This window comes from Bos indicus x Bos taurus, chromosome 11, assembly GCF_003369695.1.
Source record: "Bos indicus x Bos taurus breed Angus x Brahman F1 hybrid chromosome 11, Bos_hybrid_MaternalHap_v2.0, whole genome shotgun sequence".
Taxonomy (NCBI): Eukaryota; Metazoa; Chordata; class Mammalia; order Artiodactyla; family Bovidae; genus Bos; species Bos indicus x Bos taurus.
Genome location: NC_040086.1, coordinates 92410719 through 92534364, shown reverse-complemented (window position 1 = coordinate 92534364; position 123646 = coordinate 92410719). Strand labels below are relative to the sequence as shown.

At 40.9% G+C, this 123646-nt stretch overlaps 9 protein-coding genes and 1 pseudogene across 9 annotated transcripts; 6 read left to right on the top strand and 4 right to left on the bottom strand.

Annotated features, from left to right (window-relative positions):
* Positions 1-7236: 7236 nt before the first annotated feature.
* LOC113900864 (olfactory receptor 1L8-like) lies at positions 7237-8181 on the bottom strand. The gene has a single exon (XM_027554481.1). It carries the CDS (start codon positions 8179-8181, stop codon positions 7237-7239), a length of 945 nt encoding a protein of 314 aa, XP_027410282.1.
* A 6794-nt stretch (positions 8182-14975) lies between these two features.
* On the bottom strand, positions 14976-15908 carry LOC113900777 (olfactory receptor 1L8-like). Its single transcript, XM_027554418.1, has one exon. It carries the CDS (start codon positions 15906-15908, stop codon positions 14976-14978), a length of 933 nt encoding a protein of 310 aa, XP_027410219.1.
* An 11627-nt stretch (positions 15909-27535) lies between these two features.
* Positions 27536-28465, bottom strand: LOC113900863 (olfactory receptor 1L8-like). Its single transcript, XM_027554480.1, has one exon. It carries the CDS (start codon positions 28463-28465, stop codon positions 27536-27538), a length of 930 nt encoding a protein of 309 aa, XP_027410281.1.
* Positions 28466-44312: 15847 nt separating this feature from the next.
* LOC113900862 lies at positions 44313-45256 on the top strand (annotated as a pseudogene).
* Positions 45257-53406: 8150 nt separating this feature from the next.
* On the top strand, positions 53407-54532 carry LOC113900861 (olfactory receptor 1L8-like). Its single transcript, XM_027554479.1, has one exon. It carries the CDS (start codon positions 53585-53587, stop codon positions 54530-54532), a length of 948 nt encoding a protein of 315 aa, XP_027410280.1. The 5' UTR covers positions 53407-53584.
* A 9236-nt stretch (positions 54533-63768) lies between these two features.
* LOC113900860 (olfactory receptor 1L8-like) lies at positions 63769-64713 on the top strand. Its single transcript, XM_027554476.1, has one exon. It carries the CDS (start codon positions 63769-63771, stop codon positions 64711-64713), a length of 945 nt encoding a protein of 314 aa, XP_027410277.1.
* Positions 64714-72713: 8000 nt separating this feature from the next.
* Positions 72714-73658, top strand: LOC113900859 (olfactory receptor 1L8-like). Its single transcript, XM_027554475.1, has one exon. The coding sequence runs from the start codon at positions 72714-72716 to the stop codon at positions 73656-73658; it is 945 nt and encodes a 314-aa protein (XP_027410276.1).
* A 13103-nt stretch (positions 73659-86761) lies between these two features.
* On the top strand, positions 86762-87709 carry LOC113900858 (olfactory receptor 1L8-like). The gene has a single exon (XM_027554474.1). It carries the CDS (start codon positions 86762-86764, stop codon positions 87707-87709), a length of 948 nt encoding a protein of 315 aa, XP_027410275.1.
* A 20919-nt stretch (positions 87710-108628) lies between these two features.
* LOC113900857 (olfactory receptor 1L3-like) lies at positions 108629-109561 on the top strand. Its single transcript, XM_027554473.1, has one exon. The coding sequence runs from the start codon at positions 108629-108631 to the stop codon at positions 109559-109561; it is 933 nt and encodes a 310-aa protein (XP_027410274.1).
* A 7395-nt stretch (positions 109562-116956) lies between these two features.
* On the bottom strand, positions 116957-118492 carry LOC113900856 (RNA-binding protein with multiple splicing 2-like). Its single transcript, XM_027554472.1, is given in 6 exon segments — positions 116957-117092; positions 117175-117329; positions 117719-117766; positions 117768-117936; positions 118153-118451; positions 118454-118492. Coding segments are annotated over 6 exon segments (846 nt in total).
* Positions 118493-123646: the final 5154 nt, after the last annotated feature.

The following is a 123646-nucleotide window of genomic DNA, read 5'->3' as shown; positions in this document are numbered from 1 at the left end:
GAAAAGATGCTCAACATCACTCATTATCAGAGAAATGCAAATCAAAACCACAATGAGGTACCATTTCACACCATTCAGAATGGCTGCGATCCAAAAGTCTACAAGCAATAAATGCTGGAGAGGGTGTGGAGAAAACGGAACCCTCTTACACTGTTGGTGGGAATGCAAACTAGTACAGCCACTATGGAGAACAGTGTGGAGATTCCTTAAAAAACTGGAAATAGAACTGCCTTATGACCCAGCAATCCCACTGCTGGGCATACACACTGAGGAAACCAGAAGGGAAAGAGACACGTGTACCCCAATGTTCATCGCAGCACTATTTATAATAGCCAGGACATGGAAGCAACCTAGATGTCCATCAGCAGATGAATGGATAAGAAAGCTGTGGTACATATACACAATGGAGTATTACTTAGCCATTAAAAAGAATACATTTGAATCAGTTCTAATGAGGTGGATGAAACTGGAGACTATTATACAGAGTGAAGTAAGCCAGAAAGAAAAACACCAATACAGTATACTAACGCATATATATGGAATTTAGAAAGACGGTAAGGAGAACCCTGTAAGCGAGACAGCAAAAGAGACACAGATGTATAGAACAGTCCTCTGGACTCTGTGGGAGAGGTGGGGGACATGATTTGGGAGAATGGAATTAAAACATATGTAATATCATATATGAAATGAATCGCCAGTCCAGGTTCGATGCAGGATACCAGAAACTTGGGGCTGGTGCACTGGGATGACCCAGAGGGATGGTGTGGGGAGGGAGGTGGAAGGAGGGGTTCAGGATTGGGAACACGTGTACACCTGTGGCAGATCCATGTTGATGTATGGCAAAACGAATACAATCAAAAAAATTAATCTAAAAAAAAAAAAAAAGCACAGGTTGAGTGAATGAGGCTGGGGATTCCATAGTTTTTGTCTCTTTTCTACCTATGGGCTCTGCTTCCATTAAAACTTGTGGTATAGGTGGACTTATCTGGTGGTCCAGAACTAAGACTCCATGCTGCCAACACAGGGGGGCTTGGGTTTGATCATTGGTCAGGGAATTACATCCCACATGACAAAATTAAGAATTCATATCCTACAACTAGGAGTCTGCATGTTGCAACGAAGATGTGGTGCAGCCAACATTTTTTAAAATGTGATATAGATAGCCTAGAAGTTCAACTGGATGGATTTAAAACCAAATGGCATATGTAAATTTTACTTGGACCTTATGACTTTTCAATCCATGAGTTATTTGAAAGTATCTTGGAGGAAAGAGTAAGGTACCAAACTGGATTGGAGTAGCCAAGTGGGTGGCCAGTTTCCTGAAACTCACCTCCATGTCCAGATGATTTTCTTCCCTTCCCAGGCACTCCAGAAGTTGATCTGCACCACATCTGTTCATCAGGTCAAGTCTGCTTCTCACACAAAGCTCAGCTTCCTCATATGTCTCCCATGAACTTCTGGGCTGATCGACGAGAGAAGCTGGGATGGAGGAGGAGCTGATCTACTACTCCAAAGGGATAACATGTTTCCCTTCCCTGACCTCAACACCCACCTCTTTCCCAACACCTGGTCCTGGGCTCACTGCTGCTCTCCCAGCTCCAGATCTCAGAAGGCAGAGATGCTCTGACTCAAGTGGGAGGACTCTCCTGATTGAGGAAGCCCAACCAGCTTCTCATGAGTCTGAGGTCTGCTCTACTGGCATCTGGGGCACTTGTTAGGCTGAGGGAGTTGAGGTGTGATGACCTCTCAGGGGAATTTGTCCCCAGAGGGGGAGTAGAGAGCAGACAGAGAAAGCAGAATGGGAATCACTGTCAGCACTGCTGACTCCCAGGGGACAGGGGACCCCTGAGGCTTCCAGTTTAGATGTTAGGACTAATCTCAGAGTTTCCAAACCTCACTGTGACATCTCAAGGGCATGCTTCAATTTCCTTTACTATGGATTATCAAGAGTGGACAAATAATTATGTGGGTGAATACTTTCATTTTTGGAGACTCAGATGTGGACCAAAGTGTATTCTAGGTTTGGGGAGGTCATGAGTCAATGTGAAAAGGCTGCAGTTTCCAGGGGATTCCATGGGGGTAGATCAATGGTGTGTACATGCTTTCCACTGTCTGTCCGAATGTGGAGTAAATAAATGTTTTACTAGGTGAGATTAGGTTAACATTAATGTATATTTAAGGGGCAGGTTCCAGCAAAAGTTACTGTCACATTTAGCAAAAGAGCTTTGGAAAAAAGGTATGTATTTCATAGTTTAGACTAAGAGCAGTGTTTTGAGGTAAAGTGTTGGGGAAAGGAGATATTTCCTAGAACTTTGGCCTTGTCACTTAGTAGTTGCTTTTAATAAGCTTCTTAGCCTCTATAAGCTTCAGGTTCTTCATCTGAAAAATTAGTGTAACAATTCTGGCACCAAAACAAGAAATGAAATTTCCTTTTGAGTTCTATACTGAGAATATTGTGTATTACGGTGAATAATATCTACAACAATATTATAGGAAATAAAACACATTCTGCTACCACCCTCAGAGTACCACTGCCTCACACAGAACATGTACTTGTTGAAGAATGATCACTACAGTAATGTTAGCTAACACATCCATACGTTTACATGGTTAAAACTTACTGACTTGTTTTGGTGAGAACTGTTATATCTGCTCACTCAGACGTTTAAAAAAATTTTTTTTTCAAATTGAGGTCTAGTTGATGTACAATATTATATAAGTTTGGGTATCCAACATAGTGATTCATAAATTTTAAAGTTATATTCCATTTATAGTTACTATAAAATATTGGGTGTATTCCATGTGCTGAACAATATGTCCTTGTAGGTTACTTATTTTCTGCATAGTGGTTGCTTTTGCTACTGCTAAGTCATTTCAGTCGTGTCCAACTCTGTGTGACCCCATAGATGGCAGCCCACAAGGCTCCCCCATCCCTGGGATTCTCCAGGCAAGAACACTGGAGTGGGTTGCCATTTCCTTCTCCAATGCATGAAAGTGAGAAGTGAAAGTGAAGTCGCTCAGTCGTGTCCGACTCTTAGTGACCCCATGGACCCCATAGTGGTTGGTAAGTCTTAATTCTCTACCCCATCTTGCCTCTTCCCTCCCCTCTTCCCTACTGCTAATCTATAGTTTGCTCCATATATTCATGAATCTGTGTCTTTTTTTCAGTAGTTTGTTTTTTCAGTAGTCTACATATAAGTATTATCAGACAATACTTGTCTTCCTCTGTTTTATTTTTTTAAGGGGAAATTGTTTTATTTAGATCCTTGTTTTTATTCAATGAAAGATTCTTTAATTATATAGTGCCTTTACAATTTTGAAGTTTCACTTACATGATTTCATATAATTCCATGCTGCTACTGCTGCTAAGTCGCTTCAGTTGTGTCCGACTCTGTGCGACCCCAAAAACAGCAGCCCACCAGACTCCCCCATCCCTAGGATTCTCCAGGCAAGAATACTGGAGTGGGTTGCCATTTACTTCTCCAATACATGAAAGTGAAAAGTGAAAGTGAAGTCGCTCAGTCATGTCAGACGCTTAGCAACCCCATGGACTGCAGCCTACCAGGCTGCTCCATCCATGGGATTTTCCAGGCAAGAGTACTGGAGTGGGGTGCCATTGCCTTCTCCATATAATTCCATCATAATCCTTAAAAAAATCCCTAAGCCTCTATTGCCTCTCCGCTCTTCCCTCTCATCACTGGCGGCCACTAGTTTGTTCTCTATCTGTGAATCAGTCATCATCTGTCCTCACACAGAGTTATTACATTATTACTGACCAGACTTCTTATGATGTATGGTGCATCTCTGCAGCTTGTTGATTTATAGCTGGAAGCTTGTATCTCTAATCCCCTTCCACTTTCCCCCTCCCCTCCAAATCCCCTCTGGCTATCACCCATTTGTTCTCTGTGTTTATGAGTCTGTTTTCATTTTGTTTTGTATTTTAGATTACATATTAAAGTGATATCATATGGTATTTCTCTTTCTCTGTGTGACTTATTTCACTTAGTATAATAGCCTCAAGTTCATCCATCTTGTTGCAAATGGCAAGATTTCATTTTTTATGGCTGAGTAATCGTCCATTTTCTATGCATGTTACTGAAAGGTATGTGGGCTTTGGCTGCTCACCTCTCAAAAGTCAACAGACAGACCAGGTTGGTGGAAAGGAAAGTTTGCTTTATTTCAGGTGCCAGCAACTGCGGGGAAGGGTGGCCGACATCGACATCTGTCCAAAGGCCGACTTCCACCCTGCCCCCAACAAGCAGGGGGTGAGAGCTTTTACAGACAGACTGGCGGCGGGGTGGGAGTGGGGGCGAGCAATGTATAGAAACAGCATAGTCATTTTCAAACTGGTCATCGTTGATCTGACCAGCATCATCTTGGTTGTTTTAGGTACAGTTAATAATCTTCAGTTTCAGGGTCCATATGTTCCCATTTCTTTTCAGCCAGTTCTCAGAATTGTGGCCCCTCATGACCTGGGTGCAATCTGGTCATCAAGCAGTTAACTTCTCCACCTGGTAGTCTAGTATCTTTAAGACAGCTCCCAGGATATGGCTCAGAATATTATCTACAGCCCTTGAGAAAGCACTAAAAGTCCTTGACTTTAGTTCAAGCTTAATGACCACCTTATTATTATTTGGTCTCCTTTGACTGTTTTCCTTTGTTTCTGCAGTTCTTCTCTGATTAAACTTACTCTTTGACAAAAGGCAGGCAGAGGACATGGTGGTCGTGGGGGTAGCCACCCCCCAAATGTAGCAGCCTGCTCTGTGTCGTGCACACCACATCTTTGTTTAATCTATTCATCTACTGATGAGCACTTAGTGAGCTTTCATACCCTCTTTATTGTAAATAATGCTTCAGTGAACATCAGAGTGCATTTTTTTGGATTAGTGTTTTTCTTTTATTCAGGTAAATACCCAGAAGTGAAATTGCTGGATCATTTAGCAGTTCCATTTTAACTTTGTAAATTCCTTCCAGTATAATTTTCCATCCACATTGAAATCTGGTGTAGTTAAAAGACCAAATTAGATTCCAATGTGTCAGGCAGAGGACAGTAATGTGTCTCTCTCACAATCAAGTACTTGCTTTAACCAGGGTGTTATTCTGGCTACAGAAACATAAAGTAGCAGTTACTACCTGACAGTCACAGTGTGTTATAGAGGTTCAAAGGCAGGCATCCTCCTAGTGCAACAGCAACCGTAATGATATGTGACTCAAGTGATAAGCCCAAATTACTATAGTTTAGGCAGGTCTTTAAGGAACTCATTGACATCGTCTTTCTAAATTGTACATAAATTGTATATAAAAGGTCTCAATGGACATGAATTTCAGCAAACTCCAGGAAACAGTGAAGAACAGAGAAGCCTGGCATGCTGCAGGCCATGGGGTCTCAGAGTGGGAAATGATTTAGCGACCAAACAACAACAAAATAAAAGGTCTCAGAAAATTGTTTTAATGTAGGTTTGGTCCAATTCTTCGTCTCATGGAAAAACGAATTCTGGAACATTATTGGCCATGACTCAGCACTACACATGAGATAAACAGTTAAGAACACTAAACTCTTGCTTTGAGGTAGTTTCTTAAGAAAGGAATATTGAATCCCATTCCTGCCTTTATTTTTCATTAGGTGATCTCTCTTCACCTGCCTTAGTTCTTGCACTTTTTCTGCTTTCTACCTGTCCTAACCCAAACCGGACTTCTCTGGATTATCAGCTCTGGTTCAACCCTACCGCCTCTATAGGCAGGCAGCAAGATGAGACTCTCCAGAGCTGCTGCTTTCCTCCATTTCTGTTGAAGAATTGATGCTTTTCAACTGTGGTGCTGGAGAAGACTCTTGAGAGTCCCTTGGACAGCAAGGAGATCAAACCAGTCTATCCTAAAGGAAATCAGTCCTGAATATTCATTGGAAGGACTGATACTGAAGCTGAAGCACCAATACTTTGGTCACCTGATGCGAAGACCTGACTCACTGGAGAAAACTGATGTTGGGAAAGATGGAGGGCAGGAGGAGAAGGGGGAGACAGAGGAAGAAAAGATTGGATGGCATCACCTACTCAATGGACATGAATTTGAGCAAACACCAGAAGACAGTGAAGGACAGGCAAGCCTGACATGCTGCAGGTCATGGAGTGGCAGAGTTGAACATGACTTAGTGGCTGAACAACAGCAATTACCAAATAAGTCACTATATAATCTGTCTGCTACTTGGAGTTTGCACTATTTTTATTGTGATGGGGTGGAAAAGCTTTCTGCTTTGAAGATCAGACTCCTGGCTTTTTATGTATGCACACTATTTTTTGAAACACAAATGTCTCCCATTCTCCGTCTACTACAGCCCTTACATCTTAAAACAATACTGCAATTAATCATAATTGATTTATTTCCTACTGATAAGATTTTATGTTTTGGCCTATTTTTATATTAAAAACTAAGATTCACTCAAATAAAATCTCTACACTCAACATACGGTTATGGCAATATTTCTGTGAGATTCTTAAGACTTGAAGTTTCTAGAATAAGTATTAAATTATATATTTTAAAACATAATTTAGTGATAGATGGAGGGAGGAAAGGTTTCAGCATTCCACCTGTGGTATGGATAATTTCTTGATTCTTATTCTTTCTGGTCATTAGCAATTTTTAGTTGTTTGGTTAAAAAATGATGAAATTGAAAAGAAATAAAGTCATAGCAATATGATAAGGGGGGAACAGAAAAACTAGGAGGAGAAAAAGTGAAAACTGAACTTTTAAACAAGAAAACATTTTTGAATGAGAAAAATGAGGAGTTATAAAAATATTCAAAGTGAAAGTTAGCTAAAATGTACTCTTTCTCCTCCTCCTCTCCTTCTGTCCCCCCTTTCAAATGTTTGCACAGGCATCCAACAGCTACAAATTAAGTAATTATTTGTAGCAATATACTGAAATGTGAAGGATTTTGGAGGATAAGTCTTGAAATGAGAAATTTGTTCAGGAAATATCTGTGTGAAAAAGATTGGTTTAAAGCATCTCATCTGGAAGATGCAAAGTAATGAATCTTCATAGGAAAGAGGAGAAACAGTGGGGAAGAACATCATGATTTAAGCAGAAGCAAAGTCAAATAAAGGGTCTTCATCAATGGATGTAATTGACCACAATGCCTATTCTCACATGGGTTAAAAATGTTAACCTCCAAGAGCTTGCTTGTTCACCAAGACCCAGTAGAAACCAGATTCAAATGGGGAAGATTCCCTTGTGTTTTCATCAAGGGGGTGCTGCCTGAGGTTTCCTCCTGCCCACCAGCTTCCTCAGACCCTGTTTCAGGTCTTTGTTTCTTAGGCTGTAGATAAAAGGATTGAGCATGGAGGAGAGAACTGTGTAGACAATTGTTGCCACGTGGTCCCTGACAGTGTAGGTGGACACAGGCTGTAAATAGACATAGAAGATGCTTCCATAAAATAGTGTTACCACTGTAAGGTGAGACCCACAGGTGGAGAAGGCTTTGTGTTTCCCAGCAGCTGAGGGAATTTTGAGAACCGTGATGAGGATTCGTATGTAAGAAAAAGCAATGCATAGAAAAGGAGTCACCAAAAAGGCAGATGCCTCTGTCATTAACACAATTTCATTGACAAATGTGGAGGAGCAGGATAATTTCATCAGAGGGCTGAGGTCACAGAGAAAATGATGGATGATATTGGAGTCACAGAAGGTGAGGTGATTCAGTAGAAGTGTGTGTAGGAGAGAGTGGAAGTGAGGCAATGAGCAGGAGAAAGCCACCAGCAGGACACAGCGGCGGTGACTCATGATGGTGACATAGTGGAAGGGGTCACAGATGGCCACATAGCGGTCAAAGGCCATGACTACTAGAAGCCAACTGTCAGTGTTGCCCAAGGCATATATAAAATACATCTGGGTAAGGCACCCAGCATAGGAGATGGTCTTGTGTGACAGAAAGTTCACCAGCATCCTGGGGACAATGGTTGTGGTGAAGCAAATGTCAGTGAAAGACAGGAAACTCAAAAAGAAATACATAGGGGTGTGCAGTTGGGGGTCAGAGCAGATGGCCAGGATGATGAGCAGGTTCCCTGTTATGGTGACCAGATATATGATGAGGAAGAGGATGAAGAGTGGCTTCTGGTCCTCAGGCCGGGAGGAGAGTCCCAGGAGGATGAATTCAGAGACACTACTGGTTTGGTTGAGTCTTTCCATTGACTTGGGTCTAAGTTATATGCAAGGTGCTTTGTTATTTCACATGCTCCAATTCCATTGTCCAAAACAGGAGAACCCACCAAGGCTTTTTGGTTACCAGTAGCAACTGTACTTTCCCAAAGAATCTGTCTGCAATGCAGGGGACCTGGGTCAATCACTGGGTTGGGAAGATTCCCTGGAGAAGGGAATGGCTACCCACTCCAGCATTCTTGCCTGATGAATTCTATGGACAGAGAAGCCAGGCAGGCTACAGTCCATACTGCCACTAACACTTTCACTTTCACAGCAGGTGTGCAGGGAAAGCTTCTCATCCTCATGGTCCATGATGTGGTCTTAGCTTCCCAAATCCATGGGCATCATAAGGACATTATATAGCAAGCTGTAGGGACAGAAGAAGAGTTTTCCTATAGACTCTATCAGAGTGGTCTTCTTTGATTCAAGTTGCTTAGTTCCTGTTCTGGGAGAAACTCTGTTTCCCTAATGGGAACATAGCAAAAAATAATATTTGCTTTGTGTAGTTCATGTTGTATTTTGGGAGATAAATCATGGAAAAACAGAATATAGAACATTATATCAGGTGAAGAGAAGTTTTATTAGCAAAATAGGGTATTATGAGACAATGGAGATGGCTGGAGGGTGTGGATGGTGAAACACAGAAGTCGCAGAACCATCATTCCTTCTAAAGCACAATAAGTTGTTATCCTATTGGATTTAACTTTGCACGTCTGGGGAACGGGTAAAGGTTTGCTGAAACAACCAACAGGGCAAGTCTAAGAGGAATGGTAAAGCTAGGTCAACATTGTTTTATTTTCCTTGTTTGGGCACAGAATGGGAAGCTAATCCTCCTTACCTCATGGCATGATATCATTTTGCAAAATTTTATGGAAGGAATATTTGTTCATGCATCTAGTGATTTGAGTGTATCAGTAGTTAAAGCAGAAAATAACAACCAGTGTTTACAAATACAGATTCCCTATGAAACCTATGCTAAGCACTTGACTAAATCCCATGATAAGGAATTATGAAGCATGCATTGTTTCAGGAAACTAAGGTTTACAGAGGTGAAGCGGTTTGCTCACGGTTACTAAGGAGTTGAATAGCAATCAGGTATCAAACACCAAGCTTATGCTCTTAAGCATTATGTACCTCTCCTCCAGTTTTGGTATATTTATTGTCTATCACAATCAGGCACAGACACTGTTTTCCTCATTTTGACAGTTTCCTACATGAATTACCCTTTTATGTCCCTTAACTGACAATGTTTCTTCTTCCATGATCAGAATGCATCCTTGGAGTTGCAAAAGAGGTAGCCTATCTTTCTGTGAAGTAGAGATGGAGGAAGTTGAAATTTTGAATCTGCATGATAAACTGGCCAAAATCAGGTGGAAAATTTTGACTATGTGTGACCGCTGTGTGTCTAGTGAGTGGAGTTGGGGTCCTGGAGTGGACAGTGCCCTGGACTAAAGTTGAATTGTGGGAATTTGATTTGTCCTCCATCACCTGTTCACAAACTCATTCTTGGTGTTTAATGAATAGCAACTGAGATACTATGTCTGTAAAGCAGTGTATCACACACTGATCAATATTCAAAGATGAGGTATTTATGGAAGGTTTGACTGGGGAATGTGGAATACAAAAGTTAGTGCAGTTAGTGAATTAATGGGATTCGGTGCTGTAGGTCACAGATGTGAAGAACACACAGGTTGATGACTAGAAAAAAGGAGGAATATTTTGGATCTGAGAATCAGGAAGAATCGTTCTAAAAGCACAGGGTGAGTGGATCAGGCTGTGAATATGATGGGTTTTCTTTTCTTTCCCTTCTACTGGTGGGGTTTTACTTCCAATAAAACCAATGGTATAAATGGGTTAGAGATCAAACTGGTTGAACTAAAGACCAAATGCCACATGGAAGTTCTACTTGGACCTTAGGATGTCTCAATCTGTGAGATATTGGAAAGTATCTGGGAGAAAAAAAGTAAGGTACCAAAGTGGGTTGGAGTAGCCAAGTGGGTGGCCAGCTTCTGAAGCTCACCTCTATGTCCAGATGCTTTTCCTTCTTTCCCAGCCTCTCCAGAAGCTGATGTGCACCATGTGCGTTCGTCAAGTCACGTCTGCTTCTCAGTCAAAGCTCAGCTTCCTCATGTGTCTCCCATGAAATTCAGGGCTGATTGACAAGGAAACAAGCAGGGATGGAGGAGGAGCTGATATACTACTCCAAAGGGGTAACACGTTTTCCTTCCCTGACCTCAACCCCCGCCCTTCTTTCTTAACGGTCCCTGGTCCCTAGCTCACTGCTGCTCTCCCAGCTCCAGATCTCAGAAGGCAGAGATGCTCTGACTCAAGTGGGAGGGCTCTCTTGATTGTGGCAGTACAGCCAGCTTCTCACAGTCTGAGGTCTCCTCTGTGGCCTCTGAGATTCTTATTAGGCTAAGGATGTTGTGGTGTGATGAACTCTCTAGGGGGTTTGTCTCCAAGGGGACAGAGGACCCCTGAGGCTTCCTGTTTAGATGTTGGGACTGATCTTTGATCTTCTTAATCTCTCTGTGACATCTCAAGGGCATGCTTCTGTTTCCCCAACTATAGTTATGAGGGATGGACAGATATTTATGTAGGTGAAATCTTGAATTTGGGGGGATTCGAATGTCGACCAAAGTGTATTCTAGATCTGGGGAAGACAAGCCGAAATGAGGAGGTTGCAATTTTTAGGATATTCAGTGAGGGGTAGTTCAATGGTGTAAATATGCTTTCCAGTGTCTGGGGAGGCACATGGATTAGACATTTTTGTATGTGGGATTAGACTAATGTAAGTTTATATAGGCTTAAATCATAGGGTCAGGCAATTGTTGTTGTCATATAGCAAACGGACTTTGGATCAAATAATGCGTGTGTTTTCAGAGTTTAGTCTCAGAGCTTTGGGGTTCAGCATGAGGAAAATAGATACTTATTAGAATGCTGGTCTTGCCTCTTAGTAGTTGCTTTTGAGAAGTTACTTAGCTCTATGAACCTCAAGTCCTTCCTCTGCTAAATGAAGATATAACTCTTCTTGGCACTGAAATCAGGGAGCAAATTTCCTTTTGGATTTTATACAGAGAATACTTGTGTATTTTGGTGAATATCATTCACAGCAAGGATATAGGGAAAAAAGTGCATTCTGCTACTGCCCTCAGGATAAGCCAGTGCCTCATACAACACATGTGTGTCTTTTCCCTTACCTGTGAATTTAATTTAAAAATTTTATCTACATATTAAGAGTAAATACTATAGAGACAGAAAGTCCTGGATTTGGGTCCTGCATCTTCTAATTACTATTCAGATGGCTGGCTTTCTTTCTATTAATTTAATCTCTTGACAAATACTATTTATTTACAGTTTATTGAGAAATAATGGACATAGAACATTGTTTAATGTGTACAACACAGTGATTTGACAGATGTATTTATTGCAAAATGATGTCCACAATAATGTTAGTTAACATATCCATAGTTTTGATTTTTGTAGTGACAACTTTTAAAATCTCCTGTCATAAAAATTTTCAAATGTACAGCACCGTCTTGTTAAACCTAGTCACCTTGCTGTATCTTTACTTGAACTATATAGATGATAGCAAATTCTTTCCTTAAGTGACTGTACCAATTTATATTGCTGCTGCTGCTGCTGCTGCTAAGTCACTTCAGTCGTGTCCGACTCTGTATGACCCCATAGACGGCAGCCCACCAGGCTCCTCTGTCCCTAGGATTCTCCAGGCAAGAATTGCCATTTCCTTCTCCAATGCATGAAAGTGAAAAGTCAAAGTGAAGTCGCTCAGTCGTGTCCGACTCTTAGCGACCCCATGGACTGTAGCCTACCAGGCTGCTCCATCCATGGGATTTTCCAGGCAAGAGTACTGCAGTGGGGTGCCATTGCCTTCTTCAAATTTATATTGCTACTAACAGCATAAATATGAAAAGTTTAAAAAATATGAAGCAATATAAAATTATGCTGTTAATTTATATTGCTACTAACAGCATAATTTTATATTGCTTCATATTTTTTAAACTTTTCATATTTATCCTCAGAATTCTAATTTTTATTATCTGTTGGTGTGCAATGGCTCCCCATTGTTATTTAATTTGCATTTCTCTGATTATTAATGTAACACATCATATTTTCATATGATTATTGGTCATTTAGATTTTCTTCTCTTTTGTGACATGTTTATTTAATTTTTTTCCTAGACCCTCATCTCCCTCAGCCCCCAGCTTTGCCTGTTTTTCTTACTGATTTCTAGGGATCTTTATGTACTCTTAATCTGGATGTTTTAATTGGTTTTATGAATTTCAAATACCTTTTACTATTTTGTTATTTGTCTTTTTCTGTTATGATGTCTTTGATAGTAACACAGTCTAATTTACAATTTCCTTTTATGGTTAGTGCTTACTTTCTGTTTCTTATTAAAGAAATATTTTTCTATCTTAAGGAGAAAAAGATATTCTCCTATATTACTTTCTAAACATTTTTAGTTTTTGGTTTTCATATGTAAGTTTGTAACTCATCAGGAGTAAATTTTTGCATATGGTATGTGGTAAGAATCCAGTTTCATTTTTGCATGTGATTTTCCAACTGTCTTAAGCTGCACTCAAGAAAAAATGCGCCTCATTCGTGTGAAGTGTATACCAACAGGGGGCGGGGTGTGTGTGTTTCTGGGCTCTCTATTTTATAGCAGCTGTCTTGTTTGTCTACTCTTTCACCAATATACACATAGCCTTCATTACAATAGGTCTATAGTGGGTCTTGGTATCTACTAGACTAGTGATTCTCAAAGTATTTTTCTTAATCAGTATGTGGCATCACCTGAGGGCTTGTTAGAAATGAAAATTCTTGGACCTCACTCAGACTGACTCGAGGGACATAGCCATAGCTCCATGGCCATGCCCAGTCTTGGAGAAAAGTGTACAGATCAGAATTTTCTCTTCCAAACCCAAAGTGTTGATAGCAAAAACCCTATGTTGTATAGAAGTGTGATTGTTTCAGGCATGAAGTGTTTTGTCCTTATCTAGTTCATCAAAATGAGAATTAGGACATTCAATGGAGGGTCCCATCGGTGATCCGACCTCTTTTCTACCAGCTCTTTCCTATCATGATGCGATATTATTGCTTTTTAAACAAAACAAAACTCAACAAAATTCAATGATGAGGAACAACAGAGCAATAGATAGATTTTACAGTACTCTTAACAATTGGTGTTTATTTATGAAAAAAAAATGTCCCCGTTTAAAAATTCTGATGTTAAAAATATGTGCAGACTTTAAAGCACACATTATTTCCTTCTAGTCTTTTGTGTAACGGTGTGTGTGTTATATGTGTGTGTGTGTGTGCATGTGTGTGTAAGGCTGCATGTTTTCTTACTGGGTATATAATCTCACCAGATACAAAAAAATATACCCACACACACACACACACACACAGATATATACTTTTTTTTTATCCTAACAGGTTTATTCATAGACAATTTCGTTGGTATTCGAATGGCTTTTCACGTCAGTCCTAGAGATATACCTCCTTATGTATATCTATTACAGATTATTTCTCTCTATGGAAAAATTGAAGCACTATTTATCTATTTCTCTATTGATGGGCATTTAGATTATTTTTAATTTTTCTAATTTTTTCTATTATGAAAAATGCTGCAATCAGTGAGTATCTGTATACATGTAGATTATACACTTGGTATAGCATTACTGAAGGCATGAGTCCAGAAATACAAATACTGGGACATAGGCAGTGGTCAGGAATTTTCAATCATGCAGCTTCCCACATAAAGACTAGGTTAGTCTTTTCTATGGGGGGCTCCTTAAAATGCAGGTTCACAGGCCCACATGAGACCTATTGAATAATAGCTCCAAGAAGAACATAGAAGAAGAATAAATGATAAAATATTCAGATATAAAATAAAGTATAAAATCACTGAGTAATAATAGAGAATAAAGGAAGAAACAGAAGTGAACAGTATAAAGTCCTTGCCTAGATGACTCTACTTCCCAGAGCCCTCAGTATGTCTCTGAATGGTTCCCAAAGTTCCTAGTTATATCTGCCTTTAATGTTCACATGCGCGTTTTATACTCTCCTTAGAATCATTAATTCTAAGTACATAGAATTAATGTATGCACTTTCTCTGGGAAGCAGACAGATCTGGATGACTATGATGGTGGCAAGAGGGGACTCTCTAAGGGAACTAAAGCTAAGAGAGGGAACAAGACCAGTGTCTCGAGGCATATTTGAGGCACCAGATGACCAGGGTAGAGACCCAGAGGCAACTCAGCCTCATGTACCCTGGCTTGATAATTACTAAATTACTGCAACGATTTTCAAAAAGCTAGCTCATTACAGAAATTACATTGAAACCCAAATTATATTAAGAGAATCAAAAGTTATCGGACTGATGTATGTTCTAGGAAATTTTGTGGAAAACAAAGGTTTCAACAGCATTTGAAGCAATGAAAAAGATGTGGTTTCCTGGAGAAGAGGAAGGCAGAAAGAGAGTTGCAGATATATGAAAAATGGAAGCCAAGATATTGGTAGACCTGGAGCCTATTCCTGAATCATCATAAAATCTCCATGGTTAGTAGTTGCATGTGTAAAGAAGTGGGTGCAAACCAACATCCATGACACATGTGAGTCATATTTACTGACCTACAAGAGTTTATTATGTTTGTCAAGAACCAAGAGAAACAGGATCTAGAGCCACAGAGAAACCCATGAACATATCCCCAGAAGGCTAGGATTTCCTCCTTCTAGCTAGGATTTCCTCCTTCTAGCTAGGATTTCCTCCTGCCCAGCAGCTTCCCCAGGCCCCTCTTCATGTCTTTGTTTCTCAGACTGTAAATGAAAGGGTTGAGCATGGAGGTCAGGACCGTGTAGACAATTGTTGCCACTCGGTCCTGAACAGTGTAGCTGGACAAGGGCTGTAAATACACATAAAAGATGCTTCCATAAAACAGGATGACCACAGTAAAGTGGGAGCCACAGGTGGAGAAGGCTTTGCGTTTCCCTGCAGCTGAGGGGATCCTGAGAACTGCTATGAGGATTCGCACATACGAGAAAACAATGCATAGGAAGGGGGTCACCCAAAACACCAGCCCTTCTGTCTTTATTGTGAGATCATTGACAAATATGGAGGAGCAGGACAATTTCAGCAGAGGGTTGATATCACAGAAAAAGTGGTGGACAACATTGGAGTCACAGAAGGTGAGCTGATTCAGCAAAAGTATGTGTAGGAGTGAGTGAAAGTGAGGCAGTGAGCAGGAGAAGGCCACCAGCAGGACACAGGGGCGGCGGCTCATGATGGTGATATAGTGGAAGGGGTCACAGATGGCCACATAGCGGTCATAGGCCATGGCTGCCAGAAGATAACTATCAGTGTTGCCCAAGGCATATGTAAAATACATCTGGGCCAGACATCCAGCATAGGAGATGGTCTTCTTCTCTGACAGGAAATTCACCAGCATCCTGGGGACAATGGTTGTTGAGAAGCAAATGTCAATGAAAGACAGGAAACTCAAGAAGAAATACATGGGGGTGTGCAGTTGGGGGTCAGAACAGATGGCCAGGATGATGAGCAGGTTCCCTGTTATGGTGACCAGGTATATGATGAGGAAGAGGATAAAGAGTGGTTTCTGGTCCTCTGGCCGCGAGGAGAGTCCCAGGAGTATGAACTCAGAGACACTGTTGTTTTGATTGAGTCTTTCCATTGACTTTGGTCTAGCTATGTACAAGAAGGTTTGTTATTTATCATGCTCCAATTCCACAGCCCAAATTACAAGAACCCAGCAAGTCTTTGTTGTCCTCTATTTGGGCACTATTAGCAGCTGTGCTGGGAAAGCTTATTACCCTCTTGGTCCCTTGATGTGGTCCTCCCTTCCCAAATCCATGTGATCATAAGGCCTTATGATGAAACCTGAAGGAACAGAAGGGTTTTCCTTTAGAAACCATCACAGCTGGACCCCTTGATTCAAGTTCCTTAGTTCCTAGTCTATGAAATCTGTGTCCCTGCTGGGAATACAGCAATAGAACAGAAATTCTTGCCTTTGTGTAATTCATGTAGCTTGGGTGATAAGTCAGATGATCACAAACAGTATATGTAATACAGTATCAGGTAGTGATACATACACGTAGCAGTACAGAATACATCAAGGCTGTATATTGTCACCCAGCTTGTTTAACTCATATGCAGAGTACATCATGCAAAATGCCGGGTTGGATGAAGCATAAGCTGGAATCAAGATTTCTGGGAGAAATACCAATAACCTCAGATACACATATGATACAACCTTTATGGCAGAAAGTGAAGAGAAACTAAAGGGCCTTTTGATGAAATTGAAAAAAGAGAGTGAAAAAGCTGACTTAAAACTTAACATTCAAAAAATTAAGGTCATGGTATCCAGTCCCATCACTTCATGGAACATAGATAGGAAAACAGTGGAAACAGTGACAGACTTAATTTTCTTGGGTTCCAAAATCACTACAGATGGTGATTGCACCCATGAAATGAAAAGATGCTTGTTCCTTGGAAGAAAAGCTATGACCAATCTACACAGCGTATTAAAAAGCAGAGACATTACTTTACTAGGTCCATCTAGTCAAACGTACTGTTTTTCCAGTAATCATGAATGGATGTGAGAGTTGGACTATAAAGAAAGCTGAGCACCAAAGAATTGATGTTTTTGAACTGTGGTGTTGGAGAAGACTCTTGAGAGTCCCTTGGACTGCAAGGAGATCAAACCAATCAATCCTAAAGGAAATCAGTCCTGAATATTCATTGGAAGGACTGATGTTGAAGCTGAAACTCCAATACTTTGGCCACCTGACATGAAGAACTGACTCATTGGAAAAGACTCTGATGCTGGAAAGATTGAAGGCAGGAGGAGAAGGGGAAAACAGGATTAGATGGTTGGATAGCATCACCGAGTGTATGGACATGAGTTTGAGCAAGCTCTGGGTGTTGGTGATGGACAGGGAAGCCTGGCGTGCTGCAGTCCATAGGGTCGCAAAGAGTTGGACATGACTGAGTGATTGAACTGAACTGAACTGAGTGATACATTTGTTTTAAAAACAGGGTATTATTAGTATAAGCAGATAGAGATCATTGGAGGTGGAGAGTACTTTTTTTTCCATTTTCTTTTTTTAATATAAATGTATTTATTTTAATTGGAGGCTAATTACTTTACAATATTGTATTGGTTTTGCCATATATCAACATGAAGGACCCCCATTCTTTACCAAAGCAAATTCAGTTGCTGTAAAACTAGACCTTGTGTGTCTTCGATAGAAATAAGCATTTGCCAAAATAATCAATAGGGAATATCTGAGAGGAAATTGAATCCAATTCAACAGTGGTTTTTCCTTGTTTGGACACAGAATGAAGGGTTCTTAACCTTTCAAAGGTTAACTCCTCCTGAACTCACGGCATGCTATCATCAGTTTATGCAAGTCTCCCCTCTTTCATAAATCATTCTTCCCTTCATTAATCCCCTGTCCTAAACCACTTTTGCACAGAAAGGAATCCATTGTTAACTATACAATTCATGTTTTAAAATTTCTTCTCTCATATATTTGTTCAAAGATACGTCTGAGAAACATGTAAATATGTGTCTTCCAGTCATACTCAGGACATCAAGTCTTGTGTGCGTTGGTGTGCTTGGTCGTTCAGTCGTGTCCAACTCACTGAGGCCCCAGGGACTATAGCCTGCCAGGCTCCTTTGCCCATGGAATTTTCCAGGCAAGAATACTGGAGTGAGGTGCCATTCCCTTCTCAGGGAGATCATCCTAGGGATTGGATCCACGTCTTACAACTCCTGCACTGGCAGGCAGATCCTTTACCACTAGTGCAACCTGGGAAGGCCTTAAAGTCATATATTACATATGAATTTATTAATATATTAATTTATTTAACATTGTTAAATTAATACATTACTTCATTTACAATTAACTGCTCATATTTTTATATAAGTTATTAAACATCTTTAAACCTCAAGTACTTCATGTGTTATATAGGACACAAATATTCACATTCTCATGAAGATAGTGAAATAATGCATGAAAACACTTAGAAGAGAGAAGAGCATATTGTCAGCATGCAGGAGAAGCTGTTGATCCTCATCAGTCCCTTTGTCACCTTCCTTTATCTTCTATTTCTTGATGTTCTGAAAATCAATTAATTTATGTACGTAAAGTATCACATCCCTCACTGCCAAATTGTCCAGCTAATTTCAGGATTTGTCAGCTTTTTATGGAAAGAATATTTGTTTATGCACTGAAGAATTGGATGAATCAGTAATTAAAGCTGATAATAATGACCAATATTTATGGGTAAGTATTATGAACCAAGCTTATGCTAAACATGCCACTAAATCCCAAGGAATTATGAAGCATTTCAGGAGACTAAGGCTTACAGAGGTGAAGTGGTTTGCTGAAGTTCACTAAGGACGTGAGAAGCAATCAGGTTTAACTCCAAGCTGGCTCACTCTAAGTTTATGCTCTCCAGTGTTAAGCTTCCCCTCCTCTAGTTACGCTATGTTAATTGTCGATCACCATCAACATAGGCACTGTTTTCATTGTTCTAAAAATTTCCTACTCGAATTGCCCTTGTACCCTCTGACACACTTTCTTCTCCCATATTCAGCATTTATCCTTGTATTTGCTAGAGAGGTAGCCTTTCTGTGTTGTAGTGGAATTTGAAAATATGAATATCCATGATTAACGGGCCAAATCGGGTGGAAAAAATTGGCCATGAATGACTGGGGCATGTCTGGTGTGTGGAGCTGGTTTTGTGCAGTGAACAGTGCCCTCTGGTGAAGACAAACAATGAGGAGTTTGGTTCATCCTGCATCACCCGCTCACAAGCTGGTTCCTGATATTTTATGAATAACAAGGGAGACACTATGTCTGTAAAGCAATACATCACACACAGATCAATATTCAAAAGTGAGTCATTGTGAAAGGGCTGCCTGGGGAATGTGCAATACAAAAATTAGTGGAGATTTGGTGAATTAATGGAATTGATTGCTTTAGGTCAGAGAAGTGATGAACACCCAGGCTGATGACTAGAAAGAGAGGAAGGTTTTGGATCTGAGAATCATGAAGATTAGCTCTAAAAGGACAGGGTATATAAATGATGCTGGGAATACAACTCTTTCTTTCCTCTTATTTCTATTGAAGGATTTTGCTTCCACCAAAACATATGGTATAGGTGCCTAGAAGTCCAACTGGATGAATTTAAAACCAAGTGACATATGGAAATGTTACTTGGATCTTATGACTTCCCAATCCATGAAATATTTGAAAGTATCAAAGAGAAAAGAGTAAGTACCAAACTGGGTTGGAGTAGCCAAGTGAGTGGCCAGCTTCTGAAGCTCACCTCCACGTCCAGATGCCTTTCTTTCCCTCCCAGCTGCTCCAGAAGACGATGTGCACCGCGTCTTTTCATCAGGTCGAATCTGATTCTCAGCCAAAGTTCAGCTTCTGCATGTGTCTTCCACGTACTTCTGGGCTGATTGACAAGGAGAGAAGTAGGGATGGAGGAGGAGCCGACATACTACTCCAAAGGGATAACACATTTCCCTTTCCTGACCTCAACCCCCATTTCTTCCCTAACACCTGGTCCCTAGCATGATGCTGCTCCTCCCAGCTCCAGATCTCAGAAGGCAGAGATGGTCTGACTCAAGTGGGAGGACTCTCCTGATTGTGGAAGCCCAGCCAGCTTCTCATGAGTCTGAGATCTGCTCTGCTGGTCTCTGGGGCATTTATTAGGCTGAGGGAGTCGTGATGTGAGCACCTCTCAGAGGAGTTTGTCCTTGAATCTCTGTAGGCAGAGAAAGCAAATGGGAATCACAGCCAGCGCTGCTGACTCCAAGAGGACAGGGGACCCCTGAGGCTTCCTGTTAACATGTTGGCACTAATCTCAGAGTTTCTGAACCTCAGTACATCATCTCAAGACTATGCTTCAGTTTCCCCAGGATGGTCTATCATGAGTGGACAAATATTTATGTGGGTGAGTACTTTTATTTCAGGGGATTCAGGTATGGACCAAGGTGTAGTCTAGATCTGGCAGATCATAAGTCAATGTGGGAACATTGTACTTTTCAGGGGATTCAGTTGAGGGAGATCAATGGTGTGTATGTGCTTGCCAGTGTCTGGGGTGCACGTGGATTAGATTTTTTCTGTGTGGGATTAGGTTATTATTAATGTATTTTTAATGCACAGGGTCAGGCAAAATGTGTTGTCATATTTAACAAAGGAGCTTTCGAAAAAAATGTATGTATTTCAGAGTTCAGGTGGTATGCATACAAAGTAGAATATTACTCAGCCAGAAAAAAGGAAATCTTGGCTCTGGCAACAACATGGATGGACCTGGAGCAGTGTTTTGAGGTTAAGTTCTTTCTTTAAATTTTTTAAAATTGAGGTATGGTTGATATACAATATTATGTAAGTTCGGGTATCCAACATAGTGAATTGCAATTTTTAAAGGTTATACTCCATTTATAGTTATTATACAATATTGGGTATATTTTCTGTGCTGAACAATATGTCCCTGTAGGTTATTTATTTTCTACATAGTGGTTTGTACCTCTTAATTCTCTACCCCTAACTTGTCTCTTCCCTTTCTCTTTGCCTACTGCTAATATATAGTTTGGTGTATGTATCTACAAGTTTGTCTTTTTAAATTTTTCATTATTTTGTCTTTTAATAGTCTATTCATCTAGTCAAGGCTATGGTTTTTCCTGTGGTCATGTATGGATGTGAGAGTTGGACTGTGAAGAAAGCTGAGCGCCGAAGAATTGATGCTTTTGAACTGTGGTGTTGGAGAAGACTCTTGAGAGTCCCTTGGACTGCAAGGAGATCCAACCAGTCCATTCTGAAGGAGATCAGCCCTGGGATTTCTTTGGAAGGAATGATGCTGAAACTGAAACTCCAGTACTTTGGCCATCTCATGTGAAGAGTTGACTCATTGGAAAAGACTCTGATGCTGGGAGGGATTGGGGGCAAGAGGAGAAGGGGACGACAGAGGATGAGATGGCTGGATGGCATCACTGATTCGATGGATGTGAGTCTCAGTGAACTCCGGGAGTTGGTGATGGACAGGGAGGCCTGGCATGCTTCGATTCATGGCGTCTCAAAAAGTCGGACACGACTGAGTGACTGATCTTATCTGATCTGATCTAAGTGATATCATATAGTATTTGTCTCTGTTATTGTTTCATTTAGTGTTTTGTTTTTATTCAATGAAAGATTCTTTAAATTCTATAGTGCTTTACAACTTTTAAAAGTTTCACTTACACAATTTCATATAATCCCACAGTAACCCTTTTTAACAAGTTCCATACCCTGGTGTTTCCCCTCCCCTTCTCCTTCTCCCTGCTGGTAACTACTAGTTATTTCTGTACAGCTGTGAGTCTGTAATCATTTGTTCCATACAAAGTTATTATAATACTATTGACCTCATTTCTTAAAATTATATTGCTGCTGCTAAGTCGCTTCAGTCGTGTCTGACTCTGTGCGACCCCATAGGTGGCAGCTCACCAGGCTCCCCCGTCCCTGGGATTCTCCAGGCAAGAATACTGCAGTGAGTTGCCATTTCCTTCTCCAAGATGTACATTACATCTCCACAACTTATTTATTTATAACTGGAAGTTTGTATCTTTTAGTTCCCTTCAACTATACCCTCTCCCCTGCAAAGTCCATCTCCTCTGGCTACCACCCGTCTCTTCTCTGTACATGTGAGACTTTTCATTTGTTTTGCTTGTTTTGTTATTCATATTCCACATTGAAGTGAGGTCATACGATATTTTTCTTTCTCTGTGTGATTATTTCACTTAGCATCATACCCTCTAAGTTCATCCATGTTGTTGCAAATGGCAAGATCTCATTTTTTCTGGCTGAGTAGTATTCTATTTTGTATGCATACCACATTGTTTTAAAATCTATTTATCTACTGATGGATAGTTAATTAGTTTCATACTTTCTCTGTGGTAAACAATGCTCCAGTGAACGTTAGGGTGCACTTTTTTTTTTTCAATTAGTGTGTTTGTTTTCCTCAAGAAAATGCTCAGAAGTGAAACTGCTGGATCATGTGGCAGTTCTATTTTTAACTCTTTGAGTTCCTTCCAGTATAATTTTCCACACAATTTAAATCTGTTGTAGTTAAAAGACCAATCAGATTCCACCATACAGGGTGGAGGACCGCAGCATGTCTCTCTTGTACTCAGGTGCCTGCTTTAACCAAGGTGTCATCCTGGTTACAGAAACATAAAGCAGCAGCTGCTCGCTGACAGTCTCAGTATGTCACTGATGTTCAAAGGCAGGCGCCCTGTCTTAGTGCTACAGCAAATGTAACAGCAATATGTGTCTACAGTGATAATCCTAACTTACTATTGTCTAGGCAGGTCTTTAAGAAACTCATTGATAGCTTCTCTCTAAATTGTATACAAAATGTCTCAGGAAATTATTATAGTTTGGCTTTGGCCCAATACTTCATCTCCTGGAAAAACAAACCCTGGAAACATCCTGTATTGGCCCTGACTCAGCACTACATGTGAGAGAGGCAGTTAAAAACACTACACTCTTGCTTTGAGGTGATTTGCAAGAAAGGAATATTGAATCCCTTTCCTGCCTTTATTTTTCATTAGGTGATCTCACTTCAGCTGCCTTAGTTCTCCCACTTTTTCCAATTACTAGCTGTCCTAAAACTAAGATCATGGCATCCGGTCCCATCACTTCATGGCAAATAAAAGGGGAAACAATGGAAACAGTGAGAGACTTTAATTTTGGGGGCTCCAAAATCACTGCAGATGGTGACTGCAGCTGTGAAATTAAAAGACACTTGCTCCTTGAAAGAAAAACTATGACCAACCTAGACAGCGTATTAAAAAGCAGAGACATTACTTTGCTGACAAAGGTCCATTTACTCAAAGCTATGGTTTTCCCAGTTATCATGAATGGATGTGAGACTTGGACTATAAAGAAACCTGAGCAGCAAAGAATTTATGATTTTGAACTGTGGTATTGGAGAAGACTCTTGAGATTCCCTTGGACTGAAAGGAGTTCAAACCAGTCAATCCTAAAGGACTAGACAGCATATTAAAAAGCAGAGACATTACTTTGCCAGCAAAGGTCCATTTAGTCAAAGCTATGGTTTTCCCAGTAGTCATGTATGGATGTGAGAGTTGGACTATAAAGAAAGTTGAGCACCAAAGAATTGATGCTTTTGAACTCTGGTATTGGAGAAGACTCTTGAGAGTCCCTTGGACAGCCAGGAGATCCAACCAGTCCATCCTAAATGAAATCAGTCCTGAATATACATTGGAAGATCTGATGCTGAAGCTGAAACTCCAATCCTGCAGCCAACTGATGTGAAGAACTGACTCATTGGAAAAGACCCTGATACTGGGAGAGATTGAAGGCAGGAGGAGAAGGGGACAACAGAGGTTGAGATGGTTGGATGGCATCACTGACTCAATGGACAAAAGTTTGAGTAAGCTGCAGGAGTTGGTGATGGACAGGGAAGCCTGGCTTGCTGCAGTCCATGGGGTCGCCAAGAGTTGGACATGACTGACTGACTGAACAGAACTGAGCCTGTCCTAACCCAGACTGCACTTCTCTGGATAATCAGCTCTGGTTCAGCTCTACTGCCTTCTATAGGCATGCAGAAAGATGAGGGTCTCCAGAGCTGCTGCTTTTGTCCATTTGTAGGAAGAAGTGCAACACCAGTGTCTCAGATGGTAAAGAATCTTCCTGCAGTGCAGGAAACCCAAGCTTGATTGCTGGGTTGAGGAGATCCCCTGGAGAAGTGAATAGCTACCCACTCCAGTATTCTTGCCTGGAGAATCCCATAGACAGGAGAACCAGGTGGGCCATAGTCCAAGGGATCGCAAAGACTTGGTTTTGACTGAGTGATTTTAAACTAGAAGACCAGAAAGAAGAGGAAAGACAAAGAATGATGGGATTATCTCTAAATAGAGGGCCTGAGACATTACCCATGGTCAGTCTTAATTGGGCCCATATGCAGAGTACACCATGAGAAACGCTGTGCTGGAAGAAGCACAAGCTGGAATCAAGATTGCTGGGAGAAATATCAGTAACCTCAGATATGCAGATGACACCACCCTTATGGCAGAAAGTGAAGAGGAACTAAAAAGCCTCTTGATGAAAGTGAAAGAGGAGAGTGAAAAAGTTGGCTTAAATCTCAACATTCAGAAAACGAAGACCATGGCATCTGGTCCCATCACTTCATGGGAAATAGATGGGGAAACAGTGGAAACAGTGTCAGACTTTATTTTTTCGGGCTCCAAAATCACTGCAGATGGTGACTGCAGCCATGAAATTAAAAGACGCTTACTCCTTGGAAGGAAAGTTATGACCAACCTAGATAGCATATTGAAAAGCAGAGACATTACTTTGCCAACAAAGGTCCGTCTAGTCAAGGCTATGGTTTTTCCTGTGGTCATGTATGGATGTGAGAGTTGGACTGTGAAGAAGGCTGAGCACCGAAGAATTGATGCTTTTGAACTGTGGTGTTGGAGAAGACTCTTGAGAGTCCCTTGGACTGCAAGGAGATCCAACCAGTCCATTCTGAAGGAGATCAGCCCTGGGATTTCTTTGGAGGGAATGATGCTGAAGCTGAAACTCCAGTACTTTGGCCACCTCATGCAAAGAGTTGACTCATTGGAAAAGACTTTGATGCTGGGAGGGATTGGGGGCAGGAGGAGAAGGGGACGACAGAGGGTGAGATGGCTGGATGGCATCACTGACTCGATGGACTTGAGTCTGAGTGAACTCCGGGAGTTGGTGATGGACAGGGAGGCCTGACGTACTGCGATTCATGGGGTCGCAAAGAGTCAGACACAACTGATTGACTGAACTGACTGAGACGAAGGCATGCTCCAGAACATTTTTCCTTTAGAAGTAGGCACAGTCAAAATTTGTTGTTGTTCAGTTGCTAAGTCATGTCTGACTCTTGGAGACCCCATAGATTGTAGCATACCAGGCTCCTCTGTTCTTTATTATCTCCTGGAGTTTGCTCAAATTCATGTCCGTTGAGTCAGTGATGCTAACTATCTCATCCTCTGCTGACCGCTTCTCCTCTTGCCCTCAATCTTTCCCAGCATCAGGGCCTTTTCCAATGAGTCAGCTCTTCACATCAGGTAGCCAAAGTATTGGAGCTTCAGCTTCAGCACCAGTCCTTCCAATGAATATTCAGAGTTGATTTCTTTTAGGATCGACTGGTTTGATATCCTTGCTGTCCAAGGGTCTCTCAAGAGTCTTCTCCAGCACCACAGTTCAAAAGCATCAATTCTTTGGTATTCAGCCTTCTTTATGGCCCAACTCTCACATCCATATGTGATTTCTGGAAAAACCATAGCTTTGACTATACAGACCTTTGTAGGCAAACTGGTTGGAATGAAATAGAATTCTCAGCAGCACTGTCTCCTTTGGTATGGACATATAAATAGTACCCTTAACTTAAATCAATTGGATTCCCAAGACAAAGAGTAAACTGGTGAACGTGTTAGTTGCTGAGTTGTGTCCAACTCTTTGAGACCCCATGGAACTTCATTTAGCCCACCAGGCTCTTCTGTCCATGAAATTCAACAGACTAGAATACTGGAGTGGGTTGCCATACCCTTCTCCAGGGATCTTCCCAGGATCGAACCTGGGTCTCCTGCATTGCAGGTAGATTCTTTACCGTCTGAGCCACCACACGAGACAAAGAGAAAATTGGTGAGTTGAAGGTAAATTTTGTGAGGTGAAGGGTAACATTACCCTTGACCCTCTCATTCCCTTGTATTCAGATGAAGCGCACATTCAGCTGGTATTAATCTTTATTGTGCACCAGTGATGAATCATCCCCAAAGCCTTTGCTTATTATCTCCAGTTTCCTGGCTTTTTTTTTTTAATTGATACATAATTTTTAGTTAGTAAAATGACAAATCTTATGTGTACAGCATTTTACTGATGACTTGGTCATCTTTTTCTTGTTGATGACCATTTAATTTGTGTTTAGTTTTTCCTAACATAAAATACTATGAATATTTTTGAGTTTTTAATAAACGTAAAGTGTTTTTATGTTTATAAGAATTTCCATACTGCTTTCCAAAGTGATTGTGTAATTTTATATTACCAGTCACTGCCTCTAGGTCATGAGGTTATGGTAATTTTTAAATTTTACTTAAAAATTTTTTGTATTATATTTTTTTGCTTATTTTTTTGCTTATTAATACTAAAATGCTTTATCTTTAAAAAAATTTTTTTTAATTAGAGGCTAATTACTTTACAATATTGTATTGGTTTTGCCATACATCAACATGAATCTGCTACGGGTGTTCATGTGTTCCCAATCCTGAACCCCCCTGCCACCTCCCTCCCCATACCATCCCTCTGGGTCATCCCAGTGCACCAGCCCCAAGCTTCCTATATTCTGCAAGACTTGGAGTTTCTAGAAGAAATATTAAGTTATATAATGTATACCTGTGGCAGATTAATGTTGATATAGGCAAATTTTTTCTTATTAAAAAAAATAAACATATAGTTGTAGAAAGAGGTGGAGGAAAAAATGGTTTCAACATTCCTATTGTTGAATGGATAATTTCTTGGTTCTTGTTCTTTCTGATCATTAGCAATTTTTTAAATTTAAATTTATTTATTTTAATTGGAGGCTAATTACTTTACAATGTTGTATTGGTTTTGCCATACATCAAAATGAATTTTAATTGTTTGGAAAAATGAGGAAATTTAAAAGAAAGACATAGCAATATAATAAAGGAGGAATGGAAAACCAAGAGAAGAGAAAAAGTGAAAACTTAAGTTTTAAACAAAAAAATTTTGAAAGAGAAAAATGAAGAATTATGAAAATCTTCAAATTGAAAATCAGCTAAAATGTACTTTCTCCTTCTCCTCCTCCTCCCTCTCCTTTCTTGCTCTCCCTTTTCAAATGTTTACAAAGGCATCCAAGAGCTACAAATTAGGAAATTATTTTTAGTGATATACTGAAATGTGAAGGATGTTGGTGGATAAGTCTTGAAAAGAGAGCAATTTGTTCAGGAAGTATCCGTGGGAAAAGGATTAGTTTAAGCATCTCATTTGGAAGATTCACTGTGATGACTCTTGATAGGAGAGAGGAGAAATAGAGAGGGAAAGTATCTTGATTAAGCAGAGGCAGAGCCAACTGAAGGATCATCATCACTGGATGTAATTACCCATGATGCCTCATCTCACATGGGTTAAAGAAGCCAACCTCCAAGAACTTGCTTGTTTACCAAGAATCAGCAGAAACCAGATTCAAGTGGAGCAGAATCCACACGTGTGTTTCTCAAGAGGGTGCTGCCTATGGTTTCCTTCTAACCAACAGCTTTCTCAGGCCCTGTTTCAGGTCTTTGTTTCTCAGGCTGTAGATAAAGGGATTGAGGGTGGAAGTTAAAACTGTGTAGACGATTGTTGCCATGTGGTCCCTGATGGTGTAGGTGGACACAGGCTGTAAATAGACATAGAAGATGCTTCCATAAAAGAGTGTTACCACAGTGAGGTGAGACCCACACGTGGAGAAGGCTTTGCATTTCCCAGCAGCCGAGGGAATTTTGAGAACCGCAAGGAGGATTCGAATATACGAAAAAGTAATGCATAGAAAGGGAGTCACCAAAAAAACAGATCCTTCTATCATCATCACAATTTCATTGACAAATGTGGAGGAGCAGGATAATTTCACCAGAGGGCTGAAGTCACAGAGGAAGTGGTGGATAATATTAGAGTCACAGAAAGTGACCTGATTCAGCAGAAGTGTATGTAGGAGTGAGTGGAAGTGAGGCAATGAGCAGGAGAAGGCCACCAGCAGGACACAGCGGTGATGGCTCATGATGGTGACATAATGGAAGGGGTCACAGATGGCCACATAGCGGTCAAAGGCCATGACTACTAGAAGCCAACTGTCAGTGTTGCCCAAGGCATATATAAAATACATCTGGGTCAGACACCCAGCATAGGAGATGGTCTTATGTGACAGGAAGTTCACCAGCATCCTGGGGACAATGGTGGTTGTGAAGCAAATGTCAATGAAAGACAGGAAACTCAAGAAGAAATACATGGGGGTTTGGAGCTGGGAGTCAGAGTGGATGGCCAGGATGATGAGCAGGTTCCCTGTTATGGTGACCAGGTATATGATGAAGAAGATGATGAAGAGTGGCTTCTGGTCCTCAGGCAGGGAGGAGAGTCCCATGAGGATGAATTCAGAGACTCTGCTGGTTTGGTTGAGTCTTTCCATTGACTTGCATCTAGTCATATACAAGAAGGTTTGTTATTTGTCATGTTCCAATTCCATAGCCCAAGTCATGATAACCCAGCAAGTCTTTCTTTCCTCTATTTGGTCACTGTTAGTAGCCGTCCCGGGAAAGCATGTCCAGCTTATGGTCGTTGATGTGTTCTTCCCTTCCCAAATTCATGGGCATCATAAGGGCCTTGTATTGCAAGCTGGAGAGACAGAAGAAGACAAGTTTTCCTTTAGAAATTGCCAGAGGTGGCCCTCTCTGATTCAAGTTCCTTAGTTCCTACTCTGGGAAAAGTCCTATTTCCTTACTGGGAACATAGCAAGAAAACTGACAAATCTTTGCCTTTGTGTAGTTTATGTTGTACTTTGGGAGTTAGATCATCAACAAACAAATACATAACATAGTATCAGGTATGGATAAATTTTGTTAAGCAAGTAGAGCAACCTAAGAGAATGGAGCTGACTGGGGAGTGGAGGTGGAGGTATTTTAGATAGGGAAGTCAGAGAGCCCTCATTTTTTATTAAAGCAAATTCTGTTGCATAATTCTAAAGTTTTTCCTTGCAGTGTTTTGGATAGAATAAGAGCATTTGTGAAAATAATCAACAGGGCAAATCTAGGAAGAACGGTAAATGTAGTTCAACAGCATTTTTTCCTCCTCTTGGCAGAGAATGAGAGGTTCATCCTTCTTAGTTCATGGGATGCTATCATCGCCAGTCTGTGCAAGTTGTATATAATTTTTCCTTTCTTTAATTCCCCTGTCCTAAATCTCATGTGTACAGGATGGGCATCCTTTGTTGATTATTCAATTCATGTTTAAAAATTTCTTTTTCATATGTTTATTTAAAAATATATGAGAAACATTTATATACATTTTTTTCAATCATATCCAGTTGCCCAACAGTGGATATTGAAAAAGCCTGTTTCTTGGTACTGTAAAAAAACTAGGTAATGAGAGATCTTACACTAGCAAAGTGCTTTAAATAAAATTTTTAGAGTCAGCACATCCACTCATGCCTTGTGAATAGACATATTCCATAGGGATTTGTCGGAGAAGGCAATGGCACCCCACTCCAGTACTCTTGCTTGGAAAATCCCATGGATGGAGGAGCCTGGTAGGCTGTAGTCCGTGGGGTCGCTAAGAGTCAGACACGACTGAGCGACTTCCCTTTCACTTTTCACTTTCATGCATTGGAGAAGGAAATGGCAACCCACTCCAGTGTTCTTGCCTGGAGAATCCCAGGGACAGGGGAGCCTGGTGGGCTTCCATCTATGGGGTCGCACAGAGTCAGACACGACTGAAGTGACTTAGCAGTAGTAGCAGCAGCATAGGGATTTGTAAGCATTTTGAGACATTGGTTATATATTTTTGGTTACTATAAAAATCTCCAAAATACACACTTACATTATCCCTCACTGTCAAATTGTCAGGCTAATTTCAGGTTTTTACAAGATTTTATGGAAGAAATGTTGGTTTAGGATTTTAGCTTTGAGTGAATCGATAATTATTACTTAAAGCTCAATGCATAACAAATATTACTTCCATAAAATCTTGTAAAAACCTCAACACGTCCTGATGGCTCAGTGGGTAATGAATCCTCCTGCAATGCAGGAGACACAGGAGACTCAGGTTTGATCTGTAGTTTGGAAGATCCCCTGGAGAAGTAAATGGCAACCCCCTCCAGCACTCTTGCCTGAAAAATTCCATGGACAGAGCAACTTGGGGGGCTACAGTCCAAAGTGTGCAGAGTCAACACGGCTGAGTGATTAAGCGAGCAAATGAAGTCAATGTTGTTATTCATCAATATTTATTGAAAGTTTTCGATACCATGCTTATGCTAAACATCTCACTAAACCCCACAATAAAAATTGGGAGACATGTGTTGTCATCAGGTGCCTGAGTTTTATAGAAATGAAGCAATTTGCCCAAGGTCACTAAAGATAGTAAATAGCCATCAGGATTTGAACCCCACTCTGATTTCAGACTCACTCTAAGCATATGCTCTCAAGCATTGTGCTAAATCTCTTCTAGCTTTGGTATATTAATTTTCTGTTGCAATCAGGCAAGGTTCTGTTTTCTCATTTTGATAATTTCCTACATGAATTACCCTTCTATTCCCTTAACTGACAATGTTTCTTCTCCCATACTCACTTGCAAGAGAGGTGAGTTATCTTTCTATGTTGTAGAGATGGTAGAATTTGAAAATGTGAATATCCATGATTAACTGGCCATAATCAGGCAGAAATAATTGGCCATGCACGACTGGGATATGTCTGGTATGTGGAGCTGTGGCCCTGTGATGCACACTGCCCTGAGTTGAAGACAAAAAGTAGGGGTTTGTTTTGTCCTGCATCACCTGCTCACAAGTTGGTTCCCGATGTTTTGTGAATAACAAGGGAGATACCTTGTTTTTGTCTGTAAAGCAGTTTATCACACACAAATCAATGTTTAAAAAAATGAGTCATTTGTGAAAGGGCTGCTTGGGGAATGTTCGATACAACAATTAGTGGAGATTTGGTTGGATGACATCACCGACTCAATGGACATGAGTTTGGATTAACTCCAGGAGTTGGTGATGGACAGGGAGGCCTGGCGTGCTGCAGTCCTTGGGGTTGCAAAGAGTCAGACATGACTCAGTGACTGAACTGAACTAACTGAACTGGTGAATGAATGGGGTTAAGTACAACAGGTTGTAGATCTGGGGAACACTCAGGCTGATGACTAGAAAAAAGGAGGAAGGTTTTAGATCTGAGAATCAGAAAGAACATTCTAAAAGCACAGGGTGGGAGGCAGTCCTAAGATGGCGGAGGAATAGGATGGGAGACCACTTTCTCCCCCACAAATTCGTTAAAAGAACATTTAACACTAAGTAAAATCCACTAAACAACTTCTGAATGCCAGCAGAGGACATCAGGCACCCAGAAAAGCAGCCCATTGTCTTCGAAAGGAGGTAGGAAAAATATAAAAGACAAAAAAAGAGACAAAAGAGGTATGGATGGAGCTCCATCCAGGGAAGGGAGTCTTAAAAAGAGAGAAGTTTCCAAACACCAGGAAACACTCTCACTGCTGAGTCTGTGGTGAGCCTTGGAAGCACAGAGAGCAATATAATAGGGAGGAAAAATAAGTAAATAATTAAAACCCATAAATTACGAGCCCAACGGTAACTCCCCCAGCGGAGAAGCAGCGCAGACGCCTTCACCCGCCACTAGCAAACAGGGGCTGGGCAGGGAGGCACAGGCTGCATTGCTTAGAGTAAGGATCGGGCCTGAATGCCCCTGAGGGTAATCAGTGCGAACTAATTTAGGCTAGCAAACCAGACTGTGGGATAGCTACCACGTGAAAAGCCCTAAGACACCGCCAGGCCTGCGCACGGAACAAAGGGCGGAACAGAACTAGCCGGCTGGCTGCGGTGACAGGCAGCCAGAGCTGGAAGGGGCCAATCGCAGCCCCAGAGAGAGATTATCTACCCAACTGCAAGCAGGCTTCTTTGCTAACTAAGACTTCTTGGGGTTCTGGACAGTCATCTGCCTGAGAAGGTACACCAGTTTTACACCCAGAAAACCAAGCAGCAGCGACGGGAGAGGCAATAAGTCGCAGTGACCACACTCTCCAAACACCTCATCACCCAAGCTGCTCGGAGCTGGGAAGGGCACAAAACGCAGGCCCAATGGAGTCTGCGCCTCTGAGGACTACCCGAGTGCCTGAACCTGAGAGGCTTAGACCTGGGAGGTGCATGATGCCCAGGGCCACCCTCGGACAGTTCCCGGTGGAGCAACCAAGAGCCTGAGCAGTGTGAGCAGGAAGGGTGCACGTGCCGTGAGCGGGGGCAGGCCCAGTGTGGCTGAGACACTGCGAGCACACGCCAGTGTTATTTGTCTTCAGCGTCCCTCCCTCCCCACAGTGCAACTGAACAATGTGTCAGGGCGGAAATCAGACACTGAAGAGACCAGCAAACAGAAGCTAAAACCAAGGGAACCACTTTGGAAATGACAGGTGCAATAGATTAAAACCCTGTAGTTAGTACCGACTGCATAGGAAGGAGCCTATAGATCTTGTAAAATATAAGCCGGACCAAGGAATTATCTGAAAATGAAGTGACCCCACACTGCCCACAACAACACCAGAGAAAGTCCTAGATATATTTTTACTATTTTTATGATCATTCTTTTCTTTTTTCTTTTCTTTTTAACTTTAAAAAAATTTTAAGTCCTCTATTACTCCTTTAATTTTCATTTTTATAACCTACTATTACATTAAAAAAAACACTATTTTTTAAAACAAACTTCATATATATATATTTTAATAACTTTTGTGACTTTGTTTTTTTTCTTCTTCTTCTTTTCTTTAATATTGTATTTCTGAAAAATCCAACCTCTACTCTAGAATTTTAATCTTTGCTTTTTGCTATTTGTTATCAATTTTGTACCTTTAAGAACCCAATCTTCAGTACCCACTTTTACTTGGGAGTGAGATTACTGGATTGACTGCTCTCTTGCCCTTTGGACTCTCCTTTCTCTCCACTAGGTTGCCTCTGTCTCCTCCCTTCCTCCTCTCTTCTCTACCCAACTCTCTGAATCTCTGTGTATTCCAGACAGTGGAGGACACTTAGGGAACTGATTACTGGCTGGATCTGTCTCTCTCCTTTTCATTCCCCCCTTTTATCCTCCTGGCCACCTCTGTCTCCTTACTCCCTCTTCTCTTCTCTGTATAACTCCATGAACATCTCTGAGCGGGCCAGACTGTGGAGCACACACAAGGAAGTAATTACTGGCTAGCTTGCTCTCTCCTCTTTTGATTCCACCTCATCTCATTCGGGTCACCTCTAACTCCATCCTCCCTCTTCTCTTCTCCATGTAACTCTGTGAACCTCTCTGGGTGTCCCTCACTGTGGAGAAACTTTTCATCTTTAACCTAGATGTTTTATCAATGGTGCTGCATAGAAGAAGTCTTGAGACTACTGTAAAAACAAGACTGAAAACCAGAAGCAGGAGGCTTAAGTCCAAATCCTGAGAACATCATAGAACACCTGACTCCAGGGAACATTAAGCGACAGGAGCTCATCAAACGCCTCCATACCTACACTGAAACCAAGCACCACCCAAGGGCCAACAAGTTCCAGAGCAAGACATACTACACAAATTCTCCAGCAACACAGGAACACAGCCCTGAGCTCCAATATACAGGCTGCTCAAAGTTACTCCAAAACCGTTGATATCTCATAACTCGTTACTAGACACTTCATTGCACTCCAGAGAGAAGAAATCCAGCCCCACCCACCAGAACACCGACACAAGCTTCCCTAACCAAAAAACCTTGACCAGCCACTGATACAACCCCACGCACAGTGAGGAAACTCCATAATAAAGAGAACTCCACAAACTGCCAGAATACAGAAAGGACACCTCAAATTCAGCAATATAAACAAGATAAAGAGACAAAGGAATACACAGCAGGTAAAGGAACAGGATAAATGCCCACCAAACCAAACAAAATAGCAAGAGATAGGGAATCTACCTGATAAAGAATTCCGAATAATGATAGTGAAAATGATCCAAAATATTGAAATAAAAATGAAATCACAGATAAATAGCCTGGAGGCAAGGATTGAGAAAATGTAAGAAAGGTTTAACAAGGACGTAGAAGAAATAAAAAAGAGTCAATATACAATGAATGATGCAACAAATGATATCAAAAACACTCTGGAGGCAACCAATAGTAGAATAACAGAGGCAGAAGACAGGAATAGTGAAGTAGAAGATAGAATGGTAGAAATAAATGAATCAGAGAAAAAAAGAAAAATGAATTAAAAGAAATGAGGACAATCTCAGAGACCTCCAGAAGAGTGTTAAATGCCCCAACATTCGAATCCCAGAAGGAGGCTCAGAAGAAGAAGACAAAAAGAAAGACCATGAGAAAATACTTGAGGAGATAATAGTTGACAACTTCCCTAAAATGGGGAAGGAAATAATCACCCAAGTCCAAGAAACCCAGAGAGTCCAAAACAGGATAAACCCAAGACAAAACACCCCAAGGCACATATTAATCAAATTAACAAAGATCAAATACAGAGAACAAATATTAAAAGCAGCAAGGGAAAAACAACAAATAACACACAAGGGGATTCCCATAAGGATAACAGCTGATCTTTCAATAGAAACTCTTCAGGCCAGGAGGGAATGGCAAGACATACTTAAAGTGATGAAAGAAAATAAACTCCAGCCCAGATTACTGTACCCAGCAAGGATCTCATTCAAATATGAAGGAGAAATCAAAAGCTTTACAGACAAGCAAAAGCTGAGAGAAGTCAGCACCACCAAACCAGCTCTCCAACGAATGCTAAAGGATAGTCTCTATACAGGAAACACAAAAAGGGTGTATAAACTCTAACCCAAAACAATAAAGTAAATGGCAACGGGATCACACTTATCAATAATTACCTTAAACATAAAAGGTTGAATGCCCCAACCAAGAGACAAAGACTGGCTGAATGGATATAAAAACAAGACCCCTATATATGTTGTCTACAAGAGACCCACCTCAAAACAGGGGGCACATACAGACTGGAAGTAAAGGGCTGGAAAAAGATATCCCATGCATACAGAGATCAAAAGAAAGCAGGAGTAGCAACACTCATATCAGATAAAATAGACTTTAAAACAAAGGCTGTAAAAAGAGACAAAGAAGGACACTACATAATGATCAAAGGATCAGTCCAAGAAGAAGATATAACAATTATAAATATATATGCACCCAACATAGGAGCACCACAATATGTAAGACAAATGTTAACAAGCATGAAAGGGGAAATTAACAATAACACAATAATAGTGGGAGACTTGAATACCCCACTCACACCTATGGATAGATCAACTAAACAGAAAATTAATAAGGAAACACAAACTTTAAATGATACAATAGACCAGTTAGACCTAATTGATATCTATAGGACATTTCACCACAACACAATGAATTTCACCTTTTTCTCAAGCACACATGGAACTTTCTCCAGGATAGATCACATACTGAGCCATAAATCTAGCCTTGGTAAATTCAAAAAAATTTAAATCATTCCAAGCATCTTTTCTGACCACAATGAAGTAAAATTAGATCTCAATTACAGGAGAAAAACTATTAAAAATTCCAACATATGGAGGCTGAACAACATGCTGCTGAATAACCAACAAATCACAGAACAAATCATAAAAGAAATCAAAATATGCATAGAAACGAATGCAAATGAAAACACAACAACCCAAAACCTGTGGAACACTGTAAAAGCCGTGCTAAGGGGAAAGTTCATAGCAATACAGGCATACCTCAAGAAACAAGAAAAAAGTCAAATCAATAACCTAACTCTACACCTAAAGCAACTAGAAAAGGAAGAAATGAAGAACCCCAGGGTTAGTAGAAGGAAAGAAATCTTAAAAATTAAGGCAGAAATAAATGCAAAAGGAACAAAGGAGACCATAGCAAAAATCAACAAAGCCAAAAGCTGGTTCTTTAAAAGGATAAATAAAATTGACAAACCATTAGCCAGACTCATCAAGAAACAAAGGGAGAAAAATCAAATCAATAAAATTAGAAATGAAAATGGAAGATCACAACAGACAACACAGAAATACAAAGGATCATAAGAGACTACTATCAGCAATTATATGCCAATAAAATGGACAACGTGGAAGAAATGGACAAATTCTTAGAAAAGTACAACTTTCCAAAACTGAACCAGGAAGAAATACAAAATCTTAACAGACCCATCACAAGCACAGAAATTGAAACTGTAATCAGAAATCTTCCAGCAAAAAAAGCCCTGGTCCAGAAGGCTTCACAGCTGAATTCTACCAAAAATTTAGAGAAGAGCTGACACCTATCCTACTCAAACTCTTCCAGAAAATTGCACAGGAAGGTAAACTTCCAAACTCATTCTATGAGGCCACCATCACCCTAATACCAAAACCTGACAAAGATGCCACAGAAAAAGAAAACTACAGGCCAATATCACTGATGAACATAGATGCAAAAATCCTTAACAAAATTCTAGCAATCAGAATCCAACAACACATTAAGAAGATCATATACCATGACCAAGTGTGCTTTATCCCAGGGATGCAAGGATTCTTCAATATCCACAAACCAATCAATGTAATATACCACATTAACAAATTGAAAAATAAAAGCCATATGATTATCTCAATAGATGCAGATAAAGCCTTTGGCAAAATTCAACATCCATTTATGATTAAAAAAAAAAAAACTCTTCAGAAAGCAGGAATAGAAGGAACATACCTCAACATAATAAATGCTACATAAGACAAACCCACAGCAAATACTATCTCAATGGTGAAAAATTGAAAGCATTTCCCCTAAAGTCAGGAACAAGACAAAGGTGCTCACTCTCACCACTACTATTCAACATAGTTTTGGAAGTTCTGGCCACAGCAATCAGAGCAGAAAAAGAAATAAAAGGAATCCAAATTGGAAAAGAAGAAGTAATACTCTCACTGCTTGCAGATGTCATGATCCTCTACATAGAAAATGCTAAAGACTCCACTAGAAAATTACTAGAGCTAATCATGAATATAGTAAAGTTGCAGGATATAAAATCAACACACAGAAATCCCTTGCATTTCTATACACTAATAATGAGAAAATAGAAAGAGAAATTAAGGAAACAATTCCATTCACCATTGCAACGAAAAGAATAATATACTTAGGAATATATCTACCTAAAGAAACTAAAGACCTGTATATAGAAAACTATAAAACTCTGATGAAAGAAATCAAAGAGAACACTAACAGATGGAGAAATATACCATGTTCATGGATTGGAAGAATCAATATACTGAAAATGAGTATACTACCCAATGCAATCTATAGATTCAATGCAATCCCTATCAAGCTACCAATGGTATTTTTCACAGAGCTAGAACAAATAATTTCACAATTTGTATGGAAATACAAAAAAAACTCAAATAGCCAAAGCAATCTTGAGAAAAAAGAATGGAACTGGAGGAATCAACCTACCTGATTTCAGGCTCTACTGCAAAGCCACAGTCATCAAGACAGTATGATACTGGCACAAAGACAGAAATATAGATCAATGGAACAAAATAGAAATCCCAGAGTAAATTCATGCACCTATGGACACCTTATCTTTGACAAAGGAGGCAAGAATATACAATGGATTAAAGACAATCTCTTTAACAAGTGGTGCTGGGAAATCTGGTCAACCACTTGTAAAAGAATGAAACTAGAACACTTTCTAACACCATACACAAAAATAAACTCAAAATGGATTAAAGATCTAAACATAAGACCAGAAACTATAAAACTCCTAGAGGAGAACATAGGCAAAACACTCTCCAACATACATCACAGCAGGATCCTCTATGACCCACCTCCCAGAATATTGGAAATAAAAGCAAAAATAAACAAATAGGACCTAATTAAACTTAAAAGCTTCTGCACAACAAAGGAAACTATAAGCAAGGTGAAAAGACAGCCTTCAAAATGGGAGAAAATAGTAGCAAATGAAGCAACTGACAAACAACTAATCTCAAAAATATACAAGCAACTCCTACAGCTCAATTCCAGAAAAATAAATGACCCAATCACAAAATGGGCCAAAGAACTAAATAGACATTTCTCCAAAGAAGACATACAGATGGCTAACAAACACATGAAAAGATGCTCAACATCACTCATTATCAGAGAAATGCAAATCAAAACCATTATGAAGTACCATTTCACGCCAGTCAGAATGGCTGCAATCCAAAATTCTACAAGCAATAAATGCTGGAGAGGGTGTGGAGAAAAGGGAACACTCTTACACTTTTGGTGGAAATGCAAACTAGTACAGCCACTATGGAGAACAGTGTGGAGATTTCCTTAAAAAACTGGAAATAGAACTGCCTTATGACCCAGCAATCCCACTGCTGGGCATACACACTGAGGAAACCAGAATTGAAAGAGACACATGTATCCCAATGTTCATCGCAGCGCTGTTTATAATAGCCAGGACATGGAAGCAACCTAGATGTCCATCAGCAGATGAATGGATAAGAAAGCTGTGGTACATATACACAATGGAGTATTACTCAGGCATTAAAAAGAATACATTTGAATCCATTCTAATGAGGTGGAAGAAACTGGAGCCTATTGTACAGAATGAAGTAAGCCAGAAAGAAAAACACAAATACAGTATACTAACGCATACATATGGAATTTAGAAAGCTGATAACGATAACCCTGTAAGCGAGACAGCAAAAGAGACAGATGTATAAAACAGTCTTTTGGACTCTGTGGGAGAGGGAGAGGGTGGGATGATTTGGGAGAATGGCATTGAAATATGTATAATATCATATATGAAATGAATCGCCAGTCCAGTTTCTATGCATGATACTGGATGCTTGGGGCTGGTGCACTGGGACAACCCAGAGGGATGGTATGGGGAGGGAGGAGAGAGGGGGGCTCAGGATGGGGAACACGTGTATACCTGTGGCAGATTCATGTTGATGTATGGCAAAACCAATACAATATTGTAAAGTAATTAACCTCAATTAAAATTAATAAATTTATTTTTTTTAAATAATATAAAATAGAGAGCCCAGAAACACACACACCCCGCCCCCTGTTGGTATACACTTGACAGGAATGAGTCGCATTTTTTCTTGAGTGCAGCTTAAGACAATTGGAAAATCACATGCAAAAATGAAACTGGATTCTTACCACATATCATATGCAAAAATTTACTCCTGATGAATTACAAACTTACATTTGAAAACCAAAAACTAAAAATGTTTAGAAAGTAATATAGGAGAATATCTTTTTCTCCTTAAGATAGAAAAATATTTCTTCAATAAGAAACAGAAAGTAAGAACTAACCATAAAAGAAAATTGTAAATTAGACTGTGTTACTATCAAAGACATCATAGCAGAAAAAGACAAATAACAAAATAGTAAAAGGTATTTGAAATTCAAAAAACCAATTAAAACAACCAGATTAAGAGTACATAAAGATCCCTAGAAATCAGTAAGAAAAACAGGCAAAGCTGGGGGCTGAGGGAGATGAGGGTCTAGGAAAAAAATTAAATAAACATGTCACAAAAGAGAAGAAAATCTAAATGACCAATAATCATATGAAAATATGATGTGTTACATTAATAATCAGAGAAATTCAAATTAAATTACAATGGGAAGCCATTGCACACCAACAGATAACAAAAATTAGAATTCTGAGGATAAATATGAAAAGTTTAAGAAAATATGAAGCAATATAAAATTATGCTGTTAGTGGCAATATAAATTGTACAGTCACTTTAGGAAACAATTTGCTATCATCCATATAGTTCAAGTAAAGATACAGCAAGGTGACTAGGTTTAACAAGACGGTGCTGTACATTTGAAAATTTTTATGACAGGAGATTTTAAAAGTTGTCACTACAAAAATCAAAACTATGGATATGTTAACTAACATTATTGTGGACATCATTTTGCAATAAATACATCTGTCAAATCACTGTGTTGTACACATTAAACAATGTTCTATGTCCATTATTTCTCAATAAACTGTAAATAAATAGTATTTGTCAAGAGATTAAATTAATAGAAAGAAAGCCAGCCATCTGAATAGTAATTAGAAGATGCAGGACCCAAATCCAGGACTTTCTGTCTCTATAGTATTTACTCTTAATATGTAGATAAAATTTTTAAATTAAATTCACAGGTAAGGGAAAAGACACACATGTGTTGTATGAGGCACTGGCTTATCCTGAGGGCAGTAGCAGAATGCACTTTTTTCCCTATATCCTTGCTGTGAATGATATTCACCAAAATACACAAGTATTCTCTGTATAAAATCCAAAAGGAAATTTGCTCCCTGATTTCAGTGCCAAGAAGAGTTATATCTTCATTTAGCAGAGGAAGGACTTGAGGTTCATAGAGCTAAGTAACTTCTCAAAAGCAACTACTAAGAGGCAAGACCAGCATTCTAATAAGTATCTATTTTCCTCATGCTGAACCCCAAAGCTCTGAGACTAAACTCTGAAAACACACGCATTATTTGATCCAAAGTCCGTTTGCTATATGACAATAACCATTGCCTGACCCTGTGATTTAAGCATATATAAACTTACACTAGCCTAATCCCACATACAAAAATGTCTAATCCATGTGCCTCCCCAGACACTGGAAAGCACATTTACACCATTGAACTACCCCTCACTGAATATCCTAAAAATTGCAACCTCCTCATTTTGGCTTGTCTTCCCCAGATTTAGAATACACCTTGGTCGACATCCGAATCCCCCCAAATTCAAGTTTTCACCTACATAAGTATCTGTCCATCCCTCATAACTCATAGTTGGGGAAACAGAAGTATGCCCTTGAGATGTCACAGAGAGATTAAGAAGATCAAAGATCATGGGAGAAAATAATAGCAAATGAAGCAACCGACAAACAACTAATCTCAAAATATACAAGCAACTCCTACAGCTCAACTCCAGAAAAATAAATGACCCAATCAAAAAATGGGCCAAAGATCTAAATAGACATTTCTCCAAAGAAGACATACAGATGGCTAACAAACACATGAAAAGATGCTCAACATCACTCATTATCAGAGAAATGCAAATCAAAACCACTATGAGGTACCATTTCACACCAGTCAGAATGGCTGCGATCCAAAAGTCTACAAATAATAAATGCTGGAGAGGGTGTGGAGAAAAGGGAACCCTCTTACACTGTTGGTGGGAATGCAAACTAGTACAGCCACTATGGAGAACAGTGTGGAGATTCCTTAAAAAACTGGAAATAGAACTGCCTTATGATCAGCAATCCCACTGCTGGGCATACACACTGAGGAAACCAGAATTGAAAGAGACACATGTACCCCAATGTTCATCGCAGCACTGTTTATAATAGCCAGGACATGGAAGCAACCTAGATGTCCATCAGCAGATGAATGGATAAGAAAGCTGTGGTACATATACACAATGGAGTATTACTCAGCCATTAAAAAGAATACATTTGAATCCGTTCTAATGAGGTGGATGAAACTGGAGCCTATTATACAGAGTGAAGTAAGCCAGAAGGAAAAACACCAATACAGTATACTAACGCATATATATGGAATTTAGAAAGATGGTAATGATAACCCTGTATACGAGACAGCAAAAGAGACACTGATGTATAGAACAGTCTTATGGACTCTGTGGGAGAGGGAGAGGGTGGGAAGATTTGGGAGAATGGCATTGAAACATGTGAAACGTCATGTATGAAACCAGATGCCAGTCCAGGAAAAAAAAAAAAAAAAGATGATCAAAGATCAGTCCCAACATCTAAACAGGAAGCCTCAGGGGTCCTCTGTCCCCTTGGAGACAAACCCCCTAGAGAGTTCATCACACCACAACATCCTTAGCCTAATAAGAATCTCAGAGGCCACAGAGGAGACCTCAGACTGTGAGAAGCTGGCTGTACTGCCACAATCAAGAGAGCCCTCCCACTTGAGTCAGAGCATCTCTGCCTTCTGAGATCTGGAGCTGGGAGAGCAGCAGTGAGCTAGGGACCAGGGACCGTTAAGAAAGAAGGGCGGGGGTTGAGGTCAGGGAAGGAAAACGTGTTACCCCTTTGGAGTAGTATATCAGCTCCTCCTCCATCCCTGCTTGTTTCCTTGTCAATCAGCCCTGAATTTCATGGGAGACACATGAGGAAGCTGAGCTTTGACTGAGAAGCAGACGTGACTTGACGAACGCACATGGTGCACATCAGCTTCTGGAGAGGCTGGGAAAGAAGGAAAAGCATCTGGACATAGAGGTGAGCTTCAGAAGCTGGCCACCCACTTGGCTACTCCAACCCACTTTGGTACCTTACTTTTTTTCTCCCAGATACTTTCCAATATCTCACAGATTGAGACATCCTAAGGTCCAAGTAGAACTTCCATGTGGCATTTGGTCTTTAGTTCAACCAGTTTGATCTCTAACCCATTTATACCATTGGTTTTATTGGAAGTAAAACCCCACCAGTAGAAGGGAAAGAAAAGAAAACCCATCATATTCACAGCCTGATCCACTCACCCTGTGCTTTTAGAACGATTCTTCCTGATTCTCAGATCCAAAATGTTCCTCCTTTTTTCTAGTCATCAACCTGTGTGTTCTTCACATCTGTGACCTGCAGCACCGAATCCCATTAATTCACTAACTCTGCACTAACTTTTGTATTCCACATTCCCCAGGCAAGCCTTCCATAAATACCTCATCTTTGAATATTGATCAGTGTGTGATACACTGCTTTACAGACATAGTATCTCAGTTGCTATTCATTAAACATCAAGAATGAGTTTGTGAACAGGTGATGGAGGACAAATCAAACTCCCACAATTCAACTTTAGTCCAGGGCACTGTCCACTCCAGGACCCCAACTCCACTCACTAGACACACAGCGGTCACACATAGTCAAAATTTTCCACCTGATTTTGGACAGTTTATCATGGAGATTCAAAATTTCAACTTCCTCCATCTCTACTTCACAGAAAGATAGGCTACCTCTTTTGCAACTCCAAGGATGCATTCTGATCATGGAAGAAGAAACATTGTCAGTTAAGGGACATAGAAGGGTAATTCGTGTAGGAAACTGTCAAAATGAGGAAAACAGTGTCTGTGCCTGATTGTGATAGACAATAAATATACCAAAACTGGAGGAGAGGTACATAATGCTTAAGAGCATAAGCTTGGTGTTTGATACCTGATTGCTATTCAACTCCTTAGTAACCATGAGCAAACCGCTTCACCTCTGTAAACCTTAGGTTCCTGAAACAATGCATGCTTCATAATTCCTTATCATGGGATTTAGTCAAGTGCTTAGCATAGGTTTCATAGGGAATATGTATTTGTAAACACTGGTTGTTATTTTCCGCTTTAACTACTGATACACTCAAATCACTAGATGCATGAACAAATATTCCTTCCATAAAATTTTGCAAAATGATATCATGCCATGAGGTAAGGAGGATTAGCTTCCCATTCTGTGCCCAAACAAGGAAAATAAAACAATGTTGACCTAGCTTCACCATTCCTCTTAGACTGGCCCTGTTGGTTGTTTCAGCAAACCTTTACCCGTTCCCCAGATATGCAAAGTTAAATCCAATAGGATAACAACTGAATGTGCTTTAGAAGGAATGATGGTTCTGTGACTTCTGTGTTTCACCATCCACACCCTCCAGCCATCTCCATTGTCTTATAATACCCTATTTTGCTAATAAAACTTCTCTTCACCTGATATAATGTTCCATATTCTGTTTGTCCATGATTTATCTCCCAAAATACAACATGAACTACACAAAGCAAATATTATTTTTTGCTATGTTCCCATTAGGGAAACAGAGTTTCTCCCAGAATAGGAACTAAGCAACTTGAATCAAAGAAGACCACTCTGATGGATTCTATAGGAAAACTCTTCTTCTGTCCCTACAGCTTGCTATATAAGGTCCTTATGATGCCCATGGATTTGGGAAGCTAAGACCACATCATGGACCATGAGGATGAGAAGCTTTCCCTGCACACCTGCCATGAAAGTGAAAGTGTTAGTGGCACTATGGACTGTAGCCTGCCTGGCTTCTCTGTCCATAGAATTCATCAGGCAAGAATACTGGAGTGGGTAGCCATTCCCTTCTCCAGGGAATCTTCCCAACCCAGTGATTGACCCAGGTCCCCTGCATTGCAGACAGATTCTTTGGGAAAGTACAGTTGCTACTGGTAACCAAAAAGCCTTGGTGGGTTCTCCTGTTTTGGACAATGGAATTGGAGCATGTGAAATAACAAAACAATTGCATATAACTTGGACCCAAGTCAATGGAAAGACTCAACCAAACCAGTAGTGTCTCTGAATTCATCCTCCTAGGACTCTCCTCCCGGCCTTAGGACCAGAAGCCACTCTTCATCCTCTTCCTCATCATATACCTGGTCACCATAACAGGGAACCTGCTCATCATCCTGGCCATCCACTCTGACCCTCAACTGCACACCCCCATGTATTTCTTCTTGAGTTTCCTGTCTTTCACTGACATTTGCTTCACCACAACCATTGTCCCCAGGATGCTGGTGAACTTTCTGTCACACAAGACCATCTCCTATGCTGGGTGCCTTACCCAGATGTATTTTATATATGCCTTGGGCAACACTGACAGTTGGCTTCTAGTAGTCATGGCCTTTGACCGCTATGTGGCCATCTGTGACCTCTTCCACTATGTCACCATCATGAGTCACCACCGCTCTGTCCTGCTGGTGGCCATCTCCTGCTCATTGCCTCACTTCCACTCTCTCCTACACACACTTCTGCTGAATCACCTCACCTTCTGTGACTCCAATATCATCCATCATTTTCTCTGTGACCTCAGCCCTCTGATGAAATTATCCTGCTCCTCCACATTTGTCAATGAAATTGTGTTAATGACAGAAGCATCGCCTTTTTGGTGACTCCTTTTCTATGCATTGCTTTTTCTTACATACGAATCCTCATCACGGTTCTCAAAATTCCCTCAGCTGCTGGGAAACACAAAGCCTTCTCCACCTGTGGGTCTCACCTCACTGTGGTAACACTCTTTTATGGCAGCATCTTCTATGTTTATTTACAGCCTGTGTCCACCTACACTGTCAGGGACCACGTGGCAACAATTGTCTACACAGTTCTGTCCTCCATTCTCAATCCTTTTATCTACAGCCTAAGAAACAAAGACCTGAAACAGGGTCTGAGGAAGCTGGTGGGCAGGAGGAAACCTCAGGCAGCACCCCCTTGATGAAAACACAAGGGAATCTTCCCCATTTGAATCTGGTTTCTACTGGGTCTTGGTGAACAAGCAAGCTCTTGGAGGTTAACATTTTTAACCCATGTGAGAATAGGCATTGTGGTCAATTACATCCATTGATGAAGACCCTTTATTTGACTTTGCTTCTGCTTAAATCATGATGTTCTTCCCCACTGTTTCTCCTCTTTCTATGAAGATTCATTACATTGCATTTTCCAGAGGAGATGCTTTAAACCAATCTTTTTCCCACAGATATTTCCTGAACAAATTTCTCATTTCAAGACTTATCCTCCAAAATCCTTCACATTTCAGTATATTGCTAAAAATCATTACTTAATTTGTAGCTGTTGGATGCCTTTGCAAACATTTGAAAGGGGAGACGGAAGGAGAGGAGGAGGAGAAAGAGTACATTTTAGCTAACTTTCATTTTGAATATTTTTATAATTCCTCATTTTTCTCATTCAAAAATGTTTTCTTGTTTAAAACTTCAGTTTTCACTTTTTCTCCTCTTAGTTTTTCTGTTCCTCACTTATTATATTGCTATGACTTTATTTCTTTTCAATTTCATCATTTTTTAACCAAACAACTAAAAATTGCTAATGACCAGAAAGAATCAAGAAATTATCCATTCCACAGGGGGAATGCTGAAACCTTTCCTCCCTCCATCTATCACTAAATTGTTTTAAAATATATAATTTAATACTTATTCTAGAAACTTCAAGTCTTAAGAATCTCACAGAAATATTTCCATAACCGTATGTTGAGTGTAGAGATTTTATTTGAGTGAATCTTAGTTTTTAATATAAAAATAGGCCAAAACATTAAATCTTATCAATAGGAAATAAATCAATTATGATTAACTGCATTATTGTTTTATGCATAAGGGCTGTAGTAGACAGAGAATGGGAGACATTTGTGTTTCAAAAAATAGTGTGCATCCATAAAAAGCCAGGAGTCTGATCTTCAAAGCAGAAAGCTTTTCCACCCCATCATAATAAAAACAGTGCAAACTCCAAGTAGCAGACAGATTATATAGTGACTTATTTGGTAATTGCTGTTGTTCAGTCACTAAGGACCTGCAGCATGTCAGGCTTCCCTGTTCTTCACTGTCTTCTGGCGGTTGCTCAAACTCATGTCCATTGAGTAGGTGATGCCATCCAATCTTCTCTTCCTCTGTCTCCCCCTTCTCCTCCTGCCCTCCATCTGTCCCAACATCAGTTTTTTCCAGTGAGTCAGGTCTTTGCATCAGGTGGCCAAAGTATTGGCGCTTCAGCTTCAGTATCAGTCCTTCCAATGAATATTCAGGACTGATTTCCTTTAGGATGGACTGGTTTGATCTTGCTGTCCAAGGGACTCTCAAGAGTCTTCTCCAGCACCACAGTTGAAAAGCATCAATTCTTCAGCAGAAATGGAGGAAAGTAGCAGCTCTGGAGAGTCTCATCTTGCTGCATGCCTATAGAGGGCGGTAGGGTTGAACCAGAGCTGATTATCCAGAGAAGCCCGGTTTGGGTTAGGACAGGTAGAAATCAGAAAAAGTGCAAGAACTAAGGCAGTTGAAGAGAGATCACCTAATGAAAAATAAAGGCAGGAATGGGATTCAATATTCCTTTCTTAAGAAACTACCTCAAAGCAAGAGTTTAGTGTTCTTAACTGTTTATCTCATGTGTAGTGCTGAGTCATGGCCAATAATGTTCCAGAATTCATTTTTCCATGAGAGGAAGAATTGGACCAAACCCACATTAAAACAATTTTCTGAGACCTTTTATTTTGTTGTTGTTCGGTCGCTAAATCATTTCCGACTCTGAGACCCCATGGCCTGCAGCATGCCAGGCTTCTCTGTTCTTCACTATTTCCTAGAGTTTGCTCAAATTCATGTCCATTGAGACCGTTTATATACAATTTATGTACAATTTAGGAAGACGATGTCAATGAGTTCCTTAAAGACCTGCCTAAACTATAGTAATTTGGGCTTATCACTTGAGTCACATATCATTATGTTTGCTGTTGCACTAGGAGGATGCCTGCCTTTGAACCTCTATGACATACTGTGACTGTCAGGTAGTAACTGCTACTTTATGTTTCTGTAGCCAGAATAACACCCTGGTTAAAGCAAGTACTTGATTGTGAGAGAGACACATTACTGTCCTCTGCCTGACACATTGGAATCTAATTTGGTCTTTTAACTACACCAGATTTGAATGTGGATGGAAAACTATACTGGAAGGAATTTACAAAGTTAAAATGGAACTGCTAAATGATCCAGCAGTTTCACTTCTGGATATTTACCTGAATTAAAGAAAAACACTAATCCAAAAAAATGCACCCTGATGTTCATTGAAGCATTATTTATAATAAAGAGGGTATGAAAGCTCACTAAGTGCTCATCAGTAGATGAATAGATTAAACAAAGATGTGGTGTGCATGACACAGAGCAGGCTGCTACTTTTGGGGGGTGCCCACCTCCACGACCACCATGTCCTCTGCCTGCCTTTTGTCAAAGAATAAGTTTAATCAGAGAAGAACTGCAGAAACAAAGGAAAACAGTCAAAGGAGACCAAATAATAATAACGTGGTCATTAAGCTTGAACTAAAGTCAAGGACTTTTAGTGCTTTCTCAAGGGCTGTAGATAATATTCTGAGCCATATCCTGGGAGCTGTCTTATAGATACTAGAATACCAGGTGGAGAAGTTAACTGCTTGATGACCAGACTGTACCCAGGACATGAGGGGCCACAATTCTGAGAACTGGCTGAAAAGAAATGGGAACATATGCACCCTGAAACTGAAGATTAACTGTACCTAAAACAACCAAGATGATGCTGGTCAGATCAACGATGACCAGTTTGAAAATGACTATGCTGTTTCTATACATTGCTCGCCCCCACTCCCACCCCGCCACCAGTCTGTCTGTAAAAGCTCTCACCCCCTGCTTGTTGGGGGTGGGGTGGAAGTCGGCCTTTGGACAGATGTCGATGTCGGCCACCCTTCCCCGCAGTTGCCGGCACCTGAACTAAAGCAAACTTTCCTTTCCACCAACCTGGTCTGTCTGTTGACTTTCGAGAGGTGAGCAGCCAAACCCCACATACCTTTCAGTAACATGCATAGAAAATGGATGATTACTCAGCCATAATAAATGAAATCTTGCCATTTGCAACAAGATGGATGAACTTGAGGCTATTATACTAAGTGAAATAAGTCACACAAGAGAAAGAGAAATACCATATAATATCACTTTAATATGTAATCTAAAAAACAAAACAAAATGAAAACAGACTCATAAATACAGAGAACAAATGGGTGATAGCCAGAGGGGATTTGGAGGGGAGGGGGAAAGTGGAAGGGGATTAGAGATACAAGCTTCCAGCTATAAATCAACAAGCTGCAGAGATGCACCATACATCATAAGAAGTCTGGTCAATAATAATGTAATAACTCTGTGTGAGGACAGATGATGACTGATTCACAGATAGAGAACAAACTAGTGGCCGCCAGTGATGAGAGGGAAGAGCGGAGAGGCAATAGAGGCTTAGGGATTTTTTTTAAGGGTTATTATGGAATTATATGAAATCATGTAAGTGGAACTTCAAAATTGTAAAGGCACTATATAATTTAAAGAATCTTTCATTGAATAAAAACAAGGATCTAAATAAAACAGTTTCCCCTTAAAAAAATAAAACAGAGAAAGACAAGTACTGTCTGATAATACTTAAATATAGACTACTGAAAAAATAAACTACTGAAAAAAGGACACAGATTCATGAATACATGGAACAAACTATAGGTTAGCAGTAGGGAAGAGGGGAGGGAAGAGGCAAGATGGGGTAGAGAATTAAGAGTTACCAACCACTATGCAGAAAATAAGTAACCTACAAGGACATATTGTTCAGCACATGAAATACACCCAATATTTTATAGTAACTATAAATGGAATATGACTGTAAAATTTATGAGTCACTATGTTGGATACCCAAACTTATATAATATTGTACATCAACTATAACTCAGTTTGAAAAAAAAATTTTTTTTAATCGTCTGAGTGAGCAGATATAAAAGTTCTCACCAAAACAAGTCAATAAGTTTTAACCATGTAAACGTATGGATGTGTTAACTAACATTACTGTAGTGATCATTCTTCAACAAATACATGTTCTGTGTGAGGCAGTGGCACTCTGAGGGTGGTAGCAGAATGTGTTTTATTTCCTGTAATATTGTTGTAGATATTATGCACCGTAATATACAATATTCTCAGTATAGAACTCAAAAGGAAATTTCATTTCTTGTTTTGGTGCCAGAATTGTTACACTAATTTTTCAGATGAAGAACCTGAAGCTTATAGAGGCTAAGAAGCTTATTAAAAGCAACTACTAAGTGACAAGGCCAACGTTCTAGGAAATATCTCCTTTCCCCAACACTTTACCTCAAAACACTGCTCTTAGTCTAAACTATGAAATACATACCTTTTTTCCAAAGCTCTTTTGCTAAATGTGACAGTAACTTTTGCTGGAACCTGCCCTTTAAATATACACTAATGTTAACCTAATCTCACCTAGTAAAATATTTACTCTACATGCAGACAGACAGTGGAAAGCATGTACACACCATTGATCTACCCCCATGGAATCCCCTGGAAATTGCAGCCTTTCACATTGACTCATGACCTCCCCAAACCTAGAATACATTTTGGTCCACATCTGAGTCTCCAAAAATGAAAATATTCACCCACATAATTATTTGTCCACTCTTGATAATCCATAGTAAAGGAAATTGAAGCATGCCCTTGAGATGTCACAGTGAGGTTTGGAAGCTCTGAGATTAGTCCTAACCTCTAAACTGGAAGCCTCAGGGGTCCCCTGTCCCCTGGGAGTCAGCAGTGCTGACAGTGATTCCCATTCTGCTTTCTCTGTCTGCTCTCTACTCCCTCTCTGGGGACAAATTCCCCTGAGAGGTCATCACACCTCAACTCCCTCAGTCTAACAAGTGCCCCAGACGCCAGTAGAGCAGACCTCAAACTCATGAGAAGCTGGCTGGGCTTCCTCAATCAGGAGAGTCCTCCCACTTGAGTCAGAGCATCTCTGCCTTCTGAGATCTGGAGCTGGGAGAGCAGCAGTGAGCCCAGGACCAGGTGTTGGGAAAGAGGTGGGTGTTGAGGTCAGGGAAGGGAAACATGTTATCCCTTTGGAGTAGTAGATCAGCTCCTCCTCCATCCCAGCTTCTCTCATTGATCAGCTCCGAAGTTCATGGGAGACACATGAGGAAGCTGAACTTTGTATGAAAAGCAGACGTGACCTGATGAACAGATGTGGTGCAGAACAGCTTCTGGAGGGCCTGGGAAGGGAAGAAAATCATCTGGACATGGAGGTGAGTTTCAGGAAACTGGCCACCCACTTGGCTACTCCAATCCAGTTTGGTATCTTACTCTTTGCTCCAAGATACTTTCAAATAACTCATGGATTGAGAAGTCATAAGGTCCAAGTAAAATTTCCACATGCCATTTGGTTTTAAATCCATCCAGTTGGACTTCTAGGCTATCTATACCACATTTTAAAAAATGTTGGCTGCACCGTGTCTTTGTTGCAGCATGCGGACTCCTAGTTGTAGGATATGAATTCTTAATTTTGTCATGTGGGATCTAGTTCCCTGACCAATGATTGAACCCAAGCCCCCTGTGTTGGCAGCATGGAATCTTAGTCAACCAGTGATTGAACCCAAGCTCCCTGTGTTGGCAGCATTGAGTCTTAGTCACTGGACCACCAGGGAAGTCCCCTTATACCACATGTTTTAATGGAAGCAGAGCCCATAAGTAGAATAGAAACAAAAACTATGGAATCCCCAGCCTCATTCACTCACCCTGTGCTTTTAGAATGTTCTTCCTTGTTCTCAGATCCAAAACCTTCCTCCTTTTTTCTAGTCATCAGCCTGAGTGTTCCTGAGATCTACAACCTGGAATACTCAACCCCATTCATTCACCAGTTCAGTTCAGTTCAGTCACTCAGTTGTGTCTGACTCTTTGCAACCCCATGGACTGCAGCACGCCAGCCCTCCCTATCCATCACCAATTCCCAGAGTTAACCCAAATTCATGTCCATTGAGTCGGTGATGCCATCCAACCAAATCTCCACTAATTGTTGTATTGAGCATTCCCCAAGCAGCCCTTTCACAAATGACTCATTTTTTTTAACATTGATTTGTGTGTGATAAACTGCTTTACAGACAAAAACAAAGTATCTCCCTTGTTATTCACAAAACATCAGGAACCAACTTGTGAGCAGGTGATGCAGGACAAAACAAACCCCTACTTTTTGTCTTCAACTCAGGGCAGTGTGCATCACAGGGCCACAGCTCCACATACCAGACATATCCCAGTCGTGCATGGCCAATTATTTCTGCCTGATTATGGCCAGTTAATCATGGATATTCACATTTTCAAATTCTACCATCTCTACAACATAGAAAGATAACTCACTTCTCTTGCAAGTGAGTATGGGAGAAGAAACATTGTCAGTTAAGGGAATAGAAGGGTAATTCATGTAGGAAATTATCAAAATGAGAAAATAGAACCTTGCCTGATTGCAACAGAAAATTAATATACCAAAGCTAGAAGAGATTTAGCACAATGCTTGAGAGCATATGCTTAGAGTGAGTCTGAAATCAGAGTGGGGTTCAAATCCTGATGGCTATTTACTACCTTTAGTGACCTTGGGCAAATTGCTTCATTTCCATAAAACTCAGGCACCTGATGACAACACATATCTCCCAATTCTTTATTGTGGGGTTTAGTGAGATGTTTAGCATAAGCACGATATCGAAAACTTTCAATAAATATTGATGAATAACAACATTGACTTCATTTGCTCGCTTAGTCACTCAGCCGTGTTGACTCTGCACACTTTGGACTGTAGCCCCCCAAGTTGCTCTGTCCATGGAATTTTTCAGGCAAGAGTGCTGGAGGGGGTTGCCATTTACTTCTCCAGGGGATCTACCAAACTACAGATCAAACCTGTGTCTCCTGTGTCTCCTGCATTGCAGGAGGATTCATTACCCACTGAGCCATCAGGATGTATTAAGGTTTTTACAAGATTTTATGGAAGTAATATTTGTTATGCATTGAGCTTTAAGTAATAATTATTGATTCACTCAAAGCTAAATGCCTAAACCAACATTTCTTCCATAAAATCTTGTAAAAACCTGAAATTAGCCTGACAATTTGACAGTGAGGGATAATGTAAGTGTGTATTGTGGAGATTTTTACAGTAACCAAAAATATATAACCAATATCTCAAAATGCTTACAAATGCCTATGGAATATGTCTATTCACAAGGCATGGGTGGATGTGCTGACTCTAAAAATTTTATTTAAAGCACTTTGCTAGTGTAAGATCTCTCATTACCTAGTTTTTTACAGCACCAAGAAACAGGCTTTTTCAATATCCACTGTTGGACAACTGGATATGATTGAAAAAAATGTATATAAATGTTTCTCATATATTTTTAAATAAACATATGAAAGAGGAATTTTTAAACATGAATTGAATAATCAACAAAGGATGCCCATCCTGTACACATGAGATTTAGGACAGGGGAATTAAAGAAAGGAAAAATTATATACAATTTGCACAGGCTGGTGATGATAGCATCCCATGAACTAAGAAGGATGAACCTCTCATTCTCTGCCAAGAGGAGGAAAAAATGCTGTTGAACTACATTTACCGTTCTTCCTAGATTTTTCCCTGTTGATTATTTTCACAAATGTTCTTATTCTATCCAAAACAGTGCAAAGAAAAACTTTAGAATTATGCAACAGAATTTGCTTTAATAAAAAATGAGGGCTCTCTGACTTCCCTATCTAAAATACCTCCACCTCCACTCCCCAGTCAGCTCCATTCTCTTAGGTTGCTCTACTTGCTTAACAAAATTTATCCATACCTGATACTATGTTATGTATTTGTTTGTTGATGATCTAACTCCCAAAGTACAACATAAACTACACAAAGGCAAAGATTTGTCAGTTTTCTTGCTATGTTCCCAGTAAGGAAATAGGACTTTTCCCAGAATAGGAACTAAGGAACTTGAATCAGAGAGGGCCACCTCTGGCAATTTCTAAAGGAAAACTTGTCTTCTTCTGTCTCTCCAGCTTGCAATACAAGGCCTTTATGATGCCCATGAATTTGGGAAGGGAAGAACACATCAACGACCATAAGCTGGACACGCTTTCCCGGGACGGCTACTAACAGTGACCAAATAGAGGAAAGAAAGACTTGCTGGGTTATCATGACTTGGGCTATGGAATTGGAACATGACAAATAACAAACCTTCTTGTATATGACTAGATGCAAGTCAATGGAAAGACTCAACCAAACCAGCAGAGTCTCTGAATTCATCCTCATGGGACTCTCCTCCCTGCCTGAGGACCAGAAGCCACTCTTCATCATCTTCTTCATCATATACCTGGTCACCATAACAGGGAACCTGCTCATCATCCTGGCCATCCACTCTGACTCCCAGCTCCAAACCCCCATGTATTTCTTCTTGAGTTTCCTGTCTTTCATTGACATCTGCTTCACAACCACCATTGTCCCCAGGATGCTGGTGAACTTCCTGTCACATAAGACCATCTCCTATGCTGGGTGCCTGACCCAGATGTATTTTATATATGCCTTGGGCAACACTGACAGTTGGCTTCTAGTAGTCATGGCCTTTGACCGCTATGTGGCCATCTGTGACCCCTTCCATTATGTCACCATCATGAGCCATCACCGCTGTGTCCTGCTGGTGGCCTTCTCCTGCTCATTGCCTCACTTCCACTCACTCCTACATACACTTCTGCTGAATCAGGTCACTTTCTGTGACTCTAATATTATCCACCACTTCCTCTGTGACTTCAGCCCTCTGGTGAAATTATCCTGCTCCTCCACATTTGTCAATGAAATTGTGATGATGATAGAAGGATCTGTTTTTTTGGTGACTCCCTTTCTATGCATTACTTTTTCGTATATACGAATCCTCCTTGCAGTTCTCAAAATTCCCTCGGCTGCTGGGAAATGCAAAGCCTTCTCCAAGTGTGGGTCTCACCTCACTGTGGTAACACTCTTTTATGGAAGCATCTTCTATGTCTATTTACAGCCTGTGTCCACCTACACCGTCAGGGACCACATGGCAACAATTGTCTACACAGTTTTAACTTCCACCCTCAATCCCTTTATCTACAGCCTGAGAAACAAAGACCTGAAACAGGGCCTGAGAAAGCTGTTGGTTAGAAGGAAACCATAGGCAGCACCCTCTTGAAAAACACACGTGTGGATTCTGCTCCACTTGAATCTGGTTTCTGCTGATTCTTGGTAAACAAGCAAGTTCTTGGAGGTTAGCTTCTTTAACCCATGTGAGATGAGGCATCATGGGTAATTACATCCTGTGATGATGATCCTTCAGTTGGCTCTGCCTCTGCTTAATCAAGATACTTTCCCTCTCTATTTCTCCTCTCTCCTATCAAGAGTCATCACAGTGAATCTTCCAAATGAGATGCTTAAACTAATCCTTTTCCCACGGATACTTCCTGAACAAATTGCTCTCGTTTCAAGACTTATCCACCAACATCCTTCACATTTCAGTATATTGCTAAAAATAATTTCCTAATTTGTAGCTCTTGGATGCCTTTGTAAACATTTGAAAAGGGAAAGGAAGAAAGGAGAGGGAGGAGGAGGAGAAGGAGAAAGTACATTTTAGCTGATTTTCAATTTGAAGATTTTCATAATTCTTCATTTTTCTCTTTCAAAATTTTTTTGTTTAAAACTTAAGTTTTCACTTTTTCTCTTCTCTTGGTTTTCCATTCCTCCTTTATTATATTGCTATGTCTTTCTTTTAAATTTCCTCATTTTTCCAAACAATTAAAAATTCATTTTGATGTATGGCAAAACCAATACAACATTGTAAAGTAATTAGCCTCCAATTAAAATAAATAAATTTAAATTTAAAAAATTGCTAATGATCAGAAAGAACAAGAACCAAGAAATTATCCATTCAACAATAGGAATGTTGAAACCATTTTTTCCTCCACCTCTTCCTACAACTATATGTTTATTTTTTTTTAATAAGAAAAAATTTGCCATATATCAACATTAATCTGCCACAGGTATACATTATATAATTTAATATTTCTTCTAGAAACTCCAAGTCTTGCAAAATATAGGAAGCTTGGGGCTGGTGCACTGGGATGACCCAGAGGGATGGTATGGGGAGGGAGGTGGCAAGGGGGTTCAGGATTGGGAACACATGAATACCCGTAGCAGATTCATGTTGATGTATGGCAAAACCAATACAATATTGTAAAGTAATTAGCCTCCAATTAAAAAAATTTTTTTAAAGATAAAGCATTTTAGTATTAATAAGCAAAAAAATAAGCAAAAAAATATAATACAAAAATTTTTAAGTAAAAATTTAAAAATTACCATAACCTCATGACCTAGAGGCAGTGACTGGTAATATAAAATTACACAATCACTTTGGAAAGCAGTATGGAAATTCTTATAAACATAAAAATACTTTATGTTTATTAAAAACTCAAAAATATACATAGTATTTTATGTTAGGAAAAACTAAACACAAATTAAATGGTCATCAACAAGAAAAAGATGACCAAGTCATCAGTAAAATGCTGTACACATAAGATTTGTCATTTTACTAACTAAAAATTATGTATCACTTAAAAAAAAAAAAAGCCTGGAACCTGGAGATAATAAGCAAAGGCTTTGGGGATGATTCATCACTGGTGCACAATAAAGATTAATACCAGCTGAATGTGCGCTTCATCTGAATACAAGGGAATGAGAGGGTCAAGGGCAATGTTACCCTTCACCTCACAAAATTTACCTTCAACTCACCAATTTTCTCTTTGTCTCGTGTGGTGACTCAGACGGTAAAGAATCTACCTGCAATGCAGGAGACCCAGGTTCGATCCTGGGGAGATCCCTGGAGAAGGGTATGGCAACCCACTCCAGTATTCTAGTCTGTTGAATTTCATGGACAGAAGAGCCTGGTGGGCTAAATGAAGTTCCATGGGGTCTCAAAGAGTCAGACACAACTGAGCAACTAACACGTTCACCAGTTTACTCTTTGTCTTGGGAATCCAATTGATTTAAGTTAAGGGTACTATGTATATGTCCATACCAAAGGAGACAGTGCTGCTGAGAGTTCTATTTAATTCCAACCAGTTTTCCTACAAAGGTCTGTATAGTCAAAGCTATGGCTTTTCCAGAAATCACATATGGATGTGAGAGTTGGACCATAAAGAAGGCTGAATACCAAAGAATTGATGCTTTTGAACTGTGGTGCTGGAGAAGACTCTTGAGAGACCCTTGGACAGCAAGGAGATCAAACCAGTCGATCCTAAAAGAAATCAACTCTGAATATTCATTGGAAGGACTGGTGCTGAAGCTGAAGCTCCAATACTTTGGCTACCTGATGTGAAGAGCTGACTCATTGGAAAAGGCCCCGATTCTGGGAAAGACTGAGGGCAAGAGGAGAAGCGGTCAGCAGAGGATGAGATAGTTAGCATCACTGACTCAACGGACATGAATTTGAGCAAACTCCAGGAGATAATAAAGAACAGAGGAGCCTGGTATGCTACAATCTATGGGGTCTCCAAGAGTCAGACATGACTTAGCAACTGAACAACAACAAATTTTGACTGTGCCTACTTCTAAAGGAAAAATGTTCTGGAGCATGCCTTCGTCTCAGTCAGTTCAGTCAATCAGTTGTGTCTGACTCTTTGCGACCCCATGAATCGCAGTACGTCAGGCCTCCCTGTCCATCACCAACTCCCGGAGTTCACTCAGACTCAAGTCCATCGAGTCAGTGATGCCATCCAGCCATCTCACCCTCTGTCGTCCCCTTCTCCTCCTGCCCCCAATCCCTCCCAGCATCAGAGTCTTTTCCAATGAGTCAACTCTTTGCATGAGGTGGCCAAAGTACTGGAGTTTCAGCTTCAGCATCATTCCCTCCAAAGAAATCCCAGGGCTGATCTCCTTCAGAATGGACTGGTTGGATCTCCTTGCAGTCCAAGGGACTCTCTAGAGTCTTCTCCAACACCACAGTTCAAAATCAATTCTTTGCTGCTCAGGTTTCTTTACAGTCCAACTCTCACATCCATTCATGATGACTGGGAAAACCATAGCTTTGAGTAAATGGACCTTTGTCAGCAAAGTAATGTCTCTGCTTTTTAATATGCTGTCTAGGTTGGTCATAGTTTTTCTTTCAAGAAGCAAGTGTCTTTTAATTTCACAGCTGCAGTCACCATCTGCAGTGATTTTGGAGCCCCAAAAATTAAAGTCTCTCACTGTTTCCATTGTTTCCCCTTTTATTTGCCATGAAGTGATGGGACCGGATGCCATGATCTTAGTTTTAGGACAGCTAGTAATTGGAAAAAGTGGGAGAACTAAGGCAGCTGAAGTGAGATCACCTGATGAAAAATAAAGGCAGGAAAGGGATTCAGTGTTCCTTTCTTGCAAAACTACCTCAAAGCAAGAATGTAGTGTTTTTAACTGCCTCTCTCACATGTAGTGCTGAGTCAGGGCCAATACAGGATGTTTCCAGGGTTCGTTTTTCCAGGAGATGAAGTATTGGGCCAAAGCCAAACTATAATAATTTCCTGAGACATTTTGCATATAATTTAGAGAGAAGATATCAATGAGTTTCTTAAAGACCTGCCTAGACAATAGTAAGTTCGGATTATCACTTTAGTAATATCACACATATTGCTGTTACATTTGCTGTAGCACTAAGACAGGGCACCTGCCTTTGAACATCAGTGACATACTGAGACTGTCAGCGAGCAGCTGCTGCTTTATGTTTCTGTAACCAGGATGACACCTTGGTTAAAGCAGGCACCTGAGTACAAGAGAGACATGTTTGGTCCTCCACCCTGTATGTTGGAATCTAACTGGTCTTTTAACTACAACAGACTTAAATTGGGTGGAAAATTATACTGGAAGGAACTCAAAGAGTTAAAAATAGAATTGCCACATGATCCAGCAGTTTCACTTCTGAGCATTTACTTGAGGAAAACAAACACAGTAATTGAAAAAAAAGAAAGTGCACCCTAACGTTCACTGAAGCATTGTTTACCATAGAGAAAGTATGAAAGCTAATTAAGTATCCATAAGTAGATAAATAGATTTTAACAATGTGGTATGCATACAAAATAGAATATTACTCAGCCATATTACTCATGCATACAACATGAATTTTACTCATGCAACAACATGGATGAACTTAGAGGGTATGATGCTAAGTGAAATAATCACGTAGAGAAAGAAAAATATCATATGATCTCACTTCAATGTGGAATCTGAAAAACAAAACAAGCAAAACAAAATGAAAAGCCTCACACATACAGGGAAGAGACGGGTGGTAGCCAGAGGAGATGGACTTTGGAGGGGAGAGGGTATAATTAAAGGAAACTAAAAGATACAAACTTCCAGTTATAAATAAATAAGTTGTGGAGATGTAATGTACATATTGGAGAAGAAAATAGCAACCCACTCCAGTGTTCTTGCCTGGAGAATCCCAGGGACGGGGGAGTCTCGTGAGCTGCCGTCTATGGGGTCGTACTGAGTCGGACACGACTGAAGCGACTTAGCAGCAGCAATGTACATCTTAAGAAATAAGGTCAATAGTATTATAATAACTTTGCATGGAACAAATGATTACAGACTCACAGCTATATAGAAAGAACTAGTAGTTACCAGCGGGGAGAAGGAGAAGGGGAGGGGAAACACCGGGGTATGGAACTTGTTAAAAAGGGTTACTGTGGGATTATATGAAATTGTGAAGTGAAACTTTGAAAAGTTGTAAGGCATATAGAATTTAAAGAATCTTTCATTGAATAAAAACAAAACACCAAATAAAACAATTTCCCCTAAAAAAAAAAAAAACAGAGACAAATACTATATGATATCACTTATATATAGACTATTAAAAGACAAACTAATGAAAATGTTAAAAAAGACAGACTCGTAGACACATACACCAAACTATAGATTAGCAGTAGGCAAAGAGAGAGGGAAGAGACAAGATAGGGGTAGAGAATTAAGAGGTACAAACCACTATGTAGAAAATAAATAACCTACAGGGACATATTGTTCAGCACAGAAAATATACCCAATATTGTATAATAACTATAAATGGAGTATAACCTTTAAAAATTGGGACTCACTATGTTGGATACCCGAACTTACATAATATTGTATATCAACCATACCTCAATTTTAAAAAAATTAAACAAAGAACTTAACCTCAAAACACTGCTCCAGGTCCATCCATGTTGTTGCCAGAGCCAAGATTTCCTTTTTTCTGGCTGAGTAATATTCTATTTTGTATTCATACCACCTGAACTCTGAAATACATACATTTTTTCCAAAAGCTCCTTTGTTAAATATGACAATAAATTTGCCTGACCCTGTGCATTAAAAATACATTATTATTAACCTAATCCCACACAGAAAAAATCTAATCCACATACACCCCAGACACTGGCAAGCACATACACACCATTGATCTCCCTCAACTGAATCCCCTGAAAAGTACAATGTTCCCACATTGACTTATGATCTGCCAGATCTAGACTACACCTTGGTCCATACCTGAATCCCCTGAAACAAAAGTACTCACTCATATAAATATTTGTCCACTCATGATAGCCCATCCTGGGGAAACTGAAGCATAGTCTTGAGATGATGTACTGAGGTTCAGAAACTCTGAGATTAGTGCCAACATCTTAACAGGAAGCCTCAGGGGTCCCCTGTCCTCTTGGAGTCAGCAGTGCTGGCTGTGATTCCCATTTGCTTTCTCTGCCTACAGAGATTCAAGGACAAACTCCTCTGAGAGGTGCTCACATCACGACTCCCTCAGCCTAATAAATGCCCCAGAGACCAGCAGAGCAGATCTCAGACTCATGAGAAGCTGGCTGGGCTTCCACAATCAGGAGAGTCCTCCCACTTGAGTCAGACCATCTCTGCCTTCTGAGATCTGGAGCTGGGAGGAGCAGCATCATGCTAGGGACCAGGCGTTAGGGAAGAAATGGGGGTTGAGGTCAGGAAAGGGAAATGTGTTATCCCTTTGGAGTAGTATGTCGGCTCCTCCTCCATCCCTACTTCTCTCCTTGTCAGTCAGCCTAGAAGTACACGGAAGACACATGCAGAAGCTGAACTTTGACTGAGAAGCAGATTTGACCTGATGAACAGATGTGGTACACATCATCTTCTGGAGCGGCTGGGAAGGAAAGAAAAGCATCTGGACGTGGAGGTGAGCTTCAGAAGCTGGCCACTCACTTGGCTACTCCAACCCAGTTTGGTACCTTACTTTTTTTTCCCTGATACTTTCAAATATTTCATGGATTGAGAAGTCATAAGATCCAAGTAACATTTCCATATGTCACTTGGTTTTAAATCCATCCAGTTGGACTTCTAGGCACCTATACCATATGTTTTGGTGGAAGCAAAATCCTTCAATAGAAATAAGAGGAAAGAAAGAGTTGTATTCCCAGCATCATTCATACACCCTGTCCTTTTAGAGCTAATCTTCCTGATTCTCAAATCCAAAACCTTCCTCTCTTTCTAGTCATCAGCCTGGGTGTTCCTCACATCTACAACCTGGAGGCTCCAATCTCATAATTCACCAGATCACCACTGATTTTTAATATTCCACATTGCCCAGGAAGACCTTTCACAAGTGACTCATTTTTGAATACTGATCTGTGTGTGATAAACTTCCTCATGCACATGATATTCCCTGTTTATAAAACATTAGGAATCAGCTTGTGAGCAGGTGATGCAAGATAAATCAAATCCATACTTTTTGTCTTCAGGGTACTGTCCACGGCACAGTCACAGCTCCACACACCAGGCACACCCCAGCCAAGCATGGCTAATTATTTCTGACTCACCTGGGCCCTTTAATCAAGGATATTCCAATTTTCAAATTCCACCATCTCTTCAACACAGAAAGGTAGGTCAACTCTCTTGTGACTATAAGAACATGGAGGAAGAAAGACTTGTCAGTTTAAAAGGGTAGAAGGATAATTCATGTAGGGAATTTTCAAAATGAGGAAAACAGTGCGTGTGCCAAATTGTGACAGATAATAAGTATACAAAAACTAGAGAAGGGTAGCATACTGCTTGGGAGCATGAGCTTAGAGTGAGACTGAAATCAGAGTAGGATTCAAATCCTGATTCCTACTCACTTCCTTCATGACCTTGGGCAAACCACTTCACCTCCATAAGCCTCAGTCTCCTGATAAAAACACATGCCTCTCAATTCCTCTTTTTGGGGGATGTAGTGAGGTGCTTAGCATAAATGTGGCATGTAATAACTTTTCAATAAATAATTAGGTATTATTATTAACTCTACTAATTCACTCAAGGCTCAAGGCATAAACAAGGTGTTCTATAAAATCTTGGAAAATCCTGAAATTAGCCTGACAATTCAATGATGAAGAATGTGGTATTTTATACACGTGAATTAACTGATTATGAGAGCATCTGGAAATAGCACATAAGGAACAATGACACAGGGATTGATGAGTACCAACATCTTCTCGTGGATGTTTACAATATGCTTGTCTTTGTTTCAAGTGTTTTAACTGCCTTCTCTTACTAAACTTTCATGAGAATGTAGATATTTGTGTCCAATATTACATATGAAGTAAGTGAGGTTTAAAAACTCATTATCAGAGAAATGCAAATCGAAACCACAATGAGGTACCATTTCACACCAGTCAGAATGGCTGCGATCCAAGTCTACAAGCAATAAATGCTGGAGAGGGTGTGGAGAAAAGGGAACCCTCTTACACTGTTGGTGGGAATGCAAACTAGTATAGCCACTATGGAGAACAGTGTGGAGATTTCCTTAAAAAACTGGAAATAGAACTGCCTTATGATCCAGCAATCCCACTGCTGGGCATACACACTGAGGAAACCAGAATTGAAAGAGACACGTGTACCCCAATGTTCATCGCAGCACTGTTTATAATAGCTAGGACATGGAAGCAACCTAGATGTCCATCAGCAGATGAATGGATAAGAAAGCTGTGGTACATATACACAATGGAATATTACTCAGCCATTAAAAAGAATACATTTGAATCCGTTCTAATGAGGTGGATGAAACTGGAGCCTATTATACAGAGTGAAGTAAGCCAGAAAGAAGAACCCTAATACAGTATACTAACGCATATATATGGAATTTAGAAAGATGGTAACGATAACTCTGTATGTGAGACAGCAAAAGAGACACAGATGTATAGAACAATCTTTTGGACTCTGTGGGAGAGGGAGAGGGTGGGATGATTAGGGAGAATGGCATTGAAACATGTATATCATACATGAAATGAATCACCAGTCCAAGTTTGATGCATGATACTGGTTTCTTGGGGCTGGTGCACTGGGACAACCCAGAGGGATTGTACAGGGGAGGTGGGGGGTTCGGGATGGGGAACATGTGTACACCCATGGCGGATTCATGTTGATATATGGCAAAACCAATACAATATTTTAAAGTAATTAACCTCCAATTAAAAAAATTAATTTATATTAAAAAAATAAAATAAATCAGATTTTCTCAAATAAACACAAATTTATAAAAAAAAATAAAAACTGTTTAGTAGCTTACAACTAAAGTGTAAGTATCTATTTGTTCAATGAATATATTAATGCATCAACATACTATGCCAACAGAGAAGGAAATGGCAACCCACTCCAATACTCTTGCCTGGAGAACCCTACGGATGGAGGAGCCTGGCAGGCTATAGTCTACAGTGCCTCAAAGAGTCAGATGCTACTGAAGCGACTGAGCATGCACGCACAGTATACCAATGTATGTTCAAAATGTGTGAGAGTGTGCTGCCTCTAAAAAAAATGATTTTAAACACTTTGTTGATACAGTATGTTCACTGTAGAGATTTTTATGGTAACCAAGCATCTATAAATAACCAATATCTAAAAATGATTGAAATTCTTATGGAATGTGTCTATAGAAAAGGCAAGGATGAATATGCTGACTCTAAGAAGTTGACATAAAACACTTTTTAAAAACACTCTGCAGATGTAGAGTTTTTTCATAATATTATTTTACATATTATGTTTGTTGATCTGTCACCCAAACTACAACATGAATGGCACAAAAGGCAAATATTTCTCAGTTGAATTGCTATGTTCCCAGTAGGGAAACAGTGCTTTCCCCAGATTGGGATCTAAGGAACTTGAATCAGAGAAGTCGACCTCTGATGACTTCTAAAGGAAAGCTCTCATTCTCTCCCTCCAACTTTTAACATAAAGCACTTATGATGCCCATGGGTTTGGGAAGGGAGGTCCACATCAAGAACCATGAGAGTGACATGGCCTGAATAGCTGGTAATGATGACCAAATAGAGGAAACAAAGACTTATCATGATTTGGGCTATGGAATGGTAAGATGTGAAATAACAGAATGTCTTGTATTTAACCAGACCCAAGCCAATGGAAAGACTCAACCAAACCAGCAGTGTCTCTGAGTTCATCCTCCTGGGACTCTCCTCCCGACCTCAGGACCAGAAGCCACTCTTCATCCTCTTCCTCATCATATACCTGGTCACCATAACAGGGAACCTGCTCATCGTCCTGGCCATCTGCTCTGACCCCCAACTGCACACCCCCATGTATTTCTTCTTGAGTGTCCTGTCTTTCACTGACATCTGCTTCACCACAACCATTGTCCCCAGGATGCTGGTGAACTTCCTGTCACATAAGACCATCTCCTATGCTGGGTGTCTGTCCCAGATGTATTTTATATATGCTCTGGGAAACACTGACAGCTGCCTTCTGGCAGTCATGGCCTTTGACCGCTATGTGGCCATCTGTGACCCCTTCCACTATGTCACCATCATGGGCCACCGCCGCTGTGTCCTGCTGGTGGCCTTCTCCTGCTCATTGCCTCACTTCCACTCACTCCTACATGTACTTCTGCTGAATCAGCTCACCTTCTGTGACTCTAATGTTATCCATCATTTTCTCTGTGACCTCAGCCCTCTGATGAAATTGTCCTGCTCCCCCACATTAATCAATGAAATTGTGATAATGACAGAAGGACCTGTTCTTTTGGTGACCCCCTTTCTATTCATTACTTTCTCTTATATACGGATCCTCATTGCAATTCTCAAAATTCCCTCAACTTCTGGGAAACACAAAGCCTTCTCCACATGTGGTTCGCACCTCACTGCGGTAACACTGTTTTATGGAAGCATCTTCTATGTCTATTTACAGCCTGTGTCCACCTACACTGTCAGGGACCACGTGGCAACAATTGTCTACACAGTTCTATCCTCCATGCTCAATCCTTTTATCTACAGCCTAAGAAACAAAGACCTGAAACAGAGTCTGAGGAAGCTGGTGGGCAGGAGGAAACCTCAGACAGCACCCCCTTGATGAACACACAAGGGAATCTTCCCCATTTGAATCTGGTTTCTACTGGCTTTTGGTGATCAAGCAAGCTCTTGGAGGTTAGCATTTTTAACCCATGTGAGAATAGGAATTGTGGTCAATTACATCCATTGATGAAGACCCATCAATTGGCTTTGCCTCAGCTTAAATCATGATACACCCCCTCACCATTTCTCCTCTTTTCTATGAAAATTCATCACATTGCATCTTAGAAATATTGCTTTGAGATAAGCCTTTTCTCACAGATATTTCCTGGACTAATTTGTCTTTTATCAATAATTATCCTCCAAAATTCTTCAATTTCAGTAAATGGCTAAAACTAATTACTTAATTTATAGTTGCTGATTGTCTTTGTAAATGTTTGAAAGAGGAGATAATGAATGGAGAAAAGGAAAAGGAGAAGATGGAGTATATTTTACTTAATTATCTCAATATCAGGATTTTTTTTTGCATTTATAGAGATTTTATTCAAATATCAACATCTGAAAAACATTAAATTACACTTCTCATTAAAGTTGGCACATTCCTAAACATTTACAGGTCCCCATAAATGCAATCTTACATGTATACTTTTTATTTTTTTCTTTTCTTTTATTTTTTAACTTTACATTACTGTATTGGTTTTGCCATATATCAACATGAATCTGCCACAGGTATACACGTGTTCCCCATCCTGAACCCCCCTCCCTCCTCCCTCCTCGTACCATCCCTCTGGGTCATCCCAGTGCACCAGCCCCAAGCATCCAGTATCGTGCATCAAACCTGGACTGCTGACTCGTTTCATATATGATATTATACATGTTTCAATGCCATTCTCCCAAATCATCCCACCCTCTTTAATAACACCTTAATTTTCTCTCCAAAACTTTTTCTTGGCTTATTAAGTTTTCACTTCTACTACTCTCTTATCTTTCTCCTGATTTACTATATTTCTATGGTTTTATACCTTTTCAGTTTCATATTTTTTTAGCACACAACTCCCAAATGCTAATGGCCAGAAAGAATGAGAATCATGAATGATAACATAAAATTATCCATTGCGTAGTATGTATATTGAAACATTTCTTACTTCTGTCTATCCTTAAACCTACATGTTTAAAATATACGATTTAAACTGTATTCTAGAAACACCAATTATTGAGTCTGACTTGAAGGTATATTATTAATATCGTAAGTGTATATTGATTCCAGACAATTTATTTTAGTCAATCAATTTTATAACAGATAAAAATTTGGGAAAAACCTAAAATCCTACCAATAAGGACTGGAGAAACTAATTGTGATTAATTATCGAATATAACAATATGCAGCAGGCAGAAAATATCAAGCAGATCTCTGTTATTTTCTTGAAATATCATTAAATAGAAATCTTAAGTAGACCTGAGTATGAAAGTATGAATTCATTTTAGTTTTCAAAATAATATGTTATATATCTATATAGTCACTGGAATAAGAATGGAAGTGTAAGGCTAGGGAGGGACACAGAGGGAGAGAAATTGCACTTCTTGATACACATTCATCTGAATTTGTATAAATAAATGTTGATAGCTCATGGAATTGAAATCTATTAATAAATCAAATGACCAATGCAATGGTGAAAGACTGTTTGTAAAATACCAGCTGAAGAGAAACTTTTTAGGTGCTTGCAAATATGAAAAATATCATTGTTTGGCTCTTTCACTTGAATCATAATTTGATAGGATACAGCATTCTAAGTATCGAAACTTCTGGAACATTAAGGACGTATCTAATTGTTCTACTGCATCAAGTGTTTTCAGTGAGAATCAAGAGGTCATTATAATGTGATTGCCTCCCTTTTGTTGTTGTTCAGTCACTGAGTCATGTCCAACTCTTGGTGACCCCATGGACTGCAGCACACCAGGCTCCTCTGGCCTCCACTATTTCCTGGAGTTTGTTCAAATTCATGTCCCTTGAGTCAATGAGGCTATCTAACCATCTCATCTTCTGTCACTCCCTTCTCCTTTTCCCTTTAATCTTTCCCAGCATTAGGGTTTTTTCCAATGAGTCAGCTCTTTTCATCAGGTGGCCAAAGTTTTGGAGCTTCAGCTTCAGCAATCCTTTCAATGAATATTCAGTGTTGATTTCCTTTAGGATTGACTGCTTTGATCTCCTTGCCATCCAAGGGACTCTGAAGAGTCTTCTCCAGCACCACAACTTGAAAGCATCAATTCTTTGGCACTCAGCCTTCCTTACGGTCCAGTTCTCACATTCACACCTTCCTACTGGAAAAACCGTAGCTTTGACTATACAGACCTGTGTCAACAAAGTTACATCTCTGTTTTTTAATAGGCTGTCTAGGTTTGTTGTAAGTTTCCTTCCAAAGAGCAAGCATCTTTTAATTTCATGCCTGGAGTTATCATCCTCAATGATTTTGGAGCCCAGGAAAATAAAGTCCATCACTGCTTCCACTTTTTCCCCCACTATTTGCCGTGAAATGATGGGACCAGATGCCAAGATCTTAGCTTTTTGAATGTTGAGTTTCAAGCCAGCTTTTTCACTCTCCTCTTTCACCTTTATCAAGAGGCTCTTTAGTTCCTCTTCACTTTCTGCCATTAGAGTGGTATTATCTGCATAGCTGAGGTTGTTGACATTTCTCCTGCCAATCTTGATTCCAGCTTGTGATTTATTCAGCCTGGCATTTCGTATGATGGGCTCTGCATGTAAGTTAAATAAGCAGGGTGACAGTATTCAGTTTTGACATACTCCTTTCCCAGTTTGAAACCAGTCTACTGTTCCATGTCTGGTTCTAACTGTTGCTTCTTGACCTGCTTTCAAATTTCTCAGGAGACAGGTAAGATGGCCTGGTATTTCCATCTCTTTAATAATTTTTTGAGTCACACAAAACCCTTTGCAAAGACAAAGCTGTGATCCATGCAGGGGAACATAGGAGAAGGGAATTTTTAAAAGGGCAATTGTGGGGTTATATGAAATCATATATGTGAAACTTTTGAAAATTGTCAAGCACTATAGAATTGAAAGACTCTTTCATTGAATAAACAAAAGAAAACTAAATAAAACAATTTTCCCCTAAGAAAAAGAAAACAGAGAAAGACAAATACTGTATGATATCACTTATATGTAGAATGTAGAAATAAAAGAAACAATTGAAAATAGCAAAAAAAAAAAAAATGCCAACATAGAGAACAAACTCTAGGTTAACAGTGAGGCAGAGCAAATAGGGATAGAGGTTTAAGAGGTACAAACCACCATATATAAAACAATGACCTATTTATACAAGCATGTATTGTTCAGCACAGATAATATACCCAATAGTTTATAATAACTATAAATGGAGTACAATCTTTAAAAATGAGAATCACTATGTTGTACACTTTGAACTTAACACATTGCACATCAAGTGTACCTCAGTTTTTAAATTTCTTTTAAATAAAGACAGTTGCTAAGAGGACAAAAATTTAAAAGTTCCCACCAATAGTACATAGAACTCTACTCAGCACACAGTAGTGGCCTATATGGGAAAAGAATCTAAACCAGAGTGGATATATGTATATGCGTAACTGATTCATTCTGCTTACATCTGACTAATGAAATATCGTAAATCAAATATACTCTAATAAAAAAATTTTTTAAAAGGAAAATCAGAAAATTTACCAGGTAGTGCAAGAAAAAATGTTCTCACCAAAACAAATAAGTTGTAGCTATGTGAGGTTATGGATGTGTTAACTAACATTATTGTGGTAATTATTGTGCTTAATAAATACGTCTCAAACAACTGTGTTGTATACCTTTAACTTACACAATGTTATATGTAAATCATCTCAATAAAGCTGGAAAATAATAATTAAATATTTGTTGGGTGAATGAATGGAAACAAGAGAAAGATGAAGGCCACATGAAGAGTAAGTGCAGGAGGCATGACTCAAACCCAGGGGTTTCTGCCTCAGTAGTATTTACTCTTGGTAAGTACATTAAACTTTCTACACTCAACTCAAAGGTAAGGAAGAAGATGCAGATGTTTTGTGTGAGACAGTGGTTTACCCTGAAGGCAGTAGCAGAATGTGTTGTTTTTCCTATATTTGTGGATGATTTTTAACAAAATACACAATATTATCTATATAAAGCTCAAAAGAAAATGTTATTTCTGGTTTTAGTGCCATAAAGAACTGCTATCCTGCTTTTTCAGATGAATAAACTGAGGCTCATAGAGGCAAAGTCTCTTGTTAAAAGCAACCCCTAAATGAGTAGGCCAGCATTCTAATAAGTATCTCCTCTCCCTCAATACAACTTCAAATCACTGATTTGAGCCTAAACTCTTAAATACATACATGTTTTTCAAAGCCCCTTTGCTAAATATGACAACATTTGCCTAACCCTGTGATTTTAAACATATGTAAATTCACAGTAGCCTAATCCCTCACTTAAAAAAAAATCTAATCCACATGCTTCCCCAGATACTGGAAAGCACATACACACCATTGATCTTCACCAATTGATCCCCTTAAAATTGGAAAACTCTGCATATTCATTTATGTATGATCTGTCTGGTTCTAGAATACACCTTGGTCCACACCTATTTTCAATAAAATGAAAATATTCACCCACATGAATATTTTCCTATCCTTGATAAAATACACTTGAAGCCTGACCTTGAGACAGTGCACTGAGGTTCATTAGCTCTGAGATTAGTCCCACAGCTAAACAGGAAGCCTCAGGGGTCCCCTGTCCCCTTGAAGTCAGCTGGGCTAGCTCTGATTCCCTTTGTGCTTTCTCTGCCTACAGAGATCCCAGGATGAAATTCCCTGAGAAGTCATCACACCACAACTTCCTCAACCTAACAAGCACCCCAGGGGCTAGCAGAGAATACTCCAAACTCACGAGAAGCTGGCTAGTCTTCCACAATCAGGAGAGTCCTCTTACTTAAGTCAGAGCGTCTCCCATTCCATGGGAGAAACACGAGGAAGCTGAGCTTTGGCTGAGAAGCAAACTATGACCTGATGAACAGACATGGTGCAGATCAGCTTCTGGAGAGGTTGGGAATGAAAGAAAAGCATCTGGACATGCAGGTGAGCTTCAGGAAACTGGCCACCCACTGGGCTACTCTATCCCAGCTTAATATCTTACACTTTTCTCTTTGGATACTTTCAAATATTTTATGGATTGAGAAGTCATAAAGTCCAAGTAGAACTTTTATGTGGCATTTGGTTTTAAGTTCATCCAGTTGGACTTCTAGGCTACCTATAACATAAGTTTTGGTGAAAGCAAAGTGCTTCAGCAGAAAAGAAGACGGAAAAAAAAAAAAAAACTGTTGTATTCCTATTCTGATCCACTTACACTGCTTTTAGAACTATTCTCCCAGGTTCTCAGATCCAAAACCTTCCTCCTTTTTTCTAGCCTGGGTGTTCTTCACATCTATGACCTGGAGCATCCAATTTAAATAATTCACCAAATTGCCACTAATTTTTGTATTCCACATTCCCCCAGGCAGCCCTTTCACAAATGACTCACCTTTCAATCTTGATTTGTGTGTGATAAACTGCTTTGCAGACATGGTGTCTCCCTTGTTATCCTTAAAATGTCAAGAACCAACTTGTGAGCAGGAGATGCAGGACAAATCAAACCCCATTTTTTGTCTTCAGGGTACTGTCACTGCATGGCCACAACTCCACACTCCAGACACACCCCAGTTATAAAAGCCCATGATTTTGGTCAATTAATCATGAATATTCAAATACTCAAATTCTACCATCTCAGCAACAAAGATAACCAGATCACCTCTCTTGCAACTACAAGGATAGATTCAGAACATGGGAGAAGAAAGCTTGTCGATAAAGGGCAATAGAGAGGTATTTCATGTTAGGAAATTGCCAAAATGAGGAAAATAGTGCATGATTGATTGTTGGTGACTGTGACAAATGATAAATATACCAAACCTAGGGGAGGGGTGGCGTAATGCTTGAAAGCATGAGCTTAAAGTGAGTCAGAAATCTGAATGCGTCCAAATCCTGATTGCGATTCCTTAGTGACTTTGAGCAAATTGCTTCACCTCTATAAGCCTCATTCTCCCATTTAATAACACGTGCTTTCCAATTTCTTATTATGGAATTTAGTGAGGTGACTGTAATAAGCTTGACATGTAGTACATTTTCAACAAATATTGGTTTATTCTAATTAACTTTAATTACTGATCCACTCAAAGCTCAATGCACTAAAACAAAACAAATATTTCTTCCATTGCTGTTGTTCAGTCACTAAGTCATGTCTCATTCTTTGCAATCCCATGGACTATAGCACACCAGGCTTTCCTGTCCATCACTGTCTCCCTGAGTTTGCTCAAACTCATGTCCATTGAGTCAGTGAAGCCATCCAACCATCTCATCCTCTGCCACCCGCTTCTCATCCTGCCCTCAATCTGTCCAAGCATCAGGGTCTTTTCTTTTCTTCCATAAAATCTTACAAAATCATAAAATTAGCCTGAAAATTTGGCAGTGCAGGATGTGATATTTTACACAGGTGAATGAGTTGATTTTGAGACCTTCTAGAAATAGAAGATGAGGGAGGGTGACATGGGGATTGATGAGTATTAGCAGCTTCTCCTGAGTGTTCATAACATGCTTGTCTTGAGGTGTTTGAAATGTGCTATCTCACTAACCCCTCATGAGAATGTGGATGCTTTTGCTCAATATCACACATGAAGTAACTGAAGTAACTTGGGGTAACTTAAAACTTAAATGTAAGCACTTACTTATTTTTTCTATTAATTAATATGATAATATATCAATGTACTTTTATACCAATGTGCATTCAAAATGTCTGAAATGATATGCTGCCTCTAAAGAAATTATTTTAGACACTTTGATGATATGTGTGTTTCATGTCATATATGATATGAAAGTATATATGTTGAGATTTTTACTGTAGCTAAGAATGTATAAATACCCAAACATCTCAAAATGTATCAAAATCCCTAAGGGATATGTCTATTCACAAGATATAGGGGGATACGCTGACTCGGAAATCTTGATTTAAAGCACTTTGTTAGAGTACTTTGTAGATGCACAATCCCTCACTATAGAACTTTTGCAGTAGTAAGAAACAGAGGCTATTTTAATGTCCATTGCTAGGTCACTAGATACAACCAAAAAAAAAAAAAAAAAACATGTATGTAGACATGTTTCTCACAGTTATTTTTTGATAAACATATGAAAGAGGAATTTTAAGGAAAAAATTGAAGAGTCAAAAATGGATGTCCATACTATACAAATGTAATTTACAACAGGAGTTTAAAAAAAGGAAAATGGTTTTACAAAGAGGGAAGATCTGCATAGACTGACGCTCATATCCCATGAGCTAAGGAGGGAGAGCCTCTCATTCTGTGTGCAGACAAAAGGAAAAATCACTATTGTACTGGATTCAACATTCCTTTGAGATTAGCTCTGTTGGTTATTTTGAAAAATGGTTATTTCCACCCAAGACCTAGTATACCAACTGAATTTGCTTTGATAAGGAATGAGTGTTCTGTGACTTCAATATCTAAAATGCCCTCTAATCCCCAGTCACCTCCATCTTCTCGTATTTTGTTTAAAAATGTGTCCCTACATGATATAATATTACCTACTCTGCTGATGATCTGTCTCCCAAACTACAAAATGAACAACTCAAAAGAAACATCTGTTTTATTGTTATGTTCCCAAGAAGGAAATAGGAATTTTCCAGAATAGGAATGAAGGAACTAGAATCAAAGAGGTTCACCTCAATATTTTTTTAAGTAAAACTCTTCTTCTGTCCCTCCAGCTTGCAATATAAGGTTCTTATCAAGCCCATGGATTTGGGAAGGAAGGACCACATCAAGAACGATAAGGGTAACATGCTTTCCCTGCAGAGTGGCTAATGATGACCAAATAGAGGGAACAACGACCTGCTGGGTTCTCATGATTTGGGATACAGAATTGAAGCATGTGAAATAATAAACCTTCTTGTATATAGCTATTAATAGACCCGAGTCAATGGAAAGACTCAACCAAACCAGCAGTGTCTCTGAGTTCATCCTCCTGGGACTCTCCTCCCAGCCTGAGGACCAGAAGCCACTCTTCATCCTCTTCCTCATCATGTACCTGGTCACCATAACAGGGAACCTACTCATCATCCTGGCCATCCGCTCTGACCCCCAACTGCACACCCCCATGTATTTCTTCTTGAGTGTCCTGTCTTTCACTGACATTTGCTTCACAACAACCATTGTCCCCAGGATGCTGGTGAACTTCCTGTCACATAAGACCATCTCCTATGCTGGATGTCTGACCCAGATGTATTTCATATATGCCTTGGGCAACACTGACAGCTGCCTTCTGGCAGTCATGGCCTATGACCGCTATGTGGCCATCTGTGACCCCTTCCACTATGTCACCATCATGAGCCACCGCCGCTGTGTCCTGCTGGTGGCCTTCTCCTGCTCATTGCCTCATTTCCACTCACTCCTACACACACTTCTGCTGAATCAGCTCACCTTCTGTGACTCTAATATTATCCATAACTTTCTCTGTGACCTCAGCCCTCTGATAAAATTGTCCTGCTCCCCCACATTTGTCAACGAAATTGTGATATTGATAGAAGGATCTTTTATTTTAGTGACCCCTTTCCTATGCATTACTTTCTCTTATATACAAATCCTCATTGCAGTTCTTAAAATTCCCTCAGCTTCTGGGAAACGCAAAGCCTTCTCCACATGTGGTTCGCACCTCACTGTGGTAACACTGTTTTATGGAAGCATCTTCTATGTCTATTTACAGCCTGTGTCCACCTACACTGTCAGGGACCACATGGCAACAATTGTTTACACAGTTCTGTCCTCCATGCTCAATCCTTTTATCTACAGCCTAAGAAACAAAGACCTGAAACAGGGTCTGAGGAAGCTGGTGGGCAGGAGGAAACCCCAGGCAGCACCCTCTTGATGTACACACAAAGGAATCATCCCCATTTAAATCTGGTTTTTACTGGCTCTTGGTGATCAAGCAAGCTCTTGGAGATTAGCATTTTTAACCCATGTGGGGCAAGGTATTGTGAGCATTTACATACTTTGCTGATGGCCTATTAATTGGCTCTGCCTGTGATTAAATCATGATACTCTTCCCCACTATTTCTCCTCTTTTCTACAAAGAGTCATCACATTGCATCTTTCAAATGCTGCTTTAACCTAATCCTTTTCCCACACTGGGTGGATGGCTCAAACAATAAAGAATCTTTCTGCAATGCAGAAGACTTGGGCTCAGTCCCTAAATTGGGAAGATCCCCTGGAGAAGGAAATGACAACCCAATCCAGCATTCTTGCCTGGAGAATTCCATGAACAGAGGAGCCTGGCGGGCTACTGTCCATGGGTCACAAAGAGTCGGACACAGCGATTAACTTTCACTTTTCCCACATAGATTTCCTTAACTAGTTTCTCCCATTTATTAAGAATTATCTCCAAAATCCTTCAAATTCAGTATAATGCTAAAAAAAAAAAAAAGTTCTTAATTTGTAGCTGCCGACTGTCTTTGAAAATGTTTAAAAAAAGGAGAATGAAAGGAGAGGAGGGAAAGGAGAAGAGGATGGAGGGATGCATTTCAGCTAATTTTCTCATTTGAGGACTTTTATAATCCCTTACTTTTCTCCTCCAAAACTTCTTCTTTTTTAATTACTAAGTTTTCAAGTTTAGAATTCTCTTATCTTTCTATCCTTCCTTCATTACATTGCTGTAGCTTAGTTTCAATTTCTTTTTTTTTAACAGACAATTGAAAATGTTAATGGCCTAAAAGAACAAGAATCAAGAGTGGTGACTTTAAAATATCCATTCCATAGTGGAATGTTGAAATCTTTCTTGTCTCCATCTATCCCTAAAGCTGTATGTTTAAAATATGATTTAATACTGTATTCTAGAGACTTTAGCACTCAAGTGTCTAACTGAAGGAATATTATCATAAGTGTATATTGAGTACTGAGATTTTATTTAGTCAGTCTCAGTTTATAACAGATAAAAATTGGCAAAAACCTAAAACTCTATTAATAGGAAATAAAATTGTGGAGTTTTATGTAAAATGTAACAATATTCAAAAGGCTGAAAAAATGAAACAGATCTCTATTACTTTCTTGAAATGTCATTAATTAGAAAAAATTAAGTATAACAAAGTACAAAAGGATGAATCCACTATAGTTTTTAAATTTTTATGATATATATTTTTATAGTCACTGAAATAAAAATGGAAGTGTGAGGGGAGGCAAGGACTGAGAGGGAGAGAAATTACACTTCTTGGTATATATTTGTAATGTCTGAACTTCTTCAAATAAATATTTATAGCACATGGAATTTAAAAGTATTAATAAATTACATGACCCAGGCAATGATGAAAGACTTTCTTTGTAAGATACCAGCTGAAAAAAAAACTTTCTTGCAAATTTGAAAACCATCATTGCATGGCTCCTTCATTTAAATCACAATTTCATAGAATATACTATTCTTGATACCAAAACCTCTGATACTTTAAAGACATATTTCACTGTTCTACTGCATCAAGTGTTTTTGGTGAAAAACAAAAGAATGTTCTAATGTGTTCTTTGTGATCACCTCCCCTAAACACAGTTTATAACCACCAAATATAGCCATGGTGCCACTGTTTCGGCTTTAGGGGAGCAGATTCGAGTCCACACAGTATACACCAAGTGTGGGTAAAAGTCATTGTCTTTGGAAATAATTCAATTCTAAAGCTGAATGGAAATGAGAATGGTCTGGATCAGCCATGAAGTATTAGTCACTCAGTCGTGTCCAACTCTTTGTGACCCCATGGACTATAACTGCCAGTCTCCTCTATCCTTGGGATTTTCCACTCAAGAATACTGGAATGGGGCTTTCTTCTCCAGGGGACCTTGCTGACCCAGGTCTCGAACTTGGGTCTCCTGCATTGCAGGCAGACTCCTTACCATCTGACCCACCAAGGAAGCCCATACAATCCTGAAGAAAAATCACAAAATTGGAGCACACACATTAAAAATTTTCAAGATGTACTACAAAAGTGAAGCAATTAGTATGTGTAACATTTATATAGGAAAAATATATACAGCAATGTAAAGAATAGAAGACCTAGAAATAAATCTTTATTAATATAATCATTTTATTTTGGGCAAAGTGCTAACTTAATTTAAAGAGGAGAGTAGGACCCATTCAATATGTTAAGTTGGAGCAACTGGTTATACACATATACTGCGTCTCATATTAAATATAAAGCATAAGAACCATATGAGCATCTCAATAGATCCAGAAAAAGCTTCTGACAAAAGTCCTCATTCATTTATGATTCAGTTCAGTTGCTCAGTCATGTCCTACTCTTTGCAACCCTATGAATCGCAGCACGCCAGGCCTCCCTGTCCATCACCAACTCCCAGAGTTCACTCAAACTTATGTCCATCAAGTCGGTGATGCCATCCAGCCATCTCATCCTCTGTTGTCCCCTTCTCCTCCTGCCCTCAATCTTTCCCAGCATCAGGGTCTTTTCCAATGAGTCAACTCTTCGCATGAGGTGGCCAAAGTATTGAAGTTTCAGCTTTAGCATCATTCCTTCCAAAGAAATCCCAGGACTGATTTCCTTTAGAATAGACTAGTTGGATCTCCTTGCAGTCCAAGGGACTCTCAAGAGTCTTCTCCAACACCACAGTTCAAAAGCATCAATTCTTTGGCGCTCAGCTTTCTTCACAGTCCAACTCTCACATCCATACATGACCACTGGAAAAACCATAACCTTGACTAGACGAACCTTTGTTGGCAAAGTAATGTCTCTGCTTTTGAATATGCTATCTAGGTTGGTCATAACTTTCCTTCCAAGGAGTAAGTGTCTTTTAATTTCAATCATCTTCAGTGATTTTGGAGCCCAAAAAAATAAAGTCTGACACTGTTTCCACTTAAAAAACTATAAAGAAGATCAGTATAGAGGGAACATACCTCAACATAGTAAAGGCCATACATGGGGAAACATTGAGGGCAGGAGGAGACAGGGGTGACAGAGGATGAGGTGGTTGGATGGCATCATCTACACAATGGGTATGAGTTTGAGCAAACTCTGAGTGAAGAACAGGGAAGCCTGGCACACTGCAGTTTATGGAATCGCAAAGGGTCAGACACAACTTAGCAACTGAACAACAACAACAATGGCAAACTGACAACCACACACTCAGTGACGAAAAGCAGAAGACATTTCCTTGAAGATTACAAACAAGATGTAATGGATCTTAACATAAGGAGGCCCAGTCTTCCCACCTTTATTCAACATAGTATTGGAAGGTCCTACCCACAGCAGTCAGAAAAGAAAAAGAAATAAAAGGAATTCAGATTGCAAAAGAAGTAAAACTGTCATTGTTTGCAGATGACAAGACACAATACGTAGAAAATCCTAATGAAATTACCAAAAAACTGTTAGAACTAATAAATGAATTCAGTAAATTTATAATACTGTATGATATCACTCACATATGAAATCTAAAGAATCAACAAACTAGTGAATAAAGCAAAAAAGAAGCACACTTACACATATAGCAAAAGAACTAGTAGCTACCAGTGGAGAGAGAGAAGTGGGGAGGAGAAATATAGAGATAAAGATTTTTAAAGGGTTTTTATGGAATTATATGAAATCATGTACATGAAACTTTTGAAATTTGTAAAGAATTATAGACTCAAAAGAATCTTTCATTGAATAAAAAAGGAAAGCTAAATAAAACAATTTCCCCTAAGGAAATGAAAACACTCAGAGAAAGACAAATACTGTATGATATCACTTATACGTGATTATAAAAAATAAAACAAATTATTGAAAATAACAAAAAAGAAACAGACTCACAGATACAAAGAAGAATCTATAGGTTAGCAGCAAGGAGAGAGGGGGTGAGGACTAAGATAGGTGTAGAGAATTAAGAGTAACAAAACCACTATGTAAAAAACAAATAACCTACAAGATACATTGTTCAGACAGGTAGTATACCCAATACTTTATAACCATAAATGGAGGATGCTGCTGCTAAGTCGCTTCAGTCGTGTCCAACTCTGTGCAACCCCATAGACGGCAGCCCACCAGGCTCCCCCGTCCCTGGGATTCTCCAAGCAAGAACACTGGAGTGGGTTGCCATTTCCTTCTCCAGTGCATGAAAGTGAAAAGTGAAAGTGAAGTTGTTCAGTCGTGTCCGACTCCTAGCGACCCCATGGACTGCAGCCTACCAGGCTCCTCTGTCCATGGGATTTTTCAGGCAAGAGTACTGGAGTGGGGTGCCATTGCCTTCTCCATAAATGGAGGATAACCATTAAAAATTGTGAATCACTAATTAAAAGATGCTTACTCCTTGGAAGGAAAGTTATGACCAACCTAGATAGCATGTTCAAAAGCAGAGACATTATTTTGCCAACAAAGGTTCGTCTTGTCAAGGCTATGGTTTTTCCTGTGGTCATGTATGGACGTGAGAGCTGGACTGTGAAGAAAGCTGAGCACCGAAGAATTGATGCTTTTGAACTGTGGTGTTGGAGAAGGCTCTTGAGAGTTCCTTGGACTGCAGGGAGATCCAACCAGTCCATTCTGAAGGAGATCAGCCCTGGGATTTCTTTGGAAGGAATGATACTAAAGCTGAAACTCCAGTACTTTGGCCACCTCATGCGAAGAGTTGAGTCATTGGAAAAGACTCTGATGCTGGGAGGGATTGGGGGCAGGAGGAGAAGGGGACAACAGAGGATGAGATGGCTGGATGGCATCACTGACTCGATGGACGTGAGTCTGAGTGAACTCCGGGAGTTGGTGATGGACAGGGAGGCCTGGCGTGCTGCGATTCATGGGGTCGCAAAGAGTTGGACACGACTGAGCGACTGACCTGATCTGATCTGATCTGATGTTTACAAAGCAAGATGGCTGCTGAATGAAACATGGGGAAAACGCTGGACTCAGGAAGATTCCTCCCCAGGTAGGACAGCATAAAACTTGATCCCACTACCTCAGAAAGGAAATCCTATTCAAAAGGTAAGGTTGGACAAAACTTTTGCATACTGAAGTGCTAAGGGAAAAAGGGCAGAAATGAAGACACATTTGCTGGGAAATGAGCAAGGTAGTTTCATGTCATCTTAATTTTTTGAGCAACACTCTGAGATGAGTTTTCTTCAATCAAATTGTCTTCTTTCAGACACATATACCCCAGTGTTCACTGCAGCACTGTTTACAATAGCTAGGACATGGAAGCAACCTAGATGTCCATCAGCAGATGAATGGATAAGAGAGTTGTGGTGCATATACACCATGGAATATTATTCAGCTATAAAAAAGAATAACATTTGAGTCAGTTCTAATGAGGTGGAATGGTATGGACCAGAAATGATATGGACCTAACAGAAGCAGAAGATATTAAGGACAGGTGGCAAGAATACACAGAAGAACTGTACAAAAAAGATCTTCACAACCAAGATAATCATGATGGTGTGATCACTCACCTAGAGCCAGACATCCTAGAATGTGAAGTCAAGTGGGCCTTAGGAAGCATCACTACGAACAAAGCTGGTGGAGGTGATGGAATTCCAGTTAAGCTATTTCAGATCCTGAAAGATGATGCTGTGAAAGTGCTGCACTCAATATGCCAGCAAATTTGGAAAACTCAGCAGTGGCCACAGGACTGGAAAAGGTCAGTTTTCTTTCCAATCCCAAAGAAATGCAATGCCAAAGAATGCTCAAACTACTGCACAATTGCATTCATCTCACATGCTAGTAAAGTAATGCTCAAAATTCTCCAAGCCAGGCTTCAGCAATATGTGAACCATGAACTTCCTGATGTTCAAGCTGGTTTTAGAAAAGGCAGAGGAACCAGTGATCAAATTGCCAACATCCGCTGGATCATGGAAAAAGCAAGAGAGTTCCAGAAAAGCATCTATTTCTGTTTTATTGACTATGCCAAAGCCTTTGACTGTGTGGGTCACAAGAAACTGTGGAAAATTCTTCAAGAGATGGGAATACCAGACCACCTGACCTGCCTCTTGAGAAACCTGTATGCAGGTCAGCAAGCAACAGTTAGAACTGGACATAGAACAACAGACTTGTTCCAAATAGGAAAAGGAGTATGTCAAGGCTGTATATTGTCACTCTGCTTATTTAACTTGTATGCAGAGTACATCATGAGAAACACTGAGCTGGAAGAAGCACAAGCTGGAATCAAGATTTCTGGGAGAAATATCAATAACCTCAGATATGCAGATGACACCACCCTTATGGCAGAAAGTGAAGAAGAACTAAAAAGCCTCTTGATGAAAGTGAAAGAGGAGAGTGAAAAAGTTGGCTTAAAGCTCAACATTCAGAAAACTAAGATCGTGTCAGCTGGTCCCATCACTTCATGGGAAATAGATGGGGAAACTGTGGAAACAGTGGCTGACTTTATTTTTCTGGGGTCCAAAATCACTGCAGATGGTGACAGCAGCCATGAAATTAAAAGACACTTACTCCTTGGAAGGAAAGTTATGACCAACCTAGACAGCATATTAAAAAGCAGAGACATTATTTTGCCAATAAAGGTCCATTTAGTCAAGGCTATGGTTTTTCCAGTGGTCATGTATGGGTGTGAGAGCTGGACTATAAAGAAAGCTGAGCACCAAAGAATTGGTGCTTTTGAACTGTGGTGTTGGAGAAGACTCTTGAGAGTCCCTTGGACTGCAAGGAGATCCAACCAGTCCATCCTTAAGGAAATCAGTCCTGAATGTTCATTGGAAGGACTGATGCTAAAGCTGAAATTCCAAAGCTTTGGCCACCTGATGTGAAGAGCTGACTCATTTGAAAAGATCCTGGTGCTGGAAAAGATTGAAGGTGGGAGGAGAAGTGGATGACAGACGATGAGATGGATAACATCACCAACTCAATGGACATGAGTTTGGGTAAACTCCTGGAGTTGTTGATGGATAGGCATGCTGCGGTTCATGGGGACGCAGAGTCAGACACAAGTGAGACACTGAATTGAGCTGAACTGAATGAGGTGGATGAACCTGGATCATATTATACAGAGTGAAGTAAGTCAGAAAGAGAAACATCAATACACTATATTAATGCATATATATGGAATTTAGAAAGATGGTAACGACGACCCTATATGCATGGCAGCAAAAAAGACACAGATGTAAAGAACAGACTTTGGGGACCATGTGGGAGAAGGCAAGGATGGGGTGATTTGAGACAATAGCATTGAAACATGGATATTACCATATGTAAAATATATAACCAGTGCAAGTCCAATGCATGAAGCAAGGCACTCAAAGCTGGTGCTCTGAGACAACCCAGAGGAATGGGGTAGGGAGGCAGGTGGAAGGGGGCGTTCAGGATGGGGTGACACATGTGCACCTGTGGTTGATTCATGTCAGTGTATGGCAAATACCACCACAATATTGTAAAATAATTATCCTCCAATTAAAATGAATCAATTAATTATTTTTAAAAAGGGAAAAAATGTCTTCATTCAGGAAATGAAAAGGCAGAAATATCATGCAGATGAAGGAACAAGGTAAAAACCCACAAGACCAAATAAGCAAAGAGGAAAAAGGCAACTACTGGTAAAAGAATACAGAGTAATGATAGTAAAGATGATCCAAAATCTCGAAAATAGAATGGAGAAAATGCAAGAATCATTTAACAAGTTAACTAGGACCTAGAAGAAATAAAGCATAAACAGTGATGAGCAACACAATTACTGAAATTAAAAATACTCTAGAAGGAATCAATAGCAGAATAATTGAGGTACTATGTTGTATACCTGAAACTTACATGCTATTGTACATCAACTATACCTCAATTTAAAAAAAAATTTTTTTTAAGACAGTTACTGAGAAAGAAGATTTAAAGGTTCTCACTAAAACAAATGAATACGTTTTAACTATGTGGGTTTATGGATATGTTGTTAACTAACATTACTGTCAAAATCACTGTGCAATAAATATGTCTATAAAATCATTGTGTTGTACACCATAAACTTACACAACGTTATGTCAATCATCTCAATAAAGCTGGAAATTGATTAAGAGCTACTTATTAGATGAAGGAATAGAAAAACAGAAACACGAAAACCACATGAAGAGTAAGTGCAAGAGGCAGGACTGAAACCCAGGGCTTTCTATCTCTGTAGTACTTATTCTTAATATGTAGATTGAAATTCTTTAATTAAATTCAAATCTAAAGAAGAAGACACAGATGTCGTGTGTGAAACAGTGCTTTATTCTGACCAGCAGCAAAATGTTTTTGCATTTCCTATAACGTTGTGGATGATGTTTACAATAACACACAATATTTCCACTATAAAACTCAAAACCCCTTCATGGATCACAGCCTTGTCATGGTGAAGGGGCTTGAGTAATTCAGTGAAGCTATGAGCCAAGCAGTTAGGTCCACCCAAGACAGAGGGGTCATAGTGGAGAGTTCTGACAAAACATGGTCCACTAAAAAGTGAATGGCAAACCACTCCAGTATGCTTGCTGCGAGAAACCCCATAAACAGTATGAAAAGGCCAAAAGATATGGTACCAAAAGATAAGCCCACCAGGGTGGAAGATGTCCCATATGCTACTGGGGAAGAGGAGAGGGCAACTACTAATAGCTCCAGAAAGAATGACATGGCTGGGCTAAAGTGGAAACAACGCTCAGTTGTGGATGTGTCTGGTGGTAACCGGCCAATGCTATAAAGAGCAAAATTGCACAGGAACCTGGAATGTTAGGTCCATTAATCAAGGTAAATTGGATGTGGTCAAAGAGGAGTTGGCAACAATGAACATTGACATCTTAGGAATCAGTGAACTAAAATGTACGGGAAAGGGTGAATTTTGGAAGCAGTAACCGATTTTACTTTTCTGGATACAAAATCACTGCAGACAGTGACTGCAGCCATAAAATTAAAGGACACTTGCCCCTTGGAAGGAAAGATATGACACACCTCAGGCAGTTCAGTTCAGTTCAGTCGCTCAGTCATGTCCAAATCTTTGCAACCCCATGAATTGCAGCACGGCAGGCCTCCCTGTCCATCACCATCTCCCAGACTTCACTCAAACTCACGTCCATCGAGTCGGAGATGCCATCCAGCCATCTCATCCTCTGTCGTCCCCTTTTCCTCCTGCCCCCAATCCCTCCCAGCATCAGAGTCTTTTCCAATGACTCAACTCTGCATGAGGTGGCCAAAGTACTGGAGTTTCAGCTTTAGCATCATTCCTTCCAAAGAAATCCCAGGGCTGATCTCCTTCAGAATGGACTGGTTGGATCTCCTTGCAGTCCAAGGGACTCTCAAGAGCCTTCTCCAACACCACAGTTCAAAAGCATCAATTCTTCGGTGCTCAGCTTTCTTCACAGTCCAGCTCTCACATCCATACATGACCACAGAAAAAACCATAGCCTTGACTAGAAGGACCTTTATTGGCAAAGTAATGTCTCTGCTTTTCAATATGCTATCTAGGTTGGTCATAACTTTCCTTCCAAGGAGTAAGTGTCTTTTAATTTCATGGCTGCTGTCACCATCTGCAGTGATTTTGGAGCCCAAAAAGGTAAAGTCAGCCACTGTTTCCGCATCTATTTCCCATGAAGTGATGGGACCAGCTGACATGATCTTAGTTTTCTGAATGTTGAGCTTTAAGCCAACTTTTTCACTCTCCTCTTTCACTTTCATCAAGAGACTTTTTAGTTCCTCTTGACTTTCTGCCATAAGGGTGGTGTCATCTGCATATCTGAGGTTATTGATATTTCTCCCAGAAATCTTGATTCCAGCTTGTGCTTCTTCCAGCCCAGTGTTTCTCATGATGTACTCTGCATAGAAGTTAAATCAGCAGGGTGACAATATACAGCCTTGACATACTCCTTTTCCTAATTGGAACCAGTCTGCTGTTCCATGTCCAATTCTAACTGTTGCTTGCTGACCTGCATACAGGTTTCTCAAGAGGCAGGTCAGATGGTCTGGAATTCCCATCTCTTGAAGAATTTTCCAAAGTTTCTTGTGATCCACACAGTCAAAGGCTTTGGCATAGTCAATAAAGCAGAAATAGATGTTTTTCTGGAACTCTCTTGCTTTTTCCATGATCCAGCGGATGTTGGCAATTTGATCTCTGGTTCCTCTGCCTTTTCTAAAACCAGCTTGAACATCAGGAAGTTCATGGTTCACGTATTGCTGAAACCTGGCTTGGAGAATTTTGAGCATTACTTTACTAGCGTGTGAGATGAATGCAATTGTGCAGTAGTTTGAGCATTCTTTGGCATTGCGTTTCTTTGGGCTTGGAAAGAAAACTGACCTTTTCCAGTCCTGTGGCCACTGCTGAGTTTTCCAAATTTGCTGGCATATTGAGTGCAGCACTTTCACAGCATCATCTTTCAGGATTTGAAATAGCTCAACTGGAATTCCATCACCTCCACTAGCTTTGTTCATAGTGATGCTTTCTAAGGCCCACTTGACTTCACATTCCAGGATATCTGGCTCTAGGTCAGTGATCACACCATCGTGATTATCTTGGTTGTGAAGATCGTTTTTGTACAGTTCTTCTATGTATTCTTGCCACCTCTCCTTAATATCTTCTGCTTCTGTTAGGTCCATTCCATTTCTGTCCTTTATCGAGCCCATCTTTGCATGAAATGTTCCCTTGGTATCTCTAATTTTCTTGAAGAGATCTCTAGTCTTTCCCATTCTGTTGTTTTCCTCTATTTCTTTGCATTGATCGCTGAAGAAGACTTGCTTATCTCTTCTTGCTATTCTTTGGAACTCTGCATTCAGATGCTTATATCTTTCCTTTTCTCCTTTGCTTTTTGTTTCTCTTCTTTTCACAGCTATTTGTAAGGCCTCCCCAGACAGCCATTTTGCTTTTTTGCCTTTCTTTCCAAGTCTCTTACATCTTTTAAATATGCAGGTGAGTTCTTTACCACTAGGGCCACCTGTGAAGTGAAGTCGCTCAGTCATGTCTGACTCTTTGCAACCCCATGAACTGTAGCCTACCAGGCTCCTCCCTCCATGGGATTCTCCAGGCAAGAGTACTGGAGTGGGTTGCCATTTCCTTCTCCAGGGGATCTTCCTGACCCAGGGATCAAACACGGCAGATGCTTTAACCTCTGAGCCACCTGGGAAGCCCTAAATAAACACTAATATTAACCTAATCTCACACATAAAAAAAAATCTAATCCACGTGCCTCCAGACACTGGGAAAACACACACCATTGTTCTCCCATTGAATCCTTTGAAAACTGCAACTTCCCCATATTGATCTATAATCTGAATGGATCTAGACTACACTTGGATCCACATCTGAATCCCCCAAAATTAAAATATTCACCCAGATAAATGTGTTTCTACCCTTGATAACCCATAGTTGGGGAAACTGAAGCATGACCTTAAGATGTCATAGTGAGGTTCAGAAGCTCTGAGATTAGTCTCAGCGTCTAAACAGGAAGCCTCAGCAGTCCCCTGTCCCCTTGGAGTCAGCATTGCTGGCTGTGATTCCCATTCTGCTTACTCTACCTGCTCTCTACTCCCTCTCCAGGGACACATTCCCCTAAGAGATCATCACACCTCAACTCCCTCAGCCTAACAAGTGCCCCAGAGGCAAGTAGAGCTGGCTTCAGACTCATGAGAAGCTGGCTGGGCTTCCTCAATCAGGAGAGCCCTCCCACTTGAGTCAGAGCATCCCTCCCTTCTGAGATCTGGAGCTGGGAGAGCAGCAGTGAGCCCAGGTGTTGAGGTCAGGGAAGGGAAACGTGTTATCCCTTTCAAGAAGCAGATCAACTCCTCCTCCATCCCTGCTTCTCTCCTTGTCACTCAGCCCAGAAGCTCATGGGAGACACACGAGGAAGCTGAGCTTTGTGTGAGAAGCAGACTTGACCTGATGAACAGATGTGGTGCAGATCAGCTTCTGGAGGGGCTGGGAAGGAAGAAAAGCATCTGGACATGGAGGTGAGCTTCAATGCTGGCCACTCACTTGGCTACTTCAACCCAATTTGGCATCTTATTCTTTTCCTCTCCTATACTTTCAAATATCTCATGGATTTGAGACATTATAAGGTCCAAGTAAAAGTTCCATGGGGCACTTGGTTTTAAGTCCTTCCAGTTTGACCTCAAGGTCCTCTATTTCATATATTTTTAAGGAAAACCCATCAGTAAAACGAAAAGGGAAAAAAGACTATCTTATTCTCAGCCTGATTAACACACCTTGTGCTTTTAGAATATTCTTCCTGATTCTCAGTTCCAAAACCTTTCTCCTTTCTTCTAGTCACCAGCATGGGTGTTCCTCACATATACAACCTGCAGCATCTGATCCAACTAATTCACCAAATTCCCACTAACACTTGTATTCCACATTTCCCAGATTGCACAGTCTGAGGACGATAGCATCCCGTGAGCAAATGAGAATGAAGTTCTCATTCTGTGCCCAGACAAGAGAAAAAACACAGTTGAACTGCATTCAGCATTTCTCTTAGATTTCCCTGTTGGTTGTTTTGACAAGCCCTTATTTGTTTCTCATACATATAAAGTTAAAGTCTAGTTATAACAACTGAATTTGATGAAGAATGATGGTTCTGTGACTTCCCTGTCAAATATTTCCATCCCAACTTCCCAGTCACCTTCATCTGTTATACTGCTCTATTTTTTTTTAAATCAATCTCTCCCCACCTGATATCATATTATATATTCTACTTGTTAATGACCAAAACTGCAACATGAACTACAGAAGGACAAAGATTTCTTGCTTTATTACTATGTTTCCAGAGGGGAAACAGTGCTTTTCCCAGAAAAGAAACTAAGGAACTTGAATCAGAGAGGTTCACCTGTGATGATTTTTAAAGGAGAACTCTTCTTTTGTCCCTCCAGCTTGCAACATAAGGCACTTACGATGCCCATGGATTTGGGAAGGGAGGACCACATCAAGGACCAGGAGATTGGCAAGCTTTCCCTGCACAGCTCTTAATGCTGACCAAATAGAGGAAACAAAGACTTGCTGGGTATCATGACTTGGGCTATGGGATCAGAGCATAATAAATAACAAAATGTCTTGGGTATAACTAGACCCAAATCAATGGAAAGACTCAACCAAACCAGCAGTGTCACTGAGTTCATCCTCCTGGGACTGTCCTCCCGGCCTGAGGACCAGAAGCCACTCTTTATTCTCTTCCTCATCATATACCTGGTCACCATAACAGGGAACCTGCTCATCATCCTGGCCATCTGCTCTGACCCCCAACTGCACACCCCCATGTATTTCTTCCTGAGTGTCCTGTCTTTCACTGACATTTGGTATACAACAACCATTGTCCCCAAGATGCTAGTCGACTTCCTGTTGGAGAAGAAGACCATCTCCTATGCTGGATGTTTGACCCAGATGTATTTTATATATGCCTTGGGCAACATTGACAGCTGTCTTCTTGTAGCCATGGCTTTTGACCGCCATGTGGCCATCTGTGATCCCTTCCACTATGTCACCATCATGAGCCACCACCACTGTGTCCTGATGGTGGCCTTCTCCTGCTCATTGCCTCACTTCCACTCACTCCTACACATACTTCTGTTGAATCAGCTCACCTTCTGTGACTCCAATATTATCCATCATTTTCTCTGCGACCTCAGCCCTCTGATAAAATTGTCTTGCTCCCCTACATTTGTCAATGAAATTGTGATGATGACAGAAGCATCTGCTTTTCTGGTGACCCCCTTTCTATGCATTGTTTTCTCTTATATACGAATCCTCATTGTGGTTCTCAAAATTCCCTCAGCTGCAGGAAAACGCAAAGCCTTCTCCACATGTGGTTCGCACCTCACTGTGGTAACACTCTTTTATGGAAGCATCTTCTATGTCTATTTACAGCCTGTGTCCACCTACACTGTCAGGGACCACATGGCAACAATTGTTCACACGATTTTATCCTCCATGCTCAATCCTTTTATCTACAGCCTAAGAAACAAAGACCTGAAACAGGGTCTGAGGAAGCTGGTGGGCAGGAGGGGTCTCCAGGCAGCAACCTCTTGATGAACACACATGCGGAATCTGCTCCACTGGAATCTGGTTTCTGTGGTTCTTGGGAAACAATCAAGCTGCTGGGGGTTAGCATTTTCAACCCATGGGAGACAAGGCTATTGTGGACACTTAACATCCATTGATGATGGTTCATCAATTGGTTCTGCCTCTGGCTACAATCATGATACTCTTAGAGTGGATGGCCAGTGGATGACCACTCCTCTCTCATAGACCACTCCTCTCTCATATGAAGATTCATCATTTTCCTGTCTTCCAAATGTTGCTTTAAATTAAGCCTTTTCCCACAGGTATTTCCTGAACAGATTTCTCTTTTGTTGAGAATTATCCTCAAAAATCTTTCACATTTCTGTATATTGCTAAAAATAATTACTTAATTTATAGCTGTTGAATGTCCTTGAAAATGTTTGAAAGAGGAAAGAATGAATAGATAGAAGGAAGAAGAGGAGAAGGTGTACCTTTCAGCTAATTTCCACAATCTGAAAATTTTTATAGTTCCTTATTTGTCTTTTTAAAAATTTTTTCTTGCTTAAAAATTGTTTTCATTATTATTCTTTTCTTATCTACCCTTCCTTTATTATGTTGTTATGGCTTTATTTCTTTTCAAATCCTTCTTATTTTTTTCAGTTCAATTCAGTTCAGTCACTCAGTTATGTCCTTTGCGACCCCGTGGACTGCAGTACGCCAGGCTTCCCCATCCATCACCAACTCCTGGAGCTTGCTCAAACTCATTTCCTTTGAGTCAGTGATGCCCTCCAACCATCTCATCGTCTGTCATCCCATTCTCCTCCCACCTTCAATCTTTCCCAGCATCAGCGTCTTTTCCAATGAGTTTTTTTCCAATTTTTTTTTAACCAAACAATAAAAAATGTTAATGGACAGAAAGAACAAATGCAACAATGATAATGTGAAAATTATGCATTCCACAGTGGGGATTTTGGAAACTTTGTTCCCTCCATCTATCCATAAAGCTGTGTGTATAAAAATATGTGATTTAATATTTTATTCTAGAAATTCTCACTCTTAAAAGTCTGACTTATAAAAATATTATCATAAATGTATATACAATATTGAGGCTTTTTTTAATGAGTCTCAGTTTAAGAGATAAAAACTGGCAAAAACCTAAAATCCTAATAACAGGAAACAGAATAATTATGATCAATTACATAGAATGTAACCATATGCAACAAATTGAAAGAATCAAACAGATCTCTATTACTTCTTTAAAAATAAATTAAGTAAAAAAATAAAGCTATAGAACAAACTGTAAAAGCATTATTCCATTATGCTTTAAAAAATTATATGAACATGGGACTTCCACGGCAGTCCAGTGGTTGGGACTCCATGATTCCACTGCAGGTGGCTTGGGTTTAATCCCTGGTTGGGGAAAGAAGATCCTACGTGCTGCAGAGAATAGGCAAAAAGTAATAACTATTATATGAATATGTATGTGTGTATAGTCACTGCAGTAAGAATGGAAGAGTGGAGGGAGACAGAGAGAGAGAGAATTTCCACTTCTTGATTCACATTGGTAATGTCTGAATTTTTTCAAATAAATATTTGTAGCTTGTGGAATTTAAGACTACTAATCAATCAGATGACCAATGCAATGGTGAAAGACATTCTTTGCAAGATTCAGCTGAAGGGAAACTTTCTAGGTGTTGCAATTAGAAAAACATCATTGTTTGGCTCTTAGACTTGAATGATCATTTGATAGGATACAGCATTCTCAGTACCAAAACTATTGAAACTTTGAGGACATATCTCACTGTTGTACTGCCATCAGGTGTTTTTGGTGAGAAGCAAGAGGCCATTCTAATGTGTCCTTCATGATCTTCTCACCTAAGCACAGTCTACACCCTACATCCAATGTGACCATGTTGCCTCTACTTAGACCTTATGAGTGCAGACCTTGATTTCACTTATTTACTCAAAGCCTAGGCAAAGAATCTCGGTTATTGTCCATGGAAACAGACAAACCAATTCTAAAATTTGAACAGAACTTTGCCAACAAAGGTCCATCTAGTCAAGGCTATGGTTTTTCCAGTAGTCATGTATGGATGTGAGAGTTGGACTGTGAAGAAAGCTGAGCACAGAAGAATTGATGCTTTTGAACTGTGGTGTTGGAGAAGACTCTTGAGAGTCCCTCGGACTGCAAGGAGATCCAACCAGTCCATCCCAAAGGAGATCAGTCCTGGGTGTTCATTGGAAGGACTGATGTTGAAGCTGAAACGCCAATGCTTTGGCCACCTAATGCAAAGAGCTGACTTATTTGAAAAGACCCTAATGCTGGGAAAGATTGAGGGCAGGAGGAGAAGGGGACGAGAGAGGATGAGATGGTTGGATGGACATGGGTTTGGGTGGACTCTGGGAGTTGGTGATGGACAGGGAGGCCTGGCGTGCTGCGGTTCATGGGATCGCAAAGAGTCGGACACAAACTGAGCAACTGAACTGAACTGAACTGAACTGAAAATGACCTTGAACACTCAAGGCAATCTTGAAAAAAATCACAGACTTAGAGGACACACATTACCAAACCAACTACAAAGTTAAAGTGATTTGTATGCATATTTTTATAAGACCCTATAAATAGATCAATGTAACAGAATAGAGAATATCAGGGCTTCACTGATAGCTCAGTTGGTAAGAATCCGCCTGCAATGCAAGAGACCCCGGTTTGATTCCTGAGTTGGGAAGATCCGCTGGAGAAGGGATAGGCTACTCACTGGAGTATTCTTTCGCTTTCCTTGTGTCTCAGCTGGTAAAGAATCTGCCTGCAATGCGGCAGACCTGGGTTCGATCCCTGGGTTGGGAAGATCCCCTGGAGAAGGGAAAGGCTACCCACTCCGGTGTTCTGGTCTGGAGAATTCCATGGATTGTAGAGTCCATGGGGTCACAGAGAGTCAGACACGACTGAGCGGCTCACTATACTATAACAAAATAGAGAACTCAGAAATAAATCTTTATTTACACAATCATTTCATTGTTGGCAGAGTGCCAGTGCCATTTAATGTGGAGAAGAGGAGGCGTAGAGTAACTGGATGTGCAGGCAGGAAACAGTTAAACCTGGACCCCTTACTCTATACCACACACAAAAATTAATTCAGATGGGCTCGTAGACCTAAATGCAAGGAATAAAATTATAAAATTTCTTGAAGAAAAGAGAAAACTATATTTTTAAAATATTTGTGATCTTTAGATGAGTGGAGAGTTCTTGGTCAAGAAACAAAAAGGACTAACCACACCAAAAAATTATTAAATTGGATTTATTATTTAAAATTTTTTTATCAAAAGACACCTTAAGAAAATGAAAAAGGAAAAAATATTCACAACTCACGTACCTGACTAGAGACATACCAGAATATACAGAGAACTCACGTGAATCATAAGTAGACACATACTCAGTTTGTTCAGATGGCCACAAACGTGAACAGTCATTTTACAATAAAAGATATTCTAATGGCTGATACCATATATGAAAAGACATGCTGCTAAATGCCTCTAGAGGGCAGTATAGCTGAGCCATTGATGCCAAACAAACTCAATCAGGTTTGACAGATACTAATTGGGAAAAACGGGAGGACTATGAGTGCTGAAAGAGATCACATAATGGGAAATAAATAGCAGGAAAGGTAGTTTCATAAGAAACTATCTCACAGAAAGACAGTAATATTCTCATACATGGTACTGAGTCAGGGCCAAAACAAGATGCTCCGGGATTTATTCTCTACTGAAAAGAATTGGACCTAGGTCACATTACAACAATTTCCTGAGACCTTATGTATACAATTTGGAGAGAAGACATTAATGACTTCCTTGATGACCTGCTTTGTTGTTGTCGTTTAGTTGCTCAGTTGTGTCGGACTCTTTTTGACCTCAGGGACTGTAGTCCCCAGACTCCTCTGTCCATGGGACTTCCCAGGCAAGAATACTGGAATGGGTTGCCATTTCCATTTCCAAGGAGTCATCCTGACTGACCCAGGGATCAAACATTATATTTCTGTAATCAGAATAAGTGAAGTTGCTCAGTCGTGTCTGACTTTTTGCAACCCTATGAACAGTAGCCTACCAGGCTTCTTTGTCCATGGGATGTTCCAGGCAAGAATACTGGAGTGGGTTGCCATTCCCTTCTCCAGGAAATCTTCCCGACCCAGGGATCAAACCCGGGTTTCCCGTATTGCAGGCAGACACTTTACCCTCTGAGCCACCAGGGAAACACTGGTTAAAGCAGATACCTGAGTGTAAATGAGACACGTTGCCATCTTCTGCAAATTGAATATTCTCTTTTAACTGTCCCAGATATGATTGTGGATGGAAGACTATGCTGGCAAAAATTCAAGGATCACAGTGATGTCTAAGAGTGGAAAGTTGACATGACAGAGTTGTCACACATCAATTATTTCACTCTGGAACTTCAAAAAAAAAAAAAACAATTTGGGGGAAGGCTTTGAGTTATTTGAACTAAATCACATTTAAGTGAAGATGCTCACCTGACAATCTCCTTAGGAACTCAACACCATTTTGGTGCATGTGTGTGTGTGTGTGTGCATGCTAAGTCACTTCAGTCGTGTCTGACTCTTTGCAACCCCATGGACTGTAGCCCTCCAGGCTCCTCTGTCTATGGGATTCTCCAGTCAAGAGTACTGGAATGGGTGGCCATGCCCTTCTCCACGGATGTTCCCAACCCAGAGATTGAACCTGTGTCTTTTAGAGCTGCCTGTATCAGTAAGCAGGTTCTTTACCACTAGTGCCACCTGGGAAGCCCTTTAGTGTGTGTAGTGTACTTGAATTAGTTTCATGCCATGAATACTATGGCAACAATATTTGTGATCATATAACATCGGCCCAGAGAACGAAGAGGGACTTAGGAAGTTGGGAACTTGGTTAAGTGTGTTGACTTAAGTAGAAACACTTTGGGGACTCACCATTACAGTCTGTTGGTCACTAGAGGGAGTCCTCTCCAGAAAACTGGCTAACTTGGCAGTTGGCTCAGAAATATGATAAAGCAATATTTAAATACACCATGCATTTGCTAAACTGAATCTGTATCTTGCTTGTTCATAACCGTGGGAAAGAACACATACCCTCAGGCAAGAAGGAACAACTGCCGTTTGATAGCAATAGCATCTGATATATTTAAACAGTAGTGGTTAGCTGTGCTACAGGCTTAGGCAAGAAGAGGTTTACTTGTGGGAATACTATGAACAGGATAAACCAAGGCAAGATTTTACTGGTAAACCTGACATTTGCTGAATCTCCATCAGAGCCGCAGTGTTAAAAAGTGTAATTGGCGCTTTATGATACAATTGGTAGAGTTTGAACAGGTTATAGATCAACTTTGGGATATCCTTATGAGGGACAGATGGGCAGTGCTCCAAAATGATACCTAGACCCTGAGTGAATATAAAACTTGTTCTTTGGTGGATGAAATATAAGTATGCCTAAAGACCAGATGCAACCTAGAGTTTACTGAGCCATGACTTTTAGAAATTATACCAGTTATGAGAAGTAAAAGATATATGAGCAAACATTATTTTTCTAGGAAAGTTTAAAACATTGGCCTTGTTATAGCAACCAATGTATATTATATGTATGTGCAAATGATTTATTCTCTCTGCCACAGTTACACAGCATAGTCAAGAATTTTAGACTAAGTTATAAAAATAAATGAAAATGGAAGAAACATAGGTATGAAATGGTTGCAGAGAGGCGGCCAAGGTGGCAGAGAAGGCAAACCCTGAACGCACCTTCTCCCATGGACATACTAAAATTACAACTACTTATAGAGCAAATGGACTTCCCAGGTAGCACAGCGGTAAATAATCCTACTACAAATGCAGGAGATGCAAGAGTCATGGGCTCGATTCCTGGGACTGAGAAAAACCTGGAGGAGGAACCGGCAACCCATTCAAGTATTCTTGCCTGGGAAATCCCATGGACAGAGGAGCCTGGCATACTATACAGTCCATGGGGTTGCAAAGAATTGAACACAATTTAGCAATTGAGCCCACAGAGCAAATATCTATGAGAATGACCTGAAGATTAGCAGAAAAGATTTATCACAACTAAAGACATAAAGGAGGAACCACAATGAGACAGGTAGAAAGGGTGGAGATGCAGTGCAGTTAGGACCCATACAGCCAGGTCGTGTATGGGTGCATGCTAAGTCGCTTCACTTGTGTCCAACTCTGTGCAACCCTATGGACTGTAGCCCTCCAGGCTCCTCTGTCCATGGGATTCTCCAGGCAATAATATGGGGGTAGATTACCAAGCCCTCCTCCAGGGGATCTTCCAGACCCAGGGATCGAACTGGCATCTTTTATGTCTCCTGCTTTGGCAGATGGGTTCTTTACCACTAGTGCCACCCATGTCAGCGATCTGCAAATTAGAGGAATACCACAGTTGCTGAGATCATCCCCCAAGAGCAAGGTGTCTGCGCTTCACGGCAGGCTGCCCAGCAGGAGGTCCTGCACTAGGAGGATGGGCTCCTAGAAGATGCAGCTTTGAAAACCAGCAGGACTACATTTAGAAGAGCTAGACTGCTATTAATACTAAAAAGAGAGATTCTACTCTTAATGAGCATCCACAAAATCTCACATGATGCAAATCCAGTACAAAGGAAGTGGTTTGAAAGTGGCCTGGTTCAGATCCGCATTGATCTTGGAGTGACTTCTAGAGAGGCAAGGGACAACCGGGACTCCCCTTAGGGATGGAGATGATAGTGGCAGCCATTTTTGAGCTTGTACTGGCAAATGCCATTTTGGAATTCTCCTTCTATTAGTGCCCAGTACTTGGCTGCACACACTAAAGGCCAGACCAGTCCCAAGCCCCACCCTCCCCCAGGCCCAATCCATGTCAGGCAGACAGCTGCACAGAAACTTCAGCCCCATCCACCAGCAGGCAGGCACCAGCCCCTAGCCCCTGGCTACAGTCAACTGTGCAAGAAGGCTATCCCACCCTCCAGTGGGTCCACAGCCATCACATAAGTGAGTCACAGTTACACAGACAAGCAGCAATCATCCCAGGGATGCAAAGATGGTTTAATACCCACAGATTGTTAAACTGACTCATCACATTAACAAAATGAAGAATAAAAACCTTATAATCATCTCAATATATGTATAAAAAGTATTGACAAATTTCCACATCTGTTTTTAATTTTAAAAAAACTCTAAGGTTTCCTTGGCAGCTCAGTGGTAAAGAATCCACCTGCCAATGCAGGAGACACGAGTTCAATCCCTGATTCAGGAAGATCGAACATGCCGTGTGCCACCACTATTGAACATTCATTCTAGAGCCTGGGAGCTGTAACTACTGAGGCCTGTTCCTGAAGCCCGCACACCCTAGAGCCCATGTTCCACAACAAGAGAAACGATGGCAATGCGAAGCCTGTGCACGCACAGTAACGAAAGAGTAGCCCCACTTGCACAACTAGAGAAAAGCCCAGGGAAGCTATGAAGACCTAGCATAGCCAAAAATAAGATAAATTAAAAAAATAAATCTCAATAAGTCAGTATTAAGAGAACATACCTCAACATATTAAAGGCCATATAGAGCAAACCCACAGCCAGTATAATACTCAATGATGAAAAGCTGAAGGCATTTCCTTCGAGATCAGGAACAAGACAAGGAGACCCACTCTTGACACTTTTAGTCAGCATAATACTGGAAGTCTCAGCTACAGCAGTCAGAAGAGAAAAAAATAAAATGAATCCAGATTAAAAAGGAAAAAATTTGTAGATGACATAATGGTATATATAGAAAATCCTAAAGATATTGTCAAAAAACTATTAGAATTAATAAATGAATTCATTAAAGTTGCAAAATACAACATTATGTACAGAAATTTGTTACATTTTCATACACTAAAAATGAAGTATCAGAAAGAGAAATTAAGAAAATAATCCTATTTATAATTGTATCAAAAAGAATAAAATATCTAGGAATAAATCAAATCAAATAGTTAAAAGACTTATATTCTGAAAACTGCAAAACACTTATGAAAGAAATTGAAGACAACATAAATAAATGGGAAGATGTACCATGCATATGGATTACAAGAATTGATATTGTTAAAATGACCATACTACCCGGGACAATCTTCAGATCCAATGCAATCTCTTATCAAAATACCACAGGCCTTTTTCACAGAACTAGAATAAAAGGTTTTAAAATTTGTTCAGAGACACAAAAGATTCTGAATAGCGAAAGCCATGTTGAAAAAGAAGAACAAAACTAGAGGTGACACACTCTCCTATTTTAAATTATACTGCAGTGCAACAGTAATCAAAATAGTATGGTACTCACACAAAAATTATTCAGTGGGGCAGAACAGAAGCCCAGAATTAAAGCCACACTTACATGGACAATTAATCTATGACAAAGGAGGCCATGGGGAAGGGGGACTTCTGAGATGCTAGTAAGAGTTCAGCCGTGGTTAAGTCCATGTTCTCATCTTGTGATTACTCAAATCTCTTAGGACTTGTTTAATTTTCTATATATGTATCACACTTCCACAAAATGTTTTTAAATCAATCCATAAACTATGTATAAACCAATAAATTATTTTGAAAGTATTGAAATGATTTGATAAGCTATTGGCTTTCAGCTTTTAATGATTTATTTTTGTGAAGCAATTCTATAAGATTTGGCAGAGTTCAGCAAATGTTTTGTGGAAAGCCCCAGGTAGTAAATGCTTTGCGGGCCATACAATCTCAGTCATAGCTATTCAATTCCCTGTCATAGTGCAGAAACAGTCATGGACGATATGTTAGTGGATGAGTGTATTATGTTCAATAAAACTTTTTATTTAAATAATGTAAGTATTATATAACAAAAATGGGTGGTGGACCTGTTTTCATAGCAGGCCATAGTTTATGGACCCTTGATGTTTACAGTTTAGTTTTAGACACTAAATAGAACTCTATTTTTTTAATTTATAAATTAGTTTACATTAGTACAGAAGGAAGTGGAAGTGTTAGTCTCGCAGTCATGTCCTACTTGTGACCCCATGGACTGTAGCTGGGCTTCTCTGTCCATGGCACTCTCCAGGCAAGAATACTGGAATGGGTAACCATTCCCTTCTCCAGGGGATCTTCTCAACCCAGGGATCAAACCCGGGTCTCCCACATTGCAGGCAGATTCTTTACCATCTGAGCCACATTAGTATGCCAGTTGGTCAACATTCTTAACATCAGTGTTGTCTATAGGAACTGAAACAATACTCTGTGGGAGAAAGAAGTTACAGAACAATATAAACAGCATAGTTTCATTTGTGCTTCTACTTTGTATACAAATGGAAGAGCTCTTTGGAACTGGGAGGTGAAGACTTTCATTTTTACTAACTAAACATCTGAATTATTTTAATATTTGGCAATGAGCATACACTACTTCTGAAATTTAAGCATGGAACTACAGAAGGGAAGTTCCAGGCTTAAACGATGGTGACCCTGCTCTCTGGCATGAAAAATTAGTGGCCTTGAGTATTGTGTTAGAACAGACACCAGATTTCTCTTCTATGGGATGCTTGGATATATCAGGGGAACTTTACAGATGCACATCCAAGCAAAAGTAAGTTAACCTCCTAAGCAGGTAAGAGTGTATTGTCCCGTTCCACAGGATACCGGTATCATTAACCAGAATGAGCAAAGGCCCCATCCTCATTCTGCTAAGTCGCTTCAGTTGTGTCTAACTCTGTGCAACCCTATGGACTGTAGCCAGCCTGGCTCTTCTGTCCATGGAATTTTCCAGTCAAGAATACTGGAGTGGGTTGCCATTTCCTTCTCCAGGGGATCTTCCCGACAACTCCTCAATCTCCCCAGCAAGATCTCAGCCATATCCTTTCATGACTGACGTGTGCTCTAAGGCCATATGCATGGGCGTGCCAAGTCATTTCAGTCGTGTCTGACTCTTTGTGACCCTATGGACTGTAGCCCACCAGGCTCTTCTGTCTATGGGATTCTCCAGGAAAGAAAACTGAAGTGGATTACCATGCCCTCCTCCTGAGGATCTTCCCAACCCAGGAATGGAGCCCATGTCTCTTACATCTCCTGCATTGGCAGGCAGGTTTTTTACCACTAGAACCACCTGGGACAGTGAAAGCTAATTGTCCAACCCTTACTAAACATGCAGGACTTTCTAAGTGGGGCTAGTGGTAAAGAATACACCTACCAGTTCAGGAGATGCAAGAGATGTTGGATCGAAATCCTGAAGTCGGGAAGATCCCCTGGAGTAGGATACGGCAACCCACTCCAGTATTCTTGCCCCAAAATTTCCATGGACAGAGAATCCTGGTGCTATGTAGTTGCAAAGAGTTGGACGTGACTGAACACACTTTCACAGACACTCAGAGGAGTGGCCCTCTGCACACTTGCTAATACAGGATTCATTAACACGATTATTAAAACCTAACAGAGGGACTTCCCTGGTTGTCCAGGGATTAAAAATTCGCCTTGCAATGCAGTGGACCCAGATTTGATTTCTGGTCAGGGAACTGAGGAGCCTGTGTGTGGAAATTAAAGATTCCACATGGTGCAGTGAAAAATGAATATCCCCATGCTGCAACTAAGACCTGGCACAGCTAAATAAATGACAAATACCTAATGGAGATAAGTTATATTCATGGAGGGCTTCAGCCCTCTTACATAGATGGCTCAATCTATTTGGGGCCAAGGATCATTGTGAGCATCTGATGTTAATAATCTACATCATTCCGGGGGAGGAGGGGAAGCACATTTCTACGTACATACAAAAGGCACATGCCATGTCGGAGGGCACATAGTCCTGTGTAGCCCAACTAACAATTTTCTTGGAGAGTCAGAGGCATTTCTAAATTGAGAACCACTTAAGTAAAGACTAATGTTGAAATAAGCCAGACCATCAGAGGGCAGAATACCTGCAAATACTATGGACCCCCTTAGGATCACTGCCGCTAAATTAGATCTTGGCAGATTGCCCCCTAGGTCCCACTGAGGACCTTTAGAAGGATTCAGAAGAATGTTTCCTCTAAGGATCTTGTTGAAAAGGCTTAGCTTTGCATTGCACTGTAATCGCTTCATGAAAATCCATGGGACACAGTTCTCTTAAATCACAGAGCCAGAATTGGTAATGCATGTCCTAAATAATCTACTTGTTTTTATCTCTTAGATACTAAGAATCATTTAAATTATCTTCCCACCTTCTTCACATTGGTCATTAGTGAGTTTAGAGTCAGTTGAACTTCTAACAAAGTTATCAGAACCTCTTTCTGAGTTTGTACATTCGTTTTACACTTGTTCATTCAGTCGTGTCCGATTCTGTGTGACCCCATGGACTGCAGCATGCCAGGCTTGCCTGTCCTTCCCTATTTGCTCAAACTCATGCCCACTGATGCCATCCAACCATCTCATCCTCCATCGCCCCCTTCTCCTCCTGCCTTTATTCTTTCCCAGCATCAGGGTCTTTTCCAATGAGCAGGCTCTTCGCATTAGGTGGCCAAAGTATTGAACTTCAGCTTCGGCATCAGTCCTTCCAGTGAATATTCAGGGTTGATCTTTTTCTTACACTTTGCTTTTTTTGAAGATTTGTTTATGTGGACCATTTTTAAGGTCTTTTTCAAATTTGTTACCATATTGCTTCTGTTTTATGTTTTGGTTTTTTGGCCACAAGGCACGTGGGATATTAGCTCACAGACTGGGATCGAAACTGCATCCCTACAGTGGAAGTCTCCACCACTGGACAAACAGGGGAGTTCCATCCTACACTTTTACTTTTTTCCTTCTTGTCCCTCTGTTATTTTTATGTTTTTTCTTGTTGTATCTACCTTTCTAAACAATCCAGTTCTTTTTAGAAGTAAATACAGTAGGGAAAAAAAGAAACAGAAAGAAGAAAAAGGAAAGAGCAAGTGAAAAAAAAGAAAGAAAGAAAAGAGGATTGGGAGGAAGAAATCCAGCCAGACACATACTTGGTTAGTTTCTTTTCTTGTGAACCTGGGGTATTTCAAAGTATGACTTAGTGACCCCAAGATGTAAATGAACAGAAAGTCAGGTCTCTCTCCTGAACAAGACCCCAGCTCCTGTGATATGTACAGAAGCTCTTGAGGATGCTTCCCAGAATTCAAAGGACCAGGCCTACATCCTCCTCCTTGGCCCGGGAGCCAGAGGTGTTCCCTGGAGACCAATGACTCCACATCAGCTAACAACTGGAAAGAGCTGTTTGGCCGATACTGCAGTTGAAACTGAAATAATTAATGCTAAGAGCCATCCCAATTTATAAATCATATAAAACATTATTGTAACTCCATACTAAAAATTCACTCGGAGGGGCACCTGACATCAAGATGTCTAGAACCCAAAGAAGCTGATGGTACTTCATAAACCAACCTGGAATTCTATCCTACCTTCATCACTTGTCTGTGGATTAGCATTAGCACACACACACACACACACACACCACACACTTTTTCATCACCAGAAGTCTACTGTTCTCCCATGTTATTTCATGGCAAGTAGACAGGGAAGCAATGGAAACAGTGACAAAACTTTATTTGGGGGGCCCCAAAATCACTGCGGACAGTGACTGCAACCATAAAATTGAAAGATACTTGCTTCTTGGAAGAAAAACAATGTCAAACCTAGACTGCATATTAAAAAAGCAGAGACATTACTTTGCCTCCAAATGTCCAGAGGTATAGTCAAAGCTATGATTTTTTCAGTAGTCGTGTACAGATGTGAGAGCTGAACTATAAAAAAGGCTGAGCGCCAAAGAGTTGGTGCCTTCAATCTGTGGTGCTGGGGAAGACTCTTGAGAGTCCCTTGGACAGAAAGGAGATCAAACCAGTCAAACCTAAAGGAAATCAACCCTGAATATTCATTGGAAGGACTATGCTGAAACTGAAGCTCCAATACTTTGGCCACCTGATGTGAAGAACTGACTCATTGGAAAAGACCCTGATGCTGGGAAAGATTGAGGGCAGGACGAGAAGGAGGTGACAGAGGATGAGACAGTTGGATAATATCATCAACTCAATGGACATGAGTTTGAGCAAACCCCGGGAGATGATGCAGAACAGAGACTCCTGGGATGCTGCAATCCATGGGGTTGCAAATAGTTGGACGTGACTGAGCAACTGAACAACAACATATTACTCTATCCCCGATCTTTAAAAAAAAAAAAAATCCCTATTTTCCAGAATACCCACCATTGTTCCTCAATCCTAGTGGTCAATAAGTGGGGTGGCTGAGTCACATCTGTGAGACATGACCATGAATCCAAGGAGGCTCTGGGAATATTCTCAGCACTAAGCGGGAGGCACCTGACATTCTCCATCTCCCTTGGGCAGAGTTCCCTAGGGTCTAGCAGGAAGAGAGAACACCTTCTCCCTCAGAGATAAGGAGCTCCAAAGAGGCCAGGCCAAAGATGCTAAACTATTATGGGCTGGGAGGATCCTCAGCTCAATGATTCTGGGGAGCTCTGTCTTATGAAAAGAGGAGTCAGGATGGAGCTGGGCACCAGAGGTGGGGAAAGAGAAAGGATTTGAAACAGCGTCGGGAAACCCATCACTCTTATTGACCACATTCTCAGTGGTTTCCTTTAACAGGGGTTGGGGAGGAGGGTAAGGAGGCTGGGACCTTCAGCTGAAGTGTGGGTTCTGAATACACTTGCCAACATGGCATGGAAAAGGCTTCCACATCTGGAGAGACAGCTGTGGGAGAGAAAACTTCTGGACTCAGGAAACAACCAGGACTAAACAATCCACACTGAGCGGGCACGCCTTCCTCCCTGCCCGCCATCTGAAATCGGTGAGTCCCAAAGTGGTCATGAATCAAACCTTGTCAAAAAACTTGAATGTTTTGATGTCAGTGAATCAGGAAAATGTTATCCTTGTGTTATTGTCAAAATTAACCAAATGAAATCGAGTGTTATCTATGTGTACACAAAGGAATGAGTGACCACTGTGAGTAAGCCTCTGGTTTTCATATGTGTGGTTACCTAATTGCAGACCAGGCAGACTTCCAACATTTAACCATGACTGGTTGCTTACTTGATCAAATGTTTTTCTCTGCCTCGTAGTAAAAGTAGCTAACTTTGGGGGTGGAGGTGCTGACGTTAGGTGCTGTGCTTTGACGTTAGTTCACTGAGTCCTCTATGAGATAGGGCCTCCCATTATCCCCATTTTAAGGGTGGAGAAACTGTGCCCCAGAGAGGTTAAGTAACTTGCCCTAGACCATTTGCCTGATGAGGACAGGACCCCAGACCTAGAAAGTGGGCCAGAGCCCGAGCTCTTAGCCTCTCTGCATCCATAACAGGCAGAGCATAACCTAGACGCTTCAGGGAGAAGCCAAGTTGCCTGGGTTCCAGTCCCTGTTCTAACAATCAAAATATCATGATAATAAGGTCCTCCCACCCCCCATGCCTTCATTTCCCCCTTCTTTAAGACAAGCGAATTGGACTACAGTCTTCTCTGGTGGCTCAGTGATAAAGAACCCACCTGCCAATGCAAGAGATGCAGGTTCGATCCCTGGGTCAGGAAGATCCCCTGGAGAAGGAAATGGAAATCCACTCCAGTATTCTTGCCTGGGAATTCCCATGGACAGAGGGATCACAAAGAGTCAGACAGGATTTGGCAACTGAGCACCCACAAATTAGACTACACGATCTCTAAGAGTTTCTCTGGCTCAGAGCTCCACTGTGTGTGCTTTAAAGTTGAAGCAATGAGAAATCAAGAGGCACCTTCCAGGAGAGCAGGCTCGAGCTATTCCTGCCTGGACTCTGCCCCAACCGCATGCGGTGAATGAAATGGAATGCTGCTCTTAAGATTGCAACTTGAGATCTGCCACAACTCTTCCTTCCATCTGTTCAAACTCCTAAATGACCATCCAGGCATGCTTTCATTTTACAAATATTTATCAAGGGATTTTTATGTCCCAGGCATGGCGCCAGAGTGGATGGTGTAACGAAGAACCAGACACAATCCTCATTCTTATGCAGCTTAAGTAGGGAAGACAGCCTTGGAAATACTGAGATTCACTTCCGTGCTATGTGTGCCAAAGGGGCACCTCACCCAGGTGCCCATCCAGGAAGAAGGGCAGGCCAGGCTTCAGAAAGGATGGGGTATCCATTCTGAGTGACCACCAGCCACCAGAGCTAACAAACGGGGTATGGGGAACATTTCAAACAGATGGAACAGTAAATCCCCAAGGCAAGAAGAAGCAAGAAATGCTGGCATGAAAGAGAGTAGAGAGGGAGGCAAAAGATGAGACGCAGAGCCCAGCAGGAGACACATCATAGGATGCACTGTAAGCTCAGGAAAGAGTTGGCCTTTAGTCTATGGGTAACAGGGAGGCTGGGGGCTTCCCAGTTAGCTCTAGTGGTAAAGAACCTGCCTGTCAATGTCAATGCAGGAGACACAAGAGATGCTGGTCTGATCCCTGAGTCAGGAAGATCCCCTGAAGAAGGAAATGGCAACCCACCCCACTATTCTTCCCTGGAGAATCCTATGGACAGAGGAGCCTGGTGGGCTACAGTTCATAGGGTCACAAAGAGTTGGACACAACTGAAGCAACTTAGCAACAAGGAGTCTTCTGCAGTAGAAAAGTAACTATTATGGGTTGAAATGTGTCCCCCCCAAAAAAAGATATATTGGAGCCCTAATCCCAAGAGGAGAAGGCAATGGCACCCCACTCCAGTACTCTTGCCTGGAAAATCCCATGGATGGAGGAGCCTGGAAGGCTGCAGTCCATGGGGTCGCTGAGGGTTGGACACAACTGAGTGACTTCACTTTCACTTTTCACTTTCATGCATTGGAGAAGGAAATGGCAACCTACTCCAGTGTTCTTGCCTGGAGAATCCCAGGGACGGGGGAGCCTGATAGGCTTCGGTCTATGGGGTCACACAGAGTCGGACATGACTGAAGTGACTTAGCCTAGCCTAATCCCAAGAACCTCAGATTGTGACCTTATTCATAAACAGGATCTTTAAGATTCTTAAATTATTTTTTTAATATTTATGTATTTTTGGCTGCATCTGGTCTTAGTTGCAGCTCATGGGATCTTTATGGCAGCGAACGGGCTTTTCTCTAGTGGTGGCTTGGGGGCTCCAGAGCACATGGGCTCTGTAGTTGGTAGCATGTGGGATTCTGGTTACCCGATCAGGGATCAAACTTGCATCTCCTGCCTTGGAAGGCAGATTCTTAACCACTGGACCACCAGGGAAGTCCCCTGGAGGTAGGGTCTTTTCAGAGGTAATCAAGTTGAAATGAGGTTATCCGGGTGGATCCTAATCTAATATGACTGGCGTCCTCATTAAAAGGGGAAATTTGAACACAGAAACACACATGCAAAATGAAAGAGGATGAGAAGAGACACAAGGAGAAGACCCCATCTGTAAGTCAAGTACAGAGGCATGGAACAGACACTTCCTCACAGCCCTCAGAAGGAACCAACCACGCTGACACTTTGTGGACTTTTCATCCCGGCAACTGTGAGACAGTACATTTCCACTGTTATGCCTCTCAGTGCATGGTACTTTGTTTCAACAGCCCCAGCAAACTAATATAGCGAGCTATTCAAATTTGCACTTTAGAAAAACTGACCTGCCTACAGTGCTGAGAGGAAATTGAAAGACAAATATGGCTGCCAGGAGGCTATTTTGGAAGCTGGAAATTATAAAGGTCTCCATTTGAGCAGTGCTGGCAGAGACCAAGAGAGGTGGACAGGCAACATCGAAAGGATGTGATCATCAGTGGGATGTGGGAAATGAGAGAAAATACAGAATCAAGAGCAGTGCCTGGGCTGGGTTTGTAGCTCAGGTAAACACGTTGCCAGAGCCAAGTCTAGTCAACCAGCCCATCAGGAATCACAGACACAAGTTCTACACAGACAAGCAACTTGAGGACACAAGGCATCATCACCTCCTTCATCGTAACACCCAACTCTGACTTTTATCTCGTGGTGCCCCAGCCTCAATGCCAGGTGTGGCTTCGTTTCCTCCACAAACACTGTGCTAAACTCTGGGGATAGAACGGTGAGGGAAAGGAAACTGGATTCCTATATTTGGTCAAGACAAACACCACTCACATAAATAAATGAATAATTACAGACTCTGATATGTGCCATAAAGGAAGGGAAAGGAGTTTCATGAGAACATAAAACAGGGTGACTTGACCCAGAAAAAGTATCGTCTGAGTTGATACCCAAAGGACGATAGAGAGGAAAAGCATGCGGGGCGAGGGGCAAGGACCATCCAGATAGAAATGTGTTTGAAGACCAGGAGGAAGTCCCTGGGGAAGCAGGAATGTGATGAGACTGGAGGGGAATAGGAACTCAATTCATATTAAATGAAGAGGGGCTTGAGTAGTGTCCCCCCTCTCACCAAATTTATATTCACCAAAAACTCCAGAAAGTGACCTAATTTTTTTATTTTCAGTGCCTTAAATTTCTTCATAAAAATATTCTAAAAATCTATGCTGTTTCCTTTTTAACAAAGTATAATAGCAGGATACTTGACATTTACAATTCAAAATCAAATTAGCAGAATATTAAATATTTACATAATTATATCTTTTAAAATATGTATAAAGTAACAGGCAATTGTGTAGAACTGACATAAAAGGATGGTTCAAAAATGGGAGTATTTTCCTTCATTCCTATAAAGGAATTATGTCAATTATGTCTCTAACAGAAGCTGTGAAGATTCTTAAGTACACTGTTTTCAGATAGGATTTGGTATGGAAACAGAATGAGACCTAACTTGTCAGTAGGGTCTTTGTACATATAATCAAGTTAAGATGAGGTTACAGTGGAGTCAGGTGGGCCCTAGAGGCTGGTGTCCTTCTTAGAAGGAATTCTGGACACAGGCACAGAGAGGAGAAGGCCATGTAAAGAAACAGAGCAGAAGATGGCCATGTGAAAACAGAGGCAGAGACTGAAGTGAGGCATCTCCAAGTCAAGGAATATCAAGGATTACCTGTATCCACCAGAAGCTGGGCAAGAGGCCTGGAGCAGACCTCCCTAAGCATCTCTAGAAGGAACCAATCCTGCCACAAGCTTGACTTTGTACTTCTAGCCTCCAGAACCATGAGAAAAGGCGTTTTGATTGTTTTAAGTCAGGCCTTAAGCAACACTATTTGCATGATTCTGTGACATGAGGAGACCTAAACCAGAAGGTCATGCCCTCTGACCCCAGCAATCTGAGATGACTTCTCGGGCTCCTCATGACCGTTGCTACACTCTTGACTCCCTATAATCAGATGCATGAAGAGTCAGAGTTTCCTGTCACATTGGCTCTGAGCCCAGAGAAGGAAGCATGTTTGCAGGAGGGACCTGGCATTTTCTGCGTAAAACTCAGGAAGGGGCCAGTGCCAGGTGCTGGGCGCCCTGGGTCTGCAGGAGGCCCAACTCTGTTCCATGGTCTTGGCCAAGTCGCCACCTCTCCCTGAGACTTCGTGTCCCTCACTGAGCCCTGAATGAGCACCAAGCAAGCTCCAAGGAGTCTCTGACCTTGCTGTTGGGCAATCACTGAAGCTGTGTTGGGAAGACCCAGTTAAGATACAAGGAGGGACTTCCTGGAGACCCATTCTCCAAGGATTCTGGGGTAAGGGTGATGCCAGAGCTCCACTCACCATCTGGGGAGAGTTTTCCAACCACATCTCTCCGATGTGATACCTTGTTACAGTAGCCCTAGGAAACAAACAGACTTGAATCTCAAAAGTCAGGTGATTACATTTATTGTTAAAAGATCATGGTGGCTGCAGGGCAGAGAATGACGGGGGAGGGGCTGTCAAGAGAGGACAGGGGAACCAAATACATCATTTAGATGAGGCTGCAACAATCTGAATGGGAAATGATGGCTTTCAACAGAGTGCTGACCAGGGAGAGGAAGAGTTGAAGATTCAAGAGATACCTAGCAGGTGAAACCACGGAGATCCTTAAAGAATCAAAGCCCACGCTAATGGGTACTACACGGAATGGAATAAAATAGGAAAATCACTGATTCCAGTAACATCCACCCACCATGATTCTAGACTCAGCCTGGTCTGTTCTCATAGCCGAACTCCTTTCCTGTGTCTGCATTCCATTCAGCTCCACCTCACCTTCCCCTGATGCTACTTTCTTCTTTATCAGACATTTCCCAGTCATCCTGCTGACATATACTGTGTTTGTGGTTTTCACACCCATGTTCCTCATTTTTCTCTTGAGAGCAGTTTTTACCTTAAGGATTAGGAAAGTGAAACTCAGAGTGATGAAGGGATTTTGCCAGACACATTGTAAGTAGACGGTGGAGCCCAGATCTCAACCCACATCTCCTGGCTCTGTCTCCTGAATGTTTCCCTACCCCCTGGCACAGCTCCACAGAACCACAGCTCCCAGTCCACACAAGACTTGGGAGCGGTCCTGTCTCTAGCAGTTACAGTAAGAGACTACACGCAACACTGATTTTGCAAGCCTGTCGTCACTGGAATAAAGATGTTAGGGTGGAAAATTCCACAGTGAAAAACAACTCCCCTGGACATTTGTTCCTAGCATAAACTTCTGAAGCTTTATGAAAGCATTTGTGCTTAAGACTATCCCATTTGGGATCTAGGCTCTGGCCCTTCTGGGTTGCGTGATCTTGAGGAAAGTGCTCAGTGCCTAACCTCAATGTTCTCATCTATTGAAAGGGACTGTTGCTGAGAACCAGGTTAGAGAATTGTCATCTGTCATATACATAAAGCATTTAGCTCGCTGCCTAATACACAGTAAGGCTTAATAGGTCTTAAGTATGACTTTTGTTTCTCTTAATTGTGCGCTCATTTTCAAATCATACAAAGCACAAAGAAATGTTTCTCCCACCAAGTCTCGTAAACTTGGGTGAAGCACGGTCAAACAATGAAAAATATGAAAGCTATAAGGTTTTGCAAAGAAGTACAGAATAAGTGTTTTCAAGAGCATCCAGATACACCTGACAAAGGAGAGGATTTGGGCAGGAAGTAAAGGAAGACATGAAGACGATGGTGGAGCAGGAGAAGAGGAAGCCGAGAAGGGAGGTGTTTACTGTCCCAGATTTCAGAGAAGGACACCAGGAAACAGAGATGTTAGGTAACCAGCCCAAAGCCACACAGCCAGAAAGAGAAGGAGCTGATTTCAAAACGCATGCTCTTCTCAAAGACACCACATGATGCTCACTGCTTTTAAGTATGTCTATCACCATACCTGTAGAATTTTGTGGCAGTTATTTGTGTAAAAGTTTGTCTTTCCTGCCAGACTATAACCGCCTTAAGAATAGGAACTGGGAATCACTCATCTTTTTAATCTCAGTGTTGGGTTCCTAGTGAGTGTTTAAAACAGTGATACTGAATAATTGTGAGACCATAAATCCTCAATGTTTATGAATGTTTTAATGCATAGGTTCAAATATTGGGCTGACCAAAAAGTTCATTCAGGTTTTTCCATATCTTATGGAAAACCCCAAATGAAATTTTGGCCAACTCTTTGGCCAAACAGTTTTTTTTTTTTTCCCCCCAAACCAGGTTTGAATTAAAATACTGGCTCTGAAAGGGTGACTACTGGCACTGTGTCACTGTGTGCCTATGTCAGCAGTTACCTTATTTACCTGATTCACTGTTTGTTTTTTTGTTTATTTGTTTTGTTTGGTTTGCAAGGATGGTAGAGAGATGAACTTCAGCAAATCTAATAAATATTTGTGGGGAAATAAGAATAGTGCATGGCTGAAGTCTACCTGGGATTCTTTCTGAAAGGAAATTCACTCTCTGATGTCCTTGCACTTAACACAGGTTCAATTTTATTGTTCAACTTACTTTTGTGGACTGTGGAAAGGATGACAAAATCATGGACTTTTTATAGGAATCCTAGGAAAGAGAGGAATGAATTGAAATTTGTTGAATTAAAATTTTTTTTTACTATATATTTGAATATATGTATTGGCCTATGCAGGACCATGGAGAGAGTTAACCAAACCAGCAGTGTCTCCGAGTTCATCCTTCTGGGACTCTCCTCCTGGCCTGAGGACCAGAAGCCACTCTTTGCCCTCTTCTTCATCATGTACGTAGTCACCATAGTGGGAAACGTGCTTATCATTCTGGCCATCTGCTCTGACACTCAGCTTCAGACACCCATGTATTTTTTCCTTAGCATTTTATCCTTTATTGATGTTTGCTACACAACCACCATAGTTCCCAAGATGCTGGTGAACTTTCTGTCAAAGAAGAAGTCCATCTCCTATGCTGAGTGTATGACCCAGATGTATTTCTTCTTGGCTTTTGCCAACACAGAGAGTTACCTCCTGGCAGCCATGGCCATTGACCGCTATGTGGCCATCTGTGACCCCTTCCACTATGTCACCACCATGAGCCGCCACCGCTGTGTCCTGCTGGTGACCTTCTCCTGCTCCATCTCTCACCTCCATTCCCTCTTACTGGTTCTCCTGATAAATCGTCTTCTCTTTTGTGACTCCAATATCATCCACCACTTCCTCTGCGACATCAACCCTCTACTGAAGCTGTCCTGCTCCTCCACGCTTGTCAATGAAATTGTCATTAACACCGAAGGACTGGTAACCCTGGTGAGCCCTTTCATATGTGTTATCATCTCTTACCTACGCATCCTCATTGTCGTTCTTAAGATCCCTTCGGCTGCTGGGAAACATAAAGCTTTCTCTACCTGTGGTTCCCATGTCACCATGGTGACCCTCTTTTATGGAAGCATTATTTATGTTTATTTCCGACCCCTGTCCACCTACACCATCAAGGACCGAGTGGCAACAGTCATCTACACCATTCTGTCCTCCATGCTGAACCCTTTTCTCTACAGCCTGAGGAGCAAAGATATGAAGAGAGACCTGAGGAAGCTGATGAGCAGGAGGATGTCCTAGGCAGCACTCCTGTGGGCATACTCAGGGGTAAGTCTTCTCCTGAGGCCCCTCGCTTCTAATTGAAGTAAGTTACTGAAGGTTACACTCCTAAGCCAAGAGTCCATTAAAAATGGTGTAGATGACTGACAAGACTAGAATCTACAGTCTTATTTTAGTATAATTATAGAAGTATACAATATATTCATATATATATATATATATATATATATATATATATATATATATCCACCAATCAAAGCCACCTTATTGCAGCCCCCCAGCTGGCCAGAGTCTTCATACTCAGTCCTCATCTCCCCCTCCCATTCTCTTTTGTCATTCGCTCCTTTCAAGTGCAGCTGGAAATGAATATCCTGCATTAATTTCTCTCGACCAAATATCTCCTTATTCAATAAGTCATGCAAAAGAGACACTGATGTATAGATCAATCTTATGGACTCTGTGGGAGAGGGAGAGGGTGGGGAGATTTGGGAGAATGGCATTGAAACATGTATAATATCATGTATGAAACGAGTCACCAGTCCAGGTTTGATGCACGATACTGGATGCTTGGGGCTGGTGCACTGGGACGACCCAGAGGGAGGGTATATGGGGAGGGAGGAGGGAGGAGGGTTCAGGATGGGGAACACAGGTATACCTGTGGCAGATTCATTTAGATATTTGGAAAAACTAATACAATATTGTAAAGTTTAAAAATAAAATAAAATTTTAAAAAAAAGTCATGGGCACAGAATGGCTGATTACATGAGAATCTGGAACCTAGAAACAAGTAAGGGGAAAACTGTCTCTTTTCAGGGCTCTTGAGAAGCATTTGAGCTCTGACTGTGATAGGCGTTGAGAAGACCTCCACGTCTAGGGACAGGAAATGCCTTTGTCCATGTGGAGACAGTCTAGCAGCTGGCCTGATGATTTCTTAGGAGAAGTTAGGGCCTATTGCTATACTTGAAAGTAGTTTCTATGGTGTACTTCTCTTTTCTATGGTGTGATTCTTCAATAAAATATTATCAACAGGCATTTGTTACTTCTCAGTCTCAGTCGTGTCCGACTCTCTTCAATCCCATGGACTGTAGCATGCCAGGCCTCCCTGTCCTTCTCTATCTCCCAGAGTTGGCTCAAACTCATGTCCTTTGAGTCAATGATGCCATCCAACTATCTCATCCTCTGTCATCCCCTTCTCCTCCTGCCTTCAATCCTTCCCACCATCAGGGTCGTTTCCAATGAGTCAGGTCTTCCCATCAGGTGGCCAAAGTTTTGGAGCTTCAGATTCAATGTCAGTCCTTCCAATGATTATTCAGGACTGATTTCCTTTAGAATGGACTGGTTTGATCTCCTTGCAGTCCAAAGGACTCTCAAGAGTCTTCTCCTGTACCACAGTTTGAAAGCATCAATCCTTTGGTGGTCAGCCTTCTTTAAGGTCCAGCTCTCATATCCGTACGTGACTACTGGAAAAATCATAGCTCTGACTAGATGAACCTTTGTCGGAAAAGTGATGCCTGCTTTTTAATATGCTGTCTAGGTTTGTCAACAGATATAGCCTTATGAAATTAAAAGACGCTTGCTCCTTGGAAGGAAAGTTATGAACAACCTGGACAGCGTATTGAAAAGCAGAGACATTACTTTGTCAACAAAGGTCCGTCTAGTCAAGGCTATGGTTTTTCCAGTGGTCGTGTATGGATGTGAGAGTTGGACTATAAAGAAAGCTGAGTGCCGAAGAATTGATGCTTTTGAGCTGTGGTGTTGGAGAAGACTCTTGAGAGTCCCTTGGACTGCAAAGAGATCCAACCAGTCCATCCTAAAGGAGATCAGTCCTGGGTGTTCATTGGAAAGACTGATGCTGAGGCTTAAACTCCAATACTTTGGCCATCTGATGTGAAGAGCTGACTCACAGCTCTGAAAAGACTCTGATGCTGGGAAAGATTGAGGGCAGGAGGAGAAGGGGACAACAGAGGATGAAATGGTTGGATGGCATCACCGACTCAATGGACATGGGTTTGGGTGGACTCTGGGAGTTGGCAATGGACAGGGAGGCCTGGCACGCTGCGGTTCATGGGGTAGCAAAGAGTCAGACATGACTGAGCGACTGAACTGAACTGAACTTACTGTACTCTGGCCACCTGGGGAAGACTCTATGCCCATACCTGACAAAATGGAGCAGGGTATAGCAGTGTTTTCTTCCTTCTGGGCAGATTGGGATGTCTGCAAAAGCTTCTGGCCACATCAGAGTCTGGCAGCAAAAACACAAGGATCAGCTCCTGATTATCTGAGGCGAGTCCTGGGAAAATACTCAGAAAAATCTGGGAAATGGGGAGATGTAGCCTTCTATGTCCCATTCTAGACTAGGTGAATCAGAATCTACAGAGGAAGGAAATCCCTGGTGGTCCAGTGGCTAAGATTCTGGACTCCCAATACAGGGGGCCGGGGTTCCATTCCTGATGGGGAACTAGATCCCATATGCTGCAACTAAAGATCCTGCATGCTGCAAGTAAGACTCAGTGCAGTCAGATAAACATTTTTATTTTTAAATAAAATTAGTTAACAAAATTTTTTAAAAAGAATCTACAGAGGAGAGGCTCGGGGATCTTTCATAAGCTTCTCAGATGATCTGAGGCAACTGGCACTACACCATGTACTGGAACTGCATTTACGTACAACTCTACACCAGGACTTCTACAGCTACCTGGACAAAAGAAGGGGCTCTGCAAGACACAGAAGTGTGTCTTTCTGACACAGAAAGTGTCAGAACTCAGGAGCTAGAACTCCACTTTAATTGCCCCCGTACGTGTGCGATCAGTTGCTCAAACGTGTCTGACTCTTTTGCATCCCGTGGACAGTAGCCCGCCAGGCTCCTCTGTCCATGGAATTTTCCAGGCAAGAATATTGGAGTGAGTAGTCATTTCCTCCTCCAAGGGATCTTCCCCATCTAGGGATCGAAACTTCATCTTGCATCTCCTGCACTGGCAGGCAGATTCCTTACTATCAGTTCTTTACTATTGTGCCATCAGTTGCTGCTGCAGTAGAAAAGTAGCCTGTCAGCAGCCTAGTGGACAGCTCTACTGTCCTCCCATTTGCCTTCCCAAACCCACTGACTCTATCATGGTTCTTCTCTTAGATCCACTTTTTACTTCTCTGCCCAACCTCCCCTGGGGCCACTTGCTTTACGTGTGACACACCTGAAGACCACTCTCCATTATGCTCTGAAGAAAGATGGGCGTTTAGACTCATCAGAGTAGTCAAATTACATGCCATACTCACTCTTTCAGAAGAAAGAACACATAATCATTTAGAAAGATTGTTTATAAAAAGATGGTTTGTGCTCAACTTCAGGAGTGATTAGGAAAACTACAACCAGGGTGAGATATTATTTTACACACAGCAGATGAACAAGAAAAAAATATTCCTGGCAATTCTGAACATTGGTGAGTGTAGGGAACACTGAAAGTCTATGACAGTGCACAAAGGAGTATAGTTTGGTTTAGTCACTTGGAGAACAATTGCCCTCATTTTTCAACACTAAAATTGAATACAGTGTAGTGAGATGACAATTTGAGCTCTGCTGCTGCTGCTAAGTCGCTTCAGTCGTATCCGACTCTGTGCGACAGCAGACTCTGTGTGATAGACAGCAGCCCACCAGGCTCCCCCGTCCCTGGGATTCTCCAGGCAAGAACACTGGAGTGGGTTGCCATTTCCTTCTCCAATGCATGAAAGTGAAAAGTGGAAGTGAAGTCGTGCAGTCGTATACGACTCTTCGCAACCCCATGGACTGCAGCCTACCAGGCTCCTCCGTCCATGGGATTTTCCAGGCAAGAGTACTGGAGTGGGGTGCCATTGCCTTCTCTGAATTTGAGCTCTATGAGGTATATAATAGGCTAGTTTCACTGCCTTAAAAATGCTATTTCACCTACCTCATTTCCTCCCACCAAGAAAGACAAAAAGCCCTCCGGGATTTCCCTGGTGGTGCAGTGGTAAAGAATCCACCTGCCAGTGCAGGAAACACTAGTTCAATCCCTGGTCCAGGGAGATTCCACATGACTTGGAGAAACTAAGCCCATGAGCACAACTACCGAGCTGTGTTCTAGAGCCCACGAGCTGAAACTACTGAGCCCCTGTGCAGAACTACTGAAGCCCGCAGGCCTAGAGCATGTGCTCAACAAGAGAAGCCACCGCAAAGAGAGTAGCCTCCACTCACTGCAACGAAGAGTAGGCTCTGCTCACCACAACTAGAGAAGGTTCTCCTGAAGCAACAGAAACCCAGTACAGCCAAAACTAAATGAGTAAAATTATTTTTTTAAAAACCATCTGGAAACCATTGATCTTTTCAACTATCTCTACAGCTTTGCCTTTTCCTGAATGTCATGTAGTTGTAATCATAGAACATGTAACCTTTTCAGACGTATTAGACCCCCGAGATTTGATGAAATGTCATAACTCACTTATGTCTACACAGTTAGTAGAGTTATGAGGTTAGGATTTAAAACACCTGTCTGGCCCAATGCTCTGCTCTCAACACTACAATATGTTACTTGATCACTAACACTAAATAAGACTCATCTATATTCAACTAATAATAAAAAAAAAAACAGTCATAGCTGAAGCACCAACCAGGAAATAATATTTAGAGCTCACTGACACATGATGTTTATCAAAAGTTGAACTAAAGGAAAAATTATCTGGAGAAGATTGTCCAAATGACATGTATAACATCCATACTTTCTCATGGATCTGATATCTAGTGTATTGTCAACACAGATCACTGGAGACATAAACATCTGTGTGCTCAGCCACTCAGTCATGTCCAACTCTTTGCAACTCCAGTGACTGTAGTCCAGCAGGCTCCCTTATCCATGGGATTTTCCAGGCAAGAATACATAGTATTTCCTACTCCAAGGGGTGTTCTCAGCCCAGAGACTGAACCCACAATTCTCGTGTCTTCTGTTTTGGCAGGTGGAGTCTTTGCCACTAGTGCCATCTAGACAGTGTGATTTTTGCCTCCAAACCATTACTAATATTAATTTTTATGCATGGATGTGATTTCCAAAAGTCTCTAACTGAAGCTGATTAAAAGAAAGCTCATGCATTGTGTCTGTTCTTAGAACACAGATGTTAGTATTTCATCTAAGCAACTGTTTATTTTTATCTTTGGTTGTGAATTCTGTGACTGATCAGAAAGCTTGGAGCCAAATCTAAGGCTCACCCGTAACAAGGGTCATCACCATCTGCATTTTCAGAGTCATTCCTGGCTCAATTTTATGTCCCCACCCTTGTTTATTCCTTCTTTTGTGCTTGTCTAACCTTATTTTCAGTTTATCCATCTGGTAGCGTATATGTTACTCCAAGCTGCCTTAAACTCTTCAGAAGTAAGATCTACTATAAACATAAATAATTTTTAAGTCAGAGAAGAAAACCCACCAAACTGGAAAAACAATGGTCATCTCTGGGTAGCAGGAGTATAGTTTTTTAAAATTTACTTTCTCATAAGGGATACCAAAATAAGATAAAAATATTAAAAACCAAAAGTTACTTTAGTTCTACCAGTTTTTTTACAGAAGTTAAAAAATTTATTCTAAAATTTATATGGAAATGCCAAAGAACCTAGAGGAATCAAAATAAATTTGAAAAAAAATAAGGAGGGGACTCGCGCTACCTAGCTTCAAGACTTACTAAGCTGCAATAATCAACAGTGTGCTATTGTTTTTTCTTTTTTACTTTGGATGATTTCTTTTATTTTGTGTTTCATATATTATCCAGTTTCACATTCTCACAGGATCAGCAATTACAACACCCACCTCGTCTTCTAAGTCTGAAAATGGCAAGACAGCCGCAGCTGCAGCCAACAGCAAAGCACTGATGTGCTCACAAAACAAAAAATTGCACAATTTTTCCTTCATTTTTCTTAAACTAAGAGCTGACGCTAAGGCTCACTGCTGAAGAAAGGAAACTCTTTTCTTCTTCATGCCTCAAAAGAAAACGTTAAACTTATCTGACAAGTCTGACAAGGGCTCTTCAATAATTAATTGCACACACACACACACACGAAGCTTTCAGTTCAGTTCAGTTCAATTCAGTCACAGTCATATCTGACTCTTTGTGACCCCATGGACTGCAGCACTGCCAGAATTCCCTGTCCATCACCAACTCCTGGAGCTGCCTCAAACTCACATCCATTGAGTCGGTGATGCCATCCAACCATCTCATCCTCTGTCATCCCCTTCTCCTCCTGCCTTCAACCCTTCCCAGCATCAGGGTCTTTTCCCAATGAGTCAGTTCTTCACATCAGATGGCCAAGTATTGGAGCCTCAGCTTCGGCATCAGTCCTCCCAATGAATATTCAGGACTGATTTCCTTTAGGATTGACTAGTTGGATCTCCTTGCAGTCCAAGGGACTCTCAAGAGTCTTCTCCAACACCACAGTTCAAAAGCATCAGTTCTTTGGTGCTCAGCCTTCCTTATGGTCCAACTCTCACATCCATACATGACTACTGGAAAAACCATAGCTTTGACTAGATGGACTTTCGTCAGCAAAGTAATGTCTCTGCTTTTTAATACATGTTCTAGGTTGGTCATGAAGGAAAGGGCAACCCACTCCAGTACTCTTGCCTGGAAAATCCTGTGGACGAAGGAGCCTGGTAGTCTACAATCCATGGGGTTGCAAAGAGTCAGACACGACTGAGTGACTAAACTTTCACTTTCAAACTTAGATTGGTCATAGCAAGGAGCAAGCGTCTTTCAATTTCATATCTGCAGTGATTTTGGAGCCAAAAAAAATAAAGTCCGTCACCGTTTCCATTGTTTCCCCATCTATTTGCCATGAAGAGATAGGACGGGACAGGATGCCATGATCTTAGTTTTTTGAATGTTGAGCTTGAAGCCAGCCTTTCCACTCTCCTCTTTCACGTTGCATAAACATTTTGTTACACAGGGTACAAAAATACTTTCACTTTTTTGGCTGGTTTCAAAGATTGGAAAGACTGAGGAGCCGTGGCAGGGGTGGGGTGCGCCAGGGTACACCGGAGAGAGGTAAGTGAAATGAGCAGAGAAAGGATTTTCTTAATGGTTGTTGGCCCATCTGAGGAGGAAGAAGCAGAGGCCCCTGATTTGAAATGACCAGGAAAATGCTCTGTCTTGGCTGGGTGGTCCTTCCTATTCAGCCTGGAAGTGAGTGGGGGGGTGGTGGTGGTGGAGTGCCAGCCGCCAAGCAGAACTGGCTACAGGGCTTGGTCCTCAATGAAGCCAGGTGGTGCAGGGCAGAGGGGTAGGGAGAGGAACCCAGAATGATGATGAGCCCTTAGTGGCCAGGCCTTGTTGCCATGGTGAAGCAATGTGAGAACAAACTGTACACTCATGTACACACAAGTTTTAACTGTCTTAATTCATGGCAGAAAACATTCAAAATTAAATGCCTCAGTGTCTTGAGGGGGGCTTACGGAAGCAGATTTGGGAGGTTGGGACTTGCTCAGTCTCCAAGGAGCCCTCCCAGCAAGAAGGGCCCTGAATCCAGCCCTGAGGCTTTGGAGACAGGCTGTGGGGCAGGACAGGGCTGAGGAGGAAGAGAGGAAGAAAAAGAGTCCACTGAGTCAGGCTTAAAGTTCACAGTCTTTGGAGGGCAGCAACAGAAGCACCTCTGCAGGGCCACCTGGGGGCACGGGGCGCTCAGGGTGGCTTCCTCCCCTGCGGGGCAGGGGCCTCGAGCTGTGGTGACAAGGGTGGAGAGCGAACAGAAGTGCCAATATTTCCATCCTGGCTGGGTGGTATCAGAGGAAGGGTACCAGCGCACCTGGTGCTTTTGAACCGTGGTGTTGGAGAAGACTGTTGAGAGTCTCTTGGGTTGCAAGGAGATTCAACCAGTCCATCCTAAAGGAAATCAATCTTGAATATTCATTGGAAGGACTGATCCTGAAGCTGAAGCTCCAATACTTTGGCCACCTGATGAGAAGAACTGACTCATTGGGAAAAGACGCTGATGCTGGGAAAGATTGAAGGCGAGAAGAGAAGGGGACGACAGAGGATGAGATGTTTGGATGGCATCAGCAACTCAAGGATGTGAGTTTGAGGCAGCTCCGGGAGTTGGGATGGACAGGGAAGCCTGGAGTGCTGCAGTCCATGGGGTCGCAAAAAGTCGGACGCGACTGAGCAACTGAACTGAGCTAAACTGAACCAGCACACCTGAGCATGCAGGGCGGCAGCAGCAGCGGTGGCGGCTGGGTAGGTGAACGGCGGTATGTGAGATGGCTGGGGTCAGCTCCATAGTGTACAGAGGGTAGGGGGCCCAGGCCTCTGGGGATGCAGGGATTGGAGCGGCCCCCATCAGGTTATAGGTGTCCCCTGCAATGAAGTGTGCTCCAAGGGTGGGGTCAGCATTGGTAGGATTTCGTGTAGTCATTCATTTGTTCTTCCCTTTAGCTCGTCGGCTTCCCTTGTGGTTCCACTGGTAAAGAATCCACCTGCAATGGGGAGACCTGGGTCTGATCCCTAGGTTGGGAAGATCCCCTGGAAAAGGGAACGGCTACCCACTCCAGTATTCTGGCCTGGAGAATTCCACGGACTGTATAGTCCATGGGGTCACAAAGAGTCGGACACGACTGAGTGACTTTCACTTTAGCTTGTTCCTGGCCATCTTGGTGTTGGCTTTGGCAAACTCTAGCCTCAAAGACTGTGGGTTTTCAGCATCAAAGCGAATACCGTTCAATGCATTCTTGGCGGCTGCTGCTCCTGCCCAACAGTCAAAGACCACAAAACCAACAGGCTGTCTTGATGTGAGCATGATCAGGGACCCTTTATGTCCCTTGAAAGGCCTGAAGAGCAGGTAGAGTTGTCTGGATTTAATGTCCACAGGGAACCCACTGACCCACAGCGTCCTGACCTCCTCCTCCGCCAGGGTGCCGCCAGAGCCCGTGCTACGCCAGTGCTGTGCTCGCCGGTGGGCTTCAGATTGCTCATGGTGCTGCCTGAGGGCTAGCTTGGTGCAGACCGGAAAGGAAATTTTAAAGACTGACAATACCAAGTCCTGAGCATCTGGAAATCTCATTCATTGCAAAATGGAACAATTGCTTAAAACAACTTGACAGTTTCTTAAAAAGTTTAACATACCCCTACCATGTAACCCAGAAATCCCACTCCTAGATACTCCAAAAGAAATGAAAATTGCTATTATTTTCTCCCATTCTGAAGGCTGTCTTTTCACCTTGCTTATAGTTTCTTTGGTTGTGCAGAAGCTTTTAATTTTAATTAGATCCCATTTGTTTATTTTTGCTTTTATTTCCAATATTCTGGGGAAGGAGGTGGGAGCGGGGTTCGGGAGTGGGAACACGTGTACGCCTGTGGCGGATTCATGTTGATGTATGGCAAAACCAATACAATATTGTAAAGTAATTAGCCCCCTATCAAAATTAAAAAAAGAAATGAAAATTGTGCTTATGCAAAGAAATGTATGCCAGTGTTTTGTAGCATCTTTATTCATACTAGCCAAAATCTAAGACAGTCTAGAAACTGATGGATGGATCAACAAATAATGGTATATCTACACAAGAAATGATACTGAACTAAAAAGGAAAGAACTATGATGATACAACAACTTGGATGAAACTCAACAGCAGTATGCAAAGTGAAAGAAGCTAAATAAACAATCTAAAAAGCTACATACTGTGTGATCCTATTTGTATGACTTTTTTCTGGAGGTGGGGGAGACAGGAAATCAGATCAGTGTTTGCCTGGAGCTGGGAGTGGGAGAAGAAAAATTATTAGAGGGGCAAGAGAAATGTCCAGGGTGCTGAAAATGTTCTCTGTCTTGATTGTAATTGCTACAAAATGCAGGACAATTGTCAAAACTCATCAACAAAATACTTAACATGGATAAATTTTATTGTATATAAATTGTACTCTATGTGTAATAAGACTTCATCTTAAAAATAAAACATTGTAGAAAAAAAGATAGCTGTATTTTAGGCCTTGGGCTAGAGAAACGTGAGAAACGTGTCTTAAGTAAAATGAAAATGCATTGACAACGAAACACTGACGGAGTTGACGTAGCACTAGAGCCGGAATCTTCACAATGGTCTACAAGGTCCTACATGAACTGGTTCTCTGATCAGTTTGGACTCGTCTCCTGCCTCTTTCTGCTCATTCAGTCCAGTCCATTTGCCCTTTTATTATTCCTCACACACACCAGACACACTTCTGCCTCAGGGCTTTCACCAATCCTGTCTTATAATTGTAGGTCTCCTTCAACACAAAGGAAATTACAAGGGATGTCTACAGCCATGCCAGACCCATCCTCCAACCTGGTGCCTCAGTTCCAAGTGTAATTCCAGAGCAGACCCAGATAGGCCCAACTATCTATTGGGAAGTGAGGCAGATAGATGAGCCTGAGAAAGGACCTCTGTTCCCGCGGTACTTTGAGTTGGTGATGGCCAAAGACTACGTTTCCATGGAGAAACCCTGCTTAATTCCTAATCACCGCTCAGTTAGGAGAAGCCAAACTTTTAACTATAGATGTTTCTTAATTAAACCACACACTTCCCAGAGTGGCTAATTAGGACCAAAGCAGGGTAGCTAGGGAATTCTCAAACAGAATTTCTCCCGGGCCTTGTTAACAAGGTCATAGACTAGACCAGGCTCACAGAGGCAGTTCCCAGAGCACTGAAACTTTTCTGATATTTCACATTCAAAGCACAGAAACTTCTCTTTCCCCAAGAGATTATAATCACCAATTCCATCATCAAAAACAATTTCCCAGCCTGGCTCCTGGCTAACTAACTCCCCAGCCTCAATTACTCTTCATGACATCTCATTCTCTCATCCCCAGAACAACAAATAGGTTTCACCTCTTATGCCACTACCACTTAATTAAGAGTAGCTGCCTAGTATGTTAATTTGAGAATGGTTCAAGGCCTCTGCTCAATCCCAGTGTGGAAAATGCTCTGTAGATTAGCTATGTCTGCCACAGATAAGGAATGGGAAGAGATTGCAGCTAGTCACCTATGTATTCACCATCCATGTGTGTGTGTGCCAAGTTGCTTCAGTAATGTCTGACTCTTTGTGACCTCATGGACCGTGGCCGTCCAGGCTCCTCTGTCCGTGGGATTCTCCAGACAAGAATACTGGAGTGGGTTGCTATGCCCTGCTCCAGGGGATCTTCCCGACCCAGGGATTGAATCCCCATCTCTTGCATCTCCTGCACTGGCAAGTGGGTTCTTTACCACTAGCCCCACCTGGGAAGCCCAATTCACCATCAGTACCCTATATCAAATTCGGAACTATGCTGCATTCCCCAAACACTTCTTTTTACACACCTCCATGTTTTCATATGGGATTGTAATATCTTCGCCTCTTTTCCACTTAGTTGTGTGTGCTTAGTCACTCAGTCATGTCGGACTCATTTTGACCTCATGGACTATAGCTTGCCAGGTACCTCTGTCCATGGGGATTCTCCATGGAAGAATACTGAAATAGGTTGTCATGCCCTCCTCCAGGAGATCTTCCCAACCCAGGGATCAAACCCATGTCTCCCGCATTGCAGGTGGATTCTTTCTCATCTGAGCCACCAGGGAAGCCCTTTCCACTTAGTTAATGCCTAGTTACCATCCCTTGAGGCCTGACATCACCTCTATAGCTTTCTCTGAGCATTCTTCTTATCCTTGGGTCCAAATGGGATTAATAACTCTCTCCATTGTGCTTTTAGTATTGGATTATTATTGCAAGTACCACACTGATCTGGGTAATCGGGATGCTGTGCAAGAACAAACTAGAGAGAAGTTCTTGGTGGATGGGCTAAAAAGACAGACCAGAACAGAGACTGGTAGTGACACTCATGGGAAAAGGAAAACAAAAAAGAGTAGAGATGTTTGTGGTGGGGGAATAGGAGACAAAAAATAGAACCTATAGGAATTTGTTGTTAATGTCGTTTAGTCGCTAAGTCACGTCTGACTCTTTGCCACCCCATGGTAGCCCACCAGGCTCCTCTGTCCTTAGAATTTTCCAGCAAGAATACTGGAGTGGGTTGCCATTTCCTTCTTCATGAGATCTTTCTGACCCAGGGATCAAACCCGAGTCCCCTGTGTCTCCTGCATTGGCAGGCAGATTCTTTACCACTGAGCCATCAGGGAAGCCCATATTATAATGCTGCTACTGCTAAGTCACTTCAGTCGTGTCTGACTCTGTGCAGCCCCACAGATGGCAGCCCACCTGGCTCCCCCGTCCCTGGGATTCTCCAGGCAAGAACACTGGAGTGGGTTGCCATTTCCTTCTCCAATGCATGAAAGGGAAAAGTGAAAGTCAAGTCGCTCAGTCGTGTCCGACTCCCAGCGACCCCATGGACTGCAGCCTACCAGGCTCCTCGGCCCATGGGATTCTCCAGGCAAGAGTACTACTTAAACATAAATAATAGTAGAGCTATGTATAAATAAATGTCTTAGGCTAACAGTACTTATACAATTATAAAACCAAAATAATAAACAGCAAAACCAATAAATTAACAGCATTAATTTAATGTTATGCGTTATATCAGTTTGCTGAAACTAAATTACATTTCATAACATGAAGTGACTCTTCAATGGCATAGTGAGCATAACATCTTATTGTACGCTGTGGGATGACTCATTTCTCCCACCACTTTATTCCAACTACCAAGAAATCGTATTATGTGCAGCACACCTGGTATTGGATCAAACCACATAGTTTACAAAGTCTGACTTCATTTCGTATCAACCTGATTATCATTCCAACTTCAATCCAAACTGAAACAACTGAAGTAGTACTATCTGATGTTGATGTGCTTGGAAATACAAATACAAATGTGAATAGTCAAAACAAAAATTCAAGAGACTCTCCCATTTAAAGCCATTGAGGGTGTAGCTACTGAGCATTCAGAAGAGAGTGAGTAATTGGTGAAAAAAAAAAGCATAATCTTATATTACTAGAAGTCTCACAAAAGGACACACGAAAGGGTGAAGGAAAATGACCCCAGAGGGAAGCACAAAATGCAGAAAGAAATGAAGCACTGCATATAGAGCAAAAATACAGGCAAATGAATATTAATGAATTAATATTCATTAAAAGTGAATATTGCCTGTTTAACCAAAAGTAAGGGTGTCTTATGAAGTTTAAAATACATTTTGAATTAAAATATATTACCACTATAGCATAAAAGGCAAGAAGAAGGGAAATGGAGTTCAAATATCCTAGAGTTCTTGAATTTACCAGGACATGGTAAAAAAAATTATATATATGGGACTTAATAAGTAAATGATATACATTATAATGTGTACAGTAAGCACTAAGAGAATAGTTTAAAATATATAACTAATAAGCTAATCTTAAAAAGGAAAACAAAGTTGGAGAATTGCAGTGAACAATTTCAAGACTTACACTGATGTGTGCACCCTGCCATGTGTAAAATAGCTAGCTAGTAAAATCCTGCTGTATAGCACAGGGAGCTCAGTTCAGGGCTCTGCGGTGACCTAGATGGGTGGGATGGGAGGGTGGGAGGGAGGTCGAAGAAGAAGGGCATGTGTATACCTATATATAGCTGATCCACTTCATTATTCAGCAGAAACTAATGTAACATTATAAAGCAATTATCACGCTTTGGCTCAGTCTCAGTCACTGAGTCTCAAAAAGTCCCACTTTTTGTGATGCCATGGATTATAGTTGCCAGTTTCCTCTGTCCATGGAATTTTTCAGGCAAGAATACTGGAGTGGGTTGCCATTTCCTCCTCCAGGGGATCTTCCCAACCCAGGGATGGAAACTGTCTCTTGTATTTCCTGCATTGGCAGGTGGATTCTTTACCACTGCACCGCCTGGGAAGCCCATAGAGCAATTATATCCCAATTGAAAAAAAAAAAACTTACTATAAAGCTAAAAGTCAGTGTGGTCTTGTCATGAGGATAAACAGATCAGTGAAACATAGCAGGGGCCAGAAATAGAGCCACACACATGTGGCTTAATTATTTACAAAGATGCCGGTGCACCGTTGGGGTGGCAAAGAGTTGGACACGGCTTATTAACTTGTTATGAACAACAAGTGAACTAAAACCCACCTCAAAATGCATGTAGACTATACATATGGAAATTATATTAGCTGTGGCATATGGGTG

Excerpts from the sequence above, each read along its gene's own strand:
- LOC113900864 (XM_027554481.1), bottom strand. The coding sequence starts at position 8,181 with ATGGAAAGACTCAACCAAACCAGTAGTGTCTCTGAATTCATCCTCCTG.
- LOC113900777 (XM_027554418.1), bottom strand. The coding sequence starts at position 15,908 with ATGGAAAGACTCAATCAAAACAACAGTGTCTCTGAGTTCATACTCCTG.
- LOC113900863 (XM_027554480.1), bottom strand. The coding sequence starts at position 28,465 with ATGGAAAGACTCAACCAAACCAGCAGAGTCTCTGAATTCATCCTCATG.
- LOC113900861 (XM_027554479.1), top strand. The coding sequence starts at position 53,585 with ATGACTAGATGCAAGTCAATGGAAAGACTCAACCAAACCAGCAGAGTC.
- LOC113900860 (XM_027554476.1), top strand. The coding sequence starts at position 63,769 with ATGGAAAGACTCAACCAAACCAGCAGTGTCTCTGAGTTCATCCTCCTG.
- LOC113900859 (XM_027554475.1), top strand. The coding sequence starts at position 72,714 with ATGGAAAGACTCAACCAAACCAGCAGTGTCTCTGAGTTCATCCTCCTG.
- LOC113900858 (XM_027554474.1), top strand. The coding sequence starts at position 86,762 with ATGGAAAGACTCAACCAAACCAGCAGTGTCACTGAGTTCATCCTCCTG.
- LOC113900857 (XM_027554473.1), top strand. The coding sequence starts at position 108,629 with ATGGAGAGAGTTAACCAAACCAGCAGTGTCTCCGAGTTCATCCTTCTG.